Genomic DNA, 144179 nt, shown 5'->3' with positions numbered 1-144179 from the left:
CCCCTCCTATTTGTCATATCTTCAATCTAAGCCTACTAGAAAGTGTGTGCCCTCAGGCCTGGAGGGAAGCAAAAGTTATTCCCCTACCCAGGAATAGTAAAGCCCCCTTTACTGGCTCAAATAGCCAACCAATCAGCCTGTTACCAACCCAAAATTGTGTTTGACCAGATACAATGCTATTTTACAGAAACAAATTAACAACAGACTTTCAGCACGCTCATAGTGAAGGACATTCAACAGGCACAGCACTTACACAAATGACTGAGAGAAATTGATGATAAAAAGATTATGGGAGCTGTTTTGTTAGACTTCAGTGCGACTTTTGACATTATCGATCATAGTCTACTGCTGGAAAAATGTACAGTTGAAGTCGGAAGTTTACATACACCTTAGCCAAATACATTTAAACTCAGTTTTTCACAATTCCTGACATTTAATCATAGTAAACATTCCCTGTTTTAGGTCAGTTAGGATCACCACTTTATTTTAAGAATGTGAAATGTCAGAATAATAGTAGAGAGAATGATTTATTTCAGCTTTTATTTCTTTCATCACATTCCCAGTGGGTCAGAAGTTTACATACACTCAATTAGTATTTGGTAGCATTGCCTTTAAATAGTTTAACTTGGGTCAAACGTTTCGGATAGCCTTCCACAAGCTTCCCACAAAGAGATGTGTGAAATTTGACCCATTCTTCGTGACAGAGCTGGTGTAACTGAGTCAGGTGTGTAGGCCTCCTTGCTCGCATACGCTTTTTCAGTTCTGCCCACAAATTTTCTATAGGATTGAGGTCAGGGCGTTGTGATGGCCAGTCCAACACCTTGACTTTGTTGTCCATACGCCATTTTGCCACAACTTTGGAAGTATGCTTGGGGTCATTGTCCATTTGGAAGACCCATTGACGACCAAGCTTTAACTTCCTGACTGATGTCTTGAGATTTTGCTTCAATATATCCACATAATTTTCCTGCCTCATGATGCCATCTATTTTGTGAAGTGCACCAGTCCCTCCGGCAGCAAAGCACCCCCACAACATGATGCTGCCAACCCCGTGCTTCACAGATGGGATGGTGTTCTTCGGCTTGCAAGCCTCCCCCTTTTTCCTCCAAACATAGAGAGGACATTTCTCCAAAAAGTACAATCTTCATCCCCATGTGCAGTTGCAAACCGTAGTCTGGCTTTTTTATGGCGGTTTTGGAGCAGTGGCTTCTACCTTGCTGAGCAGCCTTTCAGGTTAAGTCGATATAGGACTCGTTTTATTGTGGATATAGATACTTTTGTACCTGTTTATTCCAGCATCTTCACAAGGTCCTTTGCTGTTGTTCTCGGATTGATTTACACTTTTCGTACCAAAGTACGTTCATCTCTAGGAGACAGTGCGTGTCTCCTTCCTGAGCGGTATGACAGCTGCGTGGACCCATGATGTTTATATTTGCGTACTCTTGTTTGTACAGATGAACGTGGTACCTTAAGGCATTTGGAATTTGCTCTCAAGGATGAACCAGACTTTTGGAGGTCTACAATTAAATATTTTAGGTCTTGGCTGATTTCTTTTGATTTTCCCATGATGTCAAGCAAAGAGGCACTGAGTTTGAAGGTAGGCCTTACAATACATCCACAGGTACACCTCCAATTGCCTCAAATGATGTCAATTAGCCTATCAGAAGCTTCTAAAGCCATGACATAATTTTCTGGAATTTTCCAAGCTGTTTCAAGGCACAGTCAACTTAGTGTATGTAAACTTCTGACCCACTGGAATTGTGATACAGTGAATTATAAGTGAAATAATCTGTCTGTAAACAATTGTTGGGAAAATTACTTGTGTCATGCACAATGTACATGTCCTAACCGACTTGCCAAAACTATAGTTTGTTAGCAAGAAATTTGTGGAGTGGTTGAAAAACGAGTTTTAATGACTCCAACCTAAGTGTATGTAAACTTCCGACTACAACTGTATGTGTTTTGGCTTTACACCCTCTGCTATATTGTGGATAAAGAGTTACCTTGTCTAACAGAACACAGAGGGTGTTCTTTAATGGAAGCCTTTCCAACATATTCCAGGTAGAATCAGGAATTTCCAAGGGCAACTGTCTAGGCCCCCCATCTTTACTAATGATAATTTACTATATCTGCACCACTGAGAGCATCCTGACTGGTTGCCTGGTACGGCAATTACTCGTGCTCTGACCGCAAGGCACTACGGAGGGTAGTGCGTACGGCCCAGTACATCACTGGGGCTAAGCTGCCTGCCATCCAGGACCTCTACACCAGGCGGTGTCAGAGGAAGGCCCTAAACATTTTCAAAGACCCCAACCACCCCAGTCATAGACTGTTCTCTCTTCTACCGCATGGCAAGCGGTACCGGAGTGCCAAGTCTAGGACAAAAAGGCTTCTCAACAGTTTTCACCCCCAAGCCATAAGACTACTGAACAGGTAATCAAATGGTTACCCGGACTATTTGCATTGTGTGCACCTCCCAACCCCTCTTTTACGCTGCTGCTACTCTCTGTTTACCATATATATATAGTCACTTTAACTATACATTCATGTACATACTACCTCAATTGGGCCGACCAACCAGTGCTCCCGCACATTGGCTAACCGGGCTATCTGCATCGTGTCCCGCCACCCGCCTACCCCTATTTTTACGCTATTGCTACTCTCTGTTCATCATATATGCATAATCACTTTAACCATATCTACATGTACATACTACCTCAATCAGCCTGACTAACCGGTGTCTGTATGTAGCCTCGCTACTTTTACAGCCTCGCTACTGGATATATGCTGTCTTTTTACTGTTGTTTTATTTCTATACTTACCTATTGTTCACCTAACACCTTTTACGCACTATTGGTTAGAGCCTGTAAGTAAGCATTTCACTGTAAGTTCTACACCTGTTGTATTCGGCGCACGTGACAAATAAACTTTGACTTGATTTGACAGTTGGTCGACACATGCTCGGAGTACACGTCCTGGTAATCCGTCTGGCCCTTGGGCCTTGTGAATGTTGACCTGTTTAAAGGTCTTACTCACATCGACTATGGAGAGCGTGATCACACAGTCGTCCGGAACAGCTGATGCTCTCATGCATGCTTCAGTGTGGCTTGCCTCGAAGCGAGCATAGAAGGCATTTAGCTCATCTTGTAGGCTTGTGTCACTGGGCAGCTCGCGGCTGTGCTTCCCTTTGTAGTCCGTAATAGTTTACAGGCCCTGCACATCAGACGAGCGTCGGTGCCAGTGTAGTACGATTCAATCTTAGTGCTGTATTGACACTTTGCCTGTTTGATGGTTCATCGGAGGATATAGCGGGATTTCTTATAAGCATCCGAAAGCGGCAGTTCTACTTTAGCTAAGTGCGGAGGGTGCCTGTAATCCATGGCTTCTGATTAGGATATGTACGTACGGTCACTGAGGGGATGATGTCATCAATGCACTTATTGATGAAGCCAGTGACTACGTGGCGTACTCCTCAATGCCATCGGAAGAATCCCGGAACATATTCCAGTCTGTGCTAGCAAAACAGTCCTGTAGCTTAGCATCTACCTCATATGACCACTTCGTTATTGAGCGAGTCACTGGTGCTTCCTGCTTTAGTTTTTGCTTGTAAGCAGGAATCAGGAGGATAGAATTATGGTCATATTTGTCATATAGTCGTAGATATGGCTACCTGTAGTTGTTAAACTTAGCTAGCTACCGACCTACCTACCTGAGTTAGCAAACAGAAAATGTATGTGTTTTCTCCCCACTGTAACACAGTTGTATGTTAGCCAGCAATACACAATATGGGTTTCAGTAGATAAACTAAAGTTAGCTTGCTAGCTAGGTGGCTTGCATGAAAAATAACTTACTTAGCTAGGCACCATATTTGTCATCTTGGTGCTGGCATCGGCTGTAGCTAAGCTTCTATGTAAGGGTTGCGTACTGACGGCAGAGAAGTCAGACTTCGGAGGAAGTCGTGACATTCTAGCTAAATCTAACTCTTTGTTTTGAATCCTATTCGTTATATTCTGGTTGAAACATGTATGGTTGAATGTCACCATGTAGCATAAAAAATTCTCCATCTTTGAATTTGTGTTGATGAGAGGAATCACTTGAAGCCACAGTTTTTTCCGTTCTGCCCAAAGGATTGTGTTGTTAGTGTTCGCCTCCCTTTCCAAAAAGCCAGCCTTGGGACGGGGCCAGAGCACCAAGCACCACCCCTTACCAGTTATAGTCTTCCAGAGACTGGAAAAAATGTGTCAACTTGTATATTTAACAATGAATCCGCTGATAGGAACATCGCTGAAAGACATTCAATGGCTCTATCGAACAAGAACAACCACATCTACACACTCAAAAACATATAGTGTGATCAGTATCACATGGAGCCTTCACGAAATGCCACCAAGCAGGACTACATTTATTTTCAGACCCCCTCCCCCCTTCAAGACAGTCTGATGAAGACTACAAGAGATCAGTGCCTTCAGAAAGTATTCACAACCCTTGACTTTTCCACATTTTGTTCTGTTACACGGTGGGATTAAAATGTATTTAATTGTAATTTCCTGTCAACGATCTACACAAAATACTCTGTAATGTCAAAGTGGAAGAACAATTCTAATGTTTGTAAAAAAAAAAATCCTGAAAATCCAAACACTAATATATATTGATTACATACATCTTCAACCCCCTCAGTCAATACATGTTGAAATCACCTTTGGCAGGGATTACAGGTGTGAGTATTTCTGGGTACAGTTCCTAGAGCTTTGCACACCTTGATTCTACAATATTTACACATTATTTTTTAAATTATTCAAGCACTATCAAGTTGGCTGTTGAGCATTGCTAGACAGCCATTTTCAAGTCTTGCCATACATTTTCAAGCCCATTTAAGTCAAAACTGTAACTCTGACACTCAGGAACATTCACTGTCTTCTTGGTAAGCCATTCCAGTTTATATTTGGCCATTGCGTTTTAGGTTATTGTCCTGCTGAATGGTGAATTTGTCTCCCAGTGTCTGATGGAAAGCAGACTGAACCAGGTTTCCTCTAGGATCTTGCCTGTGCTTAGCTCTAATCTGTTTATTTTTATCCCCCCAAAAAACCTAGTTCTTGCCGATGACAAGCATACTTGTCATAATATGATGCAGCCACCACCATGCTTGAAAATATGAAGAGTGGTACTCAGTGATGTGTTGCGTTCGATTTGCCCATATTCAGAACATAAAGGTACATTTTTTGCCAATTTCTTTGCAGTTTTACTTTATTGCAAACAGGATGCATGTTTTGGAATATTTGTATTGTGTACAGGCTTCCTTCTTTTCACTCTGTCAGTTAGGTTAGTATTGTGGAGTAACTACAATGTTGTTGATCCATCCTCAGTTTTATCCTATCGCAGCCATCATTGGCCTCATTGTGAAATCCCTAAACAGTTTTCTTCCTCTCCGGCAACTTCGTTAGGAAGGACACCTGTATCGTTGTAGTGACTGAGTGTATTGATTCACCATCCAAAGTGTAATTAAAAACTTCACCATGCTCAAAGGGATGTTCAATGTCTGATTTTTATTAGATTTTTATCCATCTACCAATAGGTGCCCTTCTTTGCGAAGCATTGGAAAATCTCCCTGGTCTTAGGGGTTGAATCTGTGTTTGAAATTTAGTGCTATACTGAGGGACCTTACAGATAATTGTATGTGTCGGGGACAGAGATGAAGTAGTCATTCATAAATCATGTTAAACACTATTATTGCACACACAGTGAGTCCATGCAACTTATTATGTGACTTGTTAAGCACATTTTTACTCCTGAACTTAGTTAGGCTTGCCGTAACAAAGGTGTTGAATACTTATTGACTCAAGACATTTCAGCTTTTCATTTTTAATACGTTTTTAAAAATTCTAGAAACATAATTCCACTTTGACATTAATTGTGTATAGGCCAGTGACACAAAATCTCAATTTAATCAATTTTAAATTCAGGCTGTAAAACAACAACATTTTGTTTCTGAAGGCAGGCACTGTATCTTAAAACAATTTACTGACTTGGACCTGGTTCACCACCTGCTAAACCTGCTTTGCCATTATTACGATATTTTTTAATTGTGTTGAACTGATTTAGCCACTGCACAGAATATGAAGAAAGAGGGGAAACCCTTTTCTTATTCTAAGCATGTGCCAGCCTTTATAAGGCTTAGCATATAATGTACTAAGTCTGAAAGCACTGTACATGGTTTTAAAACCCAAATATCCTTACAAGGCAATCCCTTTTCCTGGTCTCTGTTTCAATGAAAATGTTAAGTGTGTGAGTGTGTGAAGTGTGTGTAACTCTTGACAGGGGTACAGCTTTGGTGTTTTTAGAGGTCAACAGGGTGCGTATGTGTGCACATAATTTTTATGTGTGTGTGTGTGTGTGTGTGTGTGTGTGTGTGTGTGTGTGTGTGTGTGTGTGTGTGTGTGTGTGTGTGTGTGTGTGTGTGTGTGTGTGTGTGTGTGTGTGTGTGTGTGTGTGTGTGTGTGTGTGTTTTGGGGGGCATCATAAAGGTCATCCCGTGGGGTTACGTGGGACTAGTCCAGGCTTCTTCTGACAGAAAGGGACATATTCAGGGCTCAGAGGTAAGAGAGACCAGGGACTCCCTGGACACCTGCTGTCACCCTGACAGAGTATGGGTCTGCTCCCCAATGTCTGAGACGGGCTCAAGAAGAAGAAGGAGAGAGAGAGAGACAGAGAGAGAGGGAGAGAGGGAAAGATAAGAGTGAAAGACAGTTTAACACTAAACGGGGAATGATAACTGTCACAGATTTGTTGTTCCCACTATGGCTTTGGAGAAAGAGTAGCCCCAGGTGGGTAGACACGTGGGTGGAAGAGGATATGTCCCTCTGATATTAGCACAGTGCCGGAATGCTTTCCATGAAAGCCTTGTGTTCCTCAACTCCAGTTCTGGCTCACTGTGCCGACTCCTTGCTGCCAGGGGTAACCACAGGTCATGCATACACGCATACGCACACAGCCAGACAGCAGGACAGCGGGGTATGTAAATATACACTGCACTTGGACCCTTTTGCTGCGTTGGCGTGTATAGGGCCCTATGCCTGATTCCGTTTAGTTTATCCCCAAATTTCGTTTTCTCCGTTTTGTTTTCCCAGGTTTTCTTTCTTCACAGTTTTCCCAGGATTTCGCTCCGAAAATAACACTTTCATTCATACAAAAACAACAAAATTGGATGTCCACAACAATGTTTAAACCACTTCCGGAGACAATTTTTGAAGTCTGGAGAAAAAAATTAGGCCTTTCGATTTTTGGGTGCAGGTACCCTTTAATGCAAGTGCACACCAGAAAGAGACAAATGTACGCAGTTAGGGCAGCGATGGAGGATATGGAGAAAAGGTTGGAGGAGCAACAGCTGTGCTGAAATGCGATCAATATGGATGATAGTTCTAATGATATAGGTCGGGAGGATGAGGGTCAAGGACCTGAATGGTCTGTAGTGGAAATTAATAGGAAAAAGAGAGGCTATGGGGACCAGAGCAAGGATGTCTCGGAGTGGAATGTTGTGATGGTGTTTGATGTGACCACAGGGGCTCATCTGCACCCTATCCCATTAACCAATGACGTAAAGAAAGAAATAGGTGATGTCAAACTAGCCCGGTTCATTGGAAATGGTAGACTGCTAATATTCTGTGCTAGCCATGCTCGGCAGGGGAAGATCCTTCAAATGGAAACTCTCAATGGGAAGAAGATCAAAAGCCATCTCCCTGGAGCTTCTACAAAGTTAAGGGGAGTCATTTCTGGGGTCCCAATATCTATGTCCATAGATAATATTGAAGAAAATGTGAAGGGAGGCATAGTGATAGAGGCCAAAAGGTTGATCAGTAGGAAAGAGGGTCAAATACAGGCTCCCGAGTGGCGCAGCGGTCTAAGGCACTGCATCTCAGTGCTAGAGGCGTCACTACAGACACCCTGGTTTGAATCCAGGCTGTATAACAACCGGCTGTGTTTGGGAGTCCCATAGGGCGGTGCACAATTGGCCCAGCGCCGTCCGGGTTTGGCTGGTGTAGACCGTCATTGTAAATAACAATTTGTTCTTAACTGACTTGCCTTGTTAATTAAGTAAACGCTTATCGATGTGCTGCTGAAGTTTAAGAAGGTTTTGCCTGGAAAAGTACAGATAGGATTCCTTAGTTTCAATATCAGATAATTTGTCCCATTGCGGTGTTTTAAATGCCAAAGAATGGGCCATGTAGCTGCTCAGTGGAAAGGAAAGAAAAGATGTGTGGATGGGAACATGATTACTACGGTGACTGTGGAAGCAATGTGAAGGTTAAGTGTTGTAATTGTGGGGGGGAACGTAGTGCAGCATTTGGTGGATGCCAGGTACAGAGAGAGTATAGAATGGCCCAGAGATATAGAAACAATCATGATGTATCATACGCAGAGGCTGTAAGACAGATTGGTGTAACTACTAGGCAGACTCATGGAGCTACTATGGCTGCTCCTGTAGTAAGTGGATCTACTGTCAGACTGATGGAGCTACTATGGCTGCTCCTGTAGTAAGTGGATCTACTGTCAGACTGATGGAGCTACTATGGCTGCTCCTGTAGTAAGTGGATCTACTGTCGGACTGATGGAGCTACTATGGCTGCTCCTGTAGTAAGTGGATCTACTGTCAGACTGATGGAGCTACTATGGCTGCTCCTGTAGTAAGTGGATCTACTGTCAGACTGATGGAGCTACTATGGCTGCTCCTGTAGTAAGTGGATCTACTGTTAGACTGATGGAGCTACTATGGCTGCTCCTGTAGTAAGTGGGTCTACTGTCAGACTGATGGAGCTACTATGGCTGCTCCTGTAGTAAGTGGATCTACTGTCAGACTGGTGGAGCTACTATGGCTGCTCCTGTAGTAAGTGGATCTACTGTCAGACTGATGGAGCTACTATGGCTGCTCCTGTAGTAAGTGGATCTACTGTCAGACTGATGGAGCTACTATGGCTGCTCCTGTAGTAAGTGGGTCTACTGTTAGACTGATGGAGCTACTATGGCTGCTCCTGTAGTAAGTGGATCTACTGTCAGACTGATGGAGCTACTATGGCTGCTCCTGTAGTAAGTGGATTTACTGTGTTTGTTAGCAGTTAGTAGAAATGTATTTATTTATTTGTTATTTATTTATTTTTCTTGGTAGTACAGAATGTGACAAACCATGATTGATTGCACACTCTAGCACAGCAGGTGGCAGCATGAACCTTAAATGTTTGTACGCGGACCGCCATTAAACCAAAGGAGAAGAAGAAGAAGCCCATTGTTTGGTTAAGTGGTGTTTGTTTTATTTTTATTTTTTATTTATTTTTATTTTTTTATTATTATTATTATTATTTTTTTTTTTTTTCTTGGGGGGTGGATCAGCTTAATATTGCGGAAAGAATGTTGCTTCCAAAGTAATTGTCTGCATCATTTCCAATCCCCCATATTTTTTTGGGTAAATATATATATCCATTCACGTATGCATACATATACACATATATACATACACATACCTACATAGACATACATACTTTTTTAAAGAGTATACCTTTATTATTATTCCCCGCAAACCCTACCACCGATCCCCCAATTGGAGTAAACTGATAAACATTTCTGTTTTTACCTTCAATTTATACATCTTATACACATTTTACAGACACAGTCTACTTTATAATAGTTCTCTCTTGTTTGTTCTTAGTCCTTCCTCTATTTCTGTTGTCCATCCAGTTTGATTTCCACTTGTAACTGTGCTATTTCACAATAGCTCCGCACCTATACACATTTCACAGATCCCGTATGCCCTACATTGTTTATCTTGTTATTAGTCCCACCCTTCAGCTCCACTCAACCTTTCCCATCTATCTTCCAACATCATCCATTTCGGATTTTTATTTGCCATATATTTTTCAACTGTGCTGTGATGCTTCACAAAAGATTTGAATCTTCCTATTCTCATAGCTTCCACGGATTGTAAATTAAAAATAAACATTTTTGCTAAAATAATTATTATATTATTGATTGATTGACTATGGCTTTTCAAATCCCCCAGTATTGCTATCTGTAGCGTTAGTTCTACGCAAATGTTGCAATTCTTCAACCATTCCTGGACCTGTGACCAAAAACGAGCTACATGCGGACAATACCAAAATAAATGGTCTAATGACTCTGCCTCCTCACAGCAGAATCTACAGAGCTGGGAAGATTGTATCCCCCATATATATAACATTCTATTAGTTGCAAGAATTTTGTACAATAATTTAAATTGAAAAATTCGAAGTTTTGAATCCGGCGTTGTTTTGCGTATCAATTCATACACCATGTGCCATGGAATGGGTACATCGAAAATCTCTTCCCAACTATTTTGCAATTTATATGGCACAGCTGTAAGTTTTTTGGTCCTTAAATGAAATTGGTATATGTTTTTATTTATCACACTTTTCTTTAACCATTTATGTTCTTTAATATAAGGCCGACATACAAGTTCCTTACTTTTATCCCCTTCCACCTGCCTCTTCCATTTTTGTGGTAATGCTGCAATTAATTGGTTGTAATTTTGGGTAGAGCAGACATTTCCATATGTCTGCGTTAGCTGCATGTGTGACATTACTCCACCAGCCTATTTATGATATCATTCACAAAAATTATACCTTTTTTAAACATTTCTTCGATAAATACAGTTTTTTTATCAATTACTATATTTGAATTTAACCACAAGATTTGTTGTACTATTTGTTCCGTCCTTTCAGGTGGATTAAACTGAAATTGCAACCAACTTTCTAAGGCTTGCTTAAAAAATAAAGATAATTTGGAGATTATTTCCTTTTCAAGCAACCGAAAGTGAGCAGGTGTAATCTGAATAAAGGGAAAAAGGCCCTTCTTGAACATAGGATGAGACATTCGTACCAATCTACTAGAGAACCAGTTTGGATTTAAGTATAACTTTTGTATGACTGATGCCTTTAGTGAGAGGTCTAATGCTTTAATATTTAATAATTTCTGCCCTCCGAATTCATATTCGTTATATAAATAGGCCCTTTTAATTTTATCTGGCTTGCCGTTCCAAATAAAATTGAATATTTTTTGTTCATATAATTTAAAAAGCAGGTCACTAGGTGTAGGCAAAACCATAAGCAAATAGGTAAACTGTGATATGATTAAAGAGTTAATCAGGGTGATTTTCCCACAAATAGACAGGTATTTTCCTTTCCATGGTAGCAAGATCTTATCTATTTTTGCTAACTTTCTATAAAAATTTATTGGAGTGAGATCATTTCTTTCTTTTGGGATTTGTATACCGAGTATGTCCACATCACCGTCAGACCATTTAATTGGTAAACTACATGGCAATGTAAAATGTGTATTTTTTAGTGATCCAATACGTAATATGGTACATTTATCATAATTTGGTTTTAATCCAGAGAGGATAGCAAATATATCTAGATCCTCTAAGAGGCCGTGGAGAGATTCTAGTTGTGGTTTTAAAAGAAAACATGAATCATCAGCGTACAATGACACCTTAGTTTTTAGGCCCTGGATTTCTAATCCCTTAATATTAATGTTTGATCTAATTTTAACAGCTAACATTTCGATGGCAATAATAAATAGATATGCCGATAGTGGACAACCTTGTTTTACTCCTCTAGATAGTTTAAAACTTTCTGAGATGTAGCCATTATTTACTATTTTACACCTAGGGTTACTATACATAATTTTTACCCATTTTATAAGAGATTCCCCAAAATTGAAATATTCTAGGCATTTATATATAAACTCCAGTCGTACTTTATCAAAAGCCTTTTCAAAATCAGCTATGAAAACCAGGCCTGGTGTCCCCGATATTTCATAGTGTTCTATTGTTTCCAGTACTTGCCTTATATTATCTCCAATGTATCGTCCATGTAAAAAACCTGTCTGATTAGGATGAATAATATCTGACAAAACTTTTTTTATTCTATGTGCCAAGCATTTTGCTAGGATTTTTGCATCACAACACTGAAGTGTAAGAGGTCTCCAATTTTTTAAATGGACTGGATCTTTATATATACCACTTGGGTCCTGTTTCAGTAATAATGATATCACACCTTCTTGTTGCGTGTCTGATAATCTATCATTTATATAGGAGTGGTTAAAACAAGCTAATAATGGTCCTTTGAGTATATCAAAAAAATGTTTGTATACTTCCACTGGTATGCCATCCAGTCCTGGAGTTTTCCCATCCTTAAAGGCCCCAATTGCATCAAGTAGTTCCTCCTCTGTAATTAGGCCTTCACATGAGTCTTTCTGTACAGATGTTAATTTTACATTATTATTAGGGAAAAAATCCATACAATTAGTTTCAGTTAGTGGAGATGGAGGAGCCTGAAACGAAAATATATTCTTAAAGTACTTTACTTCCTCTTTCAAAATATCATTTGGTGAATCATGCGTGACTCCATCATTTGTAACAAGTTTTAATACGTTTTTTTTGGTAGCATTTCTATATTGAAGATTGAAAAAAAATTTGGTGCATTTTTCCCCATATTCCATCCAGTTCGCTTTATTTTTGTAATATATTACACTGGATCTTTCTTGAATAAGTTCCTCCATTTCTTTTTGTTTTTCCTCTAACTTATTCTGTGCCTCTATGGTACCGTTTTTATTGTTATCTAACTGTACTGTTAGTCCTTCAATTTCCTTTGTTAATATGGACTCTTTTGATCGAAATTGCTTTTGTTTTATAGATGAGTACTGAATTGCATGGCCTCTAAAGCCACACTTAAAAGTGTCCCATACAATATGGGGATCTGCTGTACCTATGTTATGTCTAAAAAAGTCAGTTATAAATTCTTCTGTCCTAGTTCTAAACAATTTATCATCTAGTAGGCTTTGATTAAATTTCCAATATCCTCGCCCACGTGGAAATTCTGTAAGAGTAATATATATGCCAATTATGTGATGGTCCGACCGCATTCTGTCCCCTATCAAACACTTTTTAACTTTTGGTGCCAGAGAGAATGATATAAGAAAGTAGTCAAGGCGACTAGCTTGATTAAGCCTCCGCCATGTATATCTCACTAGGTCAGGGTATTTAAGTCTCCATATATCCACTAATTCCAATATATCCATGACATTCCTGATTTCCTTAAGTGCCTGAGGGTGATAGTTTGTAGTGTGATTTCCTTTCCGGTCCATAGAGGTATTTAAGACCGTATTAAAATCTCCCACTATAATAATAGAGTCTAGTGTTGCTTGTAGAGTTGATACATTCTTATATATATTGTCAAAGAAGCTTGGATCATCATTATTCGGACCGTATAGGTTAATAAGCCATATATGTTTATTGTCCAATAACATATTTAAAATAATCCATCTACCTTGAGGATCTGTTTGGACAAGTTGCACATTTGGATCAAAGTTATTATTAATTAAAACCATCACCCCTTTTGAATTTCTTTGCCCATGGGAGAAATATATTTCGCCCCCCCAGTTCTTTTTCCACAAAACTTCATCTAAAACTGTCGAATGGGTTTCCTGTAAACAGTAGATATTATAATCCTTCTCTTTTAGCCAGGTAAATACTGATCGTCTTTTCTTATTATCTGCTAAGCCATTACAATTGTAACTGGCTATACTTATTTCACCACTTACCATAATGAGACACACCTTTCAATTATTTTTATCAAAATATATGTTTGTAAACGTCCTATTAAAAAGTAACATAATGATTGAGTGTCTATATAGTTGTACCATGACATTTGCATCTCCACTAAGCAAACCTCCAATTGGTCCCCACTATTCCACCCGCCAAAAGCCCCCATCTCGAGTTGGGTTGTCATCCCAATGACCGGCAGACCACCCCCGACCCCCCGCATCGCACAGCCCCGGACCGACTGGGATCCATCCTTCGAAAAGTGCACACAGCGCCATCCACCGAACCGAAGCAGATCCATTGCCAAATGCATTTCCATCGCCCTCACCTCTATTTTTATTACATATTGCTGTGAATCATCCTCTATAGTCCCTAACATCTTTTACTTCTTCCTTCGCAACAGTTGTGGGATACACACATACACCCACACACATTCAGCCCTTACCCCCACACAACCATAAGCTCACCCTCTCAACAATTGCACCATCCCAGAGCCCAACTCAAGATGGATCATGATTTACAAATGTACTTGCAGTTGCAGCTGCATGAGAAGGCCCGCAAGACCGCGCAAAAAATGAGCATAAATGTAGAGATTTATTTACCATTGTCACATCCTAAATGATGGAGGTCAAATGTACACCTTCTTCCTGAAACACCCACAATACGGTCATCCATTTTGACCATGTTCCCAAGCATCTCCATGCAGTCCGACTTGATTTCGTGCCACCAGGGCCACAATAATATACCCCCTCTCTGAATGTCCGAGTGTGACCCCCTCCCCATGGGTTACTGCAGCTAGTGTTGCCAGCACTGCCACTGCCTGGGTGGGGGCACCCCACCGGAATCCCCACCGGCTAGGTACAAGGTCGTCAAGGTTCTCATTAGCAGCTTTGAGAATTTCCTTGTTTATTATGCTCTCCCTTTAGGGGGCTTTGGCTTTGCAGGACCAACCCTGCCAAGCAGGCTCAGAATCTTGAGGGGGCAGTGCTGCTCTTGGTCCCTGACCTCATTTTGGCTGCATACAGACCGCTTACAGCATGCACATAAAACAGTTAGGGACTTCTCCTTAGTATCTGGGCCATTCATGTGGGTGTCTAGGGTATAGGGCCATGGACCGTACCATTAAAATAGGATAATAAATAATTAGATATAATTTATTTTAAAAATGTAGTTCCCCATGATAGGACAATAAATAAATAAGACGTATAATTCATTATAAAAGTATATCCATCATCTGAACAACATTGAAAGCCCTCTCATACCCGGCCCACAGCAATACACTGGCTCTGGGATATGCAACTATTTCATTACTCACTCACTCAACTTTCCAAACATAACAAATAAAAATAAACACACACCACACCATCCACACATACTGTGCCTTCTGTTTACTTAGTTTTTATCTTCACTATGTAGAAATAGTGCTTGTGTTCAATTAGTTATATATGAAGATTTATAGAAAAGCTATATTTTGTATTGTATTGTTACAATCAATAACCGGGCTTGAATTGTGTTTATTTTCCTCATCTATGAGAACTTTGTAATTTTTAAAATAACCATGGAGTAGTCTTTGTGTCTCTGAACAACTGGTTATCAATATATAGTTTATCAACGACGAGAGCTACTCGTTTCGCTTTTAATCTATTTTCTTTGAAAATTGGATACAGAACTTTGCGCCGTTCTGCAATTTCTTTCGGAAACTGATCATTCATGCCAATTTTGGTCCCAGCAAGTCTTTTACCCAGGCTTTTAACCATTATTTTATCTTTAAATGAAGCAAATTTGGCAACGATTGGGCGTTCGTACCTCTGCCCTCTCTGTCCGAGGCGGTGTACACGTTCAAGTTGGATCTTATCGATAACTTCGCGTGGAATCTGAAGCGCTGCAAAAAGGAACTCTCTAACTACAGATTCAGGAACCTCTCCTTCTTTCTCTTGGATACCTGTAAGTACCAAATTCTCTCTCATGGATCTAGTTTGTATGTCTAGTAAGCATTCCTTCAGAACGGTGTTCTCCTTTTTAATTTCATTCATTTCGGTTTCAATTTTATTGACTGTCCCTTTTAGCGCGTGTGTTTCCTTCTCCAATGTCGCAGCTTTTTCATCACTCATCTCTAGGCTTGCCTTCAACTCTTTTATATCTTTACTAACTAATTCAAGTATACCCAGTTTGTCATTTATTGATTTTAACAGATCGGTTTCGACCTTTACCATTGCCGGAGGTGAGAATATTAAATCATCCGTGTCGGTTGAGGAGTCACGTTTTCGTTTTTGAATCGGTTCCCCTGTCTTACTCTCCGTCATGTTTGGGTGTTGCTTGTTTTCGTAATATTTGTCGATAAATGTCTCTAATCTTAGGATTTGTTTTGTGTTATTATCCAGATTGAAGGTTATCACCCACCAGATTATTTAGTGCTAATATTTTAGTCTAATTTAGCAGATATTTCGAATATTATGTTTTATCTTGAGGTGCTCTACATAACTTCGTTCAGTCCGCCATTACCTTTACGTTACCTTTACCTGGTGGTTGGTTAAGTGGTGTTGCTATAGCGCTCATGTGATTGCAGAGTTTGCAACAAAATGGCCAATGGATTGATGCAAATAATCATGATATCATTCTGCTAGGTAAGCATAGGCTACTTTGTAGTTAACATTTAATTGAGAAGGTCTTTGGGAAAGTCTTTCCATCTCTACTAGAAGACGGTTCCCACTGGGCACACACTGGTTGAATCAACGTTGTTTCCATGTCATTTCAGTGAAATTGCGTTGAACCAATGTGGAATAGATGTTGAATTATCATCATCACTAACTGCTACACAAAGTGTAGACTAGCGCGCACTGCACATATACACACAGACAGGGGCATTCCTGTGCCTTTTCAGATTGTTGCATGACAATACAAATCACTGATGCATTTTGTTCATGTCTTATGATTCACTTGGTCAAATTAATGCTTTTTCTAATAAGTTAAATAGATCTAGTTAATTTCCTAGAAAGTATTTTTTTTAAATTATTTTGTATTATTGAATTCCATTTTAATTTCTGGATTCTGTGATTCCGTACACATTCTCCACAACATGTATTTCATAGAGCCCTACGTGTAGTAATGCTGAGGCCAAACTGCCAACACAGCCCATCTTAGTTTGGATGACTCTTGGAGCAGGTAAACAGTTTGTCTGTGTTGGGTAGTTGAGTGTGTTAAACTCAGCTCACAGCCTATACACATGGCATGTACTGTATATGGCTGAGGAAAAAGTTTTATGTTAGTTTACCTAAGCTTTTTAGGGCTAGGCGTCCCGCTAGCGGGACAACTTCCGATGACTCTGGAGGGCGCACAATTCAAATAAATAATCATAACAATTTTGGATATTAAACATTTAGGTATATACAAGTGTCTTATATCGGTTGAAAACTTAAATTCTTGTTAATCTAACTGCACTGTCCGATTTACAGTAGCCATTACAGCGAAAGCATGTCATGCGAATATTCCACCGGCACAAGTTTCATAAATTCACAAATAGTGATTAAATATTTACTTACTTTTTGAAAATCTTCATCTGATTTGTCATCCAAAGGGTCCCAGCTATAACATGTAGTGTCGTTTTGTTAGATAAAATCCTTCTTTATATCCCAAAAAGTCAGTTTAGTTGGCGCCGTCGATTTGAGTAATCCACTCGTTCAACATGCAGAGATAGGAATCCGAAAATCTACCCCTAAACTTTGTTTCAACAAGTCAAAATCTGTTTCTATTGACACCTCAGATACCCTAAAATGTAATCAAACTATAATATTTCATAAGGAAAGAAGTATGTTCAATAGGAAACCGATTTTAGCAGGTGCGTCTTGACTTCATCCCGCACCCAAACACAAATTTCCAAGACTGTGTTCCTGTACTAAAACTCATTATTCTTATTCATTTTGGAAGTTAAAAGCCTGAAACCTTGAACATAGACTGCTGACACCCTGTGAAAGCCATAGGAATTGCATCCTGGGAGCGAGAATTTAGTATGGCCCTATAGTTTCCATTGTAAGAGCATGGGCTCTGGTTTTTCTTTGGATTTTCTCCTACCATATCTATTGTGTTATAGTGTCCTACATTTTTTAAACATTTCTACAACCTTCAAAGTATTTTCTTTCCAATGGTACCAATTATATGCATATCCTGGCTTCAGGGCCTGAGCAACAGGCAGTTTACTTTGGGCACGTCAGTCAGGCGGAAATTGAGAAAAAAAGGACCCCAACCCTAACAGTTACCCTGTGGTGATGTACACGAGTTCACTACAACAACAGAAAGCAGTAGTTCCGCAATCACAGCTTACTCTTTTGGGGTCATTGTCAAGTGGCTGGGTCAAAGCTAGAGACATGTGTTTTGTTTATTCAGTCGGTAACAGTAAAAAAAAACAAAGCTTTCTGTGGTTCAGAGAATCCAAAGAGGCTTTCCCAACTCCAGTCCTCGAGGACCCCCAAAGGAGACATTTTTGTTGTTGCCCCCAACAAACAGACCTGATTCAACTCATTGAGGGCTTGGTGATTAGCTGACAAGTTGAACGAGTTTTGCTTATCCGAGGCTACAACAAAAATGTGTGCTGTTGGGGGTACTGCAGGACTGGAGTTGGGAAACACTGCCCTAAAGGATCAACAAAACAACAAGACATTTCATTTCTCTTGACCCTGTTGACTCACAGACGGTATAATTCACATCCGCTTTTTAGTGAAGCCTTCATTTTTAAAGCTGTGTGTGTTGCCGAACTTTCATATTACTCAAACTCTGGGATAAACACCATGCAGCGTCCCTTCCATAGGGAGGGCAGTTTGAACTGGCAACCTAACTGACCACTTGACTGACTTTCTAAATGAAAGACATTGCTTGATTCTTGACCCGTCACCTCTCTGATTTCCTCTGTCCTCTGATCGAGACAAATTTAAATGTGCAGCTGGCCTCCAATCGCTAACTGTCTAGGGACACCACCTGCCCCAGCTGAGTCCCCGTGACACACTTCAGCCACACTGTCTGGGCCCCGTGAGTAATGACGTCTATGACACACACACGCACACACACGCACACCGCACACACACACACACACACACACACACACACACACACACACACACACACACACACACACACACACACACACACACACACACACACACACACACACACACACACACACACACTGTTACAGGCTGTTTACACAGAGTGAGGCATAACATAAAGCAGAAACAGAGGGGCAAAACAGACCATACACACACACACATACACACACACACACACACAGAGAAGCAAGACAAACAACATGTCACAATGTGTGGACAAGGGTCGCCACATATGACCTAATTTTCGAAATCCCAGCGTGGTCAATTCCACATATCATGTAGAGTTGAGGGTTTGATAGGATGCACACCCAATGTCACCTCAGTGATCAATCTTATGGTGAAGTGAACAGTGTCGAATGATTGTAAAAGCTTGCAAAAAAGGTAATATTCATACATTGGTAATAGGGGATATGTGGCATCTTCCCTCTGGTGTAGGCAACACATATATACATCAGGGAAAAGGAAAGTGAGAGAACTGGGGTATCCTTCTTGTGAAATGACACTGACCAATGTCCACCTTGTAAATCAACATGACTGAATGCTTTTTTTTTATAAAACATTTTTACAGACTCAATATTTCATGTTTGTATTATCACAACGTTCAGCAGATTGTCCTAAGAAATAAATAGCACTCGTAAGAATCCGTTGTAAGGGTAAAAACTGCATTTGAAATAATATTTCAGAAAATAAAATAGATATTGCTCTGTGTCAGCGTTGTTAACATGTTCCATCCCCTTTGGCCGAATTTCAAACAATCTACAAACATTGCATTTTGGTTGTTCTTCAGTCATGACTAATCTGCCATAACGTTAGAATTGAGCTCAACCTAATAAGGGGCATCCTACAGGCCCATAAGAAAGAGAGGAGGCGGAAAGGGGCTATCCCTGTGCCTGCTACCACAGGCCTTGAGCATCATAAATCCCTTGTCAAATTCTTAACGAGGCAATCTAATAGCCGCATCACGCTATGAGGGGCATATTTATGAGTGCTGCACTCCCCATATACCATCATGGGTCGAGACTCACAGTCCAGGACCACCGTCCAGGTCCACCCACTCAAGGTTTTACCACGCTAGGGATTCCCACAACATATTAGCGCTGTGGTGGTGCCCCCAAAGTGAAATCTTCCCCACTGAAGTAATCAGATTGGAACTTGCTAATTGAGAAAATGTGTACTCCCAAGTTGTGGATATTACATTGAATACACATCAAGTACATACTGTAAGTGCCCTGATGATGTAACAAAGGATAACCTGGTGTGTACCAATCATTCCCTACCTTAATGGGAGGTGACAACTACCAAAACTAACTTAATTTCTCTGGGGAAACTTGACATGTATTGTAGGCTAAGTATCCTCAGTCTGTTCCTCTTTTAGTCAAAACATCTGAGCTTTTACCATTTGTGATGCCCTTTAAGCTCAATTTGAGGTTAATTGAATCCCTTTCTTTCATAAATGGAAAGTTTAAGATGTAACACATCAGAATCAAGTTCCTCTGCAGTTCTCTCATGTCTCAATCTGGTTGAAAAACAAAAGATCCCTAGAAAGGCTAAATAAAATTGTGTTTTTCTACATACAGTTGAAGTCGGGAGTTTACATACACTTAGGTTGGAGACATTTAAACTCGTTTTCAACCACTCCACCCATTTCTTGTTAACAAACTATAGTTTTGGCAAGTTGGTTAAGACATCTACATTGTGTGCATGACACAAGTAATTTTTCCAACAATTGTTTACAGACAGATATATAATTCACTGTATCACAATTCCAGTGGGTCAGAAGTTTACATACACTAAGTTGACTGTGCCTTGAAACAGCTTGGAAAATTCCAGAAAATTATGTCATGGCTTTAGAAGCTTCTGATAGGCTAATTGACATCATTTGAGTCAATTGGAGGTGTACCTGTGGATGTATTTCAAGGCCTACCTTCAAACTCAGTGCCTCTTTGCTTGAAAATCAAAAGAAATAAGCCAAAAAAATGGAGACCTCCACAAGTCTGGTTCATCCTTGGGAGCAATTTCCAAATGCCTGAAGGTACCACATTCATCTGCACAAACAAGAGTACGCAAGTATATGAGTATACGCTCAGGAATGAGACGCACTTTGGAGTGAAAAGTGAAAGTCAATCCCAGAACAACAGCAAAGGACCTTGTGAAGATGCTGGAGGAAACAGATATCCACAGTAAAACAAGTCCTATATCAACATAACCTGGACGGCTGCTCAGCAAGGAAGAAGCCACTGCTCCAAAACTGCCATAAAAAAGCCAGACTACGGTTTGCAACTGCACATGGGGACAAAGATCGTACTTTTTGGAGAAATGTCCTCTGGTCTGATTAAACAAAAATATAACTGTTTGGCCATAATGACCATCGTTATGTTTGGAGGAAAAAGGTGGAGGCTTGCAAGCCGAAGAACACCATCCCAACCGTGAAGCACGGAGGTGGCAGCATCATGTTGTGGGGGTGCTTTGCTGCCGTAGGGACTGGTGCACTTCACAAAATAGATGGCATCATGAGGCAGGAAAATTATGTGGATATATTGAAGCAACATCTCAAGACATCAGTCAGGAAGCTAAAGCTTGGTCGCCAATGGGTCTTCCAAATGGACAATGAGCCCAAGCATACTTCCAAATTTGTGGCAAAATGGCTTAAGGACAAGAAATTCAAGGTATTGGAGTTGCCATCACAAAGCCCTGACCTCAATCCCATAGAAAGTTTGTGGGTACAAAAAGTACCTAAAGACCCTCAGACCAAGAAACAAGATTTTATGGTCTGATGAAACCAAGATTGAACTATTTTACCTGAATGCCAAGCGTCACATCTGGAGGAATCTTGGCACCATCCCTACGGTGAATAATGGTGGTGGCAGCATCATGCTGTGGGGATGTTTTTCAGCGGCAGGGACTAGGAGACTAGTCAGGATTGAGGGATTAAGGCTGTATTGTGACCAAAATGTGGAAAAGTCAAGGGGTTTGAATACTTTCAGCACGCTAAAAACACAGAGCCTAATGTTAGCTAGCTAGCTGCTAGGAGGATGTCATGTCATGCCATTGGAGGAGTGTGTGAGTGACTTTTTCCCCTCCTATCGTTTTTCGGTGGCTATACACAGCTAGAGATGCAGCTGTCATTTGGTTAGCTAGTTAGAACTTTAACGACTGTTATCCAGTTAGCATATCCCTTGGATTCGCAAATTCCCTATCGCTATATTCTAAGATTTCAGAGCACAGAACTGCTGAATTTACTAATGTGCAACAGCCGCTGAATATGACCGGCACCAGTAAACACAGGCAAGAAAAGTAATAGTTTGTCAAGAACTCTCTAGACAACATGTAAACAGCCTAACCAGCTCTGCTATGGCGAGGAAAATGGTCAGAGTGAGTGAGGTGTTCTCTTGTTTGTGTCTTGAAGTAGCTAGCTAGCAAGCTAGCCAACTTTAGCCAGTTAGCTTCGGTGCTTGGTTGGGACAAGCATGCATTGGCAGGCAAGCTGCAGAAGGACGAGGAGGCTACAATTCCCCATTGTTTATCAGTGCGATTTTGATGGCCAACTAGCTGAAAAAGTTTGAGAGGGTTTATCTAATGTTCCTTCATTAGATTTTATCTCGCTCTGGCTAGCATTAGTTGTTGATCTTGTTGTTGTTGATGTGCATAGGCAACTGAACTGAGGGAGAGCCTACCTTGTCATGGTTGTTTGATCAATAGGACTGTGAAGTTCCAAAATATATGAGGACTCCCATGGTATTTACATATTTGCAGAAATCCATTCAGGTGCATTTTGTCGAATGCATTCAAATTATCGTAACTCGCGCTGTTGAAACTGCCTGTAAACACACAGTCCAGTTCAACGTGCGTGATGGCAGGCCTGTGTGGCAAATGGCATGTTTCTATAAAGACCTACTGGAGCTCTGATTGGCTATAGTGCACCGGTCTGTGTAGACTCCAGCCCTGGACAAGACAGATGTAAAAAGTGTCATTCTTCCTGGGGGTGTATATGAACCGATTTTTGTAACATTTCATGTTGCTAATATGCTGTCAGTTCCCCACACAAATTATTTTCAAAGAGATGGCTAACAGCAAGCGCGCTGCAATAGAAAACACAGTTCCACTCACCAGATGATGATCATTTGAAACTTAATGTCTTGTTGAAAGTTCATTTTGATAACACCTGCTGCAAACTAGCCAACAACAATGGGGTATTCTTCAGTGTTAACCCTTTCCTTTCCAACAAAATCTGAAGACATTAAATCAGAACATCATTGAAAATATCATTATCATTATTATTTTATAAATCCTTAGCCCTTCTCTGAAGGTGTAGAAGGCCCATTGTTCCCCACTGTGTTTGGGTTAGTAATAATTTGTAGAATGGCTCTATTTTCAATCAGCATTCATTTTTTTACTTTTCTGAATGTCTAAAGAATCCATATTTTCTTCTGAAATATGAACACAGAAATACTTTGAACTTTTATTATGGTGGTGATTTGACAAAATGACAATCATGGTCTTGAATTGGGCTCACATTTTTCTTGTCTCAGTCTTTACTTGGTCTCGGACCCTTTGTCCCACTCCCGGTCTCGGTCTTGACTCTGACTGGATTTGCTCCGGTCTTGAATCGGTTCTTGCTTGAGATGGTCTCGAACACAACACTGCACTTTACTGCTCAAGATGAACTATAATACAAACACAGACAGTATAGTATGTGTGGCTTTTAAAAATGAGAAATGGCGCTAGGGGAGACACTTGACTAAAACAGGATCATGACTCAGCCTTTCAGCGTTTTCAGACATTCCTGAGTTCTCGTGGCAGTCTGAGAAGTAGGACAAGCACCTGACGTAAGGATAAGTCTTCTCCAAAACATTGCCAGCTGGGGAGGAATAGCAGAGACATTGGGACTGGGGAATGAGGGAAGGGGAAGAGGAGGGGTGTCAAACTACTGCCAGATAAGATTTCCTATTCAAACTGCCAAGTATACAGTTCAATTTAATGTATACTCAACAAAAATATAAATGCAACATAAGATTTTGCTGATTTACAGTTGATATAAAGAAATCAGTCAATTTCAATAAATTCATTATGCCCTAATCTATGGATTTCACATGACTTGGCAGGGGCGCAGCCATGGTTGGGCCACAAAAGGGCTAACAGGGATGTAGACAAAGGTGCACAAAATTGAGAAATAAAAATCTTTTTGTACATGTGGAACATTTCTGGGATCTTTTATTTCAGCTCATGAAACATGGTGCACTTTACATGTTGCATTTATATTTTTGTTCAGTTTAGTTTGCTTTACAAAATAATTTGTAGCATACATGTCATTCAAGATTCTAAACTGAAAGACACTGAGTGATTAACTAAAATGACTTGAGTGAACTTGGTTCCCCTCCCCCCTTGCGATACACTGCCGTATTTTCCCCACGTGGACTACAGAGAGTGGCAGGGCAGCTTGTGTTCATGCGTTTGCCCATAAAAGCCTGCACAGACTACAATTTTAGCAGTCTTATGACACGATTTTGCCATCCGAGACAAAATTACCAGTGTAGCCAAATTCTTATGTCATAAATGACTGTCGGATGTCTTGGCTTGTTCAGTGTGAGAGGAGCCGTACAAATACCCATACTTGCATCCTAAATAGTAGGCCGTTTGAGAATGCTAAAAAAGTTTAATAGTATGCAACATTTTGAAAATCAAGTACACTTTAAATGCCCGGATGCCATACTCATTTAGGCTTTGACAACAGCTGATCATTAGATATGGGGATGTGCTACCGATACCAACCAGTAGCGGGAAATAACGTAATCACGCTTGTTGCATTCTCAGCATTCTCAGCATGCCAAAATAATGTTTTATAGTATGTGATTTTTTTTAAACCTTTGGTTTAAATGCCAGGATGTTACACTCATTTCAGCTCTTCATCTAGTAGAATTCGATGCACACTTTTGCACAATGCATTGGAAAAGGTGGGCTGAGTGACTAATTCAAGTAGCCAAATAAAACCAGGCTACTTATTTGGGAAGATGCTGAAAAACAAAGCTTCTGCGGTGGTGTTCAAATGTAGGCTAATATAGTTTTTGTTCTCCTTAAAATGACCACTAGTATTGCATCGTTGGCTACATCTTTACCCAAAGGGGATCTCTGTTTTGTCATTGAAGTGTTTTTTTGTTCTCGTGGCCTTCATCAGCACAGGGGAGCTGAATGTGGATGTATTATTGATGTCAAGTTAAATCAGACCTTTTGATTTGAACTTATGGATTGGTTTAGTTTTGTATGCTAGGCTACCTATTTCATTTAAGGAGCAAGCCTTAGCTGTCATTCCGATCTTGTTCCCAATGATCGGTGCTTTAGTTTTGTTGCCGTTCATCAGATCTGAATTTGCTTTGCACCCAACTCTACACATTTTTCTGCGCAATACCCTTTTGAGTTGAACAGTTGGTGTGTACTAGGCTGTACTAGAAACCAAAGTATATAGCACTTCGGTTTCTCTAAATATGAATTCAAACAATGAATGTATTCAGTCCTTTTTAAATAGGATAGACAGGCAATATGCACTACAGAATAGGTAGAATGTGATAGGAATACTGAGTAGGCCTATAACTGCATTTCTATTCAGTTTAGATTCATCAAATTAGCTACGGCTGGTAAATGTGATGCAGGTCTGTTGAATTTGGCATACTTTTTACCAAATGGTACGTGCTAAAAAGTATGTGACGATGAGTACATAGTATGCTCGTACGGGTATTCAGACACGGCAAGGGTCTTGGTTTGTCGACTAACTACCACTACGTGTGGTCATAGGCTCCGACAATGTTCTGACAGTTAGAAATGTTGAGCCTTTATTGTATAATGTGGCTGGTGTTACAAGATGATCCCTGTGACTGACCAATAGGAACACAGCCGGAAATGACACCATGCTGGTTTCTCAAACCAACAGATTGTTCTTCGATGCCATGCTTGAGACGCCCAGTTGACGTAGCCAGCCTACGTCGGTTGACATAACATCAAAAGCAAAAAAATATAAAAGTACAAGCTGGCCAGGGCCCAGTTTCCCAAAAGCACTGGATGTTACTATTGAGAACGCTTGTTATTGAGAACAGTTAAGTGCATCGTTAGATCTTTTTTGCCCTTCCTCGTAATTTTGTACACGATCTCTGCTAAACATTTGTCTGACCGCCGATAACTTCAGAACAAAATTGACTACAAATACAAAGGTTGTCAATGTCTTTACAATTGTTACAAAACAAGCAAAGGATAAAAGTATGCCTCAAGTGAAAACCGAGATTACTGCATAAAGTAAGCTACAAGCCCATTTCAAAATCAATTAAGACGCATGTTACGGCGGCTGTTGTAGAAACAATGCATCGGTAAAAACACTCGTAAGCCTATGTTCTATCGGGAAACCGGGCGGTCAGTGTGATATGTAATGATCATTAAAGATACTGATGTACAGTGTGGGAAGGCTTTAAGCACATCATGCACATGGCTGTGTGCAGTAAACCTAAGCAGACATGTACAGTGAAATGGAGCTTTGACCTTAAAATTAAAGGGTTGGCAAAAGGCCAGCTAGCATGAGGTTGCTAGGACTTGTGTGAAAGTGTGGTCAGAGTAAACAGGCAAGCCATGCTCATGACTATCTAATGCAAATTAAGTTCTAATTTCAAGGTAGGACACGTGACACCAGTCATACGTGATTTATAAAAATGTATTTGTGAGATCAATACATTCGAGAATTATGTACAAAACATACAAAAGCATTAAGTTAAGGTAGACAACTGTGCAGAACCTTTCATCAATAAAAATAAAATACTTAAATAAGAAATTGATAACCCCTAGAAAGTTCAAGTGAGGCAGTGAAAGAAAATAATAATTCTGATTCCAGCCCAGGTGTCTGGCCGATACCTGTGATAACGAGTCATTTTTGCATTTGCATGCACCACCACTCTACACAAGAAGTTACTTTAGGCATAAAAACATGGCACCCTTTCATTCATTAAACTTGCTGAGAGTTCCTCAGCTGCTCTAGTCTGCTTTTCAACTGTTCACTCTTTTTCCTCAACTGCTCTTTCAACAATAACAGTTTCTGCTCGTCCGTTTGCATACTGAAAATGCACTCTGTTGCCTTTTTGAGTATGACCACTTTGGCTGCCTTCTCATTGCTCGCTACGTCCGGGATCTCGTCCCGTAATGCGAAAAAGCTCAACTTGAGCTCATTTCGCCTTTGCCTCTCCAGCACATTGTGAGTCCTGCGTTTGTCATTATCCTCAGAGTCTGACGTTCTGGGACTCGAGCACTTGCGGTTGTTGCTGATTTGCTTGAGTACTCTCCCACTGCTCTCAAACTTAATCCTCTTGACGGGCTGGTCGCTCCTCGTCGACGGGTGAGCGGCGTAGTTGTGTTGGTGGATGTTGACATGACACCGTTTCAGGACAAGGGGGCAGAGGTGTGAGCTGCTAGACATGTGCGAGTCTGACCTCCTTACAGACTTTCTCTTTTCCACTGTCACCACATCAATCTCTTCTTCCTCCTCCTCCTCCTCCTCTTCTGTAAAAAAAAAAGCATTTATTATCCATGTGGACTATATCACCATATCCATTCGATGACTTTGGCTCCCTGCCCCTCAATGGTGGAGTTAGTTTTCATGGCCCATTTCCCCAGGTGGGCGGAGTCTGCTAATTTTAGACCATTCCATTGGTCTTTAACTGAAATCTCCACCCACCCGGTAACATAAAACGAACTCCACCATTCTGCTGAGCATTGCTGCACAAGGTGGGTGCAATGGCCAACCCCCCACCCTTGGAAATTGAGGGAGACAGCTCCTTAAGCAAAAACCAGTGACATGGCAAACCCCATGCCCCACTTAAAAGCAGTACTCGCACAGTAGTGTATTAATACAAACCACAAAACATGCATAAACCAGAATTGCGTTATCACAACATGAGTATTATCTTTATGCAAACGATATGCAGTCCAGCTATGAATAATTTAATTACAGCATTAACATGTGGCGCTAATACACACCTGAATCGCTATCGCTGCTGCTACCACTGTTCGGTGGAGTATCCAAAGGCAAATCCATGGCACACGCTGTAGTCGTTTGTGTGGGTTTAGGGTTCTCGGCAACCGGGTAAGGGAACAACACCACAGAAGGGTCAATGCATTCCGATGCGGAGTTGTTCAGGTCTTGCAGGTAATTCAAGTTTGGATTCGTGCTGGTTACTGTGCTAGCTTCCCCAGCCGCACTAGAGTCCTTCCTCGCTTGCAGCGTTGCTAGTCTCTCGGACACTACTTTCTCCAGTTTAGCGGCAGCCGAGAAACTGCTCCACATACAGTCCCGGATAATGATAGATTTGAGAAAAGACTGGGAGTAGTCCGCGTCACAAATGAAACTATGGTTCACCACGTCATCCCCGAGAAATTCCGTGACCATCTCCAACTGGTCTGCAGTCGAAGGGAAGAGGCTTGACAGAGAGGGTCGCCGGCTGGGAGAAAGCGGCGGTGTCGGCAGCAGCTCGAATTTCTTCCATATATCCTCGTTTGGAGCAGGGGGTTGGAGTTGGCTGTGATAGAAATTATCCTCCTCAATGTCGAAGTAGAAGTAGGGCTGGACCGAGTCATAGTCGTAATCATAGTTTTTACTAGCCATATTTGAGTTCAGCGGCATTGTGACTGCCTGTAATAAAGTGGGAGAAAAGAAATGAGTCATGTTAGATGTGCGTCAGATTCCAGCACGTGAAAACCTTACCTATCAGTTCATTTAACAGCCCGTCTCGAGCCTCGGATGTTGGGAAATAATCGAACAATTATTGTATTGCAAAATCCATACATTTAAATGGCAAAACTTGGATGAACCCATTCCAAGAGCTCAGCAAGAACTAACGTTGGTTAACTAGGAAGCTAATCCAATGCATGCCAAAGGAACAGCTGTCAGTTTTAAAATAAACACCCGGCATTTCATGAGTCGATTTCGCAGTTACAGTCCAGCTCGACACATTACAATTTACAGTGAGAAGCCATATTAGCCGAGAGATAGCTAGAGAAGTCTAGCATTTGACTAAGACGTCAAATTTCAATTTATTAACCAGTTCGTACAAGTTGTCAAAAACAACCATTAAACGGAATAAAGCATATTTTTACCGTAGCAGTGACACCACAAACAAAATACTTGTTAGTTGAGAAAACAAGCAGGCGAAATAAAACAGCCGAAGTGAAAGTGGGAGAAGTCGACACCGTTGTTGTAAAGTCCTTCGAGCCCAACGCTGTGTGTGTCTATAACACCCTGCTGACTGCAAGATTAACAACAGCTGCTCCCGCGGGTTTTAATACTACGGATTTTGTTTCTCACTCCGCCAAATCCCAGTGCTCTTTCCCGCCAAATGCACATTGCGTAGTAACATAAACACTAAATATGGGGATTATTTTGCAAAATAGAAATTATCCCTCAACTTGATACAATTGGAGTATGTGTTTGATTTAATATAAGGGTGGAGACTTTTAGCCCAATGGCGCTGCTATTTGGGGAACTATTTTCTAGGGCGGAATCATACATAGTGTGAGTTTGTCGAGGGGCGTGGCCGTAGTAATTGCGTAGCTCCACAGACCAGACAGAAGAATGATAGTAAATGATGCAGTGGCTTGTTCCGGGAAAATTCGCTCACCGTTTTGTGCAGACATCTTTCAGCCAAGTGTGTACCTCCAAATTCTAATTAAATTGAATGGAGTCAGTGTTTATTTTGATATTTATGTTGAATCTAAGCGTTTTTTGTACACGTCATGCATTTGAAAGGGAGTTTTAACAATATGGGCTACACCATAGTATTTTGTTTGAATGAATGAAATGAATAAATAACCTTGTGTAGATACAAGACACCACGTTAATGTGTCAGCTGGCTCAAATAAGGGCATCATGGTGCACTGTTTATTTGTCACAAAACTTCACTCATGGCTTCCTTCACCCTTGGACCTAGCTAGTAGCCTACATATAGAAAAGCCAATGGTGAAATGTCAATGATGAACGCTTGCATTGAATGTCAAAACGTTATGCCTTTACAATGGGTGCAAGCCACTGTGAAATTTGAAGACTGCAATATGCATTCTTGAAACATGATCTTTTATCTGCATATGCTATATATAGGCTGTATTCATAGAATAAATGGAATGGTTCACATGCATAGACTAGAATGAATCAAACGTAATGTAATATAATGTTTGTAGGGCTAATTCAGTTGCTGTATATTTTAAATACTTGTTGTAATTGTATTACATTGTCGTTTTTTAAAGTAAAAGACAACATAATGCACATTCCTGTCAGCATCAGTGGTTTATGGGGAATTTTGCTGAATTATATGATAACCTTGACAATCCTGCGGTGTGCCCACGCCTAGTAACAGAGTGCACTGAGAGAACTGAACTATTGTGCAATTGCTCCCTCAGCTGGTGAAAAGTGATATCCCCAATTTCCCAAATTGTAAGGAGATTGGTTTAGTGCAGTAAATCAGGGACACATTACACAAATACACATACAGACATACGCTACATAAATACAGACATAGACTAAATAAATAAAGATGTAGAAGATAGCTAAGTGCAGCACTACCGCCTTCCTTTCGAAGCACTGCCTCCAGATCTAGATTCCCTGCTACCAGGGGCGCAACTTTGGTTTTAGAAGTGGGTTGGACATAATCTGGCAGGGGTCCTCCCTTTTTTTGGGCATCTACAACTCATTTCCTGCATTTCTGCTAGGGCTGTCCCCGACCGGGAAAAAAAATATTGCTTCACCAAGAGCAGTCTTTTCTTTCAACCAATCGAGTGGTCAACATTTTTAAACTTGTATTTTTTTCATATATAGACACACCCTATGTGTTTTAATAAAAGGAACTGATTCTTTAAGCACACTATTTTATTAAATAATGAAGACACACAAATGACTCAAAGGGAGCCAGATATCAAGATAGCCTAACAAGAAGAAAAAAACCTGTTCCGAACCCTCTTCCCGCTGCTGCTGGCCTTCACAGATTCTGCCGTTATGCTCCTGAAGTTGTAGGTAATAGGCTACACCAGCGGCCGGCAACCTTTTCCATTTAGAGTGCCAATTTATCTTAACATTTCTACCAATCTGCGTGCCAGTTATGATTTTCATATGCACATTTTCGTGGAACAGTTTAATTTAATTTATAATAGACTTTGTATCTCAAAATCATTGTCTGTGGTTAATCTACATTCTATCTAAATCTAAATGAAAATGACACATCTAAAAGTAACTTTTATTGCCATTGCCAATTATGTAATTAATAGCCAACATTTTGAGGGCCTATTGTCATTCTCAATTGATTCTAAAAACAGACTTTGTTTACTTGCTGTTTGAGGTGAAAAAAAAATACTTTGAGAAGCTCCACAGCTCATTAGTGGTGGTGAGTTAAGACAATCAGACATCCCCAGATTGGCACATTTGTGACCGACCTGCTCAAATCGGTCTTATGTAAGAACATTTGAAATTGTGTTTTTACATTGGATAAAAGTAGACTCCGAGCTACAAAATGGTATATCATACACTACATTTGAAGAACAGTAGGAAAGTAATTTTTCTTTGAAAGTTGATAAACTTGTAAACCCACTTTTGAGAAAATGGCCTTTGAATGTTTTGGTACTACTACTGGAGAGCCCTCCTTTGTCTACACCCATTCAGCATCGTTCACACCCTCTTAAACTTTAGCCCCACCCATCTCTTTAACGGTTGATCCGAGCGTTCTGTACTAACAACAGCAGTCAATACCTTTATTATACACAGATTCAAAATAGCTAACAAATGTGTATTTTGTGCTTGTGACCAGGAGCCTTTATTTTGGGACTGGTCTTATGTCATAAGATTTTGTAATGAGTTAGAACATTTTATTTTAAAATAAACTACTACTAATGTTAATTTGAAAGACTCTGATATTATATTTTATTTTGATCCAAATTATATGGACCCTGATTTAACTTTCATTGTTAATTTGTTTATTTGTCATGGCAGATTCTTTATCCATAAAATGAAGTGGGCGGAGAACAAACCCCTCTTCACATTGTTTAAGATAGAATTTAAATATTATTTTGAAATGATCATTAAGTGTAAAAACAAAAAAAGCAATAGGTACCATAAAACTTTTTAACAAATTGAAAATGTATCTTAATATGTAATACCCCTGTCTGTTAGGTTTATGTACTCTTGTTTGTATATTTCTGTTTTTGTATTTGTTTTGTTCATAATTATAAAAAATATAAAAAAAGCAGTCAGGCAAGCTAACTTGCTAGCTACTTCCAGACACAAATGAGAGAACAGCTTACTGAACATTACTCGCCTAGCGTGGTTAGGCTGTTACGTTATCCAGAGCGCTGGTGACTGTGCTGTCAGATTGTCCGTTCGTAAATTCAGTGTTTTACTCTCGGAGCAATCGAGCACACACTGGACACTCTGGCTGAGGAGTAGTGTTGATCCGAGCATTCTGACCTCACAACAGCAGTCAAGCTAAAGTTAGCTAGCTTGCTAGCGGCTTCCAGACACATCATGAGAGAACACTCCACTCTGACCATTTTACTCATCCTAGCAGAGCTAGTTAGGCTGTTTTCATGTTATCCAGAGCGTTGGTGACTGTAAATGTGCTGCTGGCAACAATTTAATTATGCTTTTTTGCCAACGTTTACTGACACCGGCCATATTCAACAGGTGTTGAGCGTTCATAAATTCATCAGTTATTCTGCGATCTGGCCCACTCAGATGAGTCTTTTGATAACACATGTAGCTAGCTAACTAGGTTGGTAAACATTGAAACATAATCCCAACTCATGACGTTACTACCCTGCATGAATCTGTAGGTAGCTAACCAACCAGGTTCAATGTTAGCTAGCTAACTTTAGGCTATAACTAGTCAAGCAAATGGGTCTGAGATACGAATAATAATATCATACACGTAACATTAGCTAGTGAGCCAGCTAGCTAACAGTACACTTTAACTTGAAATGAAACCACTTTGTCAAAATTAGAACTGTGTAATATCTGAAAATGTAGCTAGCTAGACTATCTTACCCGTGGTCTGAAATTGGAGAAGATAGCCAGCGGGAATTTACCCGCTAGTACGTCTATCAACATTTGTTGCAGTGACATTCTATTGAAATGTATACTTGTATAGTGGAGTATTTTGTTAAGCTATGTAGCTAGCTAGCTAAACATTTTTTTTGTTATTTTATTTTACCTTTATTTAACTAGGCAAGCCAGTTAAGAACAAATTCTTATTTTCAATGACGGCCTAGGAACAGTGGGTTAACTGCCTTGTTCAGGGGCAGAACAACAGATTTTTACCTTGTTAGCTCGGGGATTCGATCTTGCAACCTTTCGGTTACTAGTCCAATGCTCTAACCAATAGGTTACCTGCCACCCCCGAACCATAATACCATCTCATGACGTTACTACCCTGCATGAATCTGCAGGTAGCTAACAAACCAGGTTCAATGTTAGCTAGCTAACATTAGGCTATAACTAGTCAAGCAAATGGGTCTGAGATACGAATAATAATATCATACACGTAACGTTAGCTAGCGAGCCAGCCAGCTAACGTTAGCTAGCTAACAGTACACTTTAACTTGAAATGAAACCACTTTCTGTCAAAATTAGAAACGTGTAATATCTGAAAATGTAGCTAGCTAGACTAACCCGTGTACATCATTGATCATCATCTCCTGTCAAATGCCATGATTGCCCTTAGTTTGAAGATGTAATCCGAAGACAGTTGTTTTCTCCATAACATTAGCAAGCTAACAGTACACTTTAACTTGACATTAGGCTTATGCAGTTTTACTATGCGATACATAAAAAGAAAGCCATGTTAGAGAGGATTACCTCGACATACTGACCAGCTCAAATAGACAGAAGCGTGCTATATGGCAGACCAATCCAAACTCATCTCTCGGCATGTCCAGCCCACTCATTATCTCAGCCAATCATGGCTAGTGGGAAGGTTCCTCTTCTCTTTTTCTGTGCCTAAACTAACTAGGCTCGTAATTTAACAATTGTATTCTCATTTACAGATGGCATACAAGTTTGTTAATAAGGCACATGAAAGTTCACATGTTTGAGAAGGCATTTCTGCCCCAAAAACGCATTTTGATAATAAAAAAAAAGTTTCTGTTCAAATGGCGACATATGCCTAGTTTCCTGAAATGGGTCACATTTATAGGCCTACAATTGCGCACAGGCCAGGTAAACTAGTACTCCTCTATATGCATAATCAGGTCCACGTCCTTACTCAACATTGACAGGAGCATTTCAAACAAAAGACGATGAATAAATTGATAAAACTCGTAAATGTAATAAAATAAACAAAAACGTGTTCCTCACAAGTGTAGCATAGGTTGTGAGTTCTGCAAAACACATGTCCACTCCGACAATGAGAATGAATGGTAAATGACTAATAATAATAATAATATGTTGAATGCATTAACAGAAATTACCATAACCAAACAAAAATTGCAGATTAGAAATTATGGAAATGAAAGGTAAATAGGCTACTACTGGTGATGTATGTAATGGGGAATTGACAGACACAGCAAACAATGCACACAATGAAGTTATGAAACAATGAATACCCATGAAATGGAGGGAGAGAGCACATTTTGGAGAGAAACTTGTGCATCTGAGCCACAATCCCCATAACCTTGGAACGTGGCATCCCTGTGGCATCCTCAATGGATTAGTCCACAGAGACAGGCGCAAATCACACAGGTGTCTCGTGTGCCATGAAAAAATATAGATATTTGTGACTGCTCGACTAAAAAAAATCTGATGTTTTCAATACAGACCCCTTTTGTCATACAGTAGGCTATTCAATATAAGGAACCCAGACCTTGTGAAAGTTGCACAGTATACCCTTGTAATAAATCAGATTGAGTGATACATAACATTTCTGCCATCCATTGTGACATTGTGAGGGGATAACCAACCTTCCAATTAATGGCAATGCATTTCTTAGCCGCTATAAATGCTAGGTTACAAAGTGTCTTCTGATAACAGTATCAACATTTCCAAGCAAACAAAAACAGGGAGAAGGGAGAATCTGTAGACATGCTGAGATAAAAGAACATACTCTGCCAAAATTCAGCCAGCCTTCTCAAGATCATAACATTATGAAAATACAGTGCATTCAAAAAGTATTCAGACCCCTTCACTTTTTCCACATTTTACTATGTTACAGCCTTATTCTAAAATGTATTAAATAGTTTTTTTCTCTCTCATCAATCTACACACAATACCCCATAATGACAAAGCAAAAAACGTTTTTTATTTTTTGGTGCACGTAAGTATTCAGACCCTTTACTCAGTACTTTGTTGAAGCACCTTTTGGCAGAGATTACAGCCTCGAGTCTTCTTGGGTATGACGCTACAAGCTTGGCGCATCTGTATTTGGGGAGTTTCTCCCATTCTTCTCTGCAGATCCTCTCAAGCTCTGTCAGGTTGGATGAGGATTTTCGTTGCACATCTATTTTCAGGTCTCTCCAGAGATGATCGAAAACCTCAAGTCCAGGCTCTGGATGGGCCACTCAAGGACATTCGGAGACTTGTCCCGAAGTCACTCCTGCATTGTATTGGCTGTGTGCTTAGGGTGGTTGTCCTGTTGGAAGTTGAACCTTCACCCCAGTTTGAGGTCCTGTGTGTGTTACAGTATAGCTTCCGTCCCACTCCTCAGCTCGAACCAGGGACCCTCTGCACACATCAACAACTGACACCCACGAAGCATCGTTACCCATCGCGCCACAAAAGCCGCTGCCCTTGCAGAGCAAAGGGAACAACTACTTCAGGTCTCAGAGCGAGTGACGTCACCGATTGAAACGCTATTAGCGCGCACCATCGCTAACCATTTCACATCGGTTACACTCACCCCCCTTTTGACCTCCTCCTCCGCAGCAACCAGTGATCCGGGTCAACAGCATCAATGTAACAATATAGCTTCCGTCCCTCTCCTCACCCCTTCCTGGGTTCGAACCAGGGACCCTCTGCACACATCAACAACTGACACTCACAAAGCATCGTTACCCATTGCGCCACAAAGCATCGGCCCTTGCAGAGCAAGGGGAACAACTACTTCAGGTCTCAGAGCGAGTGACGTCACCAATTGAAACGCTATTAGTGCGCACCACCACTAACTAGCTAGCCATTTCATATCGGTTACATGTGCTCTGGAGCAGGTTTTCATCAAGGATCTCTCTGCTCCATTCATCTTTGCCTCGATTCTGACTAGTCTCCTAGTCCCTGCTGCTGAAAAACATCCCCACAGCATGATGCTGCCACCACCATGCTTCACCGTTGGGATAGTGCCCGGCTTCCTCCAGACGTGACGCTTGCATTCAAGCCAAAGAGTTCAATCTTGGTTTCATCAGACCAGAGAATTTGGTTTCTCATGGTCTGAGAGTCTTTAGGTGTCTTTTGGCAAACTCCAAGCGGGCTGTCATGTGCCTTTAACTGAGAAGTGGCTTCCATCTAGCCACTCTACCATAAAAGCCTGATTGGTGGAGTGCTGCAGAGATGGTTGTCCTTCTGGAAGGTTTTCCCATCTCATCAGAGGAACTCTGGAGCTCTGTCAGAGTGACCATTGGGTTCTTGGTCAGTTTGGTCAGTTTGGCCGGGCGGCCAGCTCTAGGAAGAGTCTTAGTGGTTTCAAACTTCTTCCATTTAAGAATGATGGAGGCCACTGTGTTCTTGGGGACCTTCAATGCTGCATAAACGTTTTGGTACCCTTTCCCAGATATGTGCCATGACACAATCCTGTCTCGGGCACTCAATTCCTTCGACCTCATGGCTTGATTTTTGCTCTGACATGCACTGTCAAAAGTGAGACCTTATATAGACGTGTGTGCCTTTCGAAATCATGTCCAATCAATTGAATTTACCACAGGTGGACTCCAATCAAGTTGTAGAAACATCTCAAGGATTATCAATGGAAACAGGATGCACATGAGCTCATTTTTGAGTCTCATCGCTAAGGGTCTGTATACTTATTTAAATAAGGTATATCTGTTTTCATATTTTATAAAATTGTAAAATGTAAAGAAAACTGTTTTTGCTTTGTCATTATGGGGTATTGTGTGTAGATTGCTGAGGATTTCTGAAAATGTTATCCATTTTAGAATAAGGCTAGAATACATAACAAAATGTGGAAAAAGTCAGTGTCTGAATACTTTCCGAAGCCACTTTTTATCCACTGTATACATGAATATAGCCGTGGAAATATGGGTCCTGGAAGACAAGTTGCCACTGATAAGGGGATCATAGCTTTCACCTGGTCAGTTTATTCATTGTATTGTTCTATTAAACAAAATTATGCATTTTGCAGATTGAGACTGACAGTTAAAAAAATAAACAAACATTGGCCTTGGGGGATTGTTTATGGCAGTTTTTTTTCTTCTGTTTTATCTATTTCCTCTGAGATAAAGCCCCAGCTTTTGTTTGATTATCTTTCATTTATTTCCTAGTATATTTTAATTAAGTTGGATGAAAAATACATAATATATCTAGTTTTCAAAGAAGTCCTTTTAAAGACATTGAAATTTAATGAAAAATGGATGCATATGCATAGAGTGTAAGAATAGTTTGAATCTCCTTTAAGAGCTGAAAAACATATTGCTGCATTCTAAGTGAAATGCTAGCCCTCTCAAGCTACAGAAGAAGTATTACACGTCTGCACAAACTGCAACCTAAGGACTGAAAAGGCCACCGTTGCATTGAGTTATTGTTTTGTAATGGATCCCAACCCTTAACATCTCTGGAAAGTCTCCTGAGGTCAAGGAGGTGTCTTTTCTCCCCCTATTTTGGACTGCTGCCTCTCAAATGTACACTGCCCCCCATTTGGATGTTATATCTGATTACCTCAGCTCCCTAATGCTTGATTGTCAGTTGGACCCACACTCACTTGGCTTTTCTGGCTCCCTCCTAGATTCTTCTAGGAACAGCCTGTGCATTTCACTAATCGCCCCCACCCCAGCTCGTACTATCACCTCCGGTTTCACCAAGTAGGTTTCACGCCATCCAAAATGTGCCGGGGTGACAGTCAGATCCGTTTAGTCATGAAATAAGGCAACAGGGTCGAGTGGCCACCTGTTTTGAGCCCCACCTGTTTAGCTAAAATATAAAATACATTTGTTGCTTGTTTTGCATTTTATTTTGGCATTAATCCGTGTCCCATATCAGTTTGCAATTAAAAAAAAAAAAGAATAATTGATTTAATAAAGCCATATACAAACATGGTCTCTTTTTTTGCTTTCTTGAGTAAGGCAGCTCCAAAATGCAGGTGTTTCAGCATAGCTCAGTGCTTTCTGTGGTGTTGGGGCAGCCAACGCAAAATACAGAGTGTAGGGGTTGGTAATGTTCTCTAGTTGCGCCGTGATTGGCTCAGTGTTCTGTCACTCATGGGGACACTACATCACCCCAAAATCAACGGGGAGAGCTCGGAAATTCAAGCCCATTGGGTGCTGCCATAAATTTACATTAGAAGTGCCTATCCATGAAGGCTCAAGGTCATTGGCCACAGATAAAATGATTATGTCAACATCATACTTTCAAAATCTTAGCTAGACAAGCTGTCATCATCATGAATCAAGTTGACAATCTACAGTGCCTTGCAAAAGTATTCATCCCCCTTAGCGTTTTTCCTATTTTGTTGCATTACAACCTGTAATTTAAATCGATTTTTATTTGGATTTCATGTAATGGACATGCACAAAATAGTCCAAATTGGGGAAGTGAAATGAAAGAAATGACTTGTTTAATTTTATTTTTTTATTGTTTTAAACGGAAAAGTGCTGCGTTCATATTTATTTACCCTCTTTGCTATGAAGCACCTAAATAAGATCTGGCCCAACAAATTACCTTCAGAAGTCATATAATTAGTTAAATAAAGTCCACCTGTGTGCAATCTAAGTGTCACATGATCTGTTACATGATCTCATGACCTATTCTGAAAGGCCCCAGAGTCTGCAACACCATTAAGCAAGCGGCACCATGAAGACCAAGGAGCTCTCCAAACAGGTCAGGGACAAAGTTGTGGAGAAGTACAGATCAGGGTTGGGTTATAAAAAAATATCAGAAACTTTGAACATACCACGGAGCACCAATAAATCCATTAAAAAAATGGAAAGAATATGGCACCACAGCAAACCTACCAAGAGAGGGCCGCACACCAAAATGCACGGACCAGGCAAGTAGGGGATTAATCAGAGAGGCAACAAAGAGACCAAAGATAACCCTGAAGGAGCTGCAAAGCTCCACAGCGGAGATTGGAGTATCTGTCCATAGGACCACGTTAAGCTGTACACTCCACAGAGCTGGGCTTTATGGAAGAGTGGCCAGAAAAAAGCCATTACTTAAAGAAAAAATAAGCAAACACGTTTGGTGTTCGCCAAAAGGCATGTGGTCCCCAAACATATGGAAGAAGGTACTCTGGTCAGATAAGACTAAAATGTAGCTTTTTGGCCATCAAGGAAAACGCTTTGTCTGGCGCAAATCCAATGTCACGCCCTGACCGTAGAGAGCCTTTTTATGTCTCTATTTGGTTTGGTCAGGGTGTGATTTGGGTGGGCATTCTATGTTCTTTATTTCTATGATTTGTGTTTTCTATGTTTTGGCCAGGTATGGTTCTCAATCAGGGACAGCTGTCTATCGTTGTCTCTGATTGGGAATCATACTTAGGCAGCCCTTTTTCCCACCTGTGATGTTGGGTAGTTATCTTTGTTAGTGGCACTATAGCGCTGTGAGCTTCACGGTTGTTTCTTCATTTCTGGTTTTGTTGTTCGACATTTACTAAAATAAAAGAGAATGTACGCTCACCACGCTGCACTTTGCTCCACTTCTTTCGACGGCCGTGACACCCAACACCTCTCATCACCCCGAGAACACCATCTCCACAGTGAAGCAGGCTGCTGGCAGCATCATGCTATGGGGATGTTTTTCATCGGCAGGGACTGGGAAACTGGTCAGAATTGAAGGAATGATGGATGGTGCTAAATACAGGGAAATTCTTGAGGGAAACCTGTTTCAGTCTTCCAGAGATTTGAGACTGGGCGGAGGTTCACCTTCCAGCAGGACAATGACCCTAAGCATACTGCTAAAGCAACACTTGAGTGGTTTAAGAGGAAACATTTAAATGTCTTGGAATGGCCTAGTCAAAGCCCAGACCTAAATCCAATTGAGAATCTGTGGTAGGACTTAAAGATTGCTGTACACCAGTGGAACCCATCCAACTTGAAGAAGCTGGAGCAATTTTGCCTTGAAGAATGGGCAAAAATCGCAGTAGCTAGATATGCCAAGACATACCCCAAGAGACTTGCAGCTGTAATTGCTGCAAAAGGTGGCTCTACAAAGTATTGACTTTGGGGGGTGAATAGTTATGCAAGTTTTCAGTTTTTTTGTCTTATTTCTTGCTTGTTTCACAGCAAAAAATATTTAGCATCATCAAAGTGTGTAAATTAAATGATACAAACCCCCCCAAAATCCATTTTAACTCCGGGATGTAAGGCAACAAAATAGGAAAAATGCCAAGGGGGGTGAATACTTTCGCAAGCCACTGTACTGGCAAATCCTTTTCAAGCCTTTTCATATGAAGATAAATTTATAGATAAAACATACCGGTGCTTATTGCCCATTGGACAAAAACATTACACAACAAGTTGGAAATTTCAAAATCAACGGCTAACTGCAAGCTTTGCAAAGCAATCACTAGCCTGCTATTCAGTGGATAGGGTGTGAACTACAAGTCTAAGTTGAATGGTCTCAAGCTTAAAAGGATAAACATTAACATGCAACACCATAAGCCAGAAAAGGTTGAATACATTGGCCATGCTGTCAATCCAGCATGACTTCTGCCGCGTTCAAAACAACTGGAAACTCTGAACTGGGAAATCTCAGATTTCAGTCAGTTTGAGACAACTGGGAACTCTGATAAAAACGCGCTCCGACTGGGAAAATACGTTTTGAATGGTCATCTGACTCGGAATTCCAAGTCGGTAACTCGGCCCAAATTTCTAGAGCTCCGATCTGAAGATCACTGACGTCATGATTTGAGCTTGTTCTTTTTTCAGAGTGTCAGGTGGTGGGTGTAGCTGGTGCATGAAGTCAAGCGCAGGAGAGCAGAGATGAGTGAACAACGCACTTTACTTAAGAAATAGCACAAAGTAACAATACCTATGTGCGAACAATAACAGTTGCCACAAAGCACGGGTGAAAACAGCACCCGGAAAAAACCAGCCGGAAACGTTCCGACCTGAACAACAAACAATCACACACAAAGACATGGGGGAAACAGAGGGTAAAATACATTACCAGTAATTGGGAAATGACAACCAGGTGTGTGGGAAACAAAGACAAAACCAATGGAAAATGAAAAGTGAATCGGCAATGGCTAGAAGACCGGCGACGTCGACTGCAGAGCGCCACCCGAACAAGGAGAGGAACCGACTTCGGCGGAAGTCATGACACAAAGTTCCCAGTTGCCTTGAAGGCACCATAAATCCAGACAATGCCAGACTTTAATGACAAAATTTGCCCACAAGAAGGACCGCCGTGCCACCTTCCTGTTCAAGGAGGCACAGCACAACAAGGTGAGTCCAAAAATGTATTGTATTCTGCTGCATAAATTATGTAATATGCCAGGGAGATATGTATACTGTAGCTAAGAAAGTAATAGTAGCTCTTGTGCCTCACCCTAATATTTTGGTCGCTGTCCCCCTCATAACTTAGCCTACTGTTCTGGTGGTGCACATGTAGCCCGTAGCCTGTTTTAGAGAAATGTCATCATCGAATATTGTTTTGTGTTTGTGTTTTGATGAATAAACGTAACATAATGCAAAACAAGAAACCACGAACAACACACAAACATGACACAGAAACAATGACGCCTGGGGAAGGACCCAAAGGGAGTGATATAAATAGGGAAGGTAATCAGGGAAGGGATGGAATCCAGGTGAGTCTGACGACACGCAGGTACGCGAAACGATGGTGACAGGTGTGCGCCCTAACGAGCAGCCTGGTGACCTAGAGGCTGGAGAGGGAGCACACGTGACAGTAGGACACTTCGAGAACACAAACTCTCGCATCTTTCACAGCAAAGAAAGAGCGAGCTTCCAATTTTGTATATTATCGACCTCACTTGCTTTGGCAATGTTAACATATGCTTCCCATGCCAATAAAGCCCTTTGAATTGAAATGAATTGAGAGAGATGGGAGGGGCACAGCTAGGCATGTCCACCACCAGGCAGACAGTCAGAACCGTGCATCGGTAATCAAAATATGTAAACTACAGGCTATCGCAATGGTGTATTTCGCAATTTCTTGGCTTGTAATGTCTCACGCAAGTTCACTAAAGTAGGGGCTATCAATGAGTAGGCTGAACTATTCTCCACACAACAGACCAAAGACCAAACACACACTAGCGTTTTTAATAGAAAAGAGAAAGAGGAGCAGGCAAAGGAGAGAGGATCGGGGCAGGCAGAGAGACAGTCAGAACCGTGCACATAGGCAATAGCTTGGTAATCGGTATCTAGCTTTGTGTCCTAAATTCACTAAAAGTATGTTAAAGTATATATTGAGTATGAGCATGGCAAAACTATTCTTCATAATCCCAGTGAATTCCCTTACAAGAAAAGATTGGCGTTTTGAAATTGCAGTAAAAGTGCAGAAACTGGAGTCGACTGTGGTATTTTGGACACAGTAATTACAGAATAACTGCAGCATACTGCATTTGATCTACAGTTATACTGCAAAATGACAGGGGAAAAACAGTTTTATTTTGGATGCAGTATTTGCAGCATACTGCAGTAATACTGCACTCTGACTGCAATCTTTTTTTGTAAGGTTTCAAGTTGAACATCGCCAAATGCATCCGTTTAATTAGGCCTAAATGTCCAATAAAATGTTTTGCCTATAGGAAACCCTGGCTGGCTGTTGATGTCCTAGGTCCTGGAGAGCTACCTTCCTGTAGGTTTTCGCTCCTACCTCAGTTGTAACTAACCTGATTCAGTTTATCAAACAGCTAATTATTGAATCCAATGCACTAGATTAGGGTTGGAGAGAACCTACAGGATGGTAGTTCTCAACGAACAGGGTTGGAGAGCCCTGTCCTAGGCGATAGATCGCAAAGAAGCATCCCCGCTAAACTTTTTGGAAATCGCAAGGTCACTTTCTCATCCATAAACACAGCCCCATGTGCAAATACGGTTCAGCAGCTCAAATCAGCAGGATGTGGGGCATTGTTATTAGGAAGGACGTATACTATGGACGGATCACTAAAAGACTGATTATGATCACACTTCATCAATTTAAATATTATGGGAAGACCTATACGTTTAGCAGCCAAGCACACGTTATCAGTGTAGCCTATTATTTTCTAGACATGATGTTGAAATATCTGCACACCTAGAATAAAAACCTCCAGGTTTACGTCATAAAAGTCAAATCAATTCGAAAAAAATTATAATTATAGGGGGCAGTTTGGAAAAATGAGTCCTGTGTGAATGGTCCTCTGGAATTACCCATATGCTTGGATAATAATTACAAAACCAATGTCTCTAGTAATAACGTTCAAATAGGGCTATGACGTGGAAAATAATAGGTCTATCAGCATTTATCATCCCATGGGATCCGTCAAGGCTGCACACAGCAGAAATATCACTGAAATATTCTAGTTCCTACACATCACCTTCTATATTAAAACAAAATATGCCTTTTATAGGCAAATGGGCTGCATCATTTTAAGTTATTTTTGGTTTTATTTGTGATGTAAGTGCCTTAATGTTTTTGGACCCCATGAAGAGTAGCTGTTGCCTTGGCAGCAGCTAATGGGGATCCCTAATAAATACAAATCATGCTTATGTCAGTCCTCTGGAATTAAAATGTAGTCTTCCTAGTAGGACTCTGCTACAATGAGATGGTGTGTATGTGTGTGCGCATCCGTTTCAACGTGTTTCGGGAGTCGAGCAAGAGTCGACTCCTACGACTCCAACCACAGGAGCAAGAGTCGACTCCAAAAATCCTGGAGTCGTGCACCACTAGCCTTTACACAGCCTGTCCGCATGCTCTGTGGTGTCCGAGTGGTCCTAAATCCAGTCCTCTGAAACCGCCAAACAGCCTACCCAACCGCTCTGAGGCATCCGCATGGTCCTAAAGCACACCGATACCCTATATTTTGTATCACAGTGCAATAATAAAATGTTTTACACATGGTAAAAATATTTTGAGAGCCTTGGTACCGGAGTGCCAAGTCTAGGACAAAAAGGCTTCTCAACAGTTTTTACCCCCAAGCCATAAGACTCCTGAACAGGTAACCAAATGGTTACCCGGACTATTTGCATTGTGTGCCCCCCCCCCCCCCCAACCCCTCTTTTACACTGCTGCTACTCTCTGTTTATCATATATCCATAGTCACTTTAACTATACATTCATGTACATACTACCTCAATTGGCCCGACCAACCAGTGCTCCCACACATTGGCTAACCGGGCTATCTGCATTGTGTCCCGCCACCCGCCTACCCCTCTTTTTACGCTACTGCTATTCTCTGTTCATCATATATGCATCGTCACTTTAACCATATCTACATGTACATACTACCTCAATAAGCCTGACTAACCGGTGTCTGTATATAGCCTTGCAACTGTTATTTTCAAATGTCTTTTTACTGTTGTTTTATTTCTTTACTTACCTACACACACACACACACACACACACACACATACCTTTTTTTTCCGCACTATTGGTTAGAGCCTGTACGTAAGCATTTCACTGTAAGGTCTACACCTGTTGTATTTGGCGCACGTGACAAATAAACTTTGGTGGCACATTTTATTGGTGGCACTGAAACTGAAAAAAACGATTTTGTTTGCAGTATTTGCAGCATACTGCAAATGGCAGTGAAAATGAACATAAAATCTGTATATAGCAAATATGTACTTACATGTGATTACAATGAATTATAACTCCAGACCTTTGTGAAGTAAAAAAAAGTAGTAGGGTTTTTATTATTATTTTTTAGGTTGCCTTTACACACCTATAGCCCAAAGCTGAATTGCAGTACACAGACAAAAAGGAAAAAAGAGATAACAGCTGAAGAAAAAGGAAAAGGAGATTGATTTACATCTCTAGCTTCATATTGTGCCTACCTATTGTGAGAGAAAAATTACAAGATTATGTTATAATACTGTTTATGCATCAAATAGCTTTGATGAGTACTTTCTCGTCTGTGTGAACTGAGAAGAGCCTGGAATTCCATATATAAGATGTGATGGGTGTAACTGAGATAGAGAGCGCCTGGAGGAATAGAACAAAACCCTTATTGTGTCTAATCATTCTTGCATCTGGGAAACAACACCAGTGGCAGATAACCACGAGATGAACCCAAAGTGGCTTGTGGTGCCCCTGATCAGCATGGGAGGGGTGGAACCGGACAGTTTTTCTTACAAGATACAGTTTTGCTATGTCACTTGTATTAGATGTCTCCATTGTGCAGCCTTTGGGGTTGCCCTTTGATGTGCTAGAGATGGGCCTTTCTCTGGATCAGCAATACAAGTGGTCTATAACTGCTTTGAAGAGGAAAGTTAGAGTTAAAAGAGTGTCTCTGAATACTGGTCAGAGAGAATTCCAGAAGTTCATCAGTGCCCAGTTTCCCGATAGCGATGGAATTTAGTCTTATGAGTGTTTTAAAGATGTATCTTTCCTACAACGGCCGAAGATGTAACAGGCTTTTCCCAAAACACCATGCAGAGAGAACAGTGCATCGTTGGAGCATGTGTCGATACTGATAGGATTGAAAATCAACTCCTAGAGAAATAAGGCTGCAAATATTAAGGTGTATTATTATTCTAATGTTTACCCAATAAAAATGCACTAAATCACCGATTTGGCACATCATTGAAATATATTGAGACAAATTACAGACAAAAATAGAACTCAACTTATTGAATATGAAATGTATTTCAAAATGTTTGAAATAAACCTATAACCTACTGTATTTATATTTAATTCAGTCATCTCCGTTTTCATTTCATTTTCATTTTTATAAGTTGCTTGTTTGTATCAATTGCAAAGATATTGGGCTCGTTTGAGCTGATCATTTTTGTCAAGTCGGTCACCGCCTTTCAAAGTGTGTTGAATTATTTACAAAAATCATATGATCAAAAATCATGAAGTTTTCACTGCAGTCGACTGAGTGTGAGTGAGTGTTGCCAAGAGTGTGCAAAGTTGGCATGAAGGCAAAGGGTGGCTACTTTAAAGAATCTCAAATATAAAGTGCATTTTTGATTTGTTTAACACTTTTTTTGGTTACTACATGTGTCCATATGTCTTATTTCATCGTTTTGATGTCTTCACTATTATACTACAATGTAGAAAATAGTAAAAATAAAGAAAAACCCTTGAATGAGTAGGTGTGTCCAAATTTTGGACTGATACTGTATATACTAAAAAAATATAAACGCAACATGTAAAGTGTTGGATCCATGTTTCATGAGCTGGTGAGCTGAAATTAAAGATCCCAGAAATGTTTCATATGCACAAAAAGCTTATTTCGCAAAAATGTTGTGCACCAATTCCTTTTGTATTCCTGTTAGTGAGCATTTCTCCTTTGCCAAGATAATCCATCCACCTGACAGGTGTGGCATATCAAGAAGCTGATTAAACAGCATCATCATTACACATGTGCACCTTGTGCAGAGGACAATAAAAGGCCAGTCTAAAATGTGCAGTTTTGTCACACAACACTATGCCACAGATGTATCAAGTTTTGAGGGAGCGTGCAATTAGCTTGCTGACTGCAGGAATGTCCACCATAATTGAATGTTCATTTCTCTACAATAAGCCGCCTCCAACGTTGTTTCAGGGAATTGGGCAGCACGTCCAACCGGCCTCAAAACCGCAGACCACGTGTAACCACGCCGGCCCAGGACCTCCGCATCTTCACATCTTTACCCGCGGGATTGTCTGAGACCAGCAACCCGGACAGCTGATGAAACTGTGGATTTGCACAATCAACAGCCGATCAACTCCATGTGAAGGAGATGTGTCGTGCTGCGTGAGGAAAATGCTGGTCACACCAGATACTGACTGGTTTTCTGATCCATTTCCCTAACTTTTTTTAAGGTATCTGTGAACAACAGATGCATATCTGTATTCCCAGTCACTTGAAATCCATAGATTAGGGCCAAATTAATTGATTTTAATTGACAGATTTTCTTATATGAACTGTAACTTAGTAAAATCTTAGTTTATATTTTGCACAAATGAATGTAATATTTGATGCTCTCTCTCACTGATTATATAATGTATGCACATACTGCATGATTTCAGTTTGTGAATATGTGATATGGGGATTGGAGCCATGTTTATTTTTGAAATGTATCTAGAAAAACCTTTATGAACAATGGCAACAATGGCATGTTGATCTGAGCCTTGCTGTTGGAAAACCACATTAGCGTCTGACTTTCGGCTATCACAAATGCACCTCCCCGACTTCAGTTCTCGACTTGTCGGTTGCTTTCACTTTACCACTCCAACTGGCCCATAGGCAACTTTGTATTTGTAGTCAACTTTGTTCTGAAGTTATGTGATTCGGATGTTAAGCGCAGATCTTCTGTGTATAAAGTGACGGTCCATGCTATCCTGGAGGTTAAGGTTATGTAATGGTAGGGGTTAATGTTAGGGTTTAGGGTAGGGACATCCCAAGGATCCTTTGATAGGACTGACCATAAAGTGACGCTAGAGACGCACCACTACGAGTGGTCTGAGGCAGGCGTTAAGCTTTGTTCACATTACCCATAAGCACTCCGTTAGGTTGCGCCGGTTGTCATGCATTTCAATGGGGATGTCAACAACGGAGTGTGATTACCACGCCCCCTTTGCGAGAAATGTTTCTAACTTTAAGTCGTCTTCAGTCCAGCCAGAGTCCAGCGAAGAACAGGAAGTTACCAAACTACAGAATTTTCATATTATGTGGTTTTCGGTGTTGACTTTATAGGATAAATAGCAACTTGTAAACAATTACCCATTCCTATCAGTGAGTACTTTTTTAAGAGTAAAGTTAAATAATACACATTGTCTGTTAAGCCAATTATATTATATGACTGTTGCCTCCCATATACGTTTATTGTGATGGTAATGATGTTTGCTTTTGATAATTATTATGTGGAGGTCGCTAGCTACAGTGGTATCTTCAACCTAGCCTAGCTTTTAGCTAGCTAGCTGCTCTGCAGCGCAAGCTAGCTTAGCTTGCTATAAAGTTAGAGAAACAAGTTAAGGAAAGAGTAACTAAACAAGATATGTTTAATTATCACCTGAAACAATATATTTATCCTGTCTTCAGTGAAAAGGTCATATTTTGCAACCTCCAAAAATAAATGTGATCTCTGATGTTACAAACACTGCACAGTGTAGTGGGGTGTCTCCGTCAACGTGACATACGCCGTAATGAAATACATCACGATGTAAATGGGGCATTAGATTACTAGCGTTTTCAAGTGTAACGTTAGTAACGATCATTTTGGGAAACAGCTCAAATATTTAACGATGCTCCTACGAAGGTTCTAACAATAAACTCAGCCTGAAGATGATTTTAAGAAACAGGGCTCAGAATGATACCCCCAAGTCTTTCGCCTTTTATATTTTTTGGGAGTAACATTTTTGTAAACAAAAATAGTAAAGTAAAAAATCTATAAAAAATCTAAATCCACTATAGAACACATACAATAACAATAACATGCCTGCCCTTGTTCACAATCATACAAAAATACAAATTAACCTTCTGCCTCTCAGAAAAATGCTGCTCTCACGCATCAGTCGGAACTTGGAAAGTCAGAGACCCCCGACCCGCAATTAGACCTAGATTACAAAACATTATCTGATATTGATCAACAATATTCCCCATACAGACATTATCATGGAGATGAATGGATATAAATTCCTAGACACAATGAAATGATAGCACATACTGTACATTATCCCACAATGGTGTACCAGAAATACAGTGTAGACATTGTTAATGTTGTAAGTGACTATTGTAGCTGGAAACGGCTGATTTTTTTATGGAATATCTACATAGGCGTACAGAGGCCCATTATCAGCAACCATCACTCCTGTGTTCTAAGGGCACGTTGTGTTAGTGTCACGCCCTGGCCTTAGTATTCTTTGTGTTCTTTATTATTTTAGTTAGGTCAGGGTGTGACATGGGGAATGTTTGTGTTTTTGTCTCGTCTTGGGTGGTTATATGGTAAAGGGGGTGTTGGGTTTAGTGCATGGGGTTGTGTTTAGTGAATGTGTCTAGGGTTGTCTATGGTTGCCTGAGTGGTTCTCAATCAGAGACAGCTGTCTTTCATTTGTCTCTGATTGGGAGCCATATTTAAGGCAGCCATAGGCATTATGCGTTTGTGGGTAATTGTCTATGTTCCATGTTGCATGTGTGCACTTAGTTCGTTTTAGCTTCACGATCGTTTGTTTTTGTTCGTTTAATAAGTGTTTGTTTTTCTTCATTAAAAGAAGATGTATTTTTTCCACGCTGCGCCTTGGTCCACTCATTCGTCTCATAACGATCGTGACAGAATTACCCACCAGAACGGGACCAAGCAGCGTGTCAAGCGGCAGCAGGAACATACACAGGATTTGTGGCAATGGGAGCAGGATCTGGACTATACTACGTGGGAGGAGATCGACAGGTGGGCGATCGACCCAGGGCGAATGCCGGAGCCCGCCTGGGATTCTCTGGAACAGTGCGAGGAGGGATACCGGCGAATGGAGGCAGCACGACGACGCGGTAGGAAGCCTGTGAGTCAGCCCAAAAAATTTATTGGGGGGGGCTACAAGAGAGTGTGGCGAAGTCAGGTAGGAAACCTGCGCCAACTCCCCGAGCTTACCGTGGAGCGCGAAAGTACGGGCAGACACCGTGTTATGCGGTAGAGCGCATGGTGTCTCCTGTACGTGTGCATAGCCCGGTGCGGGTTATTCCACTTCCCCGCACTGGCAGGGCTAGATTGGGCATTGAGCCAGGTGCCATGAAGCCGGCTCAACGCGTCTGGTCTCCAGTGCGTCTCCTCGGGCCGGCATACATGGCACCAGCCTTACGCATGGTGTCCCCGGTTCGCCTACACAGCCCAGTGCGGGTTATTCCACCTCCCCGCACTGGTCGGGCTACGGGGAGCATACAACCAGGTAAGATTGGGCAGGCTCAGTGCTCAAGGGAGCCAGTACGCCTGCACGGTCCGGTATTTCCGGCACCACCTCCCCGCACCAGCCCAGTACCACCAGTGCCTACACCACGCACCAGGCTTCCTGTGCGTCTCCAGAGCCCTGTTCCTCCTCCACGCACTAGCCCTGTGGTGCGTGTCTCCAGCCTATTACCACCAGTGCCTACACCACGCACCAAGCCTCCTGTGCGTCTCCAGAGTCCTGTGCATCCTGTTGCTGCTCCCCGCACTAGCCCTGAGATGCGTGTCCCCAGCCCGGTACCACCAGTTCCGGCACCACGCACTAGGCCTAATGTGCGTCTCCAGGGTCCAGTATGCCCTGTTCCTTCTCCCCGTACTAGCCCTGAGATGCGTGTCCCCAGCCCGGTACCACCAGTTCCGGCACCACGCACTAGGCCTAATGTGCGTCTCCAGGGTCCAGTATGCCCTGTTCCTTCTCCCCGCACTAGCCTTCAGGTGCGTGTCCCCAGCCCGGTACCACCAGTTCCGGCACCACGCACCAGGCCTACAGTGCGCCTCAGCCGGCCAGAGTCTGCCGTCTGCCCAGCGGCGCCTGAACTGCCCGTCTGCCCAACACCGTCTGAGCTGTCCGTCTGCCAAGTGCCGCCTGAACTGCCCGTCTGTCCTGAGCCTTCAAAGCCGCCCGTCTGCCCTGAGCCTTCAAAGCCGCCCGTCTGCCCTGAGCCTTCAAAGCCGCCCGTCTGTCCTGAGCCTTCAAAGCCGCCCGTCTGTCCTGAGCCTTCAAAGCCGCCCGTCTGTACTGAGCCTTCAAAGCCGCCCGTCTGTCCTGAGCCTTCAGAGCCGTCTGCCAGACAGGAGCCGCTAGAGCCGTCCGCCAGACAGGAGCCGCTAGAGCCGTCCGCCAGACAGGAGCCGCTAGAGCCGTCCGCCAGACAGGAGCCGCTAGAGCCGTCCGCCAGACAGGAGCCGCTAGAGCCTTCCGCCAGACAGGAGCAGCCAGAGCCTTCCGCCAGACAGGAGCAGCCAGAGCCTTCCGCCAGACAGGAGCAGCCAGAGCCTTCTGCCAGACAGGAGCAGCCAGAGCCTTCCGCCAGACAGGAGCCGTCAGCCAGCCATGAGCAGCCAGAGCCGCCAGCCAGCCATAAGCAGCCAGAGCCGCCAGCAAGCCATGAGCAGCCAGAGCCGCCAGCCAGCCATGAGCAGCCAGAGCCGCCAGCCAGCCATGAACAGCCAGAGCCGCCAGCCAGCCATGAACAGCCAGAGCCGCCAGCCAGCCATGAGCAGCCAGAGCCGTCAGCCAGCCATGAGCAGCCAGAGCCGCCAGCCAGCCATAAGCAGCCAGAGCCGCCAGCAAGCCATGAGCAGCCAGAGCCGCCAGCCAGCCATGAGCAGCCAGAGCCGCCAGCCAGCCATGAACAGCCAGAGCCGCCAGCCAGCCATGAACAGCCAGAGCCGCCAGCCAGCCATGAGCAGCCAGAGCCGCCAGCCAGCCATGAGCAGCCAGAGCCGCCAGCCAGCCATGAGCAGCCAGAGCCGCCAGCCAGCCATGAGCAGCCAGAGCCGCCAGCCAGCCATGAGCAGCCAGAGCCTACCGCCAGCCATGAGCAGCCAGAGCCTACCGCCAGCCATGAGCAGCCAGAGCCTACCGCCAACCATGATCTGCCAGAGCCGCCAGTCAGCCAGGATCTGCCAGAGCCGCCAGCCAGCCAGGATCTTCCAGAGCCACCAGTCAGCCAGGATCTACCAGAGACACCAAAGCTGGTATTGACAATGGTGGAGTGGGGGCCACGTCCCGCACCCGAGCCGCCGCCATAGGAAGGCCCACCCCGGACCCTCCCCTTCTGTGTTAGGTTTTGCGGCCGGAGTCCGCACCTTTGGGGGGGGGTACTGTCACGCCCTGGCCTTAGTATTCTTTGTGTTCTTTATTATTTTAGTTAGGTCAGGGTGTGACATGGGGAATGTTTGTGTTTTTGTCTCGTCTTGGGTGGTTATATGGTAAAGGGGGTGTTGGGTTTAGTGCATGGGGTTGTGTTTAGTGAATGTGTCTAGGGTTGTCTATGGTTGCCTGAGTGGTTCTCAATCAGAGACAGCTGTCTTTCATTTGTCTCTGATTGGGAGCCATATTTAAGGCAGCCATAGGCATTATGCGTTTGTGGGTAATTGTCTATGTTCCATGTTGCATGTGTGCACTTAGTTCGTTTTAGCTTCACGATCGTTTGTTTTTGTTCGTTTAATAAGTGTTTGTTTTTCTTCATTAAAAGAAGATGTCTTTTTTCCACGCTGCGCCTTGGTCCACTCATTCGTCTCATAACGATCGTGACAGTTAGCTAATCCAAGTTGATCATTTTAAAAGGCTTATTGATCATTAGAAAATCCTTTTGCAATTATGTTAGCACAGCTGAAAACTGTTGATCTGATGAAAGAAGCAACAAAACTGGCCAAGTACGTTACGATCGTAAAATACCTCTGTCGTCATTGAGTTTCAAACCTTCACATAGTGCAATTCATTCTCAGAAGGTGGAAAGGAAGTATGAATGAAACATCCGTACATACTTTATCACCACACACAAGGCAATTGCTTCGTCGAGACTGTCCATATTGCCACAGGGTCACCATGATGGTACTCTACCTTGGGAGCACCATTCACATAACCCCCGCCGTGAGCATGGCCTATGGACATGCTGCGCCATTAACTCAATGTTTTTACCTTGGTGCTATGTATTATCATCATCTTCATCAGACATGTAATCAGACATAGGAAATACATCAGGTAAATGGGGTTCTAAGGCATCTCCTTCAGGGGTCAGGAATGGCATGGTAAGTCTCAACGGCTTTGCTGCACAATTTCTTAACACAAGTTATAATAAGCATCAAAAGATAACTAAGATGTTGTAGCTCCCTTAACACCAAATAATGACTGAACCCATCCAAACGGATTCCAATTGTTGTCTGGTTGGTGTTCGTTTGCGAGATCACCGCTAAGCATTTTCAGATGTTCCACTACAATAGTCAAGTTACCCTCACCCTGGGGTCTGAATGTACAGCAATGGTCACCTATCATTTGGCACCCTCTGCAGGAGATGTGATGCTACTACTACAGCGAACTTCCCTTCCAGTGATGTGGCCTCCTGTTACAAATATATTTGCATATAAATCATTCCATATATAGTTATTAACATACTAAAACATGCTCAAGTCAATTGTACTGTATCATCCAGAAAGCAATATGTATTGATGCGCTTTAAAATTATAATTCTGATATCATGGTTAAAAAAAAGAAATACTATCATTGTTATACAACCCAAATTTAGAATGACAGTGCTCCACGTTTAGAAGGACAGTCTTCAGTGCTCCACGTTGAGTCTATCACTCAAATTCAAGACTCTCAAATTAGCATACATCCACAGTTAGAATGTATATTTACAAACACTATATTCCTCTTAAATTCCCAGCATTAACTATTTTCATCACTTGTGGGAATGACAGATACAGTCGAAGTCGGAAGTTTACATGCACTTAGGTTGGAGTCATTAAAACTCGTTTTTCAACCACTCCACAAATTTATTGTTAAAAAACTATCATTTTGGCAAGTCGGTTAAGACATCTACTATGTGCATGACACAAGTAATTTTTCCAACAATTGTTTACAGAGAGATTATTTCACTTATAATTCACTGTATCACAATTCCAGTGGGTCAGAAGTTTACATACACTAAGTTTAGTGCCTTTAAACAGCTTGGAAAATTCCAGAAAATTATGTCATAGCTTTAGAAGCTGCTGATAGGCTAATTGACATCATTTGAGTCAATTGGAAGTGTACCTGTGGATGTATTTCAAGGCCTACCTTCAAACTCAGTGCCTCTTTGCTTGACATCATGAGGATATTAAAAGAAATCAGCCAAGACCTTAGAAAAACAAATGTAGACCTCCACAAGTCTGGTTCATCCTTGTGAGCAAATTCCAAACGCCTGAAGGTACCACATTCATCTGTACAAACAATAGTACGCACGTATAAACACCATGGGACCACGCAGCCGTCATACCACTCAGGAATGAGACGCGTTCTGTCTCCTAGAGATGAACATACTTTGGTGCGAAAAGTGCAAATAAATCCCAGAGCAACAGCAAAGGACCTTGTGAAGATGCTGGAGGAAACAGGTACAAAAGTATCTATATCCACAGTAAAACGTGTCCTATATCAACATAACCTGAAAGGCCGCTCAGCAAGGAAGAAGCCACTGCTCCAAAACCGCCATAAAAAAGCCAGACTACGGTTTGCAACTGCACATGGGGACAAAGATCGTACTTTTTGGAGAAATGTCCTCTGGTCTGATGAAACAAAAATAGAACTGTTTGGCCATAATGACCATCGTTATGTTTGGAGGAAAAAGGGGGAGGCTTGCAAGCCGAAGAACACCATCCCAACTGTGAAGCACGGGGGTGGCAGCATCATGTTGTGGGGGTGCTTTGCTGCCGGAGGGACTGGTGCACTTTTTACTAGGATTAAATGTCAGGAATTGTGAAAAACTGAGTTTAAATGTATTTCGCTAAGGTGTATGTAAACTTCTCAATGCATTCTTAGTCTAAATTACCATATATTTCGCAGTGTGCAGAACTCCACAATCAACCTGGTACCCCCAAAAAACTATTTTGGATAAGCCTAAATCAATTACGGGCACGGTTGACCACCCCCTCTTTCTCGGTAAGTGTTCATGTTTAATTATTGAACTGAACACTATAACAAAATAACAAGAGAATAAATGAAACTGAAACAGTCCTGTAAGGTGCAAAACACTAAACAGAAAATAACTACCCACAAAAACCATGTGGGAAAAAGCTACCTAAGTATGGTTCTAAATCAGAGACAACGATAGACAGCTGCCTCTGATTGAGAACCACACCCGGCCAAACACAAAGAAATACAAAACATAGAAAATGAACATAGAATGCCCACCCAAATCACACCCTGACCAAACCAAAATAGAGACATAAAAAGCTCTCTACGGTCAGGGCGTGACAGTACCCCCCCCAAAGGTGCGGACTCTGGCCGCAAAACCTGAACCCATAGGGAAGGGTCTGGGTGGGCATTTCTCCGTGGTGGCGGCTCTGGTGAGGGACGTAGACCCCGCTCCAGCTCTGGCTCGGCCCACTTAGGTGGCGCCTCTAGAGAGAGGACCCTCGCCGCCGACCCCGGACTGGGGACCCTCGTAGTGGGGGCCGGACTGGGCACCCTTGTAGCAGGCCCCGGACTGGGGACCCTTGTTGGGAGCTCCGGACTGGAGGGCGTCGCTGGAAGCTCCGGACTGGAGGGCGACACTGGAGGCTCCGGACTGGAGGGCGTCGCTGCAGGGTCCGGACTGGAGGGCGACTCTGGAGGCTCCGGGCTGGAGACTGTCTCTGGAGGCTCCGGGCTGGAGGCCGGCTCTGGAGTGGAGAGACACACAGGAGGCCTGGCTCTGGGAGCAGGCACAGGACTCACCAGGCTGGGGAGACATACAGGAGGCTTCTTCCTTGGCCGAGGCACAGGATACACGGGGCCGTGGAGGCGCACTGGCGGTCTCGAGCGCAGAGCTTGCACAACCCGTTCTGGCTGGATGCCCACTTCCACCCGGCAAATGCGGGACGCTGGCACTGAGCACACCGGCCTGTGAATGCTCAACCGAGACACAGTGCGCATCACCCCATAGCACGGGACCTGACCAGTCACATGCTTGCCATGGTAAGCTCGGGGAGTTGGCTCAGGTCTCCAACCTGACTCAGCCACACTCCCCGTGTGCCACCCCCAAATTGTTTTGTTTGTCTGTGTTCTTAGGGTCGTTGTCCTGTTGGAAGGTGAACCTTCTTCCCAGTCTGAGCGCTCTGTACTTTGCTCTGTTCATTTTTCCCTCGATCCTGACTAGTCTCCCAGTCCCTACCGCTGAAAAACAACCACACAGCATGATGCTGCCACCACCATGCTTCACCATAGGGATGGCGCCAGGTTTTCTCCAGACATGATGCAAAGAGTATCTCATGGTCTGAGAGCCTTTAGGTGTCTTTTGGCAAACTCCAAGTGGCTGTCATGTGCCTTTTACTGTGGAGTGGCTTCCGTCTGGCCACTCTACCATAAAGGCCTGATTGGTGGAGTGCTGCAGAGATGGTTGTCCTTCTGGAAGGTTCTCCCATCTCCCTTAGGAACCCTGGAGCTCTGTCAGAGTGACCATCGGCTTCTTTGCCACCTCCCTTACCAGGGCCCTTCTCCCCCGATTGCACAGTTTGGACAGGTGGCCAGCTCTAGGAAGAGTCTTGGTGGTTCCAAACTTCTTCCATATAAGAATGAATGAGGCCACTGTGTTCTTGGGGACCTTCAATGTTGCAGAATTATTTTTAAATTGAACATCTACACTGCAACTATTTCTGTTACCACCGCCCCCCCGCCAGTAATTATAGTAAGCTGCCGTTTAACTGCCTATACACCCTTACTGCACTGTACTTCACTGTACAGTGCAGTAAGAATATACATTGTCATCGGTACTTACTGTTTTTAATTTAGTTCAAAAATGACTGTAAATTATATTCATTCCTGCATCAAGGTCAATGTTAGACCGAGTACATCTCACGTTTATATTTAACTATAGTGTTCCAACAAATAAGAGGAGGTGGAGTACCTGAGTTTGCACCAGGAAGAGTTATGTTTTTTGTTGTAGTTGTAGAGTTATGGTAGCAGAGATACAGTATGCAGATAATTAGACGGAATGTTCCATGTTCCTGGAATGTTGTAACAAAGGACAAATTCTGAACTTGTATCACAGGTAACGCGGCACACTTTACAGTTAACAGGGGACCATTATACCATACTATAAAAAACAAGTTGAAATATAGAAGGCTTTCTATAAATTTAACCAAATAATAAAATATGTGTCAGTACAGTATGGATGTGCTATAAATCCGAATTCAAGATCAGATTCCATGTGTTTTTTTGCTGCTTACACATTACGAAAAATATCAGATATCAGTCATGGAAATAATTGGTAAATGATTGGAATCGGCTGCCTGTGTAAACGCAGCCAAACTCTCTCACAACCAGGGTGATGCCAAGCGGCAAGCTGTTTTGCATTTGTCTAAAAATAAGTGAATTCATTTTTTTCGTAAACTCACTCCACAGCTAGTTTGAAATGTTGCCGATGGAGCCATCCAAGAGGTATTACTTTTGTATGGCTCAATCGGTTTGCACATTGTCAAGGAGGGCGGTCAAGTGTGTTGCGAAGCAGAGGATCACTGGTTTGAGCCCAATATGTGTCAGTCAGATAGGGGAGGAAGCTACACTGAAGCGCAGCGCATTGACCCAGATTACACATTTATATCTACTTTGCAGTACATGCTTTTTATCCTGTGCTGCAGCACAGAGAAAACATTTAATCAGCCCAACTGTATTTCAGCTCAGTACATTTTGCATTCATTTAGGTCCTTCCCTTTGTTTATGTCTCCCTCCCTCTCCACAGAATGAGGCTATGCACTGTTGATAGATCGATAAACATGAATATAGATTATCATTCAGTGAGGTCAATTAATCAGTTATTCATTTACCAATTAGCATTAAAGCTACAGTCTGTTCTAACAAGAAAAACGGCAACCTCACCACTTATTTTGGTATAAAGCTGAGGGGTGGGGCGAGGGAAATGTGACCCCTCTTAAATGCATAGACTCCAGATGCAAGTACTGATCTTAGATTGAGTCACTTTCACATTTAACTATAGTGTTCCAACAAACAATCACCTGAGTTTGTAGTAGGTTAAGTAGCCTACATACATTTGTTTGTGTCATCTCAGCAAGCTTGCTTGCTATTAGGTCAGGAACCCGGTAACTGGGGCACATGCATACAACACGGTCCACATATTTTTGACTTATCATGTAAATACACAGTGTAACAATGTCAGTAGTCCAGCTAACACTAAAGACATTCATTCATGCATTAATTTGTTAACTTCTCCCTCCCCACAGACTGAGGCAACTCTTTTGCCTATTTATATTATGCATTAAATGTCAGAAGTAAAACTTGGAGTCAGCGATGCTATATTGTAGTAGGCTATTATTCCAACTACAATGTGGAGAAACAGTTTATTTATCTGCAGTTGAACTCTCCTTACTTATGGAGCACCACAAGGTAGGCTAGCTGTCTCGGGCCCCTTATGGTGCAATGCATCTGACATCTGTTAATTCAGTGGGTACATTTTTTTATTGTATCAGTCAATTTTCAAACAAACGATTGAATAAATAATTGAGCGTTATCTTTATTATAATGCCCGCGGCTTTACCTGTTGCCAACTAGATGGGGAACTAAACTACCAGGATGGATTTTGACATGAAGAGGAATTGTAAATATTGTATGTCTCCCTAATGACAATGTATTTGCAGACTGAGGTGAAGTGGCTGGCATTGAAACCTGCACCTGGAAATTGTATTGTTAACGCATAGAACATGATTTTAGACATTTTTGCTAATTACTTGAAAATTAAATACAGAAATATCTAATTTACACAAGTATTCGCACATGTCAATACATGCTAGAATCACTGTTGGCAATGATTACAGCTGAGACTCTTTCTGGGTAAGTCTCTAAGAGCTTTGCACACCTGGACTGTACAATATTTAAACGTTATTCAAAAAATTCTTCCAGCTCTGTCAAGTTGGTTGTTGATCATTGCTAGACAGCCATTTTCAAGTCTTGCCCCCCTCCCACGGGGGGCCAGTACAAAAAAAGTATGAATGTATGTACTTGTAAGTCGCTCTGGATAAGAGCGTCTGCTAAATGACTTAAATGTAAATGTAAATGTAAATGTTCAAGCCAGTTTAAGTCAAAACTAGAACTAGGCCACTCAGGAACGTTCACTGTCATCTTGGTAAGCAACTCCAGTATATTTTTGGCCTTGTGTTTTAGGTTATTGTCCTGGTGAAAGTTGAATTGTCTCCCAGTGTCTGGTGGAAAACAGACTGAACCAGGTTTGCCTCTAGGATTTTTTCTGTGCTTAGCTCTATTCCGTTTCTTTTCTTCCTAAAAATCTCCATAGTCCTTGCCGATGATGACCACCATGCTTGCAAATTCAAGTGGTACTCAGTGATGTGTTGAGTTGGATTTGCCCTAAACATAATGCTTTGTATTCAGGACATAAAGTTAATTTCTTTGTCACATGTTTTGCAGTTTTACTTTTGTATCTTATTGCAAACAGGATGCATGTTTTGGAATATTTTTATTCTGTAAAGGCTTCCTTCGTTTCACTCTGTCATTTAGGTTAGTATTGCATAGTAACTACAATGTTGTTGATCCATTGTAAGGTACTGGGTGTCGGGAGTGTGAAGTAAGGCACAGGAAAACAGAGAGTTCAATATAATGCTCTTTTAATGCATTCACAGTGAACCACGGCCAACCCACTAAACACTGGGTGCTCAAAATAAACTGCCCCCAGACACGGGGAACGAAAACAGTCCAGCACTAATACACGAACATAAACCAACACGTACGTCTGAAACAAACACCTGGCTTACAATAATCAATCCCGCACAAAGAAACGGGCGGGCCGGCTGAGTAATAAAGCCCAACTAATTACAACAAACTCAAAACAGGTGTAATCAATAAACACATAAGGAGGGGGAGAAAAGAATCAGTGGCAGCTAGTAGGCCGGTGACGACAACCGCCGAGCGCCACCCGAACGGGAAGGGGAGCCTGCTTCGGTCGGAGTCGTGACATCCATCCTCAGTTTTCTCCTATCACAGCAATTAAACTCTGTAACTGTTTAAATTCTTCATTGGCCCCATGGTAAAATCCCTGAGTGGTTTCCCTCCTCTCCGGCAAATGAGTTAGGAAGGACGCCTGTATCTTTGTAGTGACTGGGTATATTGATACACCATCCAAAATGGAATTAATAACTTCACCATACTCAAAGGCATATTCAGTGTCTGCCTTTTATTTTTTACCCATCTACCAATATGTGCCCTTCTTTGCAAGGCATTGGAAAACCTCTAGGTCTTTGTGGTTGAATCTGTGTTTGAAATTCACTGCACGACTGAGGGACCTTACAGATAATTGTACTGTGTGTGTGGGGTACAGCGATGAGGTAGTCATATACCTGTATACCTGTATGCCAGTGACATTCAGACCGTAACACAACCATTGTGGAAAGGTCAAGGTGTGAGAATACGTATCTGAAGGCACTGTAATTGAAGAAAGACAAACCTTGCGGCTCTGATTCAGCATGTACTAGTAGCCTAGGCTATGACTAAAGCCTGTGGACTTGTATGTCACTATTGCATTGGATATTGCATGGAATTGAATAAGGAGTTTCTTGTGTGCCCATGATTTGGTGCAATCATCTACATACAGTAAGTGACTCATTCGACTTGAAATATGAGAGAGCGAGATGGGCACGTTCTACAAATGTACACTTTGGACTGAGCAGTGCACGTGCCAAGAGATATCATTGAACAGATTATTAGTATCTGACACTGTCTGAAAAGACCACTTGTCACCATGTTATTAATTAGGTAAAATTAGTTTATATTGGATATTTGGTTCTCTCGTGCCATGACTATGAAGATGGCATATTCTGAATCAGGGGATGATGGACAAAAATCCACAGGTTTTATTTTTGGGAATGTTATCATATACATTTTTTTTGCTTTCAATATTTCAAGGAAAATAAAGAGTTGGATTTTTGTTAATCTTCCCCTGATTCTGAATATATCATTTTGATAGTCATGGCACACTTTGTCTAAGAGAAATTGAAGATTAAAAAACGAAATCATATTATAAAAATTAAAAAGGTGTGGCTTGTTCTCCATCCACCCCTGATTCAGAATACACCATCTTCATAGTCATGGCATGCTTGGTTCAATAGCTTTTGACGAGAGAAAATCTAATGTCCCGAATATCCAATACAAAACTAATTTTACATTGGTCGAGTAGTTTACTTGTCCAGGCTAGTGTATGGTTTTCGGTGCGCAACTGGTGACGTCCAGAAGAGGAGTGTTATTTATGTGGCGACCCCCACGTGCTGAAGGATGGTGATGATTAAAGTACAGTTAACCATGGGACCATCAACAGAATAGCGGCTTTGCTGGGCTGCAGCGATACCGCGGTCTCCAAACCGTTTCCATATTGGGCTCAATATAATTTGCCAAAGGGAGAAGTTGTGGGCGGAACAGCAGCACGTTAATTTAATGTTTTATTTTTTCCCCCTCTCCTGATGGATGAACAATGGAGAGTCCGTCAACAGAAATTTCTGGTGAACCTCCTCTTCGCCACTGCGTTAGATCATTGTTGTTGATGCTGTTGTTGTGTAGGAGGCAGGGACGGACCTGATATTTTAGGATTTCTCCTAGAAAAGACCGAGAACATCGGGTGGTCACGGCAACTCTGCGTTTTTCATCCCCTCTTAGTTCTGTAAGCAGCTGATGCTGGTTTTGCTGTCATCTACCCGCTGATATTATGGTGAAATTCCCATCTCTAACACCCTACTTCCCGCTCATCCGATTCCTGGTTCCTCTCGCTATCACTAACATAGCCATCGACCTCGGTGAACAGGCAAGTGTTACTATCATAGCCCTATTCTATGATTTTCTGATTGTCATGTCTGTGAATAACAATAGGTATAATAGTAATAAAACATTTCTCAATGACTCGTTTTACATAGGCGGTGTGAATCCCACCTTGGTAGGCAATTTAACACCAGTCGCATTTCCAGTGCGCTTAGTTGAGAATTTTAGTCATTGGCAATGGGGACTGACATCCAGTGGTGTAAAGTACTTAAGTATAAATTCCTGAAAGTACTACTTAAGTAGTTTTTTGAGGTATCTGTACTTTACTTTACTATTTTTATTATTGACAGTTTTTACTTTTACTTCACTACATTCCTGAAGAAAATGATGTACTTTCTACTCCATACATTTTCCCTGACACCCAAAAGTACTCGTTACATTTTGCATGCTTAGCAGGACAGGAAAATGGTCTAAATCACACACTTATCTAAAGAACATTCCTGGTCATCCCTACTGCCTCTGACCTGTCGGACTCACTAAACACAGCTTCCTTTGTAAATTATGTCTCAGTGTTGGAGTGTGCCCCTGGCTATCTGTAACTTTAAACAAAAAAAAGAAATTGGTGCCTTCTGGTTTGCTTAATATAAGGAATTTGAAATGGTTTATAATTTTACTGTTGATACTTAAGTATTTATTAGCAATTACATTTTACTTTTGATACTTAAGTATATTTAAAACCATATACTTTTAGACTTTTACTCAAGTAGAATTTTAGTGGATGACTTTCACTTTTACTTGAGTCATTTTCTATTAAGGTATCTTTACTTTTACTCAAGTATGACAACTGGGTACTTTTCCCACCACAATGACATCTCCCTGTAGCCTAGTGACAAAGCCATCAATTCCATACCATCAACTCCACAGTGTGTTGCTTGTCTTGAGGTGTAGCCTATCCTCATCATCTCTTGCGGCACCTTTTAGGTTGCTTGCCTACTAGGATGGGAACAGTCTCTGGGAAGCCATGGAAAATGGTGGGTTACACGAACAACGTTAGTTAGTGGATCACCTGTGTGCGTCAACAGCTGGCCGTAGTATCAGCAAACATGTGTCAGGGCCCATAAAAGAGTAAGACAATGCAAAACCAAAATGAGCTAGATGATTGTGCCGTTATGGATGGCCTGATTTGGCTACATGTGGCCTATAGTAGTAGTCACCCCCAAAGCGTACCTTGTTGAAACCCCCAAACTAATCTGGGAGATCAAACTAGACAAGGCTCTAATTTCTTTTAAATCTGTCATTACTACATAAAAAAAATTATCCATGATATATACCCATTTATTACTGAAGAATATAACTTAGCCTGGTTGAGGGCTAGAGTTGGGAAACTTAGCCTGGTTGAGGGCTCGAGTTGGGAAACAATGCTCTACATATGCTAGATATTTTGCTTGTATGCCTACCATTTCCATCTAGCAGCTTGTGCACAATACTAAAATGACAAAACAGGATATTTGAGGCAAGGGGCATTTCAAGCAGAAATGGCTTAAGGACAACAAAGTCAAGGTATTGGAGTGGCCATCACAAAGCCCTGACCTCAATCCTATAGAAAATTTGTGGGCAGAACTGAACAAGCGTGTGCGAGCAAGGAGGCCTACAAACCTGACTTAGTTACACCAGCTCTGTTAGGAGGAATGGGCCAAAATTCACCCAACTTATTGTGAATGTGATGAAATAAATATCGTTATATATTATCAAGTTGATGGCACGGTCATATAGCGGCACCTACATAAAGCTGAGTGACTCACTCATTCATGGCTTTGGATCAAAATAAATAAGTACCAACATTCTTTCTGATAGTCTTTAATAAATAAAGATTTTGGTTATCCTGACCTGGACACCATGTACAGTATTATAACAGCCCATTATGGGCTATTAGCAGGACAATATACCTTTACCAACACCTCTCTGTATTTTGATACTTTGTGGATGGGGCCTCCCCAGTGGCGCAGCTGTCTAAATCACCGCATTCCAATGCAAAATGTGTTGCTACAGATATCCGTGTAGGCCGCAACCGGGAGACCCATAAGGCGGCTTTTGGTTTTAATTTAGAATCCTCCAATCCGTCAATCCTCTATATGTAATTATTGGCGGAGAGTCATGTCATATTTTCCGATATACTGTAGGCCTACTGTAGGTGACATGAGTCTCACTGGTGTTGAGTAATGTGCTGTTAAAAGTGGTGTAGGTCTTATTTATTTAAAGAGCATATTGAAGTTAGAAGCAATAGGATTTGAAGCATTAGCCTACAACTATTTCGCGCTGCTCTGAGACAAGCAAGGGGACTGGTCTTGATCAATCAATGAGATTTTTATTTTCACTTCATCTCCGTTTGGGTATTGGTTAGACTAAAATTATGGTGTAGAAAGGTTATGCTCTTACACGGAACCCAAGCCGTGTGCGCCATTGTGCGCCATCGAGCATAAATGTATTTTGTCCCCCCACACCGAACGCGATCACGACACGCAGGTTAAAATATCAAAACAAACTCTGAACCAATTACATTAATTTGGCGACAGGTCGAAAAACATTAAACATTTATGGGAATTTAGCTAGCTAGCTTGCACTTGCTAGCTAATTTGTCCTATTTAGATTGCTTGCTGTTGCTAGCTAATTTTTTAATTTTTAAAATACATTTTACCCCCTTTTCTCCCCAATTTTCATGGTATCCAATCGCTAGTAATTACTATCTTGTCTCATCGCTTCAACTCCCGTACGGGCTCGGGAGAGACGAAGGTCGAAAGCCATGCGTCCTCCAAAGCACAACCCAACCAAGCCGCACTGCTTCTTAACACAGCGCGCCTCCAACCCGGAAGCCAGCCGCACCAATGTGTCGGAGGAAACACCGTGCACCTGGCCCCCTTGGTTAGCGTGCACTGCACCCGGCCCGCCACAGGAGTCGCTGGAGCGCGATGAGACAAGGATATCCCTACCGGCCAAACCCTCCCTAACCCGGACGACGCTAGGCCAATTGTGCTTTGCCCCACGGACCTCCCGGTCGCGGCCGGCTGCGACAGAGCCTGGGCGTGAACCCAGAGACTCTGGTGGCACAGCTAGCGCTGTGATGCAGTGCCCTAGACCACTGCGCCACCCGGGAGGCCCCTTGTTGCTAGCTAATTTGTCCTGGGATATAAACATTGAGTTGTTATTTTACCTGAAATGCACAAGGTCCTCTACTCCGACAACTAATCCACACATAAAATGGTCAACCGAATCGTTTCTAGTCATCTCTCCTCCTTCCAGGCTTTTTCTTCTCTGGACTTTATATTGCAATTGGCAACTTTCATAAATTAGGTGCATTACCGCCACCGACATCGTTCGTCTTTCAGTCACCCACGTGGGTATAACCAATGAGGAGATGGCATGTGGGTACCTGCTTCTATAAACCGATGAGGAGATGGGAGAGGCAGGACTTGCAACGCGATCTGCGTCACAAATAGAACGGATTTCTATTTTAGCCCTTGGCAACACAGACGCTCGTTGGCGCGCGTGAGCAGTGTGGGTGCAATAATTGATTTCAAAATGTATTTTGCAACGCTCGCGCACGCGGTGTAGTCAGCCTGTTAGTGTAACCTTTATTTAACTAGGCAAGTCAGTTAAGAACAAATTCTTATTTACAAGGACAGCCTAATCCTCCCTCCCCGTCGGGTAAATGAAACCTGGTCTCCCACGGTCCACGCACAACACTGTTGTACAGCGCCATATTTTCCGTTCCATCCTAACGGAAACCCAGAGGGTCCCGAAGCAGGCTGTGTTGACTTCAGGCAATGAGCGTGGCAGAACGGGCATCAGCCCATGATGGCACCAGCAGACCAGTCAATAAGGGGATTGTGTCGATGGAGCCAAGAGAATCCCAATACCACGGGAACCTGAGGAGACTTAATAAGCGGGAATTGGATCGTCTCGCTGTGGTTCCCTGACACACGTATGTTGATAGGGGTGGTATTGTGGGTGACCCGGCCTATAAAGCGCCCGTCCAACGCTCTAACGTCCATGGGAATGGAGAGGGGCTGAGTGTGGATGCCCAGCTCGGACGCCAGGGTAGTGTACATAAAGCTGTCATCGGTACCGGAGTCGATGAGTACCCCGAGAGATTTTGACTGGTTCCCCCACAGCAAGGGGGCATGAAAAGGGGTGTGAGTAAGGGTAGAGAAAAAGTTCTCTGTATGGCCCACCAGAGTACTCACTCCTACCGGTGAGCCTGGTCTTTTAGTGGACAGGTGGCCACGAAATGACCAGTAGTCCCGCAATACAGGCAACTCTTCGCGTGACGCCTGTATAGCCCTTCGGCTGGGGACAGCTTAGCTCTGCCTAGTTGCATCAGCTCGGAAAGAGGTGAATTGGAAGACTTCGGAGACTCTCGGGGGAACTCGGGTAGCCTCGAGGACTTCCGGGATGTCTCGGAGGCGAGGTGGAAGCCTTGGGCGGGCGAGTGAAATCTCCTTCCTTCGCTCCCGTAGTCGCCCATCGATCCCGAATGGTCAAGGCGATGGGCAAGTCGAGATCCGCCGGTAGTTCCCGAGCTGCAAGCTTGTCCTTTACTTCCTCCAATACTCTGTGTAGGAATATGTCGAACAGCGCTTCCGGGTTCCAGGCACTCTCAGCTGCCAACGTGTGGAAATCCACCACATAGTCTGCCACACTGCGGGAGTCTTCTCCCGAACAATGGAGCATTGAAAACGTTCTTCACCTCCGCCACGAACTCCTCCAGACTGAAGCATACGGCCAACTGTTGTTCCCATACTGCCGTGGCCCAGGCAAGAGTCCTCCCTGACATCAGCGTGATGAGGTACGCTGTCTTAGAGTGGTCCAAGGCTGCAAGACTGAGGAGGGCTGCAGCTCGATGATGAGGGAACACTGAACGAGAAACGCCTGACAGGTTCCCGATTCTCCATCGAAGCGTTCCGGGGGAGGTAAGCGGGGTTCCAAAGAAATCAGGGTGGCCGGGGAGGCGGCGCCGCTAAAAGCCGGGTTACTGAGGGGCTGGCAAGTTACCGTCGTGGTAGGCTGCCAGACAGACAACCCGCGGAATTGCTCCAGCAATGTGTTTAACGCTCAGTCATGGCATTCGGCCAAGGTCTGGAACCCGTCCATAAGACTACTAAGCAACTCCTCGTGCCTTCCAATGGTGGCTCCTTGGGAGGAGTTGGCGTTGTGGATCTGGTCCGAGTCTGCTTGGTAAGTCAGGGCCAGTTTGTACTATCACATTTCAGGAGAAGACCCAGATGCAGACAGTGTCGAAGTAACACAAGTTTATTACTATAACAGTGGGCAGGAAAAATGACAGGTCAAGGGCAGGCAGAGGTCAGTAGTCCAGATCAGAGTCCATAAGGTACAGAACGGCAGGCAGTCTCAGGATCAAGGCAGGCAGAGGTCAGTAATCCAGGGTAGTGTGACAATGGTACAGAACGGCAGGCAGGCTCAGGGTCAGGGCAGGACGAATGGTCAGAACCGGGAAAACTAGAAAACAGAAAAAGACAGAAGCAAGGGGAAAAACTCTGGTAGGCTTGACGAACAAAACGAACTGGCAACAGACAAACAGAACAGGTATAAATACACTGGGGATAATGGGAAAGATGGGCGACACCAGGAGGGCAGTGGAGACGAGCACAAAGACAGGTGAAACAGATCAGGGTGTGACATATTAGTGCACAATTGTTGCTTAAAATATCAAAGTGATGCAAAAGGGACTCATTTCGTGGAATGGCCCAAGTATTAATCATGTTATTATGTGGATAAGAATTAGAAAGTGTTGTTGCTACCACTTTGGAATCACAAGTTTTTGTTGTATTATATACAAAAGGAATTAGTAGTAATAAGCACTATAACAATGTAAATATGACTTTCAACCACTATTACGGATTAATGATAAAACCATAATGGAAAGGTTTGCTAAAAATAGTCTCACAATAAGCCATTATTGCCTTGATGGACTGGTTTTTCGTTTTGATCTTAATAGTTTCAGTTGTGCAATATATCGCTGGGAGTATTATAGTGTAAAATGTTACCTTGTCAATGCTCCTGTTATATAAAAAAGTTGTCATTCGGTCTATGGGCTATTTTCTTCACTCTTTGGGATGAACTTATTCATAGTTGGAAGGAGTCTACACCTCGCATGTCCTGTGAAGAGGTGTAGCAGTAATTAACATCCAATAACATCTTGTCTCTTACACCCATCACCATATCCCAAAATACAACATCCTAATTGGACACCTAGCAACCACGGACGTTATAGTTCATATTAATAGAAATGGTGACACACACTGTTGAGTCAACATTGTTTCCACATTTCAATGAAATTATGTTGAACAATGTGGAATAGACGGTGAATTGATTTCTGTGCCCAGCCGGTCAATTTTTTTTTTTGTGAACGGTGTTCACTCACTGCATTCAATTTGCTCACTCTAGGGAAAGCGTTCATGTTTGTTTGTCAGCACGTCAGTACTACATAGATTGGGCTCAGGTTATACCTTTTTCCCCGCCTATAGCCATTTAGCTATACCGCTGCTAAATTGTTTTTGCCACTCAAAATAATTAAATAAAAGTTTTTTAGTTGCCGACGTTTGCTCTGAGTTACAAGTAACAACAAGTTACACATCTTCCTGAAATTAACTTGTTCACAATTGTCCAATTTATCCATTGATACAGTGCATTCGGAAAGTTTTCAGACCCCTTCACTTTTTCCACATTTTGTTATGTTACAGCCTTATTCTAAAATTGGTTAAATCGTTTTTTCCCCTCATCAATCAATACACAATACCCCATAATGAAAAAGCAAAAACAGGTTCAGACATTTTTGCAGATTTATTAAAAATACAAAACTGAAATAACATTTAAATAAGTATTCAGATCCTTTACTCAGTACTTTGTTGAAGCACCTTTGGCAGCGATTACAGCCTCAAGTCTTTTTGGGTAAGTAGTATGCCAAATAACCTTAATCATAGTTACTAGAGGCACACAGACGACTTCCAAGTGAACCATCTCTTTCAGTAAACAATCAGTTGACATTACTAAACTGACAATGAAATACAGTAAGCACAACAACCAACATGCTTAACAGTCTTCAAGGACCAGAATAAGGAAATTCTTATTAGAATATGCCACCAAAGATCTAACTCCGCCTCCTTTGACTCCTATCCAAGGGAAGAACACCAATCATCACTATTGCAATTTTGCCATGGTTCTGCCATTAAGGTCACTATAAATTCAAACCACTGTAAATTCACATTTTGCTACTTCCTCTGTCTTTGCCTTCCTCTGTCTTTGCCAGACTTCTCTAGAAAAGAGAAGTCACTCAATGACTTGAGATATTTCTGAAACAATGACATGCATTTAATAGGGGGCACAACACACTTTACAAGAATAAAAAAAAGAGGAACAAAAGAAAGTAGAATAGGACGTGTGTGGGGGGAAAATATCTACAACAGTATAGAAACAAACCAGCAGCTTTAGCAATTCTACCTCTCAACTGTTAAAAAACCTAGCTGTTTTAAGCGCTGCTTGAGAGTTGTTTCGCGAACATTCATGTTGTAACGTGTGAACCCGCAGACTTTAGGCATTTATAAAGGCTGCGAGTTATGAGCTGTTATAAATGCTTGGCCTGTCTAATGTACTATGGAGCGATTAAGGACACTTTAAGTGCATTCATAATGCATTATAAATAGTTGACTCATAGAAGGTGTGGAAAAAGTAGGGCCGGCACGCTAAATTGCTCCGGGTATTGCGGGGTACGTTGATCCCTTTTTTACATTCAGCATCGCTACGTCAAGGGAAATGTAGTATTCTTTCTAACTAAGATCTACATATAGTTCCGGATGTTGTGTACTGTATCCCTGGAAATAATCAGAATTCATGTACACAACAGTTTTCAAAACAAAAAAGTGTTCTCTCTTGGCACAACTTGAGCATAGGGACACAGGGTAAGTTGAGCCGCCTTAAGGTAAGTGTGTAATGGTGTCCTGTGACAGTGGGTGATGGTGCTGGTAGGCCAACGTTTAATTCATCGAATTTGGGGTGTGGTATATTGCTTATCTTTAATGTATGCCTATATTCAGATGTAGATATCTCTGTTCAATATCACTTACCCTTCCATTTGTTGACCAGTTGTTTGGGACATTGAAAAAACATCAATGTGCCAATTCGTAAGCAGGTTCTCTGCATTTGAGACTACTATAAGCCCATGAAAATGATCTGTGAGATTCTTGATATGTTTGGCAAGCTCAGACTCCATATCATCAGATAAGGCCTTATGTGCTTCTGCTATCATAGCCGCTCTCTTGCACAGGAACATCCCACATGAAAAAATGCTACAATTTACTATAGAATACTACAATACTTAATATAGAATTAGGTAGTAAACAGTTTTATGGCTTGTGGGTAGAAGCTGTTAAGGAGTGTGATGGACATTTTTAAGTTTGTGCTTTTCTAAATAACCAATTTTTGTGTTCTATTCGTGTGGTTTTCTAATAACCAATTTCTGTGTTCATGCAAGTGACGGATTGAACAAATCCTCACTATCAGTATCTGCAATTTGGCAGTACGCCCACAACCTTGTTTAGAGAAAGGGATATCTCAGTTTCAAGGTCTCAGCTTCGAGAGAAGAAGCATGGTGAGGTATTGGTGACCCGGGTATTGGTCGGTCACATGAATGAAGCAAACGTATGTGATGAATTAATTATGAACGGTGAATAAGCTAAATCCGGCAAATATAACCTGTCTGTATATAAGAGAACTAACATGACTGCCCCAGGTGTAGCTCCTGATCAACATCTACTTAGTGCAACATCTACTTAGTGTACCTTTATTTTACTAGGCAAGTCAGTTAAGAACAAATTCTTATTTTCAGATTTTTACCTTGTCAGCTTGGGGATTCAATCTTGCAACCTTCCGGTTACTAGTCCAACGCTCTAACCACTAGGCTACCTGCCGAGTTGGTTGGAACCTCTCCAGCGCGCTGATAATAAAGAATGGTTCATTTAACATTGAGTGTCTCTGTGTAGAATTCTCACGACAATTTGGCGTCAACGAACAGGATGATTGATTCGGCCTGGTGCATAGCAAGTAACGACGAGAATTGTTGAAGATGCACATGGGGTAATAAGGGAGATCACCGTGTGTGTTTGGGAATAGTACTTAGTGAATGTGGATGTGAAAATTATGTGATTGTGAGATATGACGTATTAAGCTGATTTGAAATTTGGATTACAAATGGATTGAAATTATTACTATTAAGATTGAAATTTGGATAATGAGCTGATTGATTAAAATTTGGATATTAAGCTGATTGAAATTTGGATAACAAGAGATTGAAATATGTATTATAAGCTGATTGAAAATTGGATAATAAGAGATTGAAATTTTGCTATAATGTACTGAGTGAATTAGAGAGCCAGAAACAAAGACCTTTCTTCTGAAACTCGTCAGTCTGTTCTTGTTCTGAGAAATGAAGGCTATTCCATGCGAGAGATTGCCAAGAAACTGAACATCTCGTACAATGCTATGTACTACTCCCTTCACAGAACAGCACAAACTGTCTCTAACCAGAATAGATTGAGGATTGGGAGGCCCTGGTGCACATCTGAGCAAGAAGACAAGTACATTAGAGTGTCTAGTTTGAGAAACAGATGCCTCACAAGTCCTCAACTGGCAGCTTCATTAAATAGTACCCGCAAAACACCAGTCTCAACGTCAACAGTGAAGAGGCGACTCTGGGATGCTGACCTTCTAGGCAGAGTTCCTCTGTCCAGTGTCTGTGTTCTTTTGCCTATCTTAATCTTTTATTTTTATTGGCCAGTCTGAGATATGGCTTTTTCTTTGCAACTCTCCCTAGAAGGCCAGCCAGTCCCCTGGAGTCGCCTCTTCACTGTAATTTGAAGAAGTAAATGTTTCAATACAAGGTCAAATGATGAACAGAGGGATTGAGCATTGGGACTGATATTAAATTAGAGGCCGCCATCTGGTGTTTGGGTTAGAGGTAAGCTTCCTGTGGAACAATAGATAGCCGCCAATGCTCACTCAACAAAAAACAGACTGTAAGGGACACACAGTGGGGAAATTTGGGACAGAGGTATGAATAATAAGGGTAAGAGACGTTTTTGACAATTTCCAATCATTATTACTCAATAGTTTGGGTAGCACCAGTGATTTAAGTAAGAATGTAATGTAATCTAAAACACTGATCTGTTTCTATTACGTGGAACTTTGTCCAGAATAAGTAGATCCAAGTAAACATTTAGGTATCGAATATTGAGCTGATAAGCCAGCAACAACTTTTTGAGTGGTTCTGTGTCTCTCCCTTTGAGGGGCTTTGACAGGAGCCTTTTGTACCTCAACTTGGCACTCTTGTACCGCTTGCCAATGCGGTAGCAGAGAGAACAGTCTATGACTTGGGTGACTGGAGTATTTGACAATTTTTGTGGCCTTCCTCTGACACTGTCTAGTATAGAGGTCCTGAAAGGCAGGAAGCTTGGCCCCAGTGATGTACTGGGCCCCACGCACTACCCTCTCTAGGGCCTTACGGTCAGATGCCGAGCAGTTGCCATACCAGGTGATGATGCAACCGGTCAGGATGCTCTTGATAGTGCAGCTGTAGAACGTTGAGGATCTGGGGACCACATGCCAAATCTTTTCAGTCTTCTGATCGTGAAATGGGGTTGTCGTGCCTTCTTCACAACTGTCTTGGTGTGTTTGGACACTCCTGAGGGGCCCCCGTGCTAGGGGATGAGCGTGGCAGATGTGTTGTTCCCTGCCCTTACCACCTCGGGGCGGCCAGTCAGGAAGTCCAGGACACAGTTGCAGAGGGAGGTGTTTAGTTCCAGGGTCCTTAGCTTAGTGATGAGCTTTGTGGGCACTATGGTGTTGAACGCTGAGCTATAGTCAATGAACAGCATTCTCACGTAGGTGTTCATTTTGTCCAGTTGGGAAAGAACAGTGTGGACTGCGAATTAGATTAATTCATCTGTGGTGCAGTATGCGAATTTGGAGTGGGTCTAGGGTTTCTGGGATGATGGTGTTGATGTGAGCCATGACCAGCTTTTCAAAGCACTTCATGGCTACCCACATGAGTGCTACGGGGCGGTAGTCATTTAGGCAGGTTACCTTTGTTTTCTTGGGCACAGGGACTATGTTGGTCTGCTTAAAACATGTAGGTATGACAGACTCGGTCAGGGAGAGATTGAACATTTCAGTGAAGACACTTGCCATTTGGTCCACGCATGCTCTGAGTAGACGTCCTGGTAATCCGTCTGGCCCCGCAGCCTTGTGTATGTTGACCTGTTTAAAGTTCTTACTCACATCGGCTATGAAGAGCGTGATCACACAGTTGTCCAGAACAGCTGGTACTCTCATGCATGCTTCAGTGTTGCTTGCCTCGAAGCGAGCATAAAAGGCATTTAGCTTGTCTGGTAGGCTCGCGTCACTGGGCAGCTCTCGGCTGGGTTTCCCTTTGTAGTCCGTAATAGTTTTCAAGCCCTGCCACATCCGACGAGCGTCAGAGCTGGTGTAGGAGGATTCAATCTTAGTCCTGTATTGACGCCTTGCCTGTTTGATCATTCGTCTGAGGGCATAGTGGGATTTCTTATAAGCGTCCGGATGAGTGTCCTGCTCCTTGAAAGCGGCAGCTCTAGCCTTTAGCTTGGTGCGGATGTTGCCTATAATCGATAGCTTCTGTTTGGGATATGTACGTACGGTCACTGTGGGGATGACGTCGCCGATGACCTTATTGATGAAGCCGGTGACTGAGGAGGTATACTCCTTAATGCCATTGGTTGAATCCCGGAACATATTCCAGTCTGTGCTTGCAAAACAGTCCTGTAGCGTAGCATCCGTGTCATCTGACCACTTCCTTATTGAGCGAGTCACTGGTACTTTCTGCTTTAGTTTTTGCTTATAAGGAGGAATCAGGATGGATTTATGGTCCGATTTGTGTGTGGAGTAAAGGTGGTCTATTGTTTTTTCCCTCTGGTTGCACATGAGACATGCTGGTAGAAATGATGTAAACGGATTTAAGTTTGCCTGCATTAGAGTCCCCGGCCACCGCTTCGGGATGAGTATTTTCCCGTTTGCTTATGGCCTTATACAGCTCGTTGAGTGAGGTCTTAGTGCCAGCATCAGTTTGTGGTGGTAAATAGACGGCTACGAAAAATAGATTAAAACTCTGTTGGTAGATAGTGTGGTCTACAGTACTTTACCTCAGATGAGCAATCCCTCGAGACTTCTTTGATATTAGACATCACGCACCTGCTGTTATTGACAAATAGACACACACGCCCACCCCTCGTCTTACCAGACGTAGGTTTTCTGTCCAGCCGATGCACTGAAAGCCCAGCCAACTGTATATTATCCGTGTCATCTGTCAGCCACAACTCGGTGAAACATAAGATTACAGTTTTTAATGTCCCGTTGGCAGGATAGTCTCGAACAGAGATCATCAAGTTTATTCTCCAGTGATTGTACGTTGGCCAATAGAACGGATGGTAGAGGCGGGTTACCCACTCGCCGACGAATTCTTACAATGCGCCACAGTCTCCGCCCCTTGTATTTCCGTCTTTTCTTCACGCTAATGACGGGGATTTGGGCCTGGTCTCGGAGAAACAGTATATCTTTCGCGTCTGACACATAAAAGAAAACTCTTTGTCCAGTTTGAGGTGAGTAATCGCTGTTCTGATATCCAGAATCTCTTTTCGGTCATATGAGACAGTAGTAGCAACATTATGTACGAAATAAGTTACAAACAATGCGAAAAAAACCTCAAAATAATCTGTGTTTTATAAATGTGCAATAAGTGTAACAGTATAACTTTAGACCGTCCCCTCGCCCCGATCCGGGCGCGAATCAGGGACCTTCTGCACCATCAACAACAGTCACCCACGAAGCGTCGTTACCCATCGCTCCACAAAAGCTGCGGCCCTTGCAGAGCAAGGGGAAACCCTACTTCAAGGTCTCAGAGCAAGTGACGTAACCGATTGAAAGGCTATTAGCGCGCACCACCGCTAACTAACTAGCTAGCCATTTCACATCCGTTACACTCAGCCCCCTTCAACCTCCTCCTTTTCCGCAGCAACCAGTGATCCGGGTCAACAGCATCAATGTAACAGTATAACTTTAGACCGTCCCTTCGCCCATACCTGGGCTTGAACCAGGGACCTTCTGCACACATCAACAACAGTCACCCACGAAGCGTCGTTACCCATCGCTCCACAAAAGCCACGGCCCTTGCAGAGCAAGGGGAAACCCTACTTCAAGGTCTCAGAGCAAGTGACGTAACCGATTGAAAGGCTATTAGCTCGCACCACCGCTAACTAACTAGCTAGCCATTTCACATCCGTTACATAAGCATAAAACACAAATATAGGAAATGGCAACTCGTGCTCATTCTGAGAAATAAGGTAGACCACTTGATTTCAACATGCTGTTCAAACAGTTGGAGACGGATAGAAGTGTGTGTTCATAACAATTCAAGTGCTCTACCTTGTTAGCTAGAAAATAGATCTAATTTGACTAAACTTTATTTCTTTAAGTTGGCTTTTTGTAGTTTTATAAGTCTTACACAAGAGTATGAGTTCCTCAAGTGCCTATGCATATCCCAATATTGGGATAGTTACCACATTGTTAGAATATTTAAATAATAATGTTATTAATTTCATTTTGACTATATGGGTCCTGCTTTAAATGGTGTTCAGCTAATAAAGGCTTCATAATGCCTTCATAAGCACTACGTAAATGTGTTACAAAGCATCTAGAACCTTATGTTATGCTTTATAAATGTGGCAAAACTGTGTGACATAATCATCAATGTCAAATGTGATATAAACGTGCTTTATAAATTGTGGGTGACATGTTGTGCTGAAGGATGGATGGCACACACTCTAAAGTGAAGTCATGCTCGTCACATTACACCTAATCTCGTTCCCAGACAGTTCTGCCCAAATGTGTGGAAGGTCTGGCGGACCAACGCATAAAACCTGCCCTTCATTAGTTAGGGTTAGGTTTAAAATCAAATTTTAAGAAGGGAAATTGTGGAAATGGGCAGGGTTTAGTCGTAATTATGTCTTTGCGGCTGTGTTAACTGGTAACACCTGGTGGAATGATGTCAAATATTTTACTCAGTAAGGTCACTCCAATATAATTATTTGGTCACTCCCACTAAGACCAACTTTGAATGGTTGATATCCCAGGCTTATACAGTGCCTTCGGAAAATATTTAAACCCCTCAACCTTTTCCACATTTTGTTACGTAACAGCCTTATTCTAAACTGTATTAAATTGTTATTTTTCCTCATCAATCTACACACAATACACCATAATGACAAAGTAAAAATATATTTAAACATTTTTTCTGCTAATTAATTACAAATAAAAAACTGAAATATCACTTCAACATAAGTATTCAGACCCTTTACTCAGAACTTTGTTGAAGCAACTTTGGCAGCGATTACAGCCTTGAGTCTTCTTGGGTATGACGCTACAAGCTTGGCACACCTGGAGTTTCTCCCATTCTTCTCTGCAGATCATCTCAAGATCTGTCAGGTTGGATGGGGAGAGTTGCTGCACAGCTATTTTTAGGTCTCTCCAGAGATGTTCAATTGGGTTAATTCCGTGCTCTGGCTGAGCCACTCAAGGACATTCAGAGACTTGTCCTGAAGACACTCCTGCATTGTCTTGGCTGTGTGCTTAGGGTCCTTGTCCTGTTGGAAGGTGATCCTTTGCCTTAGTCAGGTCCTGAGCGCTCTGGAGCAAGTTTTCATCAAGGTTCTCTCTGTACTTTGAGAGAAAAGCACACTTGTGTACATTTGTAAACTATGCTTAGTTTAACCCTAACCTTGCCCCGAACTGCCGCTCTTATGGTTCAGAATATAATGATGAAATTACGTGTCGAAGGTCTCCAATGGGGTCTCTCCTCATGGACCGAGTTTGAGTTTATTTTATTTTTACAGGAACAGTGCACTAATGTTAGATTAGATTAATGTTAGATTAATGTCGGATTAATATCAACGTTTCAGTAAAAGTGCCGGTTTTAGCCAGCCGGCTAATTTTCAACCGCAGTCCCTGGGCAGGTTATTAAAAACGATTACAATATAGACAATCATTGAGCAGTGAGCACACGCAGAGCAACATAGGACAAGCAAGACATAGCATACAGACATGCAACAAAGAACAAAAAGTAGCAAGACAAAATTCATAAAAGCAACAAAGTGTTTCCACACCTCAAAAGCTACAGACCACAGACAACATGGAAAGCGGCAATACACAGCTAGTGATTATGTTCACAAATCTGATATCTGGTGCAGTTATGTGTGTCTGATGGCAGTGTATTCCAGACATGGGAAACTCTCACAGAGAAAGCGGATTTACTAAAGGTACTTTTCCTTAAGGGAACTATACAGTTCCGACTTCTCCTCTGATGGCGACACTTATTGCTACCAGGTATAATGGTAACAATCTCTGATTGTCCACACGATGCCAGTGTCCTTTCTCTTAGTGGTCTGTTTCCTCGCCTTTGTGCTGAAAGAGGGGTCTTCTGAGGATGGCTAATCAGCCGTGTAGATCAAATCAAAATCACATTTATTTATATAGCCCTTCTTACATCAGCTGATATATCAAAGTGCTGTACAGAAACCCAGCCTAAAACACCAAACAGCAAGCAATGCAGGTGTAGAAGCACGGTGGCTAGGAAAAACTCCCAGAAAGGCCAAAACCTAGGAAGAAACCTAGAGAGGAACCAAGCTGTGAGGGGTGGACAGTCTTCTTCCGGCTGTGCCGGGTGGAGATTATAACAGAACATGGCCAAGATGTTCAAATATTCATAAATGACCAGCATGGTCAAATAATAATAATCACAGTAGTTGTGGAGGGTGCAACAAGTCAGCACCTCAGGAGTAAATGTCAGTTGGCTTTTCATAGCCAATCATTGAGAGTATCTCTACCGCTCCTGCTGTCTCTAGAGAGTTGAAAACAGCAGGTCTGGGACAGGTAGCACATCCGGTGAACAGGTCAGGGTTACATAGCAACAGTTGAAACTGGAGCAGCAGCATGGCCAGGTGGACTGGGGACATCAAGGAGTCATCAGGCCAGGTAGTCCTGAGGCATGGTCCTAGGGCTCAGGTCCTCCGAGAGAGAGAAAGAAAGAAAGAGAGAGAGAATTAGAGAGAGCATACTTAAATTCACACAGGACACCGGATAAGACAGGAGAAATACTCCAGGTATAACAGACTGACCCTAGCCCTCCGACACATAAACTACTGCAGCATAAATACTGGAGGCTGAGACAGGAGGGGTCAGGAGACACTGTGGCTCCATCCGATAATACCCCCGGACAGGGCCAAACAGGCAGGATATAACCCAACCCACTTTGCCAAAGCACAGCCCCCACACCACTAGAGGGATATCTTCAACCACCAACTTACCATCCTGAGACAAGGCCGAGTATAGCCCACAAAGATCTCCGCCACGGCACAACCCAAGGGGGGGCGCCAACCTAGACAGGAAGACCAGGTCAGCGACTCAACCCACTCAAGTGACGCACCCCTCCTAGAGACGGCATGGAAGAGCACCAGTAAGCCAGTGACTCAGCCCCTGTAATAGGGTTAGAGGCAGAGAATCCCAGTGGAGAGAGGGGAACCGACCAGGCAGAGACAGCAAGGGTGGTTCGTTGCTCCAGAACCTTTCCGTTCACCTTCACACTCCTGGGCCAGACTACACTCAATCATATGACCCACTGAAGAGATTATTCTTCAGTAAAGACTTAAAGGTTGAGACCGAGTCTGCATCTCTCACATGGGTAGGCAGACCATTCCATAAAAATGGAGCTCTATAGGAGAAAGCCCTGCCTCCAGCTGTTTGCTTAGAAATTCTAGGGACAATTAGGAGGCCTGCGTCTTGTGACCGTAGAGTACGTGTAGGTATGTACGGCAGGACCAAATTGGAAAGGTAGGTAGGAGCTTGCCCATGTAATGCTTTGTAGGTTAGCAGTAAAACCTTGAAATTAGCCCTTGCCTTAACAGGAAGCCAGTGTAGGGAGGCTAGCACTGGAGTAATATGATCAAATTTTGGGGTTCTAGTCAGGATTCTAGCAGCTGTATTTAGCACTAACCTAAGTGTATTTTGTGCTTTATCCGGGTAGCCTGAAAGTAGAGCATTGCAGTAGTCTAACCTAGAAGTAACAAAAGCATGGATAAATTTTTCTGTATCATTTTTGGACAGAAAGTTTCAGATTTTTGCAATGTTACGTAGATGGAAAAAATCTGTCCTTGAAACAGTCTTGATATGTTCGTCAAAAGAGAGATCAGGGTCCAGAGTAACGCCGAGGTCCTTCACAGTTTTATTTGAGACGACTGTACAACCATCAAGATTAATTGTCAGATCCAACAGTAGATTGCTTTGTTTCTTGGGACCTAGAACAAGCATCTCTGTTTTGTCCGAATTTAAAAGTAGACAGTTTGCAGCCATCCACTTCCTTATGTCTGAAACACAGGCTTCTAGCGAGGGCAATTTTGGGGCTTCACCATGTTTCATTGAAATGTACAGCTGTGTGTCATCCGCATAGCAGTGAAAGTTAACATTATGTTTTCGAATGACATCCCCAAGAGGTAAAATATATAGTGAAAACAATAGTAGTCCTAAAACGGAACCTTGAGGAACACCGACATTTACAGTTGATTAGTCAGAGGACAAACCATTCACAGAGACAAATTGATATCTTTCCGACAGATAAGATCTAAACCAGGCCAGAACTTGTCCGTGTAGACCAATTTGGGTTTCCTATCTCTCCAAAAGAATGTGGTGATCGATGGTATCAAAAGCAGCACTAAGGTCTAGGAGCACGAGGACAGATGCGGAGCCTTGGTCTGACGCCATTAAAAGGTCATTTACCACCTTCACAAGTGCAGTCTCAGTGCTATGATGGGGTCTAAAACCAGACTGAAGCATTTCGTATACATTGTTTGTCTTCAGGAAGGCAGATGGTTCCAGCGTGGGAATGGAAGCAGTGTAGACACACGATTCCTTGGAGAGTGGTAACCAGGTGGTCCTGCTTGAAATCACCCTCTTAGACACCGCTACTCATCCGTAGCATAGATTGTTAAAAGGTTCCTTTGTCTTCTTCAACCTCGTGTTGCGTTTTGGGTTTACAACTAATCGAACCTTGGCTGCAGCTCGTGGTCACTTAGTCATAATGTTAATTCTTAACTCACATGTTTTATACCCTTGGGTCAGAAATGGGCGTTTCCACCTCTAGGGCAAGTGCTCTGGGCGTAACTAGTTACGAGGCAAGGTCTGGATTTTACTTAGATCCAATTTAGACAACTAACTTCACATTTCAACTACAAAAACATTCCCTTTGATCTGGACATTTTCCACGCAACACACAGCATGCAAACATCAAGTACATATTGTGAAAACTCTTCAAGTTACAATGTTTTCGTTATAACGTTGTCATTTAACTTGTAATAACATAACAAAAACGACATTCATTTTCATATTCCATCTATCGTCATTATTACCATTTTGGCTGACGAAACATATTGTCCCAAAGTCCATTTATTGCATGTTACTGTTCAGAGGAAGGTTCTCCATAGGCCCATCATACATTCCATTCCTCCATACTGAGAGGACAAAGGGATTTTGCTAGCTGCCTTAATTAAGATTTACAATGGGTGTGAGGTGTCATAAAACCCCCCCACCTCCATACCTCTCGATCTCTCCCCCGCTGGTGGGTGTGAGAGATATCTCTGTAGGGTTATGGTCCACGGTAGCCTGACCCGCACAGGCCAGTCATGACAATATGGTATTGTGTGTGGATAGCTGAGGATTTTTTTATTGAATCAATTTTAGAATAAGGCTGTAACGTAACAAAATGTGGAAAAGGTCAAGGGGTCTGAATACCCTCTGAAAGCACTGTATGTGCTGTGTTACACCAAGAAACACTTACCTTGATGAAAGCCCCCAACGTAAGTTATTTGAACATGGCTTATTTCTGGCTGGGCCCAGTCTGGACTTTGACACATTCACCCTCTCCCCATCTGAAAGACCAGCCACAAAATGTTGGCACTATTGTAATAGATAGTAATCAAGCCCTGGTCTCCAGCATGGGAACAGAAGAGGAATACCAATACTTAGTTTGAATTGAGACACCTTAGGCCATTCAATACACATCCATACAGACTATGTATTGCATGACGTTGCACTTACTATAAAGTCATTCATAACACATACATACTAATATATTATATTATGTCATATGACGCTGTACTTACTATAAAGTCAAACACCTTTGGTCGTTTATAACACATCATTAACTTCTTTGGGCTGCAAGCCCGAAGCCGGGCGCAATATGACAACAGCCACTTCAAGTGCAGGGCGCGAAATTCAAAATATATTTTTTAGAAATATTTAACTTTCACACATTAACAAGTCCAATACAGCAAATGAAAGATAAACATCTTGTGAATCCAGCCAACATGTCCGATTTTTAAAATGTTTTACAGCGAAAACACCACGTATATTTATGTTAGCTCACCACCAAATACAAAAAAGGACAGACATTTTTCACAGCACAGGTAGCATGCACAAAGCCAACCTAACTAACCAAGAACCAACCAAACTAACCAAGAAACAACTTCATCAGATGACAGTCTTATAACATGTTATACAATAAATCTATGTTTTGTTCGAAAAATGTGCATATTTGAGGTATAAATCAGTTTTACATTGCAGCTACCATCACAGCTACCGTCAGAAATAGCACCGAAGCAGCCAGAGTAATTACAGACACCAACGTGAAATACCTAAATACTCATCATAAAACATAAATACATGGTGTACAGCAAATGAAAGACAGGCATCTTGTGATTCCAGCCAATATTTCCGATTTCTTAAGTGTTTTACAGCGAAAACACAATATAGCATTATATTAGCTTACCACAATAGCCAGAAACACAAGCCATTTACCAGCAGCAAAAGTTAGCGATCGTAAAAAAACAGCAAAAGATATATAATTTTTGACTAACCTTGATAAGCTTCATCAGATGACAGTCCTATAACATCAGGTTATACATACACTTATGTTTTGTTCGAAAATGTGCATATTTAGAGCTGAAATCAGTGGTTATACATTGTGCTAACGTAGCATCTTTTTCCCAGAATGTGCGGATATTTTTATGACACTCAACTATTCTGACCAAATAACTATTCATAAACGTTACTAAAAAATACATGTTGTATAGGAAATGATAGATACACTAGTTCTTAATGCAATCGCCGTGTTAGAATTCTAAAAATAACTTCATTACGACATCCAGCTTAGTTATAGCGAGAGAGTGCCCAAAATCTGGGCGCAAACTACTAGTACAACATGTTCGACAGATATATGAAATAGCATCATAAAATGGGTCCTACTTTTGATGATCTTCCATCAGAATGTTGTACAAGGGGTCCTTTGTCGGGAACAATCGTTGTTTGGTTTTAGAATGTCCTCTTCTCCAGTCAATTAGCACGGAAAGCTAGCAAAGTGGCGCAAAGCTCTCCTTCCTGAACAAACGCAGAGAAAGCAACGTCCCGAAAAAATTTCAATAATCGAATAAAACTATATTGAAAAAACATACTTTACGATGATATTGTCACATTTATCAAATAAAATCAAAGCCGGAGATATTAGTCGTCTATAACGACAGCTTTACAGAAGGCAATACCAGGTCCCTTCTCGCGCGTTCCAGAAAACAGGAAATTGGGGTCACGTCATGCCAAGAGCTTTTATTCGACCTCAGATCATGTTATACACTCCATTTCTTCTCTCACTGCCTGTTGACATCTAGTGGAAGGCGTATGAAGTGCATGTATACTAATAAATATCAAGCACATTTATAGGCAGGCCCTAGAACAGAGCATCGATTTCAGATTTTCCACTTCCTGTCAGGAAGTTTGCTGCAAAATGAGTTCTGTTTTACTCACAGATATAATTCAAACGGTTTTAGAAACTAGAGAGTGTTTTCTATCCAATAGTAATGATAATATGCATATTGTACGAGCAAGAATTGAGTACGAGGCCGTTTGAAATGGGCACCTTTTATCCAGGCTACTCAATACTGCCCCTGCAGCCCAAACAGGTTAAAGACCCCCCGCCAGTTTCTGTCCCCCCCACCTCTTAAACCAACGCTACGCCCCTGGTTACACAATCATTCATGCATAGTGACACACTATTAATGACCATGCTCTTTTCTCTTTGGGATGTGTGTGGTTGAATTTCACTCAACTTTATAGAATTTTCCCCGGTAGTTAACACTATCAATGTTTCCCTTTGCTGTGGTAATTGTGATTGAATCAATTCTTATTAGCCACTTTAAATGCAACACACACAGAAAAAAAAAACTATGCAAGACATTTTGTTGTAGGCTGAACGCATCAGAGTAGGATTCTATTGCATTGACGGGCATGACTCAGGCCCATACTCTACACAGACCGGTGCCCCATAACCAATCAGCTGCGGTGTTGTATTTTGAGACGGGCTTGAATAAGCTAAGTAGCCAATAGGCAGAGCGTAGCATAATTTGTCTGATTCTCTTTAATAATGGTATGGGAATAATACAGCATTTTATTTTGTAAAGTGGTTTCTTGCATCAAACAACACAACAACATTTTCAGTCACCACCTCGTCTGAAGTACAAGTGGTGAAAAGATTAATGTCAAGCCCTCATGTTTTTTTTCTCAAAACTGTCATGGAATGTAGGGGCTCCTGAGTGGTGCAGCGGTCCAAGGCACTGCATCTCAGTGCTAGAGGCGTCACTACAGACCCTGCTTCTTCTTCTTCTTTGGACTTCATATGGCGCTTGGCAACAAACTTTAAGGTGCATTACCACCACCAGCTGGACGGGAGTGTGAACCACAGTTCTTCTTTCAACCACCCACGTGGGTATATGCTCATAAAAGCCAATGAGGAGATGGGAGAGGCGGGACTTTAGCGCCTGGCTACGCAGACACTCGTTAACGCATGCGAGCAGTTTGGATGAAATTGTTGAATTGTACGTGTACATTTATTTTCCAACGCTCACTTACGTAACGCGAGTGGTGTGGTCAGCATGTCAGTGTTCACAGTAAACGCGCGGCAGCAGTTGCACAGAATATTAAAAGTTCAAGTTTGCTCTCAGCCGACCTGAAATTAGCTCAGTGCCCAATTGTTTTTTGAGAGAACATTGTTTATATCCCTTTCATGCTAAGACCTTTTTCCGCCAACTTTAGCTGAAAGGTGTTGCCGGTATCAAAGCCAAAACTTGTATTAGCGCCTAACGACCTAGTAATACCTTTTGTAAAGTTCTGCCTAGATGATCATTTCAGCACCATTCGATTGGGACAGCTTTGATGTCAGTTTTTTTTTCTCTTCACTGAATCTCCATTTGGATATTGGTTAGGCTACAATTGGGCTGGGGAAATGAAGTTTAACAAGTAGAGGGTAGGAAAGAGATGAAACGTGGATCAAGAAAGCATGGGCTATGTTTCATATGACAGCAGTGACATAAACTTGTGTGGGAGAAATATTATTAGTATTTTATTCTATTATTGTAACGTGTATGCTAGGAGTCGGGAAGCAAGTACAGGGAGTGAATTTAATGAATAAACGAACATGGAACAAAACAAGAAACATGAGTAGAGTACAGACATGAAACATATAAACAGAAACAATAACGCCTCAGGTGTCACGCCCTGATCTTAGAGAGCCGTTTATGTCTCTATTTGGTTTAGTCAAGGTGTGATTTGGGGTGAGCATTCTATGTTCTGATTTCTATGTTTTTGTATTTCTATATGTTGGCCGGGTATGGTTCTCAATCAGGGACAGCTGTCTATCGTTGTCTCTGATTGGGAATAATACTTAGGCAGCATTTTTCCCTTTTGTCATTGTGGGAAGTTGTCTTTGTTAGGGGCACTATAGCCCTTGTAGCTTCACGGTCGTTTTTGTTATTTCTTGTTTTGTTGGCGACATTTTACTAATAAAAGAAAATGTACGCTAACCATGCTGCACCTTGGTCTTCCGTGAACGACGGTTGTGACAGATATAGGGGAGGTAATCAGGAAGGTGTAATGAGACAACAGGCGACGTCGAGCGCCCGAGAGGGGGAGAGGGAGTAAACGTGACAGCACACCCTCCCTGACTTCCGGCTCCAGCCACCGGACGACGGTCCCGAGGACCAGGAGCGGGCCGGTCACTTCTGCTGAGGCGTGGGGACCTGTAGAGCCAGCTGATGCGCGGGAACCTGTAGAGCCAGCTGAAGCATGGTAGCCTGATGAGCCAGCTGGGACGACGCCGACCAGAGGGATGGTCCCGAGGACCAGGAGTGGGCCGGTCACTTCTACTGAGGCGTGGGAACCTGTAGAGCCAGCTGAGGCACGTGAGCCTGACGAGCCAACCGAGGCTTGAGAACCTGTCGAGCCAGCTGAGACATGGAAGCCTGACAAGCCAGCTGAGGCACGTGAGCCTGACGAGCCAACCGAGGCTTGAGAACCTGTCGAGCCAGCTGAGGCATGGAAGCCTGACAAGCCAGCTGAGGCATCGCCGGTTGCTTCAGCTTCAGCAGCGGCACTTGGAAGAGATCCCTGTTGCTTCCCCTTGGTGAGGTGTAACGTGTATGCTAGGAGTCGGGAAGCAAGTACAGAGAGTGAATCATTTAATGAATAAACGAACATGGGACAAAACAAGAAACACAAAAAGCGTACAGACATGAAACAGAAACAGTCAATAACGCCTGGGGAAAGAACCAAGGGGAGTGGCAGATAAAAGGGAGGTAATCAGGAAGGTGATGGAGTCCAGGTGAGTGTCATGAGGCTCAGGTGAGTGTAACGATGGTTGCAGGTGTGCGTAATGATGAGACACCTGGCGAGGTCGAGTGCCAGAGAGGGGGAGGGGGAGTAAACGTGACAATTATATTATATTCTTACTATAACATGTACTGTATGTGTGTTGACTGTGATCGGGTAGGTTTGTCTTGTCTGTTTAATGAACAAAATAAGGAACTGTATGTCATTCTGTTGTTTTGAAAATACATTTTATTCGACTTATGTTTCTTAGGTCCTGCCTGAACAAATTAATCATGGACTTCTTTTTGATGGTGTATATTCAATGGATTTATTCAAATAGACGCCCACCCACATCTGCACACCACTACTACCACTCCTCACCGGCATGCCCGCATGCGCACGGGAGTTATGACATGCATATGCAGGCAAGAATGTGATAAAAATGGGCCTGTTTGTAAGGGGGTAATATAAACATAGCCCCGTTTTTTTTACAGGCAAAAAGCAGTATTAGTGTGATTGTGTGGTTCTGTGGTGTATGATGTAGTCTGTCTCATTTCAACATTTTACATTTCGGACTGAATTGAGCTGAAATTAACCTCCCCTAACTGCTGCAGAGTTACAGCCAAGGAAGCAATTCAATCTCTGGTCCCATTTAACATGCAATGCACATACATGGTAGCGGCATAGAAATTGTAAATGAAATATACTTGTACATCTGAGGGTTCAAATCAAATGGTCCAATTATATTTCAAAGAAAAAAGCTAGAATATACTGCATTTGTAAAGAATCCCTTTAATCCATTTCAAACATTTTAGCCTCACAGGCTTCGTCATAGCTCTGAGTCATGGTGGGGGGATTTCAATACCTTGGTAACTGAAGCCTGTGGAATCCCTACTAATTCTGGTTTTGATATTAGGGTCTTTAGTTCTGGGCTGTGAGCCATGAAAGACATGAATTGTTCACTCAGAGACAGGTAGATGACGGAGCTTCTAATCCTGCAACAAAAACAAAACTGGCATTGTCTGAACTAGATTGCTTCCCCTGAAAAAGGCAGCAATAGTGTGGTGCATCACGACACTTGATAGTACCTGATATCTTTCAGCAAACAGACCGACGGCAATATACTATAAACCTATACTGTACCTGTAATCTTAGCCTATATGAGCTTTGAAAACTGATAGTTGGCCACTGTAACATACTGTATGTGCTACACTGGGGCGTCACAAACTGCTTCACTGGAAGCAGAGCCCCAAGGTTTTTAGATTTTTTATTAAACATATAAATACTGGGATTGATAAATACAATACACTTTACAGACTTCAAATTGGAAATGACAGAGATTGCATACAAATAAAACAAAAATAAACTCTCTAACCAGATCAATAATAACCGTCCACAACCCGAGAGCCCTGCTTTGAGCTCTGTCGAGCCTAGCTGATGACGGTTCAAGTGCAGCAATAGACTGGAAGTTAGATAACCATGTACTCTTAAGTGGCAGATTGGGTGTAAACCCTGCATGTAATGGCAGCAAGCAAGAGCCTACAGTGAAGGACAGACAACTGCAGAGGAGTATCATCGTTTAAAATTTAAAAAAAAGTGTAGGTAAAGCCATAATCTGAGTTCCAGTAACATCAGACGTCACAGGTGCAATCTGCCTAAAAACTAAGACTGGGGGGGGACATTCCCAAGACATATGTAGTGTAGCATCTATTGAGTTGTTATTACATACAGTATATGACAAAAAGGATTATTAGATAAACGATTCCAAAGGAAGTTAAGAGGTGAAATGGACGAGCTAGGTTTCTGAAGGAGAATAAAGTATTGTCCCCATACCCTACACTCTTAGGGGGAAAAACTGTTCCAAAAGGGTTCTTCGGCTGTCCCCATATGAAAACCTTTTTTGGTTCCAGAGAAAACCTTTTTTGGCTCCTTCCATGTAGAACCCTCTGTGGAAAGTGTCCTACATCGATCCCAAAATGGTTCTAACTGGAACCAAAAGGGTTCCATCTGGGACCAAAAAGGGTTCTTCTATGGGGACAGCCGAAGAACCCTTTTAGGTTCTTAATAGCACCTTATTTTCTAAAAGTGTATCCCACTGTCCCACACGCAGACACTGTAGGTCTGTCTGGTACTTACGTAATAAATCTAATGTACAGATCTGATACCAAACCTTTAAACACAGACAACCATTCAATAAAAGTGTGAGTACATAAGGGAGTATCTAAGGGAACTTTGCAGACACAAATTATTGAAGGGAGCTGCAGGTATAAATAATATGAAAGAGTGGTGAGATAGAAGGTATCCTTCAGGTCCTGGAAAGTACACAGACTACTGTTGTCATAGAGGTCACCCAGTATATGCACACCTTTAGAAGACCATCCTAGATTTACGCAAAGGTTGACCTCCCAACATTAGGGCAAGGTTGTTCCATTTCGGAGATGATGCTATAAGTGATGGAATTCTGATGAATTTACGCTGTGCACCTTATGCAATACAGTTAAAGAATGGGCCAAAATGGGGTCTAGTACTACAAGCTTGTAGTAGTTGCTCTGCTGCAAGTATAAGCATGTTAAAGGGTAAGTGGCATAAACATAACCATATGTAACATATTGTCACGTTGGTATGAATGAGTCGGGAGACAGGAGCAGGAATGCGTAATATTTGTTTTAATTATACCCAAATTACAGCGTGCCGTGTAAAGGCATGGGGACAAAGACCAAACAAACACTATACAAAACACAGGGTAGAAACCCAAACAAAAGAGCGAGGAGTACCTCGAATAAATAACACCGGCGCACAATAATAAACACACGTTTACACACGTCTGCGCAATCCACAATGGCACGAAAGCCAAAACACAGCACAGGTACTCACACGAACCAACGGACATTGTACCAATAACCAACGGGACACTGGTAAACCAAGGGCACACATATACAATTACTAATCACTGGGAATAGGGGGCAGGTGTGCGTAATGAAAATTCCGGAGGGATCCGTGACACATGGATTTACACATGTATACGTATCAAAAGTCCCAATGCAAAGTTACACCTCACTTTTCAATTTATGTAAGACCGACCAGGGAAAAAAATTCAGGGTGTGACGCAATTTGGAGGACCCAGCAAGCCAGCTTATTCCCTATAATGTAAACTCCAACAGAAATAACTTCAAATGTATAACTTCAAATAAACCAAATTGTTTGCACTCATGACTACTAGTTTCAATTACATTTTCAGTCAACTTATTATTTGTATTGTTACAAATCAGCTTGCAATGTTCCTTGCCAACTAGCCTGCTACCAACCTGCTAACATTACGTTAGCAATGTATGATTCAGCCAGTTGCTATCAACACCTAGCTCACAGATACATAAAAGTAAATCAAATATTTGGAAATACATAATGCCATTTAACCAGTTTTCAAATAACGTTACTGGTATATGCAGTTATCTTAGCCAGCAAGCCAGACAGCTAAAGTTAGTTAGCCAGTTAACTAGCCTAGCTAGCCTACCAGAGAATACCAGAGAATAACACCAACTAGTCAGGCAGGAACCCACAAACACACACAAAAGAAGCCAGCAGAGAGAGCGGAGGTTTACCGATTGATGGCCGAGTTAGCTACCGAAGAAGAGCCCAGCAGAGAGGCGCTTCAGACGGAGAGGCCTTTTCACCGGCCGAGGGAGAGTCAGCTAATCCAGTAGCGATATAGTGGGATAAATCCAAAGTAGATAGATTTCAGAGGCAATAATCCAGAGGTGGCATTGGGCACAGGACACAAGGGGAACAGTCAACAATAAGAAGGCAATCAGAGGAAGGCTCCAGCAGATGGCAATGATCACAACATCACAGTCAGTTAGCTACAGTAGTGCGCTAGTACTAAGCCATTGTTGGAAAACTTGGGTAGCCTACTTCACAGAGAAGAGGTCGTAAAGTTGACCAAACAAGGTGGAGAACGCAAAACAAATTAGGACGAGGTACTCAACAATTAGAGCAGGTAAGAATTATTTTTCTCTTTCCTTTTGAGCCAGAGGCCAGCCTGCCGGTGCAAGGGAAGTCAGCGCTGCCTGGAGCAGCTGAGCAGGATCATGCAGTGCCCACGTGTGGGGAATCTGATTGGTTGTTTACATCACACCTTGATGGATTGTAGCTCACCACTGCCAACACTCGGTCTGCATGGCTAGTGGCTAACATTAGCCAACTCGAGCTAGCTAACACAGAGTAGATTCGCCATATGAACTTGAGAAATAGTGCATTATGAGTAGTTTAGGAGATATCTGGAAATAAGTTCAATAAATATGCAAATCCCCAAAAACAACTATGTTTGTAGTTATAAGCTCAGCAAAAAAAATGATCGTCCTCACTGTCAACTGCGTTTATTTTCAGCAAACTTAACATGTGTAAATATTTGTATGAACATAACAAGATTAACAACTGAGACATAAACTGAACAAGTTCCACAGACATTCCATTTCTGTTAGTCACATATTGTGTCCCTGAACAAAGGGGGGGTCAAAATCAAAAGTAACAGTCAGTATCTGGTGTGGCCACCAGCTGCATTAAGTACTGCAGTGCATCCCCTCCTCATGGACTGCACCAGATTTGCCAGTTCTTGCTGTGAGATGTTACCCCACTCTTCCACCAAGGCACCTCAAGTTCCCGGACATTTCTGGTGGTAATGTCCCTAGCCCTAGCCCTCACCCTCCGATCCAACAGGTCCCAGACGTGCTCAATGGGATTGAGATCCGGGCTCTTCACTGGCCATGGCAGAACACTGACATTCCTGTCTTGTAGGAAATCACGCACAGAACTATCAGTATGGCTGGTGGCATTGTCATGCTGGAGGGTCATGTCAGGATGAGCCTGCAGGAAGGGTACCACATGAGGGAGGAGGATGTCTTCCCTGTAACGCACAGCGTTGAGATCGCCTGCTGTGACACACCGCCCCAGACATTGACTGACCCTCCACCTCCAAATCGATCCCACTACAGAGAACAGTCCTGGGTGTAACGCCCATTCCTTCGACGATAAACACGGATCCGACCATCACCCCTAGTGAGACAAAACCGTGACTCGTCAGTGAAGAGCACTTTTTGTCAGTCCTGTCTGGTCCAGCGATGGTGGGTTTGTGCCCATAGGCGACGTTGTTGCCGGTGATGTCTAGTGAGGACCTGCCTTACAACAGGCCTACAAGCCCTCAGTCCAGCCTCTCTCAGCCTATTGCTGACAGTCTGAGCACTGATGGAGGGATTGTGCGTTCCTGGTGTAACTCAGCCAGTTGTTATTGCCATCCTGTACCTGTCCCGCAGGTGTGATGTTCGGATATACCGATCCTGTGCAGGTGTTGTTACACGTGGTCAGCCACTGCGAGGACGATCAGCTGTCCGTCCTGTCTCCCTGTAGAGCTGTCTTAGGTGTCTCACTGTACGGACATTGCAATTTATTGCCCTGGCCACATCTACAGTCCTCATGCATCCTTGCAGCATGCCTAAGGCACGTTCACGCAGATGAGCAGGGACCCTGGGAATCTTTCTTTTGGTGTTTTTCAGAGTCAGTAGAAAGGCCTCTTTAGTGTCCTACGTTTTCATAACTGTTACCTTAATTGCCTACCATCTGTAAGCTGTTAGTGTCTTAATGACGGTTCCACAGGTGCATGTTCATTAATTATTTATGGTTGACTGAACAAGCATGGAAAACAGTGTTTAAACCCTTTACATTAAGATCTGAGAAGTTATTTGGATTTTTACGAATTGTCTTTTAAAGACAGGATCCTGAAAAAGGGCCGTTTCTTTTTTTGCTGAGTGTAGGTAACCAGATCATGACTACAACTAAGTTACTACACTATGTTGTTACGTTTGTGAGTAAAAACTCATGCTTCCTACCCTTAGTGTGTGTCATGAGTGTGGCAGGGTCGTCTAGCAAAAGTGTTTAATTTCTTGGTATATCTGGCCCTTATGTAAGTGACATTAAAAACTGAAAACAAAAATGGCCTCCCGAGCTAGCTGTGTCACTAGAGTTTCTGGGTTCGAGTCCAGGCTCTGTCGCAGCCGGCAGCGACTGGGAGGCCAATGGGTCGGCGCACAATTGGCCCAGCATCGTCCGGGTTCGGGGAGGGTTTGGCCGACAGGGATGTCCTTGTCCCATCGTACACTAGCGACTCCTGAGGCGGCCCAAGCGCAGTGCATGCTGACACAGTCGCCAGGTGCACGGTGTTTCCTCCGACACATTGGTGTAGCTGGCGTCCGGGTTAAGTGGGCATTGTGTCAAGAAGCAGTGCGGCTTGGTTGGGTTGTGTTTCGGAGGACGCACGGCTCTCAACCTTCACCTCTCCCGAGTCCGTACAGGAGTTGCAGCGATGAGACAAGACTATAACTACCAATTGGATACTACGAAATCAGGGAGGAAAAGGGGTAACAAAAAAAATGGATGCAAAGATAAATGCAACCATCAGCACAAATAGGTAATTTTTAAAAATATATTCTATATTTTCTCTTCTACTCCTCTCATTCTCTCTCAACTCCTCTATTCTCTCTCTCACAGGCTCTGAACAGGGGTATTGCAGCGGTCAAAGAGGATGCGGTTGAGATGCTGGCCAGCTACGGCTTGGCCTACTCCCTAATGAAGTTCTTCACAGGGCCTATGAGTGACTTCAAGAACGTGGGCCTGGTGTTTGTCAACAGCAAACGCGACCGCTCCAAAGCCGTGCTGTGCATGGTCACCGCCGGGATAATAGCGCTCATCTTTCACGTTCTCATCGGTGAGCTGATATATCACAAGTTATAATAAGGCAGTTGTTCTAAGTTCATGAGGTGTATAATTCATGTTTTTACTAAATCTATATATTTTATTAGTGAAATTACCAATGAGCTGCAGGGAATCTTTCACTTTTCCATGCTTATCTCTGCTTTCCTCTGTCTTTTACTGTATTTATTTACACAAAGTATCACAAGTCTGGATAAAATAGAACCAAATATGGCATTCTGCGTCTATATTCATATTTAGCAAGCTATAACAAATGTTCTTAACACTAGAACCACTGGGGCTCAAGAGATCCCCCTTCAAGCTAATGTGCAGTCATTCTGTCTACAACATTCTAACAGTGTAATTAATACATTTCATATATGCTATCACAAAAATAATAAGGTTAGAATATGATTATTATAATTTTTTAATAACACAATAGAATTGTCTTTAGTTTGTTAATGTAGGACATTTGTAAAAACTAAAAAACACTTAAAACACCAATGTTAATCTTGGAGTGCCTTTTTTACAACTATGAAACAGAAAGCATATGTTTTGGAATACAGTGACAGCTTCTTTTTATAACAACAAAATATTTAAAAAAATACCTCAACCACCAAGAAGCACAGTCAGCAAGAACCACGGCGATGAAAAGATCAGTAGCCTTAACGTCACCATAAGAACCACGGTGATGAAAAGATCAGTAGCCTTAACGTCACCACAAGAACCACGGTGATGAAAAGATCAGTGGCCTTAACGTCACCACAAGAACCACGGTGATGAAAAGATCAGTAGCCTTAACGTCACCATAACGACCACGGTGATGAAAAGATCAGTAGCCTTAATGTCACCACAAGAACCACGGTGATGAAAAGATCAGTAGCCTTAACGTCACCATAACGACCACGGTGATGAAAAGATCAGTAGCCTTAACGTCACCACAAGAACCACGGTGATGAAAAGATCAGTAGCCTTAACGTCACCATAACGACCACGGTGATGAAAAGATCAGTAGCCTTAACGTCACCATAACGACCACGGTGATGAAAAGATCAGTAGCCTTAACGTCACCACAAGAACCACGGTGATGAAAAGATCAGTAGCCTTAACGTCACCATAACGACCACGGTGATGAAAAGATCAGTAGCCTTAACGTCACCACAAGAACCACGGTGATGAAAAGATCAGTAGCCTTAACGTCACCATAACGACCACGGTGATGAAAAGATCAGTAGCCTTAACGTCACCACAAGAACCACGGTGATGAAAAGATCAGTAGCCTTAACGTCACCATAACGACCACGGTGATGAAAAGATCAGTAGCCTTAACGTCACCACAAGAACCACGGTGATGAAAAGATCAGTAGCCTTAACGTCACCATAAGTGCAAATTGTGCAAAGTGTGCTGATAGTCGGCCCGTAGCATTGTCACCGGCTTGTTTGATCCAACCATGCTGTCCCTTCCATGCTCCTGTTTCACACAGCAAAATCAATGGTGTACATTTAACTCTGAAAGTGTTAAATGCACACTCATTTCAGTGAACATATGAGTCCAACTGAACTGGTGTTAAAATAACACTTTTGAAAGTCTTAAAGATTTAACTCTGTTGCAGTGTTCTCTATGCAATTCTTAAAATGTTCAAATGAACATGATTGTGGTGTTAGCGTAGCTCTATTGTAGAGTAATGCTCCACACCTACAGTGTAAAACATGATACTTGATTTAGAGTAAACTGGACTCACTTTGTTTAGTGATAACACTGTTACACTTTCTCGGGTTTTCTGTAGTGTTACAGTAAATCATGTTTGAGAGTTGTTTTAACACTGTATGGTGTAAAGCCTAATTAGCTAACTTCCCACGGTGTCTCTTCTTTTCCAGTGAATTGTAGAGTTACCACCCGTGACTATATTTGTTAGTGACAAAGACAATTTGATTTAATTCTTTCATTTTAAAAGCATGTGGCTTTCACCAAGTGAGTGCCTAGGTGAAAGCTAACATTTAAATGAAACTATGATAATACATACACTATATGACCAAAAGTATGTGGACACCTGCTCGTCGAACATCTCATTCCTAAGGCTGCTATAACAGCCTGCACTCTACTGGGAAGTCTTTCCAATAGATGTTGGAACATTGCTGCGGGGACTTGCTTCCATTCAGCCACAAGAGCATTAGTGAGGTCGGGCACTGATTTTGAGCGATTAGGCCGGGCTTGCAGTCGGCCTTCCTATTCATCCCAAAGGTGTTCGATGGGGTTGAGGTCAAGGCTTTGTGCAGGCCAGCCAAGTTCTTCCACACCGATCTCAACAAACCATTTCTGTATGGACCTTGCACCAAACTTTACAGTTGGCACTATGCATTGGGGCAGGTAGCGTTCTCCTGGCATCCGCCGAACCCATTTTCATCCGTTGGACTGCCAGATAGTGAAGCGATATTCATCACTCCAGAGAACGCGTTTCCACTGCTCCAGAGTACAATGGAGGCAAACTTTACACCACTACAGCCAACGCTTGGCATTGCGCATGGTGATCTTTGGCTTGTGTGCGGCTGCTTGGCCATGGAAACCCATTTCATGAAGCTCCCGACGAACAGTTCTTGTGCTGAAGTTGCTGCCAGAGGCAGTTTGAAACTCGTTAGTGAGTGTTGCATCCGAGGACAGACCATTTTTATGCACTTCAGCACTCGGCGGTCCCGTTCTGTGAGCTTGTGTGGCCTACCACTTAGCGGCTGAGCCGTCGTTGCTCCTAGACGTTTTCACTTCACAATAACAGTACTTACAGTTGACCGGGGCAGCTCTAGCTGGGCAGAAAATTGACAAACTGACTTGTTGGAAAGGTGGCATCCTATGACGGTGCCACATTGAAAGTCATTGAGCTCCTCAGTAAAGCCATGTTTGGCTATGGAGATTGCATGGCTGTGTGCTCGATTTTATATACCTGTCAGCAACAGGTGTCGCTGAAATAGCCAAATCCACTAATTTGAGTTTTGTATATATAGTGTATATCTTAAGGCCTTACTTTGATGGCCTAGTTTCATTCTAACACAGTGGTGTTAGGAAACTCCTGGTTTACAGGCCACATCAGGCCTGCAAGTCACATTATGCTGGCTTGGAAAGTGATGTGTAATTCCTATTGGAATCCAGCCAGAGTTAAGATATCCAACAGTTGGATTCTTTATTCACCCGCAACATGCATTCAGAATGACTGTCAGGGTCAGAAAAGTTTATACGAAGGCTACCTAAACCATTTAACCTTGTAACGTCCTGACCAGAGTTCTTATGTGTTTTGCTTGTTTAGTGTTGGTCAGGACGTGAGCTGGGTGGGAATTCTATGTTGTGTGTCTAGTTTGTCTGTTTCTGTGTCCAGCCTAATATGGTTCTCAATCAGAGGCAGCTGTCAATCGTTGTCCCTGATTGAGAATCATATATAGGAGGCTTGTTTTGTGTTGGCATTTGGTGGGTGATTGTTTCCTGTCTCTGTGTTTGTGTTCTGCACCAGATAGGTCTGTCTTCACATTTGTTATTTTGTATTTTGTATAGTGTTCACGTATTCGTCTCTTTGTTTATTAAATATGTTGAACACTAGCCGCGCTGCATTTTGGTCCTCTCCTTCACCAATGGAAGAAAACCGTTACAGAATCACCCACCAAACTAGGACCAAGCAGCGTGGCAACGGGCAGCAGCGACAGCAGCAGCAGCAGCGGGACCAGGAGAAATGGACTTGGGAGGACGTTTTGGACGGCAAGGGTTGCTACACATGGGAGGAGATCCTGGCTGGAAAGGATCGCCTCCCATGGGAACAGCTGGAGGCAGCTAGGAGAGCAGAGGCAACCGGAGAGAGGAACCGGCGTTATGAAGGTACGCGGCTAGCACGGAAACCCGAGAAGAAATCCCAAAAATGTCTTGGGGGGGGGGGGGGGGGGGGGCTAAAGGGTAGTGTGGCGAAGTCAAGTAGGAGACCTGCGCCCACTTCTCATGCTTACCGTGAAGAGCGGGAGTACGGGCAGACACCGTGTTATGCGGAAGAGCGCACGGTGTCTCCTGTACGTGTGCATAGCCCGGTGCGGGTTATTCCACCTCCCCGCACTGGCCGGGCTAGATTGAGCGTTGAGCCAAGTGCCATGAAGCCGGCTCAACATATCTGGCCTCCAGTACGTCTCCTCGGGCCGGTGTACATGGCACCAGCCTTACGCATGGTGTCCCCGGTTCGCCTACACAGCCCAGTGCGGGTTATTCCACCTCCCCGCATTGGTCGGGCTACGGGGAGCATGCAACCAGGTAAGGTTGGGCAGGCTCAGTGCTCAAGGGAGCCAGCACGGTCCGGTATATCCGGCGCCACCTTCCCGCCCCAGCCCAGTACCTCCAGTTCCAGCACCCCGCACTCGCCTTATGGTGCGTGGCCCCAGCCCAGTACCACCAGTGCCTACACCACGCACCAGGCTTCCAGTGCGTCTCCAGAGCCCTGTTCCTCCTCCACGCACTCTCCCTATGGTGCGTGTCTCCAGCCCAGTACCTCCAGTTCCGGCACCACGCACCAAGCCTCCTGTGCGTCTCCAGAGCCCTGTACGCACTGGTCCTTCTCCCCGCACTCGCCCTGAGGTGCGTGCCCTCAGCCCGGTACCTCCAGTTCCGGTACCACGCACCAGGCCTATAGTGCGCCTCGAGAGTCCAGTGTGCCCTGTTCCTGTTCCCCGCACTAGCCTTGAGGTGCGTGTCTCCAGTCCGGTACCACCAGTTCCGGCACCACCAGTTCCGGCACCACGCACCAGGCCTACTGTGCGCCTCAGCAGGTCAGAGTCGGCCGTCTGCCCAACGCCGCCTGCACTGCTCGTCTGTCCAGCGCCGTCTGAGCCATCCGTCTGCCCAGCGCCGTCTGAGCCATCTGCCTGCCCAGCGCCGTCTGAGCCATCCGTCTGTCCCGAGCCGCTAGAGCCGTCAGTCAGTCAGGAGCCGCTAGAGCCGTCCGTCAGTCAGGAGCCGCTAGAGCCATCCGTCAGTCAGGAGCCGCTAGAGCCGTCCGTCAGTCAGGAGCTGCCAGAGCCGCCTGCCAGTCATGAGCTGCCCTCCAGTCATGAGCTGCCCTCCAGTCATGAGCTGTCCTCCAGTCATGAGCTGTCCTCCAGTCATGAGCTGCCCTCCAGTCATGAGCTGCCCTCCAGTCATGAGCTGCCCTCCAGTCATGAGCTGCCACTCAGTCCGGAGCTGCCACTCAGTCCGGAGCTGCCACTCTGTCCGGAGCTGCTTTTCAGTCCGGAGTTGCCCCTCTGTTGTGAGTGGCCCCTCTGTCGTGAGCTACCTCTCTGTCGTGAGCTACCTCTCTGTCTTGAGCTACCTCTCTGTCTTGAGCTACCTCTCTGTCTTGAGCTACCTCTCTGTCTTGAGCTACCTCTCTGTCTTGAGCTACCTCTCTGTCCTGAGCTACCTCTCTGTCCTGAGCTATCTCCTCTATCTAGGGGGGGCCTTGGTGAAGGTTCCTAGACCAAGGTCGGGGGCGAGGGTCGCCACTCAAAGGACGCTAAGGAGGGGGACAAAGACAGTGGTAGAGTGGTGTCCTCGTCCTGCGCCGGAGCCGCCACCGCGGACAGATGCCCACCCAGACCCTCCTCTTGAGTTTTAGGGGTGCGTTCGGAGTCCGCACCTCAGGAGGGGGGAACTGTAACGTCCTGACCAGAGTTCTTATGTGTTTTGCTTGTTTAGTGTTGGTCAGGACGTGAGCTGGGTGGGAATTCTATGTTGTGTGTCTAGTTTGTCTGTTTCTGTGTCCAGCCTAATATGGTTCTCAATCAGAGGCAGCTGTCAATCGTTGTCCCTGATTGAGAATCATATATAGGAGGCTTGTTTTGTGTTGGCATTTGGTGGGTGATTGTTTCCTGTCTCTGTGTTTGTGTTCTGCACCAGATAGGTCTGTCTTCACATTTGTTATTTTGTATTTTGTATAGTGTTCACGTATTCGTCTCTTTGTTTATTAAATATGTTGAACACTAGCCGCGCTGCATTTTGGTCCTCTCCTTCACCAATGGAAGAAAACCGTTACAAACCTGGAACAACCATTTCAGTAACGGGTGCAATGAATCTAATTCACTGATTGGATGAGTTTACAAAATTGTGTAGCATAAGATTAATCTATCAATCAATGTACATGCAAAACCACATATTAAAAACAATCCTAAAAAAATCTACCTACGGTCCAAATGCTGGGAAACATGCTAATGATGGACGTGTTTTTGATGAGACTGTTTTACTCTTCAAAGTGTTAAACAATAACTCTGGTTATTAACACCAATACTGTGGGTTATTTTACACCACTGAGTGTTACTTTCACCCTTACATAGTGAATTTAACTCCTGAATCAGCACTAGAAATGTTAGACTGAATAATCAACACTGGCCAATTTGCTGTGCACTGTTTCATTTGGTGGTCGCCCAGTGGGCTTTTTTGCTCAATAGGCCTCGGAGGAGTAGGCTGGGTCTCAAAATCAGAAATGTCATGATTAATTTCTTCCCCACCATCTGAGTCATTTTTATTCCGATTTTGTAAATTACGCACGCTCTCACTCTGTACTCCAAGTAGGCCAGAGTAGACTGATAAGAGAAGGAGGGGCAACGGGATTTTTTTTTTTTTTTTTAAATGGCATGCCCTCCTTAAACTGGTTATAACTACAGTTCTGTTTGTGATATTAAGATTCTAACAACGATGTTGTGCTATATAGACTTATTTAAGAAAAGTCAAGGACGGAGGGGGGTATGACTTACAAAATGGCAGAGTAATCAAATAAATACATTCATGAGCAGTCCAAATGACTGCTTTAGCCACTCTGGTGTTAAACTACTTTTCTCTCTGCATTACCAATGTTGGCAGAGCTTCACAATGAATGAAACACTGTTGCAAATGCTCCAGACAGTACTCATCAAGCTTCTTTCTAGAGTCTCCATTATGTGAAAGAATGTTTCCCCAATGATAAGACTGAACACATTTGAATAGGAACGAGACCAGATGTGTCATAGGTTGTACTTTTCCTCCACAAACTCTGGTTATAAACACTCCACCAAGGAACCGTGTGCGCAGAGCATGATATGAATGTACACCATGTTTACGTCGAGATTCTTTCCATGTGACAATATTATTTGTGTTTCTTCTCATGGAAAGGGGACGTGTAACTAAATGCCATTTGCAATCACAAAATGAAAACATTAACAGAAAAAGGTGCCTCTAATTCTAATGTAATTTTAACATTGAGCTCTCAGCAGTTTTTTTTTTAAACAACACTGATGTTCCCGGCTAGCACCAACTAAACTTGTAACCCCATATTAGAGAAAATGTTCATTGAATATTTTGGCACACCTACTGGAGAGCTCTTCTTTGTCTACACCCATTCAGTATCCTTCACACCCTCTTAAGCCTTAGCCCCACCCATCTCTAAGGATTTTCATGTGAGACTATGTACGAAACAGAGTGAGTAAGGTAGTGTATGTAGTAAACAACAAAAGATTTCAAGAGTAAAAGTGGTTTCAGTAGTAGCCTACAATAGTCCTTGGCCTACTTTCCAAAATGGAGCAGCAGTAAGACGTGTTTGTTTTCGTCCCATGTAAAACTTGAGTCTTTTTCATTTTTTTTGTATACATTTCATTATATTTCAATCTCTTTTTTCCATTTTTTCGAATTTAATATACCTGCAATCCACCTCACCCAATGTGGTACGGATCTGCTATTTTTTAGACCTTTAACTGGAACCTCCATCAAAGGCTAGCCATCAGAAGCTAGCCAGCTAATTAGCTACTAGCTATTTGTCATTGTTAGCCGCTGCTAGCGGTCTTTACCTTTAGCTCGGACACCAGCCGCTTTAGCCCGGATAGCCCGGAAAATAGCTGCCCGTCTGCACAGTGCGATATCAGCCCTGAGCATATCGGACTGCTTTTTTTCCACTACATCATCGGATTCCTGCCGCAAGCTCTGGACCATTACACCGGATCTTCGCAGCTAGCTAGCTGCTACCAAGTGGCTACTGTGGCTAACGCCCTTGTCCAAAAGCATGCACCAGTTAGCCTCGAGCTAGGCCCATCTCCCGGCTAGCAAACTAAGTACACCAACTGCAATACCTCTCTTTCCAATTGGCCTGGACCCTTTGTCGACACGGAGCCCCGCCGATCCATCATGACTGGTCTGCTGACGTAATTCGGCCGATGTGCTCTCAACCGGCCTCTGCGTCGTGGATGTTGGTGATGATCCATCTGCTAGCCCCGGCCCGCTAGCTTCCTGAACGCCGTGTCTCCCGCTCGCCTAGCGTAGTAATCGACTACTGAACGGCTCCCTGTTTCATTGCTGCTCTTTGGACCCTATGATCACTCGGCTACACAGCTGATGCCTGCTGGACTGTTCATTAACATGGTACTTCATTTTGTTTATCAGGCCCTGTGTGTAGCTAACTGACCCTCTCTGCCCATTCATCGCCATTTACCCGTTGTCATTGTCCTAGCTGTTTACGCGTTGTCTCACCCGTTGTTGTCTTAGCTCTCCCAATCAACACCTGCACTGAATTTAGCAGGCGCAATCAACAAATATCAGTGGGGAAAAGTTGTGATGGACTACTTTCTGCACACAGTCAGTGTGAACCGGAGTGACTTGACACAGCAATGGGCCAAACAAGCTACGAACCAAATGGACAAGACACATTGCCGTGAAGCGTTAATCCATGTATACGGGTAAGAGTATAGCTACATTTTCAGATATTACAAGTTTCTAATTTAGTCAGAAAGTCATTTTCATTGCAAGTTAAAGTATTTGAGGTAGTTAGCTAGCAGGGATCTTACCTAGCCAGTTCGAGTTTAAACCTTATTGAAAACAAGCTGGCTACATGAATCAAACATGTCATCAGGTTTGGTTGATTATTTAAGATAGCTAGCCAGTTCGAGTTTAAACATTATCGATAGCAAGCTGGCTAACATTGCATCCTATCAAAACTGTCGTCAGGTGTAACATTAGCTATGCAAGTCTTCTTCTCTCTGACACATCACATTACACATTAGGGAGAGGCTATATATTTAGCTAGTTACATCACAGTATCATAGCTTGCCTGTCTCACTAGCATTATCAAATAATGTAGCTAACTAGCTAGCTATAACCAAAACGTACTCATTAACAACACACCAGTCTCAGTTTTGCTGGTTGACAGCCCGCAGAAGTAGTAGCTAGCGTCAGATGTAGACTAATCTGTATCCTGGCCATCTGCCAAAGATTATTGAACAACTTTATGAATGGCTATTTGTACTCGTATTTACACAGTGGAATGTGCGTTGCACCCCAATACTGCTGCTGTAGTCTTTACAACATGATCCACATGGTTCTGAGCAGGGGGCATTAATACACCGTGTTGTCTGTGGGCAATTTACCATCATAGGTCAAAGTAAGCACGTAAGTAATCCATACCGAACCCCTCACAAAAACGGTGGCGTATCCTTCATTCCGTGACATACAGTGTTGCCAACTTCTCAGTAAGGAAAGTAGCTATTGGCTGTCCTAAAAGTCGCTAGAAGTCGCTAAATGACGTCATCACCAAATTTGCGTAATTGGCCATGTGCATGTAATTGTGATGGACGCTGTAGGAGAGAGGAATAACATCGTGGAAATGACAAAAAGGGAGTGAAAAACACCCTAAATATGTTTAGAACTACAAATGAACTTTCTTCTGTCGATTCTTGTTTTTTTTATGTCACAATTCCAACCCTCCTCCTTTATCCGGGCTTGGGACCGGCAAAAGTGACTCAAAAGAGACACTGGCAGAGTTACTTAGTTTTTATTGTATTTTTTAGTTTAGTTTTTTAGTTTAGTTTTTTACATTTACATCTCGCCCTGAATGTAAGCCAGGGCGGGATCAGCCAGCGACGGCTTCCCGCATGCGCGATTCATTTGCAGTCTGGACGCGGAGGGGTGAACATCTCCTGCTCTGACTGCAGCTTTTGCTGTGCGAGGACTGGGCCGCCTGTGAGTGCTTTGGGACGTGGTGGGGCCCACGGCAGGCCACGCTGCTCGTTGAGAATAGTAAGAGTCTTCAAAAGTCTCCAATAACACCAGAAAAAGTCGCTAGATTTGTTACTTGTCGTTTTTTTTTTTTTTTAAGTGTCGCTAGAAGGGTCTGAATACTCGCTAAATATAGCGACAAAGTCACTAAGTTGGCAACACTGGACATACTCATTGTAACGCTCGTCTTTCTCCTCATCTGAAGAGGAGCAAGGATCGGACCAATATGCAGCGTAGTTTAAAGACATAATCACGTTTATTTAAACGAAGACGAAAAACACTTGAACAAACTACAAAATAACAAACGACGTGAACAGACCTGAACTTGAGAACAAAACACATGAACGCACGAACAGGGCGGAACACACGAACGAACGAAACGAAACGAAACAGTCCCGTGTGGTACTGACACAGGAACAATCACCCACAAACAAGTGAGAACAGCCTACCTTAATATGGTTCTCAATCAGAGGAAACGTAAAACACCTGCCCCTAATTGAGAACCATATCAGGCTAATACATTGAACCCAACATAGAAACACAACATAGAATGCCCACCCCAACTCACGCCCTGACCATACTAAACAAAGACAAAATAAAGGAAATAAGGTCAGGAACGTGACACTCATATTTCTCATTATCTCAGTTTGGAAAATGACTTTATGACTCAAATTATCCTATTTACACCTTGTAGTCATTTCTGACACTAGAATAAATGTTTCAGACTCATATTGATGCCACATAGGCCGTAGCTTTTTTGGTTCAGTCCCTTTAAAAAATATCAAATATTTATGTTCTGCATTTAAAGAACAGTGGGAAGGTGGAGAGGGTGGTAGCAGAAAGAAGAAGGCAACAGACAGGAAACTGGCACAGGCAGGGCTCAAACTGCCGTGGCCAAGGGTGTAGCCTATACTGTAAGTGGTTCCGTCTGCAGTGCTACCACTAGACCAGACTCTGGCAAAACAGACACCTATATCTGACATAACTACAGGCTCAAGAAAGTAAAGCCCTTAAAATAAACCAAATTATCTTAACTCTTGTGAACAAATAGATATAAGTGATTGTTTCCTCAAAATAGCTGTCATTGTAGGTTGATAAAGTGGGCAGAATAGTGCCTTGAGTTGCATGATTTGGCCTTTTGCCTCTATCTTAGTCATACTCACAAGAACTGACTGGGCAGAAAGTGTGTTATATGCGGGGTCACTTATAGTAAGGAAGGACTGTTATCACATTTTCTCTTAATGATTCAACAGTGGTGCCCTGCTTTGCGGAATTGATAACGATTCAAGTTAAAAACAAGTTTTTAACCATGGTCCTTGTATGTCATTTATATTGTATATCAGTTAAAGTGCTCGATCTCAGTTTGAAGTGCTATGTATCATTATTACCATCCTGTTCTGAGGAAATACGGTAAAGCACATAACCATAGAATGCCCAATTCCCTTACACCAAGCAAACTGTTACTTGAGTCATTATGGTTCCATATAGAACCATGACCCTTCCCTAAGAAACCTTGAGGAACCCTCTTTTCTTAGTGTATATCTGCAACGCTCACTATGTTGCACATTCCTGAATAACCTGTTTCCAGCTGACTGCAAACCATTCCTGGGGAACCTTTTTATTCCCCTAGTGACGATAAATCATCGGTCTGTTAATGACTGTAGCCCCTGAGGTGCTCTGATGTTTATCTCAATTTCCTTGTCCCATTAGCCTACACAGAATTGGGCTACTACATCATCAATAAGCTCCATCATGTGGACGATTCTGTCGGAAACAAGACCAGGCGGGCTTTCCTCTACTTGGCAGTGTTCCCGCTACTCGATGCCATGGTGAGTTGCGGCCTGCTGCCCGCTGGATTCTAGTTCCCTTTTAGCTTGGGAAATGCTTGACAGAGAGGCGGTGTTCTGACATTATGACCTATTACTCAGAATGCTCTGGGGTTTCCCCGAAGTACAGATCTAGGAACACCTTTCCTTCTCCCAATCTTAATCATTAGTGGGTGAAATGCTAAACTGACCCAAGATCAGCGGCCAGGGGCAACTTCACCCTACTCGTTTAGTCTCTGGCTTGGGAAGTGCCTGACAGAGGTGGTGTTTTGTTTGACATTCTGAACTATCACTGAGAACGTGCTACCTAGACAAAATATGCCATATATATACAATATATCTTAAAACCACTTATGCTTTTAATTAGCACATCTGTTTTACATTGTATAGTATGTGTAGTGTTTCTGGTGTAGTGTATCTAACAGCATTGTTGGTGTAGGATTACGTGTACTGTTATTTCCTATTTTCCCCAGTAGTATTAGTTATTTACTAACAGTTTGTGAGTATATTACTGTTTTTCTTTAACCCTGGATGAAGCATTCTGGTTTGTGTGCTATCCTGTAAAAAAAAATATTGTAAATGTCACAGTATTACTGTTTAATCAAAAGTAACATACTGTATAAACTGAATACAGTAGATTACATAAATTATATTGCATTGTGGGAAAAAATGTAACGGGCGGGAAATATTTGATGTATTTTGGACATTACGTGAAACACAGTAACAGTTTCCTTACTGTATTTGTGAATATTAAAAATAGAATGCCACACTTAAAGAACACAGGCAACAAAATCCAAGCACATCCTCTGAAGCAAGAGAGAAAATGTTTTTGCAAATTGGTTAATTTGTTCCTGTTTTGTTATTTATATGCATTGCTTTGTTTGTGGCTGTGCTGTTTTATATTATAGAAAAAATATACAGTCAGAAAGGCACATCATACAAATAAATAATTTTCCATTGTTAAAGGCCCACTCAGTGTTTTATATACACTGAGTGTACAGAACATTAGGAACACCTTTTTGTGGGATGGAGTTTTGGCCTGCCTGGTGACATTACCACTCCCAGACAGTCCTAATTCCTTGAGAAATTGCTCATTTTAATGGAAAACAATCACAGTAAGGTACTTTATTGTTACCCAGAAATGATTTGATATTGCGATAAAAACAGCTGCATTGGACCATTAAAGGTAAACCAAGCACACACACAAAATAGGAGCTACATGTAAAACGCAGGCCCTTTGTGGAAATGACTTACCCTCACTTAGCCTAAATTCAAACAACAGCCCCTATGTTTTGAGTGTTTTTAGCTGACTAGAAAATGAGTAAGTGTTGAAGCAAGCAAGCGCCTTACGATGAGACAGTTTGAAAAGAGTCTAGTTGTCTTGCATTGTTAGTGGACCACTTAGTGAATCTCGGCTCCCACAGCTATTCGTTGACTACTTGTTGTAAATAATACAATGTTTGTCATTGTTGTTACAGTATATAACAATGCATCAAATTAATTGTATCTGTCCCTATTGAAATAGATAACAATGAATCCAAAAAATGATCCATGGTCTGTTTGTCCTCTGCTTCAGGCTTGGACACATGCCGGTATTCTACTGAAGCACAAACACAGCCTATTAGTGGGCTGTGCCTCCGTCTCTGATGTCATAGCTCAGGTAAGAATCAGTTATCAATGGGTCTATTCATGAATTGCATTTAATATACATATTGTCATGGTGATTCAGGAGTGAGCAAAGCAATCTAGTAGCATTTGTTTTTACTATTTGCACTTGCTTGACTCTGTGTGCCTCAAGTATACAAATCCTTCTTTTATCATGGCAACTTAAAAATGAAGGACTTATATTAGCAGATCCTTCTACTTGAGATGGCTGTGAGAAGTTGCACGGTGATCAAAAGTGAATGTGTCGTTCTGCTTCTCTGGTGAGGACATGTCAACATGTCCGCCTTTCTCTTTGTCTCCCTCATACACACACATTTGATCTGCCTCTTCTTTCTGCACTTCCTGCCATCCTCCCTCTCTCTCTCTCTATCCATCTCTCCCTCCAGATTGTCTTTGTGGCCATCTTGCTTCAAAGTCATTTGGAGTGTCTGGAGCCTATGTTGATCCCTATCTTGTCCCTCTACATGGGGGCCCTGGTGCGCTTCACTATTGTAGGACTGGGCTACTACCGCAACGTCCACGACAACATCCCAGAGTCCAGCGGGCCTGAAGTGGGGGTAGGTTATCTCAGGTCAGATGGGGTCAGGATGTAGTCAGGAGATTAACTTTGTATTTCTACAGTGGTCTGTTTGGATGTTAGAAATGCTTTGTGTCGAACATATATGATTATCCGTTATGTGGAATGGTGAATTGTGTCAACTCTATGTATTGCATTTCAATCTAAAACATTCGGAACGTTTCACCTCACTGAACACACCCCAGGTGTCGAAGTTAACAGTGTGGAGCTTCTATATAAATGAACTACCTAAATCTTTACAGTAAGTCACATTGCATGTCAATGCTCTATGGGTGTGATTGAAGGCAGTGACACATTATAAACAGCGGGTCATTCAGTTCATTGACTGTTGGTTCATCAGTGATATAATTAGTAGAATATCCAATTCATTTCAATATGACTTTTATAATCCCCCAAGGTAAATTAAAATGGAAGGATAGAATAGTAAAAAATGCCATCCTGCTCCTCTCCTCACTACTTAACTTCCCCTCACAGTCCCTTCAGTTTCCCTGAAGTCTCGTTAGTTTGGCTGCTCATCCTACCTTAATTATCCCTCACCCATCATAGCCCTGCCATTCCCAACCAATCAGAGCGCTTGGAAATGCGCATCTGGACACTGCACCCGCCCACTCAGGTCAGAGTGTTATCGTCGTCCGAAGGGAGAATACGCATGTTTCTGAAGACTTTAAAATGTCGACAGTAACACGAATGTCTGAATGATGTGCGTGTATCTAAATAACCACAACAATAAGATTCCAAGTCATTCGGATTACCAAAATCGTATAAACATCTTCAAAGGAAACAGCTCAGAGGGCCCTCATCTCCTTCCTTTAGGCTGTCTCGTTGTTGTTGGTAATCAAGCCTACTGTTGTGTCGTCTGCAAACTTGATGATTGAGTTGAAGGCGTGCATGGCCAGGCAGTCATGGGTGAACAGGGAGTACAGGAGGGGGCTGAGCACACATCCTTGTGGGGCCCCAGTGTTGAGGATCAGCGAAGTTTGGGGCGGCCCGTCAGGAATTCCAGGACCCAATTGCACAGGGCGGGGTTGAGACCCAGGGCATCGAGCTTGATGATGGTCTTGGAGGGTACTATGGTGTTGTATGCTGAGCTATAGTCAATGAACAGCATTCTTATATAGGTATTCCTCTTGTCCAGATGGGATAGGGCAGTGTGCAGTGTTATGACGATTGCATCATCTGTGGACCTATTGGGGCAGTAAGCAAGTTGAAGTGGGTCTAGGGTGACAGGTAAGGTGGAGGTGATATGATCCTTGACTAGTCTCTCAAAGCACTTCATGATGACAGAAGTGACTGCTACGGGCGATAGTCATTTAGTTCAGGTACCTTTGCCTTCTTGGGTACAGGAACAATGGTGGCCATCTTGAAGGATGTGGGGACAACAGGCTGGGATAGGGAGATATTGAATATCTCTGTAAACACACCAGCCAGCTGGTCTGTGCATGCTCTGAGGACGCGGCTAGGGATGATGTCTGGGCCAGCAGCCTTGCGAGGGTTAACACGTTTAAATATCTTACTCACGTTGGCCACGGAGAAGGAGAGCCCACAGTCCTTGGTAGCTGGCCGCGTCGGTGCCACTGTATTGTCCTCAAAGCAGACAAGAAGGTGTTTAGTTTGTTTGGAAGTAAGACGTCGGTGTCCGTGACATGGCTGGTTTTCCTTTTGTAGTCTTTGTCTGTAGATCCTGCCACATACAGTGGTTGCTCCACTAAAAGTTTTGCGATTATGCTGCGGGACTTAGAGGTAATTTGTGGTTTAGTGCGGTACCCTGCGTCACCACTTCATTGCTCCAGACCAGCGCAAGGGGGAGTTAGAGCACTGATTATGCTTTTGGGTCCTACTGTGTCTCTAATTGACAATGAATGGGCGACATAAACCTAAATAGAAACTGATATTTGTGCATTACTTCAGTATTACTTACTAAAACCGTTGTTACACTAAGGTTCTTATTATTTTATTTTGTTAGGATTATTTTGCTCTTACTGTAGTACTGTAGGCCACTTCCGACCGGTAACGTTGTACAGTGCCTGAGTGTCGCAACGGTCTAAGACACTGCATAGCAGTGCAAGCTGTGTTGCTACAGATGCTGGTGCGATACCTGTGCTGGCCTTGACTGGGAGACCCATGAGATGACTGTAGGTTTTTGGTTTCTTTCCATCTAAAAACAGAAATAAATCATTCTAAATAACAAACAGGCTTTATTTACAAATTAGTAACAATGTCTCACCCCGTGTTCAAGAATGTATTTTTCTCACTGATTTTACATGAAATCATCTCCAAAATTAACCCTGTTATTAGCAGAACAATATATATTGGTCATATTGTTCATGGCGCACAATGAGATTGCCTTGCAGTTCTCCAGCTGTATCCACTGAAAGCAGGCGAGGTTCAAGGCACCAGGGCAGGGGGCACGGGATGGGCAGCAGAGCTGCGCACAAAAGACCGACCTAGCCCATGGGGAAGGGAGGAGGAGGAGGGGGAGGTGGATTCCCTCCCCGCCACACTGGCAACACTTTAAGGGGCATTGCACTAATAATGGCGCTGACTAGGGAAACGTTCCCGCTGTTCTGTTCTTAGTGCCAGTCTGCACGTTCAAACTAAAACAATGTAACTAACAATGGCATCTTTATGCTTTCGTTAATAAAATAATTATAAAAATACTCAATGTTTATTTAGTTATGGATAACGAATTACTATGGGAATAAATATCACTGAATTACAGAAATATCCTCCAATCCTCTATATGTAATTATTAGCAGGGGGTCACGTCATATTTTTCGATATACTGTAGGCGACATGAGTCTCAATAGTGTTGAGTAATGTGATGTTAAAAGTGGTGTAGGTTTTATTTATTTAAAGAGCATAAGTTATAAGCAATAGCCTACGACTATTTTAGCTTCGTTTCCCGCTGCTCTGAGACAAGCATGGGGACTGGTCTTGATAAATCAATGAGATTTTTATTTTCACTGAATCTCTGTTTGGGTATTGGTTAGACTAGAATTAGAAAATTAGGGTGTAGAAATGTCATGCTCTTAGTGTAACGTTTATTTAACTAGGAAAGTCAGTTAAAACTTCTTAGGGCTGCGATCCCGTTAATGAGATTGATATGACAACAGCCAGTGAATGTGCAGGGCGCAAAATTCATACAACAGAAATCTCATAATTAAAATTCCTCAAACATATAAGTATCTTATACCATTTTAAAGGTAATCTTGTTGTTAACCCCACCACAGTGTCCGATTTCAAAAAGGCTTTACAGCGAAAGCACCACAAACGATTATGTTAGGTCACCGCCAAATCACAGAAAAACACAGCCATTTTTCCAGCCAAAGACAGGAGTCACAAAAAGCAGAAATAGAGATAAAATGAATCACTAACCTTTGATGATCTTCATCAGATGACACTCATAGGACTTCATGTTACACAATACATGTGTGTTTTGTTCGGTAAAGTCATATTTATATAAAAAAATCTCAGTATACATTGGCGCGTTATGTTCAGTAGTTCCAAAAACATCCGGTGATTTTGCAGAGAGCCACAACAATTTCCAGAAATACTCATAATAAACGTTGATCAAAGATACCAGTGTTATTCATGGAATTTTAGATCCACTTCTCCTTAATGCAACCGCTGTGTCAGATTTCAAAAAAGCTTTACGGAAAAAGCAAACCATGCAATAATCTGAGGTCGGCGCTCAGAGCCCAATCAAGACAAAAAGATATCCGCCATGTTGTACAGTCAACAGAAGTCAGAAATAACATTATAAATATTCACTTACCTTTGATGGTCTTCATCTGAATGCACTCCCAGGAATCCCAGTTCCACAATAAATGTTTGATTTGTTCGATAATGTCCATCATTTATGTCCAAATAGCTACTTTTGTTAGCGCATTTGGTAAACAAATCAAAACTCACGAAGCGCGTTCACTAGTTGCAGACGAAATGTCAAAAAGTTCCGTTACCGTCCGTAGAAACATGTCAAACGATGTATAGAATCAATCTTTAGGATGTTTTTAACATAAATCTTCAATAATGTTCCAACCGGAGAATTCCTTTGTCTTCAGAAAAAGCCAATGAAACGGGAGCTACCTCTCATGTGAAAGCACGTGACCTGCTCCTGGCACTCTGCCAGACCTCTGACTCAATCCCCTCTCATTCAGCCCCCCTTTACAGTAGAAGCCTCAAACAAGTTTCTGAAGACGGTTGACATCTAGTGGAAGCCTTAGGAAGTGCAACATGACCAATATCCCACTGGGGCTGAGTTGAAAATCAACCAACCTCAGATTTCCCACTTCCAGGTTGGATTTCTTCTCAGGTTTTTGCCTGCCATATGAGTTCTGTTATACTCACAGACATCATTCAAACAGTTTTAGAAACTTCAGAGTGTTTTCTATCCAAATGTACTAATAATATGCATATATTAGCAACTGGAACTGAGGAGCAGGCAGTTTACTCTGGGCACCTCTGGGGACCTTATTCATCCAAGCTACTTATGCCCCCAGCCATAAGAAGTTAAGAACAAATTCTTATTTACAAGGACAGCCTACTCCTTCCTCCCTGTCGGGGAATTGAACCCCGATCGTGTCCGCGCGACACGGGGATTCTTTAGCTAAATAGCCCAGTACTGTACTCCCAACCATCACATTCTACAGCACCCTATTTTCCGTTCCATCCTAACGGAAACCCAGAGGGTTTTTCTTGGAAAAGAAACACCATAATATTAATCAAATGAATCCCAAACTCTGAAAGTAATTGGAAAGGTAGATACAAATTATTTGTGACATTGTAGTTACAATAAAGAATGTAAACAAGATAGTGTGTTTTTATTTACAGTAGTGATGGACAGATGGTGGCATTTTGAAAACAGGTTTTCAAACACTTGTAGCCCGATTAGCAGGACAATAGACTCTTTGTAGCCCGGCTACTGTAGGTGTGAACACCCCCCACCTGCAATGTATTCGATGCTTAAGTACTCTGAAGTGTTACATTTCTAACTCAAAACAGCAGTACAGTATTTCTTCATCAATGAAATAACTAGAAAAAAGACATTAAAAATGCAGATGGTTATTTAAACTACATTTTAGTTGCACTTCCACCCAGCTCCACGACTACGGGTAAAACCTTGTTGAGATGATCAGTGTATTTGTTGCATTGTAGTGTCGTCAATTTCTCTAGCCAAAATGTCCTGATGGCCTTGACCAGTTCATCTTCGCTTGTAGGCTTGGCAGAGTTACAGATGAATGTTTTCAGGTGATGCCAAACAAGTTTGATCGGGTTTAAATCAGGAGACCTACATGTAGAGATGTAAAAAATAGATATACTGTAGGCCTGCCGTAGGTGTCGTAGGTCTTTTATTTATGTATTTTTATTTAACCTTTATTTTACTACATAAAGGTCTACTTACTCTGCTGGCGTCTTGACCCAGTTTATGCCCTCATTTGCAATGCAAACCCGTGTGGCAGTGTGTTTTGGGTCATTGTCTGCATTTGGATAAGGAAAAAATAAATTTAGCCTAACAGCCAACATTAGGTACAATACTAGAAATATACATGTACATAGGCCTAAACGTAACAAAATATTTCTCTAATCCTACCTTGAAAGAAACGATGTGGTCCCAGAAACACCTCTCTGACATAGGGTCCAGCTTTTCACTTGATTTCTTCCTCAAAGAAATCTAGAGCCATGATACCTGAAAAAGGAGGCAACAGTGAATTGTGTAACACATAGCAGTCCGTGCGGTGTAGGCTACAATATTTTATGTACCTTTTGATTTGTAAATGGCAAAACTTACCATCAAAAATCAAATATGGGCCTGGTCCCTGGTGAGAAAATTGCTCCCCACACATGGAGTTTGAGCGGATGATTGGGACTCTGCTTGATTAACCTTTTTCCTTTTTTTCCTGTAGCAATTTTGAGCAAATTGCTCAAGGGCCACGGTTGATTCGTCTGTGAAGATGACATCATTGAATGTCTCGCCAGCTTTGATCTGGGCCTACAGGACGCGAAGTTCTTTGTTTGTCAGATGAATCATTCTGTCGAAACTACAGAACAGTACAAATTATTGCTTACTGGAAAATACTCTTTCAAACACACACGGTCACGTTGTACATCGCCATTATGGCTATTAGCAGGGCTAACAATTGGCCCAGCGTTTCTCTCCCTCTAAAAACAGAAATACATGTTTTGGCCTTTACAAATATTATTTTGGCCTTTATTCAGATTACAATCGCTCTCTTTCATTTTTTTGAAAATGATATAACCTCCAAAATATCATTATATATTATCAAGTTGATGTTAGTCATATAGCCTGGCACCTGCATAAAGCTAAGTTACTCACTCATTCACGGCTTTGGATCAAAATAAATAAGTACCAAAATTCTTTCTGATAGTCTTTAATAAATAAATGTTTTGGTTTTCCTGACCTGGACAACATGTACAGTATTATAATAGCCCATTATGGGCTATTAGCAAGACAATATACCTTTACCAACACCTCTCCGTATTTTAATACTTTGCGTTGCTACAGATACCCATGCTGGCCGCCACCGGGAGACCCATGAGTTGGCTTTTGGTTTTAATTTAGAATCCTCCAATCCTCTATATGTAATTATTGGTGGAGAATCACATCATATTTTTCAATATACTGTAGGCCTACAGTAGGCGACATGAGTCTCACTAGTGTTGAGTAATGTACTTTTAAAATTGGTGTAGGTCTTATTTATTTAAAGAGCATATTGAAGTTAGAAGCAATAGGATTTGAAGCAATAGCCTACAACTATTGTAGCACCATTTCGCTCTGCTCTGAGACAAGCATGGGGACTGGTCTTGATAAATCAATGAGATTTTGGGTATTGGTTAGACTAGAATTAGAAAATTAGGGTGTAGAAATGTTATGCTCTTAGTGTAACCTTTATTTAACTAGAAGTCAGTTAAGAACACATTCTTATTTACAAGGACAGCCTAACCCAGAGGGTTTTTCGTTTTTTTCTTGGAATAGAAACCCCATAATGTTAAGCAACATTTCTTAAAATCAGTCCCATATACTATGTTCTTACAAAAACAGGTTTTAAATTCTCTCGTATTGCCACTATTGAAGGCTATCAAATGCTTCTCAAAGATGCCCTCTGGTGGTCAAACTAGCACTAACTAGCATTACTGGTACCAGTGGTTCACACTTAAATAACATGCCATAGAATTCTGCGGCACCATGCAAGCTGCGCCGCAGAACGCTGCAACTTTCAAAGGACGAACCACTGTACGTCTCTTGTCTAAGCTGTTGAATTGTGACTCCACTTTGTCTCTATACTGACATTTCGCTTGTTTGATTGCCTTGAGGAGAGAATAACTACACTGTTTGTATTCGGACATATTCCCAGTCACCTTTCCATGGTTAAATGCGGTGGTTCGTGCTTTCAGTTTTGCGCAAATGTCGCCATCTATCCACGGTTTCTGGTTAGGGTAGGTTTTAATAGTCACAGTAGGTACAACATCTCCTATGCACTTACTTATAAACTCACTCACCGAATCAGCGTATACGTTGATATTATTCTCTACCCAGAACATGTCCCAGTCCATGTGATCAAAACAATCTTGAACCGTGGATTCCGATTGGTCAGACCAGCGTTGAATATTCCTCAGCACGGGTACATCTTGTTTGAGTTTCTGCCTTTCGGAAGAGAGGAGCAAAATAGAGTCGCGGTCAGATTTGCCAAAACGAGAGCAGGGGAGGGCCTTGTATGCATCGCGGAAGATAGAGTAGTAGTGATCCAGAGTTTTTCCAGAGCGAGTACTACAGTCAGTATGCTGATTGAATTTAGGTAGCCTTATTCTCAAATTTGCTTTGTTAAAATCCCCAGCTATAATAAATGTAGCCTCAGGATATATGGTTTCCAGTTTGCATTAAGTCCATTGAAGTTCATAGAGGGCCGTCGTGTTATCGGCTTGAGGGTGGATATACATGGCTGTGACTATAACAGAGGAGAATTCCCTTGGGAGATAATACAGTCGGCATTTGATTTTGAGGAATTCTAGGTCAGGTGAACAAAAGGACTTGAGTTCCTGTATGTTGTTACAATTACACCATGAGTCGTTAATCATGAAACATACAGCCCTGCCCTTCTTCCCGGAGAGATATTTATTCCTGTCATCGCGACTCACAAAGAATCCAGGTGGCTGTACCGACTCCGACAGCATATCCAGAGAGAGCCATGTTTCCGTGAAAAAGAGTATGTTTCAATCCCTGATGTCTCTATGGAAAGCAACCCTTTCCCTAATTTCGTCTACCTTGTTATCGAGAGACTGGACATTATCAAGTAATATACTTGGAAGCGGTGGGTGGTGTGCCCACCTCTGAAGTCTGACCAGAAGACCGCTCTGTCTACCTCTTCTCCGGCGGCGTTGTTTTTGGGTGGTTCGGACAAAGGATCTCCCTCGGGAAAGTCATACTCCTGGTCATAGTGCTGGTCAGTTGACGCCGCTCTGATATCCAATAGGTCTTCCCGGCTGTGTGTAATAACACTTAAGATTTTCTGGGCTAACAATGTAAGAAATAATACATAAAAAAACGAATTGCTGCAAAGTTTCCTAAGGACGAGAAGCGAGGCAGCGCTCTCTGTCAACACTTATCTTAAACAACAAGAGATACTGTATACCTGTTAGATAGTACTGCACTGTTGGAGCTAGAAACACAAGCATTTCGTTACACCTGCAATAACATCTGCTAAACACAGGTATGTGACAAATAAAGGGTACCAGTAACTTGGCTATATAGACAGGGTACCAGAGATAGAACTTTAGTTACAATATAATATGACTTAATATTCCACCATATGATGGAACTTTAGTTACAATAGAATATAACTTTATTGTCCTCCATGAAATGGACATTTAGTTATAATGGAATTACATTATTGCACAGTTGCATTTGGGAATGCATCACTTTCTCCCATGCCTCCCTCCCTCTTTCCCTATCGCCCGCAGGGGGACGCTACCATCAAGAAGATGCTGAGTTTCTGGTGGCCCCTGGCCCTGATCCTGGCCATGCAGAGAATCAGCAGGCCTATCGTCAACCTCTTTGTCTCCCGGGACCTCAAGGGAAGCTCGGCTGCCACCGAGGCAAGTGTCCTACCGACCTCATATGAGGATTTTAAGCACACAACACACTTTTCCAGTCTAGCAAGAAGGTGATATTCTGAACAATGTAGTACTGTCCCCCCCACCCCAGAAAGCTTTTTGTTTTGATATGGTCCAGTACATAGTAAAAGTATAATAATCCATATACAAATATCATAGTGAATTCATGATGTGAATGAACAAGCATTTTCATACTTTGTAATATTTCTATATATAGTTACTATCAGTTTTATGACAATTTACCCAAAATATTTCAACTACTTTATTACTTTACCCAAACTATTATGACATTAGTGATCGTCAAAATGTGTGAAATTTGCAAACGTCTAAATCAACATTTTGGCCATTTCAAATTGTATTGTTCGGATGTTGCGCCTTCTTCAACACACTGTCTGTGTGGGTGGACCATTTTGGTTTGTCCGTGATGTGCACACTGAGGAACTTAAAACGTTCCACCTTCTCTACTGCTGTCTCGTCGATGTGGATAGAGGGGTGCTCCCTCTGCTGTTTCCTGAAGTCCACGATCATCTCCTTTGTTTTGTTGACGTTGAGTGAGAGGATGTTTTCCTGACACCGCACTCCGAGTGCCCTCACCTCCTCCCTATAGGCTGTCTCGTTGTTATTGGTAATCAAGCCCACTACTGTTGTGTCATCTGTAAACTTGATGATTGAGTTGGTGGCGTGCATGGCCACGCAGTCATGGGTGAACAGGGAGTACAGGAGGGGGCTGAGCATGCACGCTTGTGGGGCCCCAGTGTTGAGGATCAGCGAAGTGGAGATGTTGTTTCCTACCTTCACCACCTGGAGGCAGCCTGTCAGGAAGTCCTGGACCCAATTGCACAGGGCGGGATTAAGACCCAGGGCCTCAAGCTTAATGATGAGCTTGGAGGGTACTATGGTGTTGAATGCTGAGCTATAGTCAATGAACAACATTCTTAAATAGGTATTCCTCTTGTCCAGATGGGATAGGGCCGTGTGCAGTGTGATGGCGATTGTCTGTGGACCTATGGGGGGCGGGGGCTAATTGTAAAACGTTGAAAAAATGTTTTACTTCCGCACAAAATTACATCTTTACTTATTTTCGGCTTTGTGTAGGTCAAGTTCTTTATCGTACAGCTATAAAAGTTACAGTATATTTAGAACCGCCTGCTCAATAGGAATCCAGCAATGTCTGTGTCATGTCTATGTCGCAAGCTGCTTTTCTAAGGTCCGCCCCTTTGACGTGGCAAAGAGATGAAAAAATGGATTGTAATGACGCAGCCAGCCACTGGTTGGAGCCAGAGACACTTTTTTTGTGTTCTGACTTATAAAAGAATGGGAAATCAATAAAATAAGTAATGTAAACATTATTAGTAATTACCTATAAATCTAGTGCTCCTAAAAGGTTAAAAGCATATGATTGGTGTTAGCAGGAGTGAATTTCCAACATTGTTAAATCCATACGAGAAAGTTTGCAAGGGTGGAGAATTGGCATGCAACCAAACAAAGCTAATTCCGAACACCCTATCCCCTTACCCAGACTCGAAATTGAGTTTAGGTGCATCCTGTTGCCATTGATCATCCTTGACATGTTTCTACAACTTGATTGGAGTCCACCTGTGGAAAATGTAATTGATTGCACATGATTTGGAAAGGCACACACCTGTCTATGTAAGGTCCCATAGTTGACAATGCATGTCAGAGCAAAAACAAATCCATGAGGTCGAAGGAATTATCCGTAGAGCTCCGAGACAGGATTGTGTCAAGGCACGGATGTGGGGAAGGGTACCAAAATATTTCTGCAGCACTGAAGGTCCCCAAAGAACACAGTGGCCTCCATCATTCTTAAATGGCTAAACTGAGCAATCGGGGGAGAAGGGCCTTGGTCAGGCAGGTGGCCAAGAACCTGATGGTCACTCTGACAGAGCTACAGGGTTTCTCTGTGGAGATGGGAGAACGTTCCAGAAGAACAACCATCTCTGCAGCACTCCACCAATCAGGTGGAAGCCACTCTTCAGTAAAAGGCACATGACAGCCCGCTTGGAGTTTTCCCAAAAGGCACCTAAAGGACTCTCAGACCATGAGAAACAAGATTCTCTGTTTTGAGAAAACAAGATTGAACTCTTTGACCTGAATGCCAAGCGTCACGTCTGGAGGAAACCTGACACCATCCCTACGGTGAAGCATGGTGGTGGCAGCATTAGATGATAGGGATGTTTTTCAGCTTCAGGGACTGGGAGACTAGTCAGGATCGATGGGAAGATGAACGGAGCAAAGTACATAGAGATCCTCGATGAAAACCTTCTCCAGAGCTTGTACTAAGGACCTATGACTAGGGCGACGGTTCACCTTCCAACAGGACAACAACCCAAAGCACACAGCCAAGACAATGCAGGAGTCGTTTCGGGACAAGTCTCTGAATGTCCTTGAGTGGCCCAGCCAGAGCCCAGACTTCCCCGATTGAACATCTCTGGAGAGACCTGAAAATAGCTATGCCGCAACACTCCCCATCCAACCTGACAAAGCTTGAGAGGATCTGCAGAGAAGAATGGGAGAAACTCCCCAAGTGCAGGTGTGCCAAGCTTGTAGCGTCATACCCAAGAAGACTCAATGCTGTAATCGCTGCCCAAGATGCTTCAATAGAGTACTGAGTAAAGTGTCTGAATAAAGTGTCTGGAAAATACAGATTTTCCAAAAACCTGTTTTAGCTTTGTCATTATGAGGTATTGTGTGAATATTGATGAAGGGTAAAAATGATTTAATCCATTTTAGAATAAGGCTGTAACCTAACAAAATGTGGAAAAAGTCAAGGGGTCTGAATACTTTCCGAAAGCACTAATATATATATATATATTTACCCAAACATATATGGGTGATTGGAAATGATGCAGACAGTTACACTGATGGACGCTTCAATATAAACTCAGCAAAAAAAGAAACATCCTCTCACTGTCAACTGTGTTTATTTTCAGCAAACTTAACAAGATTCAACAACTGAGACTAAAACTGAACAAGTTCCACAGACATGTGACTGACAGAAATGGAATAACGTGTTCCTGAACAAAGGGGGGGATCAAAATCAAAAGTAACAGTCCATATCTGGTGTGGCCACCAGCTGCATTAAGTACTGCAGTGCATCTCCTCCTCATGGACTGCACCAGATTTGCCAGTTCTTGCTGTGAGATGTTACCCCACTCTTCCATCAAGGCACCTGCAAGCTCCCGGACATTTATGGGGGGAATGGCCCTATCCCTCACCCTCAGATCCAACAGGTCCCAGACGTGCTCAATGGGATTGAGATCCGGGGGCTCTTCGCTGGCCATGGCATTACACTGACATTCCTGTCTTGCAGGAAATCACGCACAGATCAAGCAGTATGGCTGGTGGCATTGTCATGCTGGAGGGTCAGGTCAGGAGGAGCCTGCAGGAAGGGTACCACATGAGGGAGGAGGATGTCTTCCCTGTAACGCACAGCGTTGAGATTGCCTGCAATGACAACAAGCTCAGTCCGATGATGCTATGACACACCGCCCCAGACCATGACGGACCCTCCACCTCCAAATCGACCCCGCTCCAGAGTACAGGCCTCGGTGTAACGCTCATTCCTTCGATGATAAACGCGAATCCGACCATCACCCCTGGTGAGACAAAACCGCGACTCGTCAGTGAAGAGCACTTTTTGCCAGTCCTGTCTGGTCCAGCGACGGTGGGTTTTTTCCCCATAGGTGACATTGTTGTCGATGATGTCTGATGAGGACCTGCCTTACAACAGGCCTACAAGCCCTCAGTCCAGCCTCTCTCAGCCTGTTGCGGACAGTCCGAGCACTAATGGAGGGATTGTGCGTTCCTGGTGTAACTCGGGCAGTTGTTGTTTCCATCCTGTACCTGTCCCGCAGGTGTGATGTTCGGATGTACCGATCCTGTGCAGGTGTTGTTACACGTGGTCTGCCACTACGAGGACGATCAGCTGTCCGTCCTGTGTCCCTGTAGTGCTGTCTTAGGCGTCTCACGTGTAACACGAACATTGCAGTACGAACATTGCAATTTATTGCCCTGGCCACATCTTCAGTCCTCATGCCTCCTTGCAGCATGCCTAAGGCATGTTCACGCAGATGAGCAGGGACCCTGGGCATCTTTCTTTTGGTGTTTTTCAGAGTCAGTAGAAAGGCCTCTTTAGTGTCCTAAGTTTTCATAACTGTGACCTTAATTGCCTACCATATGTAAGCTATTAGTGTCTTAACAACCGTTCTACAGGTGCATGTTCATTAATTGTTTATGGTTCATTGAACAGGCATGTTCACCCAACTTATTGTGGGAAGCTTGTGGAAGGCTACCCTAAACGTTTGACCCAAGATAAACAATTTAAAGGCTACGCTACCAAATACTAATTGAGTGTATGTTGAGTCCCGTTGAGTGCTGCCGTTCTGGCAGCTTTATGGGCCTTGCACAGCTGGTGAGCAATCAGCCCATGATTATTCACCAGCTCCCAATCAGCCCCATTTAGTCCTGGCCGGAGAGCCCTTCGTCCAGCAGATGGAGCCATCGCCTCGTGATGTATACTCCGTCTGTCACCAGGCCTCGACGAGTCTCCTCCTGGTGGCTGACCTGCTGTACGCCACAATGTAAACTTCTGACCCACTGGGAATGTGATGAAATAAATAAAAGCTGAAATAAATAATTCTCTCTACTATTATTCTGACATTTCACATTCTTGAAATAAAGTGGTGATCCTAACTTTTTACTAGGATTAAATGTCAGGAATTGTGAAAAACTGAGTTTAAATGTAGTTGGCTAAGGTGTAGGTAATCTTCTGACTTCAACTGTATATACAGTGGGGCAAAAAAGTATTTAGTCAGCCACCAATTGTGCAAGTTCTCCCACTTAAAAAGATGAGAGAGGCCTGTAATTTTCATCATAGGTACACTTCAACTATGACAGACAAAATGAGAAAAGAAATTCCAGAAAATCACATTGTAGGATTTTTAATGAATTAATTTGCAAATTATGGTGGAAAATAAGTATTTGGTCACCTACAAACAAGCAAGATTTCTGGCTCTCACAGACCTGTAACTTCTTCTTTAAGAGGCTCCTCTGTCCTCCACTCGTTACCTGTATTAATGGCACCTGTTTGAACTTGTTATCAGTATAAAAGACACCTGTCCACAACCTCAAACAGTCACACTCCAAACTCCACTATGGCCAAGACCAATGAGCTGTCAAAGGACACCAGAAAAAAGTCTTTGCTCACTGTGCGTGCAGATGCACTCACACCTGCCTGCTGCCATTCCTGAGCAAGCTCTGTACTGGTGGTGCCCCGATCCCACGGCTGAATCAACTTTAGGAGATGGTCCTGGCGCTTGCTGGACTTTCTTGGGCGCCCTGAAGCCTTCTTCACAACAATTGAACCGCTCTCCTTGAAGTTCTTGATGATCCGATAAATGGTTGATTTAGGTGCAATCTTACTGGCAGCAATATCCTTGCCTGTGAAGTCCTTTTTGTGCAAAGCAATGATGACGGCACGTGTTTCCTTGCAGGTAACCACGGTTGACAGAGGAAGAACAATGATTCCATGCAACGCCCTCCTTTTGAAACTTCCAGTCTGTTATTCGAACTCAATCAGCATGACAGAGTGATCTCCAACCTTGTCCTCGTCAACACTCACACCTGTGTTAACGAGAGAATCACTGACATGATGTCAGCTGGTCCTTTTGTGGCAGGGCTGAAATGCAGTGGAAATGTTTTTTGGGGATTCAGTTCATTTGCATGGCAAAGAGGGACTTTGCAATTCATCTGATTACTCTTCATAACATTCTGGAATATATGCAAATTGCCATCATACAAACTGAGGCAGCAGACTTTGTGAAAATTAATATTTGTGTCATTCTCAAAACTTTTGGCCACGACTCTATATATACACAAACGTTTTAGAACCCCTACTCCTTCAAGATTTTCTTTATTTTTACTATTTTCTACATTGTAGAATAATAGTGATGACATCAAAACTATGAAATAACACATATGGAATCATGTAGTAACTGTATGGACCGACGCTGATGTCGAGAAGCAGGTACGGGGAGTCAAACATTTAATCGGAACAAGACAGGAACATCGTCAGCACACGGGTAAAAAAGGACATACAGTATGACAGTCAATGCTGAAGTTGGGAACAGAGCGGGGTGAGTCCAATAATCACCAGGACTCACCTGATTGAGTCCAGGTGAGTCCAATAATCGCTGATGCGTGTGACGGGGGACGGCAGTTGTGCGTAATGATGGTGGCAGGAGTGCATAATGCTGGGGAGCCTGGTGCCCTCGAGCACCAGGGGGGAAGAGCTGGAGTAGGCGTGACAGTAATGCAAAAAGTGTTAAACAGATCAAAATATATTTTGTATTTGAGATTCTTCAAATAGCCACCCTTTGTCTTGTTGACAGCTTTGCACACTCTTGGCATTATATCAACCAGCTTCACCTGGAATGCTTTTCCAACAGTCTTGAAGGAGTTCCCACATATGCTGAGCACTTGTTGGCTGCTTTTCCTTCACTCTGCAGTCCGACTCATCCCAAACCATCTCAATTTAGTTGAGGTCAGGGGATTGTGGAGGCCAGGTCATCTGATGCAGCACTCTATCACTCTCCTTCTTGGTAAAATAGTCCTTACACAGCCTGGAGGTGTGTTGGGTCATTGTCCTGTTGAAAAACAAATGATAGTTCCACTAAGTGCAAACCAGATGAGATGGCGTATCGCTGCAGAGTGCTGTGGTAGCCATGCTGGTTAAGTGTGCCTTGAATTCTAAATAAATCACAGACAGTGTCACCAGCAAAGCATCCCCACACCATTACACCTCCTCCTCCATGCTTTATTTACAGTGGGAAATACACATGCGGAGATCATCCATTCACCCACACCGCGTCTCACAAAGACATGGCGGTTGTAACCAAAAATCTCCAATTTGGTCTCCAGACCAAAGGACAAATTTCCACCGGTCTAATGTAAATTACTTGTGTTTCTTGGCCCAAGGCAAGTCTCTTCTTCTTATTGGTGTCCTTTAGTAGTGGTTTCGTTGCAGTGATTCAACCCTGAAGGCCTGATTCACACAGTCTCCTGTGAACAGTTGATGTTGAGATGTGTCTGTTACTTGAACTCTGTGAAGCAATTATTTGAGCTGCAATTTCTGAGGATGATAACTCGAATGAACTTATCCTCTGCAGCAGAGGTAACTCTGGGTCTTCTTTTCCTGTGGCGGTCCTCATGAGACCCAGTTTCATCATAGGGCTTGATGGTTTTTGCGATTCCACTTGAAGAAACTTTCAAAGTTCTTGAAATGTTCTGTATTAACTGACCTTCATGTCTTAAAGTAATGATGGACTGTTGTTTCTCTTTCCTTATTTGAGCTGTTCTTGCCATAATATGGACTTGGTATTTTACCAAAATAGAGCTATCTTCTGTATACCCCCCTACCTTGTCACAACACAACTGATTTGCTCAAATGCATTAAGAAGGAAAGAAATTCCACAAATTAACAAGGCACACATGTTAATTGAAATGCATTCCTGGTGACTACCTCATGAAGATGGTTGAGAGAATGCCAAGTGTGTGCAAAGCTGTCATCAAGGCAAAGGGTGGCTACTTTGAAGAATCTCAAATATAAAATATATTTTGATTTGTTTAACACTTTTTTGGTTACTACATGATTCCATATGTGTTATTTCATAGTTTTGATGTCTTCATTACTATTCTACAATGTAAAAATAAAGAAAACCCTTGAATGAGTAGATGTGTCCAAACTTTTGACTAGTACTGTATGTACTTGTGGAAAACACTGTAACCTCCCCCGGCAGTTTTTTTCACCTGCTATGTTATGTTTGTAGAGTGAGAATACAGTGTTTTGAATGAATGGGGCAGGTGTCTAAGTGAAGACTTGTGATGCCACAAACTATAAACAATGTGATGAACCTTTGCCATTTGTTATACATCCTTTTACTAACTATAGTAGTGGGTAACAATATAGTGAAGTATTTGTTTCAGGTTGTCATTTTTGCAATTATGTGGTACAGATTACCAGATCTCACAATACCTGGAGAGTGTGTTTAACATCCCAGAAATCACATTAGTATGATATAGCAATCTTAGAAGATGCACTTCAACTCGACTTCAAGAAAGACAAACAGGAACTCTTACTTCTGACGTGGTGGACTGGTCTATTTCTCTAAGTGTTTGGTTTCTGTGGTTTGGCCAGGCGGTAGCAGTACTGACTGCAAGCTATCCTGTGGGTCACATGCCGTACGGCTGGCTGACAGAACTACGTACGGTCTACCCCGCCTTCGACAAGGTAAGACGAGGTTGTTTACATTAACTAGTAAGTAAGGCCACTGAGGGTGGCCAGGTACCTCAACCTAATGACTGTTAAAGATTATATTAACATTAATGTGGGTAGCACAGAAAGGCCTTGGTATTTACTTACACTGTAAAATTGTAAAAACTACGAGGCCAGCTTTGTTGTATCCTTTCAATAAAGTACAAGTGCATCGATACCACATATTTTCAAGTAAATACCAGGTAAATAGCAATGGAAACAATATTGTGAAATAAAGTGCTACCTTAATGTGTTTATGTAGGAGATGCTTCTCTGGGATGCAATTTACAATGATTGCAGTGGTGCAGATACTTAGACCAGAATTCAATCAAAGGTGCGTTGTCGACAAGCAAGCTTAATTTGCCATGAATGTGATCTCCGCAAACGTCTGGGAAAATTGCCTTTAAAAGACACATTGTCGGAAGTGCACTTAACAGCTTTGCAACGCACTTTTGAATGAACCCCTGCTTCAGTTCAGTGAATTTATTGTCAGTTTGTGCAAAGGTCAGCAGACTTCAATGCCTCGCTGTCCCCTTAACTCAACTGTCACTGTTCTGTATTGCTCCGTTTATACCAGTGTGACATTACTGAAACTGCAGTAAGTACACCACAGAAATATGATATACACAATTCCACTGCACCATGTATTTTGGGGGAGTCTGGATTCATAGCTGACATTTCATAATATTTATAGGTAAACAAAGGTGTGCTGAGCAGAGACCAACCTGCTCCAGGAAGTTGAAGGGCTGCTGTTAGGAAAGTCACTGTGTGGTTTACTTGTGCTGAGTCATACTAAGGTAGTTGCCTCTTCAGCCATGATTGAGCACAATTTCAGTCCATGTTTTAACAATTCATTTTTAGGGGAGAGTACATTTTGTTGAGACATTGTTCTCATAACAATGTCATCGTTGGTTTTGATGTGGTATTACCTGTGTTAACTATAGTTGTGAAGCCTGTTGTTACTGAACATAAACTAAAGTCTCACAATGATTCTAAATGTCATTTGTAAATCGATTCTATGGTTTATGTGAAGATTTAGGTCGGGATTCAATCAAATGCTTGTTGTTGACATTCGCATTGCACTTGACTTGTAAAGGTAATTTAAACATGAGCCGATATCCACAATGTACCACGACTCCGATCTTCGTGAATGTTGAGAAATTGCGCCTTTGATTTAATCCCGGCCTTAGCCTACTGAGTGCATTCACACCTGTCACGTTTGTTTGTTCTTCTTTGCCCACAGAACAACCCCAGTAACAAACTGACCAACATCAATACCACAATCTCCAATTCCCACATCAAAAAGTTCACATTTGTCTGCTTTGCCCTTTCTATTACGGTACGTTCAACCTTGATCTTTTGTGGATGGAAAAGAATTTGTATGTGTTTGCATTGCTTTTAGGTCTTTACAAAGCTTACATTGTTATAACATGAGTGACTTGATGCGGGCCATAATTCTATGATTGCAGATGGTAGGTTTCTTGCATTGTGGTTTCAGCTTTCAGAAATGTGTTTGATGGAGTAGGGTGAAGTTGCCCCTGATCTTGGGTCAGTTTTGCATTTCCCCAACTAATGGTTAAATGGGCCATATGCGATTACTAAATACATTTTGGGGAATTTTAAATGAATGATATATCCCCATTGATTCTTGAAGAATATAACTTATCCATGTCTCATGAGCTTTGTTCAACTGTCTTACCCCATCGGAACCCAAAATATTAGCTTGTTTTGCTCCATTGTTTGTAAACTATACAGTGCATTTGTAAAGTATTCAGACTCCTTGACTTTTCCCACATTTGGTTATGTTACAGCCTTATTCTAAAATGGATTCAATAGTTTTTCCCCCCTCATTAATCTACACATAATACCCCATAATTACAAAGCAAAAACAGGATATTAGAAATTTTTGCTAATGTATAAAAAAAAACGGAAATATCACATTTACATAAGTATTCATACCCTTTACACAGGACTTTATTGAAGCACCTTTGGCAGCGATTACAGCCTTGAGTCTTCTTGGCTATGATACTACAAGCTTGGCACAACTGTATTTGGGGAGTTTGTCCCATTCTTCTTTACATTCTTCTTTCTCAAGCTCTGTCAGAATGGATAGGGAGCATTGCTGCACAGCTATTTTTAGGTCTCTCCAGAGATGTTGGATCGGGTTCAAGTCCGGGCTCTGGCTGGGCTACTCAAGGACATCCAGAGACTTGTCCTGAAGCCACTCCTGCGTTGTCTTGGCTATGTGCTTAGGGTCATTGTTCAGTCGGAAGGTGAAACTTTGCCCCAGTCTGAGGTCCTGAGTGCTCGGAAGCAGGTTTTCATGAAGGATCTCTCTGCACTTTTCACCGTTCATCTTTGCCTCAATCGTGACTAGTCTCCCAGTCCCTGCCGCTGAAAATCATCCCCACAGCATGATGCTGCCACCACCATGCTTCACCGTAGGGATGGTGCCAGGTTTCCTCCAGAAGTGATGCTTGACGTTCAGGCCAAAGAGTTTATTCTTGGTTTCATCAGACCAAGAATCTTTAGGTGCCTTTTGGCAAACTCCAAGTGGGCTGCCATGTACCTTTTACTGAGGAGTGGCTTTCGTCTGGCCACTACCATAAAGGCCTGATTGGTGGAGTGTGGCAGAGATGGTTGTCCTTCTGGAAGGTTCTCCCATCTCCACAGCTCTAGGAAGAGTCTTGGTGGTTCCACATTTCTTCCATTTAACAATGATTGAGGCCACTCTGTTCTTTGGGACCTTCAACCTTCAATTAGAGTATGATAGCTAAGGAGATGGAGAAACTTCCTTAATACAGTTGTGCCTCGCTTGTAGCGTCATACCCAAGAAGACTCAAGGCCGTAATCACTGCCAAAGGTGCTTCAACACAGTACTGAGTAAAGGGTCTGAATACTTATGTAAATGTAATATTACATTTTTTTGGGGGGGGCAGGACCAACTTTGGGAAACCCTGAGTTAGTGCATGGCTCCCTGTATGAATTTGAGAGTAGTTACATTTCTTCAGCCCCATCCCTCATGTTTACCAGTAACAGTGGTAGGGAGACCACTTTGAGGGGTAGCTGATCCTAGATCCGTACAAAGGGGAAACTTCACCCCAGAGTGAGTTTGATTTGCATAGCAGCATATCCTGGATGGAGGAGTTGTGTAACGTTCGTCTTGTGGTGAATGAACGGACCAAGGCGCAGCGGGTGATGAATACATACTGAATTTATTAAATGAAAGACGAAACACTAAATGAACACTAGAACAAACTACAAAACAATAAACGAAGGCAACAGACCTGAAACAAACGAACTTACATATAGACGAAGAACGCACGAACAGGGACAGACTACCTAAAACGAACGAACAAACGAAACAGTCCCATGTGGTATACACAGACACAGGAACAATCACCCACAAACAAACAGTGAGAACAACCTACCTTAATATGGTTCTCAATCAGAGGAAACGTCAAACACCTGCCTCTAATTGAGAACCATACCAGGCAACACATTAACCCAACATAGAAAACACATAACATAGACTACCCACCCCAACTCACGCCCTGACCAACTAAACACATACAAAACAACAGAAAACAGGTCAGGAACGTGACAAGTTGTCATTGTTGTAAGCTAGAAATTGGCAGTGTCTTTTTCAGATTTTTCCTGTATAAAACAATAACACACATAATAAATATAATAAAAGACATCAAACTACACATCCATATACACGTTAATATACACATCAAACTACACATCCATATAGACGTGAATATACACGTTAATATACACATCAAACTACACATCGACATAGATGTGAATATACACATCAAACTACACATCAACCTACACATCCATATAGACGTTAATATACACATCAAACTACACATCCATATAGATGTAAATATACGCGTTAATATACACATCAAACTACACATCCATATAGACGTGAATATGCACGTTAATATACACATCAAACTACACATCCATATAGACGTGAATATACACATTAATATACACATCAAACTACACATCCATATAGACGTGAATATACACGTTAATATACACATCAAACTACACATCCCTATAGATGTGAATATACACGTTACTATACACATCAAACTACACATCCATATAGACGTGAATATACACGTTAATATACACATCAAACTACACATCCATACAGACGTGAATATACACATCAAACTACACATCCATATAGACGTGAATATACACATCAAACTACACATCCATATAGACGTGAATATACACATCAAACTACACATCCATATGGATGTGAATATACATGTTAATATACACATCATACTACACATCCATATAGACGTGAATATACACATTAATATACACATCAAACTACACATCCATATAGACGTAAATATACACGTTAATATACACATCAAACTACACATCCATATAGACGTAAATATACACGTTAATTTACACATCAAACTACACATCCATATAGACGTAAATATACACGTTAATATACACATCAAACTACACATCCATATAGACATGAATATACACGTTAATATACACATCAAACTACACATCCATATACAGTGGGGAGAACAAGTATTTGATACACTGCCGATTTTGCAGGTTTTCCTACTTACAAAGCATGTATGATTTTTAAGTAATTCATTTGCATTTTATTGAATGACATAAGTATGTGATCACCTACCAACCAGTAAGAATTCCGGCTCTCACAGACCTGTTCGTTTTTCTTTAAGAAGCCCTCCTGTTCTCCACTCATTACCTGTATTAACTGCACCTGTTTGAACTCGTTACCTGTATAAAAGACACCTGTCCACACACTCAATCAAACAGACTCCATCCTCTCCACAATGGCCAAGACCAGAGAGCTGTGTAAGGACATCAGGGATAAACTGATGGCCGAATGGTAAAGAACATCTAGCTGCTCAAGAGCACCCTTAACTGCCTATCTATAAATACCGTCTCCGTAATCTAGCATGGGTAGGATGATCATCTGAATCAGGGTTAGTTTGGCAGCTGTGGTGAAAGAGGAGCGATTTACGATAGTCTAGATTGAACCTTAGCCTGCAGCTTTGATATGTGCTGAGAGAAGGACAGTGTACCGTCTAGCTAACTTTTTCAGGAGGCAGATTCCTTGTAGAAAATCCCAGCTAGCTAGCTAACGTAGCTAGCAAGTCTCTGGCCGTCTTTTCCACGTGGAAAAGGATGTTGTTAGCTAGCTATATCTTTTCAGTGTCGGCGAATGGTCCTTTACGACGTCCAAACAAAGTTGTCCTGTGGCTGTTATATTTTGGGGATTCTGAGGAGGACATCTTCTCTGCACAGATGGAGGGGGCTTCAAAGGCCTCTGCATTTGGGTGGGGGGGGGGGCTGTGATACTCTCCTGCCATTGTTAGGCTCAAGAGTTTTCACACCTTTCACTTCAGTGCTAATTTCAGTCAGATTCTTTCCTAGCAGCTTGGTAGCTTAGTAGCCTTATTTATTAAGCTTTATATAACAAAATTACAGAGGGAGTTATTGTCTTTTACTTTTTGGCTTCAGAAAGTAGGTTCAGACTGAACATTACTCACATCGTTTTGTGTTGGATGGTATTTCCAGGTTCCGCTGTGTTTCTTCTGCAGGTACTGCTATAGGACTGCTATTTGTCACCCAGTGGTTTTAGCATTACATCTCTGTTGTTTGTGAGATCGTCATCAATGTTGGTTTCATGCATATTATTGTTTAAAGTAAAAAAAGAAACAAAAGGATCTCATGTTGTACCTAGGCTGTTGACATATCAAACAATCTAGTTCCCCAAAGCCCCCTACTTTCCGGCCTCTTGTTTTAAGGAGAGCCTCGACAAGTCTCGACTCGTGTCTGTGACCCACACAGGTAGAGACATTTTTTTGCAATTATAATGGTGTGTATTTTCCAGCCCAGGTCAGTGCTGTCTACACTCTTAGAATTAGTGGTGACTTGCCTCCCGGTGGCACAGCGGTCTAAGGCGATCACTACAGATCCGAGTTCGATACCGGGCTGTGTCGCAGCCGGGCGCGACTGGGAGACACATGAGGTGGCATACAATTGGCCCAGCCCAGCGTCGTCCAGGTTAGGGGAAGGTTTGTCCTTGTCCCGTCGCGCTCTAGCGACTCCTGTGGCGGGCCTGGCGCATGCATGCTGACACAGTCGCCAGGTGTATGGTGTTTCCTCCGACACATTGGTGCGGTTGGCTTCCGGGTTAAGCGAGCAGTGTGGCAAGAAGCAGTGAGGCTTGGCAGGATCGTGTTCCGGAGGACGCAATGTTAGAATTATAAAAAAAGCAATGTTAGTATTATATTAGAATATGTAATATGCATAAACATTCAAGGAACATTTTCATTTGCAGTGTACAAACTGACATTTACACACACTAACAGGCGACCAAAAATAACTATCTGAAAGCCACAACTCCAATAAACCACACCTTCAATCTGATAGGCTGCCACGTCTACAATATATTATTAGAAACGTTCAAAATTGAACCCCTACCATCACAAAAAGGTTCCGGTTCGAACCCGAACCCTTAATGAACCTATTTTCTACACAATTGGCTGGAAAGCCTCAATTCTTCAGGAAGCATAGTTTCCCATCACTAATTAAAATGTGTCTGTTATCCGTCCACTGTGACCAGATTTCCTGGTCCCTTCCTTTATGCAAATTATTTCACAGCTTTTCTTTCAAAATAATATGATTATTTTTAAATTGCAAGACACATATTGATGAAATCAGACAATGGTTCCACCTGTCAATGATTTTACAGGGTGGAGTAATGATGATTTAAATGGTTTTCTCTGTCCAGATCTGTCTACACTTGTAAGGTGTCCAGACACAATGTGTGTCTAACTACCTCCGGAGCTGGGCAGGATGATCTGATCACAATGTGTCTTTTTGATTGTCGCCACCTGTCTAAAAATGTGGGCACAATCAGAATGTGGACATGATCATGACAAAGGAAGCAAGTTAGAACCAAGTATAAAGAGCGCTTTTGGAAACAACGTGTGGTCAGTGATGAACTGCTGACTCCATATTAGGCTTTGCCCCATTTAGGCGTTGTGGTCTAAGTAATGGAGGGCTGTCTTTCCAGATCAGTTTGTACCATCCTCATTCTCTGTGGTCAAGGTAATGACAAGGTGCCTCAAACAAACCTTTGCCCTAGATAAGGTATGTGCACGATGCTAGTATTCAGACCCCTTCCCCTTTTCCACATTTTGTTACATTACAGCCTTATTCTAAAATTGATTAAATAACTTTTTTCCCTCATCAATCTACACATAATATGCCATAATGACCAAGCGAAAACAGGTTTTTACAAAATTTAGAAAATGTATTAAAAGATAAAAACAGAAATACATTACTTACATAAGTATTCAGGCCCTTTGCTATGACACTCGAAATTGAGCTCAGCTGCATCCTGTTTCCATTGATCATCCTTGAAATGTTTCTACAACTTGTTTGGAGTCCACCTGTGGTAAATTCAATTGATTGGACATGATTTGGTAAGGCACACACCTGTCTATATAAGGTCCCACAGTTGACAGTGCATGTCAGAGCACAATCTGGGGAAGGGTACCAAAACATTTAAGTTTTTTTGTTTTTAATACATTTGCAAACATTTCTAAAAACCTGTTTTTACTTTGTCATTATGGGGCATTTTGTGTAGATTGATGAGGGGAAAAACACTATTTAAACAATTTTAGAATAAGTTTGTAACATAACAAAATGTGGAAAAAATCAAGGGGTCTGAATACTTTCCAAATGCACTGTACAAATGCAACACAGTCCATTCATGTGTCGCTAGCGAGCACATTTCCCTCCCCAAATCCTAACCTTACCTTCACAACGAAACCATGGAACTGACCATTGATCAGTGTTTAGACTAGAGTAATTTAACCCTAATCCTAACCCCCTGTGGCTTCAGACAGTGTTAACCCTGTGTTTGGTTTTGGCTGTCCAGCTATGCTTTTTGGTGTTCTGGACGCCTCACATCTCGGAGAGGATCCTAGTAGACATCATTGGTGTGGACCATGCCTTCGCAGAGCTCTGCGTCCCTCCACTGCTAATCTTCTCCTTCTTCCCTGTTCCAGGTAAGATCCAAGTAGGGAATCAGTGGAAGTGGAATGTTTGAATTTATCACTAACGTAATGTCAACAGGAATGTCATTTTTGTTGTTGTCGACCCTAACATTAAAGGTAGACTCACCCTACACAGGAGGGAAACGTCCTGCTTACCGATGTAAAGAACAACTCATTTATACACGAAAAAAAGCATGTATTTATTTTACCATGACAGTGACCATCCGGGCTCACCTGACAGGCTGGCTCATGACTTTGAAGAAGACGTTCGTCCTTGCTCCCAGCTCTGTCCTGCGCATCATCGTACTGATCACCAGTCTCATTGTACTCCCTTACATGGGGTAAGTGAAGTGCACACTTCTGCTTTCACGGGTCTCACAAGTGTTCACCTCACTACTTGCCAATCTCTTGAGCATGGAGCTAGTGTCATTAGAATGAGGTGAAAACCTCAATGCTGTGAGTGTGCACTCAATATCTCACAACAAGTGTTCAACTTATCATTCACTAGGCTCAAAATTGGCCACTTCACCTCTGATTATGTTTTATCTTACTCCCATGCATGGGCCAAGTGTTCACTTCGTCAGTTACTAGTTTCAAATCTGTCCATTTTACCACCGCTCATTCTTTTATTGGGAGAAGTGTTCACTTCACTACTCACTTTTTAAAATGTTAACTTTTTGGGCCAGTTTATCAGACACCGACTAAGCCTAGGCCAGAAGTAAAAAAAATAAAAAAATAAAAAAAGGTTTGATAGAGATTCTTTCATTGAGCTTGTTTTTTTTTGTGGTTCTTTGTGGCTCAGTTGTTATAGCATGGCGCTTGCAACGCCACGGTCGTGGATTTGCTTACCACTGGGGTCACCCATATAAAAATTGTATGCATGCATGACTGTAAGTCTGTTTGGATAAAAGTATCTGCTGAATGACATACATTTGTGGCCTAATATATTGGCACCCTTGCGCTTTTCTTAAATAATTCACAATTTCTTCTGGAAATTGAAAATAACTTTTAGTCTCTACACCTTGTTATCGGATTTTTCAACATTGCAGAACCAATTTTATTTTACAGCTTCCCCGACCTTGAATCCTCACCTTAATAACAATTACTGGGGGAAATGCTAAACTGACCCAAGATCAGGGTTTAGGGGCGACTTCACCCTACACCAATCCGAGGCACCATTGCAATCATTGGCGCCACCTCTTGGACGTGAAGTGCTTTTGTGCAGACACGTGGGAAGGTTGTGGAGAAATGCATTGTACATCCGTGTGTGAACTAAGCGCTAGTCTATAAAGTCACCAATCTACTTCTTGTCCCGCTTCAGTTGCTCTTCAGTGGACCTCATAACTTTGAACCAGTGGGACAACATCCCAAATGGCACAGTAATCCTTACCAAGGCCCATAGAGCTCTAGTCAAAACTAGTGCAGTATATAGGCAATATGGTGCCATTTGGGACAAAGTGTGGGTCAGTACAAAATAACTGCTGCATTGAAAGTGACCATAAGTTAGTTAACTATTTTGTGGAAAAAATACAGTATAACTTTGCTTACATGAGGTTATCTTACGGTCTTTACCGGGATGCGTCATTCGAGCATTTCGTTTATTTTCAGTAATACATATAGTAATAATATAGTAATAAACAAGAATTGCGAAGTAGCCTCATGCTGGCTAACTGAAGGTGTATGAAAAGAGTGTGTGTGTGAGATGATGTAGATGCAGCGGTGTAAAGTACATAAGTAAAATTACTTTAAAGTACTATTTATGTCGTTTTTTGTAGTATCTGTACTTTACTATTTATATTTTTGACAATTTTTAGTTTTACTTTCACTACATTCCTTATGAAAATATTGTACTTTTTGCTCCATACATTTTCCTTGACAACCAAAAGTACATGTTACATTTTGAATGTTTAGCAGGACAGGAAAATAGTCAAATTCACGCACTTATCAACTGAACATCCCCGGTCATCCCTACTGCCTCTGACCTGTCGGAGTCACTAAACACATGATTAGTTTGTAAATTATATCTGAATGTTGGAGTATACCCCTGGCTTTCCGTAAATTTTTAAAAAACAAGAAAATGGTGCCGCCTGGTTTTCTTAATATAAGAACTTTGAAATGATTTATACTTATACTTTTGATACTTAAGTACATTTTAAACCAAATACTTTTAGCATTTTACTCAAGTAGAATTTTACTGGGTGACTTTTACTTTTACTTGAGTCATTTTCTATTAAGGTATCTTTACTTTTACTCAAGTATGACAGTTGGGTACTTTTTCCACCACTGGGTAGAAGATGCACCAAGTTAACAGTAGTAGTGGGCCAATTTCCACAGCAACCAGGAGTGTTGAAGCGTGAGGCTAAACTTTTCCTCTGTTTTGGTCCTGTAGCTAGCATGTTGTAGAAGCATGAAGCTGCGTGCGTACATGTCCTTGGCTTACATTGTAAGATTTGTATTTCAGGGTGCATGGAGCCAGTCTGGGAGTTGGGTCTCTCCTTGCCGGATTCCTTGGAGAGACGATAATGGTGGCAATAGCTGCCTGCTATGTCTATCGAAAACAGGTAAGGTGCACAGCATAAACCACATGGCAATCTGGGGCCTAATTTATAACACATTCGTAAGCACATATTTGATAGTAAATTGTGTGTTCAACGATATCCATAGCAACAATCTGATTTATAAAAATATGCCATTTATATAGATCGTGCCTGAAAATGTGGGATTTATAAATGAAACATGCTTATTTGTGACGAACACTTTATGGGTGTTTACAATACTTAAACCACATTTTCACATATTTTAAGAAAAGATTGTATGCAGAAATCTACTATACAAACGTAAGAACTTTTTAGAAATGAGCCCATGATCCGTTAATGTTGCACCATGAATGAATCTGGATCAGGGGCTCATTTCTAAAAATGTTCTTACATTTTTATAGTAGATTTCTGCATAAACTTACCAGCAAATGGATACTTTTGTGATTCACTTGCAGTAAACCGTGGGAACCCAACCTGATTCAGGACTCCACATAGACCCTAAATGCAGATGTTTCATAACGATAATAAAGATAGTTGTGTATTAGTCATCACACCTGGAAAAGGCAATGGCATGGGAAATATTACTATTATTTAACAGAGCCAAAATATGTTATACTGTATGTGGCTTGATCGCTATAAGACAAGTTATTGTTACAATTATCCAGTTGTAAACTCTCCTAAGAGAACCAAGTAAGAAAGAAACTCATCATTATCAGTTATCACATAAAATAAAGGTGAAATAAAAAAATTAAAAAAAATTGTTCTGAGTGTTTGGCACTCAGAGGTGATAAAACACATTTTTCCTCCATCTAGAAAAAAAAGAAAGACACGGAAGTTGAAGAGGTGGGGGACGGGGAAGAAGACTCAGCCCCAATGAATGATGTGCGGCCCCGGCGACGAATGGACGATATCGTGGAGGAAGATGAGTGAGCCACGGATGCTGGAGGACTCTTAAAGGACGCGCTGGGGGATAGTACAAGGGAGTTCCCTTGTTTTACCGGGGCAGTTTTTCAATCGTTTCTGGCAGCCTGTTGATACCCCCCCTTTAACCCCCTTTATGAGGTTTGGAGAGTACCTAAACAAAACCCCTTTATGTTTCATCTGATTGCTACCAAGCCAGTGAAGCATGGTAAAGATGCTAACTTGTACCAAAGCAAATGTTGCTCATTTAACTCCATATGTTCGCCAAACTTTTCTGTGCTGCCGTCCTCTACTTTTATGAGGAAACACACATTTTTACTGTACTGTATAACTTCAACCGCTTGGAAAACATATATTTTGTTTTACTTTGAATGTACAAGATAAATAATGTAGAATAAGTAATGATGCTGAGGTAGGTCTTTGTGTTGTGACCTTTTAACTTGATTTATTTTGGCTGTACACCAGTTGGGGAACAGTTTATGGTTCCCAATAATAAACGATAAAATAACAAATATGATATATTAACCACAGATTTCTATCAAAGTTGAGAATGAAAAAGGGAGTTTTTTTCTGGTGTGCGAGTGATGGTTTGGTACCATTATAAAACATTTATATTATAATGTTGTTGATGTCAGAAAACATGGTCAATTTCTGTATAAGTGATGTTAACTGAAATGGCGGGTTGGGGGGGAGGGGGGGTTGACTGGGCAACAGTTGTTTCTTGTTTTTATATCATGTCTGTTGTCGTATTCTTTTTTAAATTTCGATCTCAGGATGTAACTCCATGATACATACCGTATGGTGGTGTCCAGTTGTTAATCCCCCCAACACACCCATTCTGTACTATAAACTCTCTCCATTGCCGATGATGCACAAGTATTTAAAGGTGTCTGAAGCTTCTGTAAGTTTTCTATAGATTGTAGTGGATAGCGAAGTCTTACCAACTCATGGGGCCTTTTGTATTTAAAATATGACCGCTAAAGCCCTGTCCTGTGTAACAAGAGCAAATATGACTTCTCTTATTATTGTCTATCAACACAAAGGGACAGTTCTATTCTGCAATGATTAAAGGGTGATTCAGTCGTTTAATTTCCCTCTGAGAGTGTTTTTACTGTAGGCTAGTATTTTGTCCCCTTACGTTCAGTGGCTGCTAAACATTTTTAGCTAGGCATTCAAAAGTTCCTTTCTACGCAAAGACATCCACACTTTTGTGACGGAATTGCCGTAGCATGGATAATAGTGGTCAGGGAACTCACTGTAGTTGGTTTTTGATCTGTACCTCATTTAGATATAAGCCTTGTTTGCAATAGCCTCCTAAGTAATCTATATTATAATACCGTAAAACACAAACTCAGGTTTGCGTCCTAGAAATTTTGAAAAGATTTTCTTAATTTTGGGCTCAGAAGAGGCACATAGACCAGAACCATGGGGTAGGCTACTTTAGATTCCACTGTTTGGTATTTTGGTTTATTTTACCTGATTTTGGTGTGGTCGGTAACTGGAGATAGATTCTCTGAAGTGTCAGGAGACACTTTAGGGGGGGGGTTCTGCACCAATCATGCTGCACCAATCTATCAGTCAATCATTCTGCACCAATCTATTAGGTCACAGACAGACTGGTAGGATTGTCGACCGTCTGCCGGCCGGGGCACCTCTTGTACATACGGCCGACCATAATTTGCAAACCGATTCTACATGTAGAAGCAAGCAAAAATGACGTCCGTCAGTCGCTATAACACACCGCGCCGACAGCAAGCGAACGGCGAACCAACAGCCCCTTACTGTGCAGACCAACAATCAATCTGCTGAGTTTTCTCCTTTAGAGTCATTCTCCATTAAACAAGACCGGAGTCATAGTCAGTCTCCACCAATCTATCCCAGAGTCATAGACAATCTCCACCATAGAGTTAGATAGAGGACACAATTTTGCAATGATGGCATCTGTGATAGCATGGGCAGCGCCATTGAGGCTATCTCCATTTAAAGCAGTCCATTTTCTTTTGTGTTTGGAAAAAGCGTAAACCTAATATCTGTGATGTACCGCCACCTGCAGTGCTGGAGTCCTGAACTAAATCTTGTGTGTAATTAATTTATTGCCGCCACTAGATGGCGGTGATATAGACACTTAAAGCCATGAAATAGGGTGCAGGCCAGGCAGCAGGCTGTTAGCCAGCCTGCCAGCTTAGTGGAGTCTGCTACTAGCACAGTCAGTGTAGTCAGGTCAGCTATCCCCATTGAGACCGTGTCTGTGCCTCGACCTAGGTTGGGCAAAACTAAACATGGCGGTGTTCGCCTTAGCAATCTCACTAGGATAAAGACCTCCTCCATTCCTGCCATTATTGAAAGAGATCGTGATACCTCACATCTCAAAATAGGGCTACTTAATGTTAGATCCCTCACTTCAAAGGCAGTTATAGTCAATGAACTAATCACTGATCATAATCTTGATGTGATTGGCCTGACTGAAACATGGCTTAAGCCTGATGAATTTACTGTGTTAAATGAGGCCTCACCTCCTGGTTACACTAGTGACCATATCCCCCGTGCATCCCGCAAAGGCGGAGGTGTTGCTAACATTTACGATAGCACATTTCAATTTACAAAAAAATAAATACGTTTTTGTCTTTTGAGCTTCTAGTCATGAAATCTATGCAGCCTACTCAATCACTTTTTATAGCTACTGTTTTACAGGCCTCCTGGGCCATATACAGCGTTCCTCACTGAGTTCCCTGAATTCCTATCGGACCTTGTAGTCATAGCAGATAATATTCTAATTTTTGGTGATTTTAATATTCACATGGAAAAGTCCACAGACCCACTCCAAAAGGCTTTCGGAGCCATCATCGACTCAGTGGGTTTTGTCCAACATTTCTCTGGACCTACTCACTGCCACAGTCATACTCTGGACCTAGTTTTGTCACATGGAATAAATGTTGTAGATCTTAATGTTTTTCCTCATAATCCTGGACTATCGGACCACCATTTTATTACGTTTGCAATCGCAACAAATAATCTGCTCAGACCCCAACCAAGGAGGATCAAAAGTCGTGCAATAAATTCTCAGACAACACAAAGATTCCTTGATGCCCTTCCAGACTCCCTCTGCCTACCCAAGGACGTCAGAGGACAAATATCAGTTAACCACCTGACTGAGGAACTCAATTTAACCTTGCGCAATACCCTAGATGCAGTTGCACCCCAAAAAACTAAAAACATTTGTCATAAGAAACTAGCTCCCTGGTATACAGAAAATACCCGAGCTCTGAAGCAAGCTCCCAGAAAATTGGAACGGAAATGGCGCCACACCAAACTTGAAGTCTTCTGACTAGCTTGGAAAGACAGTACCGTGCAGTATCGAAGAGCCCTCACTGCTGCTCGATCATCCTATTTTTCCAACTTAATTGAGGAAAATAAGAACAATCCAAAATGTATTTTTGATACTGTCGCAAAGCTAACTAAAAAGCAGCATTCCCCAAGTGAGGATGGCTTTCACTTCAGCAGTAATAAATTCATGAACTTCTTTGAGGAAAAGATCATGATCATTAGAAAGCAAATTACGGACTCCTCTTTAAATCTGCGTATTCCTCCAAAGCTCAGCTGTCCTGAGTCTGCATAACTCTGCCAGGACCTAGGATCAAGAGAGACACTCAAGTGTTGTAGTACAATATCTCTTGACACAATGATGAAAATAATCATGGAATCTAAACCTTCAAGCTGCATACTGGACCCTATTCCAACTAAACTACTGAAGGAGCTGCTTCCTGTGCTTGGCCTTCCTATGTTGAACATAATAAACGGCTCTCTATCCACCGGATGTGTACCAAACTCACTAAAAGTGGCAGTAATAAAGCCTCTCTTGAAAAAGCCCAACCTTGACCCAGAAAATATAAAAAACTATCAGCCTATGTCGAATCTTCCATTCCTCTCAAAAATGTTATAAAAAGCTGTTGCACAGCAACTCACTGCCTTCCTGAAGACAAACAATGTATACGAAATGCTTCAGTCTGGTTTTAGACCCCATCATAGCACTGAGACTGCACTTGTGAAGGTGGTGAATGACCTTTTAATGGCGTCAGACCGAGGCTCTGCATCTGTCCTCGTGCTCCTAGATCTTTTGATACCATCCATCACCACATTCTTTTGGAGAGATTGGAAACCCAAATTGGTCTACACGGACAAGTTCTGGCCTGGATTAGATCTTATCTGTCAGAAAGATATCAGTTTGTCTCTGTGAATGGTTTGTCCTCTGACAAATCAACTGTACATTTCGGTGTTCCTCAAGGCTCCGTTTTAGGACCACTATTGTTTTCACTATATATTTTACCTCTTGGGGATGTCATTCGAAAACATAATGTTAACTTTCACTGCTATGCGGAAGACACACAGCTGTACATTTCAATGAAACATGGTGAATCCCCAAAATTGCCCTTGCTAGAAGCCTGTGTTTCAGACATAAGGAAGTGGATGGCTGAAAACGTTCTACTTTTAAACTCGGACAAAACAGAGATGCTTGTTCTAGGTCCCAAGAAACAAAGATCTTCTGTTGAATCTGACAATTAATCTTGATGGTTGTAAAGTCGTCTCAAATAAAACTGTGAAGGACCTCGGCGTTACTTTGGACCCTGATCTCTCTTGACGAACATATCAAGACTGTTTCAAGGACAGCTTTTTTTACATCTACGTAACATTGCAAAAATCAGAAACTTTCTGTCCAAAAATTATGCAGAAAAATTAATCCATGCTTTTGTTACTTCTAAGTTAGACTACTGCAATGCTCTACTTTCCGGCTACCCGAAAAAGCACAAAATAAACTTCCGTTAGTGTTAAATACGGCTGCTAGAATCCTGACTAGAACCAAAAAATGTGATCATATTACTCCAGTGCTAGCCTCCCTACACTGGCTTCCTGTTAAGGCAAGGGCTGATTTCAAGGTTTTACTGCTAACCTACAAAGCATTACATGGGCTTGCTCCTACCTACCTTTCCGATTTGGTCCTGCCGTACATACCTACACGTACGCTACGGTCACAAGAGGCAGGCCTCCTAATTGTCCCTAGAATTTCTAAGCAAACAGCTGGAGGCAGGGCTTTCTCCTATAGATCTCCATTTTTATGGAATGGTCTGCCTACACATGTGAGAGACGCAGACTCGGTCTCAACTTTTAAGTCTTTACTGAAGACTCATCTCTTCAGTGGGTCATATGATTGAGTGTAGTCTGGCCCAGGAGTGTGAAGGTGAACGGAAAGGCTCTGGAGCAACGAACCGCCCTTGCTGTCTCTGCCTGGCCAGTTCCCCTCTCTCCACTGGGATTCTCTGCCTCTAACCCTATTACAGGGGCTGAGTCACTGGCTTACTGGTGCTCTTTCATGCCGTCCCTAGGAGGGGTGCGTCATTTGAGTGGGTTGAGTCACTGACGTGATCTTCCTGTCTGGGTTGGCGCCCCCCCTTGGGTTGTGCCGTGGCGGAGATCTTTGTGGGCTATACTCGGCCTTGTCTCAGGATGGTAAGTTGGTGGTTGAAGATATCCCTCTAGTGGTGTGGGGGCTGTGCTTTGGCAAAGTGGGTGGGGTTATATCCTTCCTGTTTGGCACTGTCCGGGGGTATCATCGGATGGGGCCACAGTGTCTCCTGACCCCTCCTGTCTCAGCCTCCAGTATTTATGCTGCAGTTGTTTATGTGTCGGGGGGCTAGGGTCAGTTTGTTATATCTGGAGTACTTCTCCTCTTATCCGGTGTCCTGTGTGAATTTAAGTATGCTCTCTCTAATTCTCTCTTTCTCTCTTTCTTTCTCTCTCTCTCGGAGGACCTGAGCCCTAGGACCATGTCTCAGGACTACCTGGCATGATGACTCCTTGCTGTCCCCAGTCCACCTGGCCGTGTTGCTGCTCCAGTTTCAACTGTTCTGCCTGCAGGTATGGAACCCTGACCTGTTCACCGGACGTGCTACCTGTCCCAGACCTGCTGTTTTCAACTCTCTAGAGACCGCAGGAGCGGTAGAGATACTCTTAATGATCGGCTATGAAAAGCCAACTGACATTTACTCCTGAGGTGCTGACTTGCTGCACCCTCGATAACTACTGTGATTATTATTATTTGACCATGCTGGTCATTTATGAACATTTGAACATCTTGGCCATGTTCTGTTATAATCTCCACCCGGCACAGCCAGAAGAGGACTGGCCACCCCTCATAGCCTGGTTCCTCTATAGGTTTCTTCCTAGGTTTTGGCCTTTCTAGGGAGTTTTTCCTAGCCACCGTGGTTCTACACCTGCATTGCTTGCTGTTTGGGGTTTTAGGCTGGGTTTCTGTACAGCACTTTGAGATATCAGCTGATGTACGAAGGGCTATATAAATACATTTGATTTTATTTGCTTTGAGTTAGGAAAGCTAAGGCTAGCTTTTTCAAACAGAAATTTGCATCCTGTAGTACTAACTCAAAAAAGTTCTGGGACACTAAAGTCCATGGAGAATAAGAGCACCTCCTCCCAGCTGCCCACTGCTCTGAGGCTAGGAAACACTGTCACCACCGAAAAATCCACTATAATTGAGAATTTCAATACGCATTTCTCTACGGCTGGCCATGCTTTGCACCTGGCTACCCCTACCCCGGTCAACTGCACGGCACCCTCCACAGCAACCCACCAAAGCCCACCACCATTATTCCTTCACCGAAATCCAGATAGCTGATGTTCTGAAAGAGCTGCAAAATCTGGACCCCTACAAATCAGCCGGGCTAGACAATCTGGACCCTCTCTTTCTAAAATTATCTGCTGAAATTGTTGCAACCCCTATTACTAGCCTGTTCAACCTCTCTTTCGTATCGTCTGAGATTCCAAAAGATTGGAAAGCTGCCGCGGTCATCACCCTCTTCAAAGGGGGTGACACTCTAGACCCAAACTGCTACAGACCTATATCTATCCTACCCTGTCTTTCTAAGGTCTTCGAAAGCCAAGTTAACAAACAGATTACCGACCATTTTGAATCCCACCGTACCTTCTCCGCTATGCAATCTGGTTTCAGAGCGGATCATGGGTGCACCTCAGCCAAGCTCAAGATCCTAAACGACATCATAACCGTCATCGATAAGAGACATTACTGTGCAGCCGTATTCATCGACCTGGCCAATACTTTCGACTCTGTCAATCACCACATTCTTATTGGCAGACTCGACAGCCTTGGTTTCTCAAATGATTGCCTCGCCTGGTTTACCAACTCCTTCTCTGATAGAGTTCAGTGTGTCAAATCGGAGGGCCTGTTGTCCGGACCTCTGGCAGTCTCTATGGGGGTGCCACAGGGTTCAATCCTCGGGCCGACTCTCTTCTCTGTATACATCAATGATGTCACTCTTGCTGCTGGTGATTCTCTGATACACCTCTATGCAGACGACACCATTCTGTATACTTCTGGCCCCTCTTTGAACACTGTGTTAACTAACCTCCAGATGAGCTTCAATGCCATACAACTCTCCTTCCGTGACCTCCAACTGCTCTTAAACGCAAGTAAAACTAAATGCATGTTATTCGCATGCTAATCGCCCGTCCAGCATCACTACTCTGGACGGTTCTGACTTAGAATACGTGGACAACTACAAATACCTAGGTGTCTGGTTAGACTGTAAACTCTCCTTCCAGACTCACATTAAGCATCTCCAATCCAAAACTAAATCTAGAATTGGCTTCCTATATCGCAACAAAGCCTCCTTCACTCATGCTGCCAAACATACCCTCGTAAAACTGACCATCCTACCGATCCTCGACTTCGGTGATGTCATCTATAAAATAGCCTCCAACACTCTACTCAACAAACTAGATGCAGTCTATCACAGTGCCATCCATTTTGTCACCAAAGCCCCATACACTACCCACCATTGTGACCTGTACGCTCTCGTTGGTTGGCCCTTGCTTCATACTCGTCGCCAAACCCACTGGCTACAGGTTATCTACATGTCTCTGCTAGGTAAAGCCCCGCCTTATGTCAGCTCACTGGTCACCATAGCAGCACCCACTCGTAGCACGCACTCCAGCAGGCTTATCTCACAGGTCACCCCCAAAGCCAATTCCTCCTTTGGTCGTCTTTCCTTACAGTTCTCTGCTGCCAATGACTGGAACGAACTGCAAAAATATCTGAAGCTGGAGACTCATATCTCCCTCACTAGCTTTAAGCACCAGCTGTCAGAGCAGCTCACAGATCACTGCACCTGTACATAGCCCATCTGTAAACAGCCCGTCTATCTACCTACCTCATCTCCATATTGTATTTATTTATTTATCTTGCTCCTTTGCACTCCAGTATCTCTACTGTGTAACTGTGTTGTTGTATGTGCTGAATTGCTATGCTTTATCTTGGCCAGGTCGCAGTTGCAAATGAGAACTTGTTCTCAACTAGCCTACCTGGTTAAATAAAGGTGAAATAAATTAAATAAAAATGCTACGACACCGACATGCATTTATTTATGTCAGATGGCTACTATACCGATATAGACATACAGAAGGAGGCTAATTCGTAAATGTTCAATCAAAATATTTTGTTTAAAGATAAGCATTATATTGTTAGATTATAGCAGTAACTCTGGTAGGCCTGAAACAGACTTCCTCACCTCAAGTTCAACTGTCGGAGTCAGTGGGAGCACTGGGGCGCACTGCCATATCATAGGCCTGCAGTAGGTACAGTTTAATAATAGCCCCACCATACCAAACCTTCACAAACTTTTCTAATCTTTAATGGGGTAATATCAGAAGCAAGTAAAGGAAAAAACACACTACCCTCCCCCGTGCCCAATAAAAAACCATACAACTCTCCCCAAAGCAAAAAAAAGAAAGGTTTGACAATCCTCCCCTATTTTGGAGCCCCCCCCCCAAAAAAAATATTATGACTTTGCGGTTGTGGTAACTAGTGACATTCATGTACTCAAGCTCCCGATGATTTTTGTTAATTACCTAATAGAGAGAAATAGTAATGGCGTCTTTTTGTAGGCACTATCTTTTTTAATAAGGTCCGTGGTAAACACAGGCTTAGTTGCTCTTATACGTTTTGTTCTATGAGATAATATTAATCAGCTAATGTCACTTTATGTGAATTTTGAACCATTTATGTAAT

At 42.5% G+C, this 144179-nt stretch overlaps 2 protein-coding genes across 2 annotated transcripts; one reads left to right on the top strand and one right to left on the bottom strand.

The window, feature by feature from the left end:
- Nucleotides 1–26389: 26389 nt before the first annotated feature.
- mycb (MYC proto-oncogene, bHLH transcription factor b) lies at nucleotides 26390–29016 on the bottom strand. Its single transcript, XM_039003648.1, has 3 exons — nucleotides 28843–29016; nucleotides 27727–28378; nucleotides 26390–27249 (listed from the first exon to the last, which is right to left on the bottom strand). The coding sequence occupies exons 2-3, from the start codon at nucleotides 28367–28369 to the stop codon at nucleotides 26699–26701; spliced, it is 1194 nt and encodes a 397-aa protein (XP_038859576.1). The 5' UTR covers nucleotides 28370–28378; nucleotides 28843–29016; the 3' UTR covers nucleotides 26390–26698.
- A 32351-nt stretch (nucleotides 29017–61367) lies between these two features.
- On the top strand, nucleotides 61368–135170 carry ankhb (ANKH inorganic pyrophosphate transport regulator b). Its single transcript, XM_039003325.1, has 12 exons — nucleotides 61368–61463; nucleotides 91787–92003; nucleotides 103710–103828; nucleotides 105402–105485; nucleotides 105877–106047; nucleotides 115044–115178; nucleotides 123412–123504; nucleotides 124772–124867; nucleotides 131510–131639; nucleotides 131845–131968; nucleotides 134089–134188; nucleotides 134978–135170. Exons 1-12 carry the CDS (start codon nucleotides 61368–61370, stop codon nucleotides 135092–135094), a joined length of 1482 nt encoding a protein of 493 aa, XP_038859253.1. The 3' UTR covers nucleotides 135095–135170.
- Nucleotides 135171–144179: the final 9009 nt, after the last annotated feature.

Source organism: Salvelinus namaycush, chromosome 11 (genome assembly GCF_016432855.1).
Source record: "Salvelinus namaycush isolate Seneca chromosome 11, SaNama_1.0, whole genome shotgun sequence".
NCBI lineage: Eukaryota > Metazoa > Chordata > Actinopteri > Salmoniformes > Salmonidae > Salvelinus > Salvelinus namaycush.
This window is presented reverse-complemented; position numbering and strand designations above follow the sequence as displayed.

Excerpts from the sequence above, each read along its gene's own strand:
- mycb (XM_039003648.1), bottom strand. The coding sequence starts at position 28,369 with ATGCCGCTGAACTCAAATATGGCTAGTAAAAACTATGATTACGACTAT. Across the intron at positions 27,250-27,726 it reads CAGCAGCGATAGCGATTCAG|AAGAGGAGGAGGAGGAGGAG; the intron begins GTGTGTATTAGC and ends TTTTTTTTACAG.
- ankhb (XM_039003325.1), top strand. The coding sequence starts at position 61,368 with ATGGTGAAATTCCCATCTCTAACACCCTACTTCCCGCTCATCCGATTC. Across the intron at positions 131,969-134,088 it reads ATTGTACTCCCTTACATGGG|GGTGCATGGAGCCAGTCTGG; the intron begins GTAAGTGAAGTG and ends TTTGTATTTCAG. Across the intron at positions 134,189-134,977 it reads GCTATGTCTATCGAAAACAG|AAAAAAAAGAAAGACACGGA; the intron begins GTAAGGTGCACA and ends TCCTCCATCTAG.